Here is a 131,556-nt window from a genome sequence, read left to right as displayed (position 1 = left end):
ATTATTGTCCCTCTATTTATTCAAAAAACAGCTTAACGCTGAAAACAAAGTTATAGGAAAATGGAATTTTGTGTAATCTGTCAATTCGGTGCATTTAAATTTCTTTCTAATGAGGTTCTGGGGACAATTTGTACTGTTACAAGTTCTGAAAGTTTTTTTTCACGGACGTTCTGTCCGAGAAAGGAAATTTCTGATAATTACAAATATATCACTTCACATTAAGTTAATGTTACTTGAAAATATCACCAAATCACCGAGTCGCTCATACCCAAAAGTGAATAACGTTCAGCGCTCAATTTACCTGTAATAACAAACGGAAAACATATTGGTCACGGATGTTCGTTTGTAGAATAAGTCAATGGATTACATAGAAGGAGATAGAAGAACAGTGCCACTTTTTAGTGACAGATGCTCCAAGTGTTTATCTTTTGAGTATGGTAGCTGCCGTCTCAAACAGAACACATCCAGTTTTGGTCTCCATAACGGACGTTCGCTTTAATTGTCATGATATTAAATGCGTTAATTCATTCTTATTTTTCCGTTCACGACGATTTTTCTCGCATCCCCTAAGTAGTCTGAACATGCTGCGACCAAGCAAAAAAACCAAAACAAATCCGAAAAGTGCTACGCAATCACAATCAGGATAATGACGGATGAAGTCTGTAATGGGCATGTGTTGAAGAAGAAACGGAAAAGTTTCAAAAGGACGTGGAAGCAGTTGAATGAAAATGAAAAGAAACAGAGAGGGATCAAGCTCCAACACACAGAGAAAAGAATTGCCAGTGCACTCCCGTTATACCAAATTCCTCTGAAGAAGTTTGTTTGTTTGTTTGTTTGTTTGTTTATTTTTTTATTCATCGAAATGCCGTCACAAGCGAACAAAAATAATGCAGTTTACAATTATTGTCTGATGAAAACACGCAAATCCTCCGCTTATCATGACATAGTGTTATTTTATACTCATCAATGAAAAGCAATGTTAATTTTTAATTCTTTCTAAGATTTTTTTTCATTTTACATTTAAGAGACAGAGAGAGATCGTACTCAGAAAACACGTGCTAAAAAAAGCAGTGATCAAGAATAGGTTAAAGTTTGCACTTTGATACGTTCGCTCTTCCAAAGATTCGGTAATCCGAATGTCCAAAGGTTTGTTATTCCGAAAGTAAAAAAAATCGTAGTTAATTCAGAAGGTTTCTTATTAAAAGGTCCTTATTCCGAAAGTTTGTTAGTCCGGAAAAAAAAAATTAAGGTTCATTACTTTCAGGTCCGTTCTTCTAAAAGTGGAATTCGCCTGACATTCATGTAGGTGAAAACGGTTATCGTGAGGTTTTGAAATTTGGAGGATTTGGTTATATAACTTGTTTCTCCACATTGGGATAAGCGAACCTGATTGTTCATGTTCCAATGAATAATCCTTTCGATTAACCTTCGGAGATTCCTATCATTTACCGAATAAAAAAGCTTCATGATTATACGAACTCTATCAATTTTCGGATTGACAAACTGCATGAATAACGAGCCTCCGAAATGACGCGCTACAAAATTTTTGTTATAACAAACCATAATTGTATAATATCGAAATCACAAACATCCATCCAAGTTATATGGACTTATCGTGTCTTGTTATGACGAAACTTCGCAGTATCGAACCTAATATCATTTCTGACTAATATAATAACACAAATTCTCCTCGGTAACAGTGTGTAACACAAGGAGCAAACGCAGAGGGATTTCTTCCTATGTAAACGTATTCGTTTGCCCTCTCCAGCTAAACTTCGTATTTCTATAACGGAGCATATTTTTTTTTCTATGTTAATTCTATGTCATAATTAGCTGTGACCATGTTCGTTAAAAGCAAATTTTGCATTGTAGACCTAAGATAACAAATTTAGGACCTGAATCTTTACTTCGTGATAACGAAATTTTGATAAATATATTCGTTCTCAAGGATGGACTACGTCACTGAGATTACACGTACGTTTCTATTTTCATTTACGAGAGATGGAAAAATTTTCTTTGATTCCTCAGTAAGAGAAGATAAACAAGCTTTTATAATTGAGAATTGGTAATATATATTCAGGATTTTGCGGAGGAGTTTGTTCTTGACATGAAATTGCGGTTGGTTGTGAGTAGAATGCGTTTCCAACTTAAGAGAACTGCATTGTTCAATACCTTGTTTGTTCCGAACGTCCGTGAGGTATATGCGAACCTCCGCGATGAAAACTATGCTATGTTTGTTGGGTTATCGAGACTGCCTAGATCAGATACATGGTAGAAGGGTACGTTATTATTTGGGAGTGAGGATTAAAGTATGGGATAGTGAAATAAGAGGTCAAAATACTGAGTTTCTGTAAAATGCGCGTAAAGTGAAGAAAGTGTTTATCGGAAGAGCAATATTTCAACAGAAATGACGAATTTGGTTGAATCATCAATTGTCTACCATTACGTACTGGTTAAGAGTACAAGCTTGATATTCTCCCAATACCTTTACCTGTCCCTTAAGATATTTCGTTACAATTTTGAACTGAATCAGATTGTTGCAAACTATGTTAAATGGCATTCAAATGTAAGTGCAGTACTATTCCCCATGGACGTTCGCTGCTCTGGACATGGTTAACTTCCTCGGTGAATAAAAACTTGTTCCTCTGGGAAAATCCTAGTATAATTGGGTTCATATTAAATCTTGAGTTATACTCTTTCAGGTAAGGTTATGATTTGGAGACTTTCCTACTTTTTAAAATTTGCCTTGTTTTGGCTCAATTGTACATCGTTCAAAATTCTGACCCATCTGTATGTTTATTTATACAGTGTATGTACACATATATAGATAGATATAGATATACAGTGTGTAAACATTATTCATACATCAAAAACTGAACGCACACATGCACACACACGCACGTTTTCACGTACAAATTTGCTAGGGTACGAAAAAAAGAACAATAACCAGCTTCATCCAATTCTGCATCAGAAACTCTGTCATTAAAAAATCAAATCATTAATTGACTGTGACATTGAGAACACATTCCACTTCTACAAATCTCTGAACGTCATACTCATCATGCCGATATACTTCATTATGTTGTCACAATGAATCTAATCATACGTACTATGTGTTTCACTCTTCTATTTATCTATTAATACGTCACGTAACTCCTTGATAACACAAAGAAATGCATCATGAATCAATCACAATCAAAGAAATAATTTGGGAATGTGCATAAGAGTCAACTTTCATTACCAATACCATTAAAAATGCCAGAAATTCTTGCATACTAATGCAAGGATGGTCAAAATACTTCAACAAAGGAGTAACTGTCATTAGTTTTATTGAAAAAAAAATGTTCGGATGCTAAGACCTACCAACTGCATATAAGGCCGCATCCGGTAGAAAACAAGAGAACACAGTGCAATACAAGTTAAGTATGCAATATAAGTAAAGTAACATTACATGTATATTCAAAGCATTGAACAGTTAGAGCGGTGAGGATGTTGGAAAGGCCGGGCGAGGAAGACCTTGTGAAGAAGTGATATTGACTCTGTTTCTTTCAAACTCTGAAGAAAGGCATTACCATGTACACGTACTACACACAAACGAAATAATTACGGCAGAATGGCCCGACGTCATAGTCACAATTATCCTGACAGAAAATAACTTTCCCGTTTTGGTGATTACATAAGCTCTGTAGTTACGTAGTAAAATCAGAGGTTCACAAAAGGTAAATCATTTCATTTATTGTTAACCCCTTCCTCGGAGTAGCAACTGATTAGTAAAACTGAATATAGCTCATCCGCAATGTAGGCCTACATTGAATAGGTTGTCTAATATTAATAGATATTACTGACTCCTCTAATCATATTCACCTTTAACATGAAGAAAATATTTACAAAATTTGACTTCCACTAATAATCTTACACGAGAACACCAAATAAGTTATTATTGAAGCAAAAATGCAACTTACGTCAAATTGGTGACACCTGGAGTGTCAACAATTTGCATTACCAAAAATGTCCTCACTGCTCAATGTACAAGTAATAACAGAGAATGCGTACTCATGGATAAATATATTGCAGGCGCAGTTTATTCTATGTATGTTTCATAATCGACTCAACTGCATCATAGAAACGACTTTCCTCACAACAGCCTTTTGCAGCTGGTGAAAATTGGAATACTAAGTAAAACAAATTAACGACAACCAAATAAATACCTAGAATCTTTATGCAGGGGACCTACAGTTCCCATCGTACTTCACGCTATTCCGACGAGTATTGTGCTCCTTCATGCTCATGCTCGATTAAGTAAACACGAGGTACCCCCCTCCCCCCCCCCAAAAAAAAAATAAAAAATCAACAACAACAACAAAGCAACAACAACAAAGCAACAAGAACCCAATAAATGTCTTCCCTTTACCACAACAATACTTCTCATTTGATAGATCGATATAGTACTTTCTATAGGAAATATCATCTTGCTGGTTTTCAAATACATGTACAGTGTACTTATAATGTTATGACACTAATACTACGGAATAGCCTATCCTTCGTTCAAGATGGGAACGGGAGTGCACTGTTTAATTGTTTTTAGACTGCTTCAATTAGTTAATTTTTATGAATATTTTGCGACTCCTCATACTATATGAGGACAGTTAATGTGGTATATCATGAATAAGTTACCCTCCAAAGGCAACACATGTACATGCATACAACTCACGTACTTATGTTTTACATTTTGTACTTTTTTCTCCTTTTTAATAAAGCACTGGCCGTGATTTGCACGTTCAAAAAAAATATTTGAATCGTCATCACACAATAACAGAACATTGATAAGGGCATCTCTAAATCTCGGAATTCTTATCGTATTGCTTCTTCTTTCTCTTCATATCTTTCTCTACGACAAACGTACTTATCCTCCTGTGATGCTTTGATTTGTAGCCATAAAAACGGTAGATTAGACATACATGTACATAGAATAATTCACATAACACGTAGGGCCTATTGCTCGAGTAACATAGCGCCTAACAATCGGTGCAAAACTTACTCAAGTTACATTGCAAGGTCCTTTTTACAATTGTTTCAAGCTGAGATTGGCCAGCATAGATTATTATTTTTTTAAGTATGCAGACAATAAGAATCACACTTTTTTAAAACAAGAAAGGAGATACCTCGTAAAAGCTCCCATTCCATTGACCGTCGGAGGATCATCTGATCACAAAAATGCACATATTTCGGCTTTCTGATAAGTTCCGATGAAATCTGAGCCGACAAGTTCCGAAAACTCGCACCAAGGACTACCAAGTGTGATACTAGTGCCAAAATACCCCTAGAACCTAGACTCGAGTTATTAACTTGTCCGATGACTATTTGGCGGATCGGACACTCTACAGACTGTCATGATGTCGGCGGCTGGACACGCATGATACTTGAGCACCATAAATCTGACACTCATCCACCTAACTCGAGACTCATCGGACTGACTCGACACTTAGCCAACACTGACTCGATTTGTCACAGCAAATCAATGGCGTCAGATGTCGTCTGATGATGCATACCGGAATAGCATTCTATCAAATATGAAAGTCAATATGAGAGAGTCATTATTCAGTGCTGTCGGCAGAAAATATAGTTCTTTGAGACCATGGTACAGCAATCTACTCGAGTTTGTAGTGACACGGGTCTATTTTCTATAGGAATTTAATGGCTTTAAGCTGCACCTTTTTTGAAAGTTGCTGTAAATACAACGTGGTAGAGAAGATGATTAATTTGTAGTTGACCACCGGAGTTGAAAGAAACTGAGGTATGACGTCAAGAAGTAAAGTGTCATCACTTTTAGTGTCTTGTTTTAACGCAACTACAGATGAAGCCGTTAGTTTTTACTCCACTGGGAGTCATGGTATTAAAGATGACTATATTTTGAGTCTGGTCGATAGGATGATTTTGAATTCACTGAGGCTTGTCGTAATTACAAGTTTCAATCAAAAATCTGCACAGAGTGAGTAGGTAGTTGACATGACTACAATCGGGTGAAAAGCGAGTATAATTCATAAAGACAAGACCATGAGATGAAAGGTCTCAGCCAGCCAATTGTGTCTACAAGCTTATATCCACGGACAAATTTACGATTCACGGAAATGAGTAACTGACTTTGATACATGTGTGAACTCTGTAAAAGAAAAACACGTGTCACTGCACGGACAAGCTGAAATTTCATTGAGACGAGTCATTGGACTCTAAGACATGTGTGAGTAACAAAAAAGAATGAACTTGCGCACAGACCGGTGGACCGTTTCATGAAGAAATCACATACAAATCTGCAACTGATTGACAAATTGCCCTACATCGACGTAAATAAGCACTGAATATATCAGTCGACAGAAGAATTTCATGAAATTGAACATAAAAGACTTCACACAAATCTCACAAAATGGCCAAAGTCACTAATATGTAACTCATGACGCAAATCTCTCGTTTGAAGAGGCTACACCCCAGTAAATAATGCCAGTGCATATCTTGGCAATCAATGACTTAAAGTCAAAGATATAAAACACCTGTTTCTTGACCCTGGCCTAATCTAAGCATCAGTCATCGCCACAGCGCCACAGGAGGGGGGGGGGGGGCACCGCGAGAGGAGGAGATTGTTTTGGTTTTGGCATGGGCCATGTAGCTCCATGGTGCGTGTGTGTGTGTACGTGTGTGTGTGTGAGTGTAGACATTCAGCGTATGCAGACAGAGCATGCCTGTACTGTAGTGACCGGAACTATTGTCATTCCATTTTGCTCTCCCCTTCTCCCTCCCCCATCTCTCCCCCTCTCCCTCCCTCTCTCCCCCTCGCTCTCCCCCCCCCCCCTCTCTCTCTCTCTCTCTCCCTCTCTCTCTCTTTCTCAATGATCCAGTCAGCAGGCTGATTGTAACCAGGGAGGTAGTCTCACCTCCCCGTTGTAACTCACTGCCAAATAGCACATTGTCAGCACCGGCAAACTGGCAATGCTCTCCTTCTTATTCCTGTATTTTCGTTATTTACGGGTCGATTTTTTTCGTTCGAAATGTAAAATGGATGACCATAGAATTTCTCAATAGAATATAAAATTGAAAACTTTAGAAAGGATAGAGAAAATTGAGTTCACTTTGAATGGTCTGCCACAGGCAGATATCGTTATCATGCTCTTACGTAATACGACAGCTGCTTTCTCAATGATCCAGTCAGCAGGCTGATTGTAACCAGGGAGGTAGTCTCACCTCCCCGTTGTAACTCACTGCCAAATAGCACATTGTCAGCACCGGCAAACTGGCAATGCTCTCCTTCTTATTCCTGTATTTTCGTTATTTACGGGTCAATTTTTTTCGTTCGAAATGTAAAATGGATGACCATAGAATTTCTCAATAGAATATAAAATTGAAAACTTTAGAAAGGATAGAGAAAATTTAGTTCACTTTGAATGGTCTGCCACAGGCAGATATCCTTATCATGCTCTTACGTAATACGACAGCTGCTGGAGTCATCAAACCCTGGCTTGGCCTCCAGGTTTGTCACGCCTGAGCAGAAAGTTTATTTGCAATGGACAAGTACTTCGACTCCCAACTCCCAAACGACAAATATACGCACCCCACTTTGGGTATGCCCCAGTTGGGGACTCGCCTCAAACGAGGGATTGACGGCATGCCCTCCCGTAGGGACGTCCCCAGTTACTTCGTACGGATTTATGAACGTGATATGATGATAAGTTCAATGAGAACATTGGTCGTTATATTTATTCCCTCATGCATGGAGCGTAGAATACAATGAGAAATAACAACAGACGTCCTAAGAAATCCAGCTGTGTGTGTGTGTGTGTGTGTATGTGTTTAAGAGAGAGATGAGTGAGGGAATGGGGGAGGGTGTTGAATTGTTCACATCTATTTTATTTTAAATAAAACGTGATGATGTAATCAGAAACTTTCTCCAACCCACAAAACTATACAGAGCGTATAAAAAAAAGGTAATCCAACTTTTCATAATTGTCAGTAATGGAGAATGCAATGTTAATTTTGAGAAAATAGGAAATGTTCCTCTTTTCATTGGTGTTTGAGTGTTATCGTGAAGAAACAGTGCATGTCTCACTGAATGGATGGAATCTCTCAATGAAAGTGGTAACTTTAATAGGCCAGCCTGCATGACTGCAGGTTTGTGTTTAGGGTTAGTGTTTATGGTTTCTTCTCATGGTTCATAACCTTTAACATAGCCACTTGTGCAATAACTTGGTAACTCCTACCATAAGGCAAACCATGACGCAAATCTCTCGTTTGAAGAGGCTACACCCCAGTAAATAATGCCAGTGCATATCTTGGCAATCAATGACTTAAAGTCAAAGATATAAAACACCTGTTTCTTGACCCTGGCCTAATCTAAGCATCAGTCATCGCCACAGCGCCACAGGAGGGGGGGGGGGGGGGCACCGCGAGAGGAGGAGATTGTTTTGGTTTTGGCATGGGCCATGTAGCTCCATGGTGCGTGTGTGTGTGTACGTGTGTGTGTGTGAGTGTCGACATTCAGCGTATGCAGACAGAGCATGCCTGTACTGTAGTGACCGGAACTATTGTCATTCCATTTTGCTCTCCCCTTCTCCATCCCCCATCTCTCCCCCCTCTCCCTCCCTCTCTCCCCCTCGCTCCCCCCCCCCCTCTCTCTCTCTCCCTCTCTCTCTCTTTCTCAATGATCCAGTCAGCAGGCTGATTGTAACCAGGGAGGTAGTCTCACCTCCCCGTTGTAACTCACTGCCAAATAGCACATTGTCAGCACCGGCAAACTGGCAATGCTCTCCTTCTTATTCCTGTATTTTCGTTATTTACGGGTCGATTTTTTTCGTTCGAAATGTAAAATGGATGACCATAGAATTTCTCAATAGAATATAAAACTGAAAACTTTAGAAAGGATAGAGAAAATTGAGTTCACTTTGAATGGTCTGCCACAGGCAGATATCCTTATCATGCTCTTACGTAATACGACAGCTGCTTTCTCAATGATCCAGTCAGCAGGCTGATTGTAACCAGGGAGGTAGTCTCACCTCCCCGTTGTAACTCACTGCCAAATAGCACATTGTCAGCACCGGCAAACTAGCAATGCTCTCCTTCTTATTCCTGTATTTTCGTTATTTACGGGTCAATTTTTTTCGTTCGAAATGTAAAATGGATGACCATAGAATTTCTCAATAGAATATAAAATTGAAAACTTTAGAAAGGATAGAGAAAATTGAGTTCACTTTGAATGGTCTGCCACAGGCAGATATCCTTATCATGCTCTTACGTAATACGACAGCTGCTGGAGTCATCAAACCCTGGCTTGGCCTCCAGGTTTGTCACGCCTGAGCAGAAAGTTTATTTGCAATGGACAAGTCCTTCGACTCCCAACTCCCAAACGACAAATATACGCACCCCACTTTGGGTATGCCCCAGTTGGGGACTCGCCTCAAACGAGGGATTGACGGCATGTACATGTATATGATACTTTCAAATCAAATTATGAAGTCCCTCATATTTAAGTGTGCCTTAAGAGTGAAAAGTCGCTCGTAAGACTTTTATGAAACTGACAAGAATGATCTGCTGACATGGTCAATTGACATTTCGGCAGGTATCCACTTCATCGTATTGAATTGAATGCATTCATACCTGCTTCAATTATCAAATTACCAAATACCAGGCTAGCTGCCAGGTGGATGTGCTAGCAAGTACCATTTATATGGATACATTTGTACATGAATAATCAATAAGCCTGATTATACAAACAACTTTTGTTTTTCATTTCGTTTTCTTTTTCATACGCAATGTGAACTGGATTAAATGCAGCAATTAGCATCAATCTGCACTCGCTGAATGCATTATGAATATAATGAAAAAAAAGTCTGCAAGATGAGAGAGCGTTGTAAAGTTCGTGTTATGAATGGTCAACTCTTTGAGTGTAACTGAGATTATTTATAGCCTATTGACAGTACTATTCAAGATTGTAACATTACCTGCACTTCGTGATGAGAGCAGTTCATGCGAGTAGGCCCTACATTAATCTACTGCAAAAGGTGATACGTGAGAGTAGTCCGTGTGAGTACATGCATCAAATTATTATTCTACTGCAAGAGGTGGAAAAGACATTTTTTTTTTAAATTAGAATCGATGAGTTTGCTTCCAATCGTGTGAGTCTATACATGAGGTGCATTATGACTCAGCATCATCACTGTAGTTATCTCTTTCATAGCTTAAGATTCACTTTTCGTGAAATAGTCTCAATCCTGACATAACTCTACACATCTCAAACATAAAGATGACGTGGATAATAGAAAATCTACACAAAAGTGTCAGTCAATATATTGAGCTATACGTAAAAACTACTGATGGAGTTGATTTATTTTACCGGTCTCAATTCCCCTTTAACCCTAACTAGGCCGGGCTATTTGGGTAGTTGATAGAGCGGGGGGGGGGGGGGGGGGGGGGGGCTCCCCCCCCCCCTCCAGATCTCGGCCGTCGACCGCGCGATCGCGACGAAAATTGGCACACACATTGCCTATGATGTAATCTAACATACCTAGAAGTTAATTTTTCAAGAAATTATCATTTATGCTAAATTATGCTAATTTATTCATAATGATGCATGAAATCATACTATTTGGTATAAATCACAAAATAAAGCTCAAAACAGGCACATTTTTTGTGCAAATATTCTTTTTAGTGTCCTTAGCAAATGTAATACAAAAAATTGTGATATCAGAAAAAATTCTTTAGTATTTTATAGGTTTTTGAATTTATGTATTTCTTTGTTTTTTCGACTTTATGTTTTTCATTGTTTTTTCGATGAAATTTGTCCGCGACATCGCTCCGAACACGAAAATATGCTATTCATTGATTTCAATCAATAAAACCCCCAAATAATCATGCTTTTATGAAATTTGCCTGTAAGCACAGTTTGCATTTAAATTGTACACAAATTCACGTTTTTGAGCAATTTTTGGTCTGACATGCATGCACATATTTATGCGTAACTTTGGAACCGCGCGCCCGGGCGTCGCAAATTTGGTGTCAAAAGATGCGGGAGACTCGAAAGAAAACAGTCATGAAACGTCGCGGCGATAGCTTTTTGCGATTGCGATACATCGCCCGGAACGTCGGGGGGGGGGGGGGGGGGGGGCCTCGAGACCCCCTCCCCCCCCCCCCCCCAGCCTAGTTAGGGTTAAACGGTGTTCAAATCACTTACACAAACATGGGAGAATTGGAAATATCCGCATGAGTGTAATGTATTTATACATAGTGCTTACGTAAAGGAAAAAGCAGCATAATCACTTTGAAGTTTTGAAAGAAAATGAAAAGCGAAAAGGTTCATGTTTGAGTACTTTCTAGAAACTGTACACATTTGGATGGTTTCCCGATTCAAAAGAAGGATATTTTCTGTCGCTGATACCAACTTTTCATACTGTCCAAGCGACCTTCCGGATGGTTTTGTGGCTGATGTAAACTCGCTTTCCTCAAGAATTTCACGAGGGTCTCCAAGTCCTCCTTCTCCACTGATTGCTCCCGATCTAACGAGCCGGTTATGATGACCGTATCGACGAGGTGAAAGGTCAGGGGTTGACGCTTTTTGAAGGTCTCCATTCGCGAGGTACGTGACTCTGACGAGATGTTGCTGTCATGGACAATAACTGCCAACTTGTCTCGACCTGCAAAATACCAGTCGAAGGATGAGAGATGGGATTGATTTCTGACCAGCAGGTGTGATTGATAAGTGGTAGCTTTCTAATTATGATCATCATTACGCCATCCACACAGGGCGTTTACTCAAGATTTTATCATCCATTTTTGAATGAATTATGGCAAACTAACAATCAGTAATACTGTGAGATTTTTGAATAAATTATAGCAAACTAACAATCAGTATTACTGTGAGGAAAATACAAACTTAAACAACAAAAAGAAGACAATGAAAGTGATAGCAAGGGACATAGCCAGGTTGTTGAACAAGTAGGTTGAATGCATGGCGTAAAATATTTGCCAAAGTATTCAAGCACATAAAAAAAAAAATGTAAAGTAAAAGCATGTTAGCGCACCCAAGGTCTTGCAAACACGATGTTTTCTATCTCATCAATAAAAAACTAGGAAGAATATCTACATTAGAGAAGAAAGCAGTAGTAAGTAAAAATTGTACATTGCCAGTATAATAAACGTTTCAGCATCGTCCAGCCACCAGGGGAGAGTTGTAACATTAATTTTACTGTAATTTATGTGCAGTCATCTTGTGACGTACACAAACAAATAAACAGAACGTAAACAGTGGTTTGCGGTTATGGTTATAGCTAATCAATACATTTGCTCGTTTGTGATGTTATTGCAATATTCAATACTGAATGAAATGTTGTGCAGCTCTTTGTTCAGTTTCAAAGAATTCATATTAAAACAAATAATATTACGAATTTTAGAAATTATCGCTGTGGGCCCTACCTACATTTTCACCACACCGATATACCTTGTATCATCAATGTTATTATTGCAATGGAATATTCATCTATACTATCATTATCAAGTACGTCAATGTTAGTGTCATCATCATTATTAGTAGTAAAAGTAGCAAAGTACATGTGCTACTATCATGACGGGTTAATTTTGTTATTGGTCATCCATGTAGTTTCTTAGGCCTTTGTTGAAGAAAATATTTATGTTCGTTTTATGTAATACATTGAGAGGGAGCAATACACGTATATTTGTATCTCAACATTAGGGTGGGAGTGGTGGGTGAATGACATCTAGAGGCCTGATTGGCGTCAAGGGGCAACGCCCTGATCACAAAGGTGGCTCTGCAGATGGATACGCATGATTTTTATGGGGTTAATGTAAGCCTGCATGGTTCGAGTTCCTGGTGAATGTTTTTTTTTTTTTTTTTAGTTGTTGCTGTTTGCTTGTTTTCCTGTTGTTGCTCCTACTGATCCACAAAGTTTCTTACCGATGATCTTGTTGCAATAAGTCAGGTATTTCTCATACAATGCATTCGTCACGTTAGTAATGGCAAAACCACGGTTATTAGTCGAGTGGCACAGCACCATGACATCCACAGGTTCGCTTGCGAGGAAGCGGAATGTATCGAGGTCGTTGTATGGGAGACGTCGCACGCGGACATCGCTGACGAGCTGGGGAGATTTGCGTCTCAGGTTCTCCAACGCCGACTCCAACGCCGTTACTGTACTTGGTGCTGAGGTGCAAAGAGATACTGAAACCCGGCGATTTGGGGGAAAAGTTGACTGGCAAGGGGGCCGGGCATACTGTGGTGAATTCCGGGATGCGGCCATGGGAAGTATCACAGGTTGTTTGTTGTCTGTTGAATATTCCGGTATCGTCTGGCTTGGGTGAGGTGCATACCGGACGGCTGCAGAGTGGCCTGTTGTACCAGAGCCACTAAGAGTGGATGGAGATGCACTTGCCGGCTTAGGCGGTTGAGGCACATTGTCCAGTGGCTGCGACGATACAACCTTTGACCCTGGCACCCCTTTCTCCATCGACTTGGGAGCTGGAAAAAAACACCAAAACAAACAAACAAACAGAAACAAGACAATAACACATAGGAAATAAATTCTGAGTTTGCCCAGATTCATCTTTTAAGTCATGACGTCCCCATAGCATCTGTAAAGGCAACTACATTATATAAAACAATTCATGCATGGGATATAATTCAAGGCAGTAAGAATTCACATAATTTCCTATGATGCATCTTTACCATGGCTTTGGAATGAAATATCAAGGCAATGCATCTGGTACACAAGAGTTCATTTGAGATTGCAATGCAATTAACATAATTTTAAATTCATACATTATTATCTCATTCTACAGGAAAGGCATGCGGCTGCATTGTCCCTTATGAGCTCCCCTTAATACAAGGGATACCTGGTAATTATGGGATAAGAGTACTGGCAAGAATCTCGGACTTGTGTAGATTAGTGCTACTATAGCTGGACGTTTTGTCACCTATTATTATCATCATTATTATTACCATTATCATTATCATCAGCATTTTCAGTATAAATGTATCACAGTAATAATAATTCTCTTTTTTCTTTTTCTTGATTTTTGTCATTATAATGATTAACATCACCACTATTATATCAGTATAGTTTTCTTTTCTTTTTTCCAAATTACAAAATTCATTCAGCATTTTCGAAGCATAAGACAATGTAAAAGTGGATGAATCGATATAGGATGAAATAAAACATTGTTTCAAATTACACCAAAACAAAGTTTACTCAATCTTATCATACACATGCCATTTCGTAATAACTCTATTTGCATACTTTGAGTACCGACTGGTACAGAAAACGTCATCGCACATTTATGTAGTACACTACGCCCATCGACCCCGGCATAGAAAGGATCATGGACCTACAACGCGTTGTAGGTCCATGGAAAGGATGAAAGGAGAAGTGATGTAATGTATCTGTTTTTTATCCCAAACGAAATAATAACCATGATAACTGCATGTCGAAATGCTGAATCCTCGATCAGTAAATTTTGATGAGAAAGGGCCCTGTTGGATAAAGCTGTTCATAAAGTTACGCAACACTTTACGAACGACTGGAATATGAAGTGCCAATATGTGTGTCCATTTTTTCCATCCTTAGGTTTTAACAAAGCACGACTGTATGTCAAACTGTCAAACTTTCAGCTAGCTACATCGAAGCGAAATACACTCTCAACTAAAAACATGTGTTAACATGTAATAACACTTATTATTATCTGCAAATTTCAACTTCAGCTCTTGAAATTAACAGTAATTCGGATTCTCACTTGGCTAACCATATTATTCAAGTCGTTCGTAAAGTCCTGTGTAACTTAATTACGAACAGCTTTATGAAAGAGGGCCGCTGTCTCTCAATAACTAGAATACAAGTCATAACTTCAAGGAGGTAACTCAGAATACGAATACCTGGCTCTCGGGTCATCACAGGCTGTCCATATCGCACCTTCTCGAAGAAGGTCATCAGTCTCTCCGTGTCTTCTGCCTTCATTATAAATCCTTCATCAAGTCGGCCACAAATTATCAGCTCAGAAACGAGCTCGAAGGTGAGTGGATGGGCCGCCTGAAATGAATTGAATTTGACATCGAGTTCGGTGATGTCTTTAAAGTCGACGCCATAGATGATTAAAGCCAGTTGTCCCTTTCCTGCAGTAAGAAACAAGAACAGTCAAAGTTGGCCATATGTGAGTGATGTCATTGGTCACGGTGACTGCATGTCAGCAATGAATGTTTAAAACATCTCTTAAGAGTAAACAATTAATATTACCTTTATTTTTTCAAATTTAAACTTAGATTATCTACCTTATTCCTTTTGTCGATGGATATTTAGGTCCTCATTTACTATCCAATCATTTCCACTTTAAATCTTTTTGCCTGTACGCCATCGATCCTGTAACGGAATCGGAATGCCATAATTTCCATTAACGACATAAATAATGATAATAGTAGCAGTGATAATAATAATAGCAATAATACAATAACAAATAATAATAACAGTAATAATGAAATAATCAAACGATTATAATGGGTAATTACTGGACTTTCACATTGCGCAGTTTCTACAGGAATATACTTAACTGCGCAAAACAATGTAAACAGTATAATAGATTTAAAAAGAAAACAATCAAAATATAGCAATACAATAGAGATACATAAAAAGGGGACCAAAACATATAAATCATATTTAATTTAAGGTATGTGGAAGCCCACATAAATGTGATACAACAAATAAGGCTATGGATAGCTTTCCTGGAACAGATGATTTTTCCGAATATTTTTGAAGGACGCAATGCCACGTACTACCGGTTCCCGATGTCATTTCTACTTGTTTGTGGGTTACTTTTTACAGTGATATTTCTCGAACAACTGAACGACTATGAAAAGTAGCTTTAGTCCAGTTCATAAGCAACCTAAAACTCCAGCGGATCAGGTGAAATTTAATGGCATGTAAACATAATATAGTCGTATTACTGGAGCACATCAAACTGTGTGAACCATCCACATTATACAGCAATGATTTAAGGGCAAACACAGATTTTACCTACCATATAATCCACCACAGTATCGCAGGAATTTGTCATAAATGTCCAACTGGCGGTCGTGTATTGAATGACAGAGCAGCAAAACATCAAAGGGAGTTCCGGATGGAAACTTGAACGAATCAATGTCGTACGGCAGACGCTGAAACTGAATAACTCCTATGATTTCGGGGTAACATTTCTTGAGGTTATCCATTACCGTCATATAAGCCTGCACGCTCGTCACATCAGCGCATGCACATACTCCCACGGTCATAGACCGGGTCACTGTCCCACAAGTCATGGTCGTCGCTATATTTTACAACAAAAGAGTACGGAAAAAAATTAGCCATTAAAGGTGCAATTATGAGGCACATTACACACATTTTATAAGTCAATGAAATGTACGTGAGCTACCAGTAATTATTTGCCCACGTCGAGCGAAAGGGTGTGTGTGTGTGTGTGTGTGTGTGTGTTTTGTCGTTCTTCTTTAGAGAGGATGTGATTATTTTTCATTATTACACTTTCTGCACGTAACCATGAAAATATTGTTTTCACTCTCTAACATAGCTATAGGCAAGATTTGTTTCATTGTTTTTCCACTGCGATATTGAAGGGAAGGGCCAGCAATGATATTATTGACTATACCGGTAATCAAAATTATGATGATTATCAATATCCATAACTACATGTGCAACTATAATCAATAAAGATTTATGAAGAATTCAGAGAGAAAAAGAGTGTGTTAAATCAGTCAAGCAGTGCAAGAGTAATTAAGTGAGAGTTGATGGAGAGAACAGAACAAAACATTAAACTGTTGATCCCATTAGCAACGTCTATTTGACTCGAAAATATATCTACACCAAGTTGAACAAAATGAATTGAGCACCAAACTAAATTACTGCCTTCAAACGATTGCATTGCTAGTAAACTTTTGTAAAACGAGTCAATTACAGCAACGTCATATTAAAGCTAGAGGTGTTTTCTCCTAAAATGATACATCTCCATTCAGAATGATTATGAAGAGCTTGTAGATCGTAATCTGGCCTTTCCGTATGTGAAAGTCGGGACACTGAAAGTTGTCAGAAGCGAAACAAAGAAAAAACAAACAAACAAGCAAACAAACAGCAAACAAAACTACGGGAGCTTAGAATAATCAATCTCCATACCAGGTTTAAAGGAAATCTGCTGAGTAACATTTAAATGATTACCAATAGGCCTACATGTGCTGAGAAACATCAGTATTAAGCGCTATATAAGTGTTATTCATTATCATTATGTAATATGCTTATGAATTTGGCTAAGCTGACATTCGACCCTGAACAAGCTATAAGACGGAATAACGAGAAAATGGAGGGAACGGCCGTTAAAGGATACTAAATAGAAATGTAGATTGAATTAAAGCAGTAAAATGAGTAGAAAACATCAGTAAAAGTTTAACCCTATTCTAACTGGGCTATTTGAGACCAAGTTTTTACTGAGGGGGGGGGGGGGTCAATTTGACCCCCCCCCCCCCCTCAGATCTCGGCCGCCGATCGCGCGATCGCTGCGAAATTTTGCCTGAAGATAGAGCTGGATGTCAACTACAAGATCACATGGTCATACAATAGACAAATATTGCCTTTCTATTTTTAGTACATTAATTATGCAAATTTGTGCATGAAATCATATTTTCACCTATAACTCCATTAAAAAGACTGGAGGATTGCTAAATTTTTGTGTCAGAATTCCTCAAGACACATCAAACAATTTTCGTGTAAAAAATAGCATAGTCGATATCAATTTCTTTTATTTTTTATTGATTTGTTAATTTCTTATGTATTTTATTGTTTTTTGACATTTTGTTTTGTTTTCTTTCTTTTTTTGCCAAAATTTGTTGCAGGCACTTTTTCAGGCTTATCTACACTAGAATTGATTAATTTCAATGGTTAAAAGTTGAAACAATCTAATTTATATCAATTTAACCAAAAAAAAACACACAATTTGCATTGGATTTGCACACGATATCATGAATTTGAGCTGTTTTTTGGTTGACATGCATATGCAAAACATTACGTAACTTCAGAACGGCGTACCCAGACGTCGCAAATTTGGTCTCAAAATATGCGGGAGACTTCAATGAAAAAAGTCGTGAAACGACGCGGCAAAATCTTTGCGCGTTGAGAAATCGTGGCGCGTTAACGTCGGGGGGGGGGGGGGTCAATTTGCCCCCCCCCCCAGTTAAAATAGGGTTAAGGAAAATCGGACAATCCATGCAAATATTAGAATTTTTAAAATGTTGGTGTTGGAAGCACTGGATGAGGAGACTACTAGAGGTTATGGCGTTATATGTGGACAACAATAATTCTAAAGAAAATATAAGGGGAATTCTTTTAAAAAAAAAATCATTTTTCATGAAAATCACACATTCCATCAACTTGATACTAACATTATTCCCCCTGCCTTGTGAAAGCGGTTAGTCCAGTGCTTTTTCATTATGCTATAGAAAGTGAATTTTTGCTGCATTTATTTCTGACACAAACAATTCACATTTTGCTGCTGGGCCATAACCACGGCCTATTTCCCAACTTTACTGATAAGTACCCGTACTATACATTCGTGTTCTCACCATGCTGTTTTTCTCTTGTAAAGCAGGAGGTAACTCTATCAAATGTGGACCGCACACCAGGTTCAAGCCTCATTTCCCCGGAATATTGCGCAGCATCCCGAATGAATGACCGAAGCAAGGCCATGTCCCCCAGTCTTATTTCCGGCTCCTTTTGGGAGAGATTCCCACACGTGATGGCCAAGCTGGTAGTGTTAAATGTTTTGGGCTGTAAATTCTTAAATGCTACCTGACGAGAGGAATAAGCGGCATCGTCGATCGTACTGAAGTCATACACTATCACGGCCATCTTCCCGCTACCTGAAGTAACGTAAAGAAAAAAAAAAACACTCTAGAAAATGCGTATCATATTTTCAACCAATACCTGTTCCACTCACAATTTTGATAAAAAAACAATTCGAATGTGTAAATTGTTTTGTTATCATTCAGTACCAGGCTTATTCTATTCATACCCATAGATACTATTTCTCTCACACACACACACGGGCGCGCGCGCACACACACACACACACACACACACGAATACGTAGAATAGACCTACCTCTTCTAATAGCAAATACAATAGAGAATTGGATGCATGAATAGGACGAGTTGCTGAAATTTAGAGTTATTTAGAGTTATCAAGAGTTATGTGTTACAAGGTAAACATTTCATTCAAAGGTTATCATCCGGAAACCTGAACTAACAAAATAATGACGTAATGAGCAGGGGGTTACAGTTTTTCTTCCTGTGCAGATATGACAATACGTGGTTTTTGCCTAATAGGAGTCTGTGGCATCCGTCTCCTACAGAGGAAAGGAAATTCATATTAATATGTCAAACGTTTGATTTCATTTTAGTGATTTACTGCGAAAAAGTGAGGCCACATTGTTTATTGAAATAACAACACGTGCCTAAAGTAACTTTGAGACAGTTCGCAATATCTTCAAATTTCTATTCTGGTATTCAATCGGAAGATAAAATGTGGTTTGGAATTAGGTTTTCACTTTGTAAATTAGAATAAAATCACACACAAACGATATTGTCAAAACTGCACGAGTTGATGGACATGACAGTGATCAATTATTGTAATCTGACAGCCGAACCAAGTGTCTGATCCCGACAAATGTCGTATCATAATGTGCAGAAAATCACAGAAAAGAAACGAAAAATAAACGCGACAAGTTGCAAGGCGTTACGTGACAGCTGAAGAAATACCGAGATCAAGGAGGGCCGGGGTAGGCCTATGATGGGTCGATTACAAGTACACTAACAATTAGAGTGGGGAAGCAATGGAAGCGTGACATATCTAACATTTTCATCGTAGTTTCAATGAAAAGAATATTTAGGGAGAGACAAGGAAGTTTAAATTCGAATAGAAACTTCGACTTGGTGAAAACCTACCAATTACGGTAGAACAATAACTCAGGTATTTGTCGTAAAGGGCGTCTGCGACGTCTGTAATGGCGAATCTGCGATTGAAGATGGAGTGGCACAGAATCATCACATCCACAGGGTCGTTTTCTTTGAATTTGTATTGGTCGATGTCGTTATATGGCAGCGGAATGAACTTCACCTGAGCGATTTTCCCGTGCGCTTCCCTCTTCCAGAAATCGAAGAGATCAAGGAGTCCCCGTACAGACGACTCGGGCGACGATGAACACACAGAAATGGAGACTGACCTGCCTTTGACGGATTCAGTCAGCGGATTTACATTTCCGGCGGTGTGGCCCATTTGTCTTTCACTTTCGTCCGAAATTCCAACGACTGTCTGTGGTGTGCCTGGGACAGGATCAGCTGAAATAGTATATTAATGAGTGAGTAAACGAATTGAAATAACGTGGAAAAAACAATTACATGACTTCAAAGCAATAACGAGCAAATCTCTTTAGAAAGAATAGTGGATTCATGTACAAAAGCGATACACATGAAAACGTCATAAAATTATATAATTCACATTGCACAGGCTCCGTGATTACCACTGACAACCGAATGTATTTGGGAATGGAATACAAATGAAGTACAGACTTGTTATAAAAAGCCTCAACAAATCTGCTTTGATCATTGAGAATGTGCGCTAAGCGCGTTCATCCTGCAGTATATTATAGGCAGGAATACGTGACTGTTTTATCACTGCTGCGAAAATAAAGCAACCGTGACAGTGTAGTTGACTCATTATGACGAAATCAACCCGACGACCGCATTTGTGACGTAAGGATTTGGGCTATAAGTCAATGTATATTGGTCGGAGTTCTGTTAAATCATTAGGTTGTTTGAAGAACAACTTTTTATGTCCAACTCCAATGCGCCTGTAGATTTCAAGCTACAAAATAATGAAAGTTTCTTTCCTGCGTATGGATGATGATCTCGTATTTGAAACAAGAATTCTTGAACGCAAGCTTATTGCAACTGATTGACTACTTGTCCTTCATTGTCGTAAACAAGCACCGATTATACAGTGTCTACAGCTTGAACAGTACTCAAGACCTCAATATTTCTCCGAGATTACACCCTTATTAACACTGAATAGTTTGTGCTTATTTACATCAGCCAAGGACATTCTTTAAGCTAGTTTCATTAAAAGCAACTTGACGTATAAGATTCATTGATATGAACAGGACTATATAAACTTTTTCTTTTAAACAGAATATCATTAAAATCACAGTAAAACCAAAAGTGATACTGCTAGCACATCTACGAAATCCATCGCTCATGTAAAACCTGCTGATAGTGACTACAAACTCACCTGCTGTCCTACCCATCCTGTCTGGCTGCATACTCTGTGTCTGTTGTTTGGAGTGCTCTACCACACCCTGTGAGCTAGGCTTTGGTTCTCCCGCACTCGCCCGTGAACTGAAAGGACGCTCGTGTTGAGCACCAGCCCAGTCTGTATCGCTCTTTATACGTTTTTTACGTTCTTTAGTAGTTTCGTCAACTTCCTCCGATTCATCACGCTCAGGATCTAGTGATACGTATAAAACACGATACATGAATGAACGTGACTGAACAAATGAATAAAAATAATGAATTGATAAATAGGTCATCATAGAGGCAACGAAAGAGGCAAATAGAGGAAACGAGGAAACATCTATTACAAAGTATGGCTGGAAAACATTCACGTCTCATTTCCCCCCATGATTGGTGGTATCTTAAACTATTTGTTCCATCTTGTTTTCAAAAGCAAATGCTTTGCGATCCATGTCTATGCCCCGTAAAAGAAGTATTTCGAGTATCTCTTCTTCCAACAGCATTTAAAATAAACTCAGTTTTTTTTCTATTAATAAATCGAAAAGATCACTGTCATCTCCCTTCCATCAAGCCTGCAGCTAAGGGCAGCTGATTCATTTTTATGACAATCTTTTCAGCTGGATCCCGGGATACATAAATGTAATATATACAGTGCATTAGCTCTTTACTATAGAAATAGTTTTTAAGGCGTTTTAGGTCTATTCCGTCAATAAAATTATTCCAGCCATGAAATTAACACTATAGAGCGCTCTCTATCGCTCCGAGGGTGATCATCTCTGCCAATCCTGACGACAGCTAGCTCTTTCAGTAAACGAAATATGGGTGAATTAGGAAACTACAAAACACCATGAGCTGGGGGGGGGGGGAATTTACAACGTAAATGAGATTCAGTGAAATTTGCCATGCAGCTACAAACTCACTCGTTTCCATATCCATCATATTTTGCTGCACACTGCGTGTGACGTTATCCCCAGAGGAATGATCGGACTTCCCGAGACCAAGGTTTGGATCTTTTGTAGGCTGTGACATGTCTTGCTAAGGACCTTCAAAATGAACACATTCAAACGAATGAATAAACCCAGATGTTTGAAAATCTGTCCTTCGTGCAAAAACAATGATCGTCATAACAGTTTTATTACGGGTGCTGTACACATTCTTCCTGATGCAGGGCTTTAAATAGTAAACTTTTTGAAAGGGACGTACCGGTATGTGATTAAGTAATGCTATAAAGGTTTGGGTTTCTATCCTGTCACTCGACTAAAGACGCAGTTGGTTGTTTCTGTCTTTAGTTACCTTTTGTGTCTACTACAGTTTACTTAATTTGAGGTGGTATTTTGGTAGGCGCTGCCCGTGCTTTGACACTCACAGTCTGTCGACAAGTAGTCTTAACCGCGAAATCAAGCGGGATTAAAATTAGCAGGGTTCCACTGTAACCATGACTATGGTTCGACCCATATACCTCCCTTAGAGACAGGAAGCAACATATAAATGCCAAGGTAAGAGGTATATCCTGTGAGAGAAATGATATATAATCTTTTGATTGTGGGCATCTTCGACAAGACAATTCACAAGACAACACAAGACAAGAAACTGGATCGTCAACAAGTTCAACTTCATCTGGAGTGCCTAAAAAAGGGCTCTATTATAGGGCTGTTTTTATCAATTCTTGTGGCACGTTAGTGACAGTTTCTACAGTAAAACCGACTGAAAAATGTGCGCCGACGATACCACATTATATTTAAGTGGCCAAACCTTACATTGAATTATGGTTCACACCAAAGCATTTGAACGCAGTAAGCAAATGAATCAAAATAATCATCTTCATTTGCAGTTCGATGCACAACTAAAAAAAGAGAACATGATGATTGTAACGGAGGCTCGTGGAATTACACAGTGCCTGTTTACAATTTAACTTGAGTGTACGACGTATTAAGCAATTGAAAGATGCAAAAGGATAATATCATGAAATTAGTCCAGGCGCAGCGACCCAGAAAAAATGACTTCGTTCAACCCACCCCGTAGAAAAGGTTTGACTGCATGGGGTGGTCGGTTGGACCCTCTGGAACACCCCTAGGTAGTATGTGATATCAAATTGTGGTATCAATGAAATTTTACAGGCCATTTTAGTTGCGACATGACCATATTCTTCGAGGAAGCGTCTGCGCACACTAAGACTACTACACGTACCACTAGCACTGCTACAGGCGCCAATGCCAGTGGTGCGTGTTATAGTCTTAGCGTACAAAGACTTTTTCCGCGACAAACATCGGTTTTTGCCTGCAAACTAACTTTTCACGCTAATGGGGTCGGTGTAGTGTACTTTCCAGACGTTTTTATTTCGTCTTTATTTCTCCGAGTTGAAGCAAGCCAAGTGAGAGTGCATACCCAGCGATTGTGACGCCCGAACCGTTTTTTGTGGCAATCATTGAGCATGCACCCTCACTCGGCTTAGCGCAATACAGCGGGCTTCTGCACAATACACAAGCTGTAACTCAGAGAAATAAAGGCGAAATAAAAACAGCTAGAAATTAAGACTAGGGTAGGTAACGCTTGTTGCTATTGGGGCACTGAAAATGACAAAATTATCACAGGTTTTGCATTTATTTCACGAAGGATTCATCGAAACGCCTTAAAACCATATATGTGCATGTTGCTAGAGATGTCAGCAATACAATGGGATACATTGTAAGGTATAATATTGTGCATGGTTACCATGGTAACCGGATGCCTACAGGTGATTGGTAACTCCCAAAAATATCTGGAATTTAGACAGGTTTGTTTCTTTTGCCTTTCGTGCACATCACTCATTGAAGATGAGCTCTACACTGTAAAATTAGTCTGGATAAAAAGGGAAAAGACGCCCAAGATTTTTCCCCCATTCTCTCCTCCGCATTAATTCATTACTGCACGTTTTGAATAAAATTTACATATCATGATATTTCATTTCATTCTATACATATATATATATATATATATATATACATACATACATTTTTTTTTTTTTACAACAGCTAACGAACACAAAAGTACGCTTAATTCTTTGATGGATAATCCAGCGCACGTGTATATTCCTTCTTTAGAAAGGAATTTATCGGTATTCTTGAATAAACTTCCTTTAAGAACATAAACAATTAATTGCTTTCCTCTGCTCTTTTCCAGGATTGTTTTGAATAACCATCGCTCTGTAAATACTCGAAAGAGCTACTATAGAATATTGGCTTTGCTTTCTGTATTCATCTTATTTTTAAGGGAAATTTGTGTCCATACATTATTAAAAACTATACATATTTGCCTATGCTTTGAAGTCAAATTTGTGTTGAAAGTACGACGGATGCAACTTTTTCATGCATTTTACTATTCGAAAATGATATTTTTCTTTCAATGGCCGTTTATTATGCCTTTGCTTACAAATTTTGCTGTAACTTGAGAATGCTTCAAAATATTCTTCACATATATGTCATACACTTCATGCAGAAGGACGGACATGCTTATTGAGCTTTTTTAAATTATGGGCTTTAGTTTTTGAGTTATTGACAACTAAATTCTGATTGGATAATACTGGTTGCCATGGCAACAGGGAAAACTTTTTAATGAAAATCAATAAAAAAGTGTGTGTTTCTTTTTATTGCGTCTATAAGATAAAAAAAACCAATGTTTGCAGCAGCAGGAGGCATTTTGGGGGTTACCAGTCACCTTTAGGCATCCGGTTACCATGGTAACCATGCACAATATTATAACTTACAATGAATCCCACTGTATGGATGACATCTCTAGCAACATGTACATATATAGTTTTATGCAGTTTTGATGAATTCTTCATGAAATAAATGCAAAAACTGTGTGAGTTTGTCGTTTTCAGTGCCCCAAATAGCGACAAGCGTTTACCGACCCTAGTCTTAATTTCTAGCCGTTTTTTCGTCTTTATTTCTCTGAGTTGCAGCTTGTGTATTTTGCAGAAGCCCGCTGTATATGTTGCGCTAAGTGGAGTGAGAGCACACACCCAGTGATTACGATTCGGTCGTCACAATCACCGGGTATGCGCTCTCACTCGGCTTGCTTGAACTCTTGAAATAAAGACGAAATAAAAACGGCTAGAAACTATACTACACCGAACCCAGCTTCGCGTGAAAAGTGAGTTTGCAGGCAAAACCCTTGTTTATCGAAGAAAAAGTATATGCGCGCTAAGACTACTACACGCAGCACTAGCACTGGCGCAGTGCTAGAGGTGCGTGTAATAGTCTTGGCGTGGGCAGACTCTTTTACGTTTGTTTCAACAAATCATGATGAAAAGTGGCCAGTAAAATTCTACTGACACCACAATTTGGAACCACATACTACCTGGGGATGTTCATAGAGGTCCCATCTACCACCTTGTCTGGTCAAACCTTTCCTGCGGGGTGGGTTGAACGAACTCCTTAATTAAGCCTCTTACAGGAATTAGCGCCTTGACTAAATGTCTTGGTGAAGATATGCGATAAACATCTGCGTGGACATGATCACGTGGAGTAGGCCCTATTATGTGTACTGTGTGTGCTACTTCTGCTGTCTTAACAGTGGACCCACATATTGAAAATGAAAGCATGACATTATTTTATTCAAGTGTCCTGCAGATGCTGCGGGTGCATGTATAGACGACACATGCCCATGGGTGATCGTACCGTTTCAGTATGGTTATTGGAGTGATATAAACACGTCTACACTGTATACCACATTACATCATGTCACATTCACCTTGTATCTCAATTGTGCAGGAAATGTCATTTTGATTTTTTTTTAAATTCACAGTTGAATATACACACACATACACACACACAAAAAAAAAGCTGCTGTATACTAGAAGTGCAATTGTCGTACTTTTTTTATTTTCAAAATCACACTGGTAACTCAAGGGTACAACATGTAGGTCTATAGATAATGTATCATTAGATTTTAGAGGGGGTATATAGCCTTTCCTTTCACTCGTAGCATGGAGCTACATAGCTCCATACCATGGCATAGCAAGGAGCTTTGCAACTCCTTGGTTAGAGCTAGATGTTACCAATTAAGAAGCTTCAAACATTTGGAGATAGACTACATATTTGCTTATTCCTGTGTTCGAAGCTCCTTGATGTTACTGATAACTGAATGCTGTGCGCAACCACGCAAAGTAAAATAAAAAGAAGGCCCTACACGTATGTGTGTAGGGCTCTGGTGCCTGTATATGAATTCGTGGGTGGAAAACAGTAGCCTCACACACGTCGTACATGACAGTGTTTGGATATGGCACACCGTCCCGAATCTTCGTCAAAGATGTGAGCGTGAAAGTACATTGTACTCACCAATGCGTCAATGTACGGAAAACTATACATACATACGTTCCTCCCTACTCAGCGAACTGGCATCCAGACTTCATGACGCCGTGTCTTCAGTGTCTTACAGTACATATAAAGCACTAAGACTGCAGCTGCAAGTAAGAAAGATTACCGTGGCATATACAATTGCATTCCAAGACGGGTGCAGCTCCACACAATCAAACGTTGTGATACAGCATAGTAATCGCTGAGGCGTGCAACCAGACGCATGCGCGATGGTAGAGTGGGGATTCCCCAGTTCAGCTGGTGATAACAATTTAGATTGCGAAATATGTCCACCATTTTGAAAGCATTCATGTGATCCTGGCTGCGACTGGCTACCACATGATCGACATATCATCATAAGGAAGAGGAGACATAAACTGAGGTAGATATTAGCTCTTACCATTATGATTGTGACTTCCTTGTACCACCCTGGACAAACCATGAAGTCACAACACATGATAGTAGCCTATAGCTCTGTGCACCTGCCGGGTATGACAATCCTCGATTATGAGCGTATACTAGTAATAGGGCATATAGCTCTAGTAAAGCTACGCATGGTTTATGGCATCTGTAGCTGGTACGGTCAAAGACTGTGATCCGACACCAGATGTGCTCGTATAGAATCTATTCATGTACTGCATGTCTAAAGGTCGAAAATTATTATTCTACACTATGCCCAAAACAGCAACGGATTGAAAACAACAAGTTGATCACGTTTAACATAATCATAATGCTTGATGTTGTTCATAATCGATATATCTATATTCCTCTTCTACAGTGTAAATTCTACCAATGTCTACTATCCGATTTTCCTCATAACTTTCATTGATGTGTAAAGTTGTTGCTTTACTCAATCCACATTGCATTGCTCAAACTTTTTGACTAAATTCTCATGTCTGACCTCCTGGAAAATGTATCATTGATTGACATTATCTAAATAGCCTAAGTATATAAGCATATTTTAATCAACATAATTTGATTTCATAAAAAGATTGAAGCTGAATTGCATCTAGCAAGAAATTAATGGGTGGTTGCAAAATCTTCTTGTATGAGTCCTTTGTATTTCCTACATGTGTCCTTCCAGTAAACTTCTCGATAAAGATTTACATCTCCGTGTATAGTTATATGTGGTTCGGGTGCCATCATGCGTGACCTTCTGTAGGCATCATGCTTACCTGGGCTGTTGATTGACTTTGGACCATGACTTTGGACCATGTTCGGGCTATTAACTTCTCGGAGGAGAGTGAATATTCCATATTCGTATGACCATCCTGTATCATTTTCGGGACTCGGTATTACGCGACCCTCATCAACTGTACACACAACATTTTGAGTGGAAATTATATTTATATTATTGTATTTAGGTACTTTATGTCGGCATAGGTCGAAATATATTTTTGACAGTTTCCATAAAGTTATAATAGCAACGGGCTTGTTCGAAAGGGATGGTACAATTTTAATTGAGATGGGGATTGTGGCTTTCACTTCTTGCGAGATAATTCGAAGTCACTTAAATGAAATTTAAAGAGCATTTTATTCTAAGATGAATTCAAGGTTAATTTGTTGTTTTTAAATGGCTGAGATATCCAAACTCAAAACAAACAAAGTGGTCCTAGTAAAAGGTGTTACCCTCCTTTTTCTAGGGCCACTTTGTTTAGTGGATTTCTCAGCCATTTCAAAACCGATTTCCTGAAACAAACATTTAATTCCTCCTTTTATACTCCTTAGTATTTCGTATAAGTGGCTGAGCTAATCATCTCATAAAAGTTAAACCTGAATCCCCATCTCAACCGAACCTGTACCATCCCTTTAACTCCAGATGAAAAAAACCCCTCATCAAACAACTGCAATTGATCATCTTCATACAATATTCAAAATTATGGATATGCCGATTTTACATGAAAGCGGTGAACAGTTTTAATTCAACAAGAATATCAGTACACAACATTTCAATATATGTTGAAAACCAACTGATTACCACAAATTTTTAATGAGGAAATTAAAAATTCCACGTGTTGTACATTTTAAAATTAACCAAAATAAGCTACATGTATATCACTCGGTGCATGAGTGCACGAGAAATTTATCTCCAATCAAGTGACATTGTAGTTTATTGTGTGATAAAATTATGAAACAAAATTCATGTTGCACGTACGGTTCTAAATTCGTTAATTAGTGTTTATATGTGTGATATAGTGTTTATGTGGTGGCAGCCTCTCTGTATTTCTTGGTTTGACGTTCTGCGCCCTCATGCGATGCGATGAGTAGTATCACTGCGTGAAAACATGTTCGTTTTCTTGCATGACTGTATGACCAGCTCTCATGCAAATTAATGACATGTGTCCATTTGTTTGCGTGTGTTTTTACATTTACGGTGCTGCAAATCTCATCCGTATAATATACTAATATGTATGTCTATATGTACATTTGTGCATATGTGTCTCATATTGAGTGTCATTCGCTCCTGTTTGTTATAGAACGCTGTGAGTGTCAATTCTCGCATATAAATCTTGTCTCACACCTTTAGCCAGCTGTTAGCAGTCTAGTCTGGGTGCCAAGCCACTTTTCGGGCCTAACCTTGTTTTACCGTCCACCCAGTGTTTTTGATGGTTTTACCCTATTTCGGGGGTGCTGAATCCGAATCTGGATGATGCAACTCTTGCATCCTTGAGGGTTTTGAGGTATTCAAGATGGCCGCCAAAATGGCCGCCCGAACTGGAAATTCCCACGTGTTTCCTTCTAAATGGTGATAAATTGAAAACAATTGATGGTTTACCCTATTTCGAAGATGCCAAATCCGAATCTGGATGATGCAGCTCTTGCATCCTTGATTATTTTGAGGTATTCAAGATGGCCACCAAAATGGCCGTCAAAACCGAAAATTCCCACGTATTTTCTTCTAAATGGTGTGAAATTGAAAATAATTGATGATCCTACCTTACTTGGAAGGTGCTGAATCCGAATCTGGATGATGCAACTCATGCATTCGTGAAGTTTTTGAGATATTCAAGATGGCCGCCAATTCAAACCGGAAATTCCCATGTATTTCCTTCTAAATGGTGAGAAATTGAAAACAATTGATGGTTCTACCCTATTTCTAGGGTGTTGATCCGAGTCTGGATGATGCAAACCTTGCATCCTTGAGGGTATTGAGATATTGAAGATGGCCGCCATAATGGACGCCAATTAAAACCGGAAATTTCTATGTATTAGCTTTTAAATGGTGAGAAATAGAAAACAATTGATGGTTTTACCCTACTTCGAGGGTGCTGAATCCGAATCTGGATGATGCACCTCGAAATAGTCAAGATGGCCGCCAAAATGGCCGCCAAGACGGAAACTCTTATGTATTTCCTTCCTATAAATGGTGAGAAATTGCCAACAATTGATGGTGCTACCCTATTTTTTTTTTGACAGAAAGATTTCAGGTTTTCGATTTCAGGTTTTCTGATAGACTTAATACTTACTTCGCACTCAATGAAAATCGTCAAGTCAGGCGTACAGTGTATTGGCTTCAGTGATCACTCTTTGATTTTTTCAGTTAAATACAAGGTAAAAACCGCCCTTTTTCACCAAAGATCAGCAAAATTAGATCGTTTCGTTTTTTGATGAAGAGATGTTCAAAAAAGACTTAAATGGCCTAGACTGGAGTTCATTTTACTCAGGAGAAAAATCCGTTCAAGAATTATGGGATATGTTCAAATCTATGTTTAGCTCATTGAGCAATTAACACCCTCCGATTATTTCAGTTAGAAGAAAACAAAGAGGAGTCCCTTGGATAACAGAAGAATATATAAAGCTGGCCCGTGAACGTGATTTCTACAGAAAAAAGTTCAGAAAAACTGATTCTGAATCTGACTGGCAAAAATTTAAGTTTTATCGAAATAGAGCTAATAATTTGAATAAACGTTTAAAACGAGGTTATTATAAAGAAGCATTTTCATCGTGTGGCAATGATGTGCATAGAAATTGGAAGATGTTACGGAATCTCTTGCCAAATAAAAGAAGTGAAACAGAGCTCAAGCTCCTCGTAAATGATGAAGTAGTTAATGATGGCAGTACGGTAGTGAATATTCTTAATGAAGTTTTTAATAACGTGTGTGAAAGGTTTAAAAATAACACCAAGTCCTCAGATATAAGTGTCAACACTATGGAAACTTTGGCTCAAGTAAGCACAGAGTTCCAATTCAAAGAAATATCTATTGAATTTGTAAAAAATGAACTGCTTAACATTAATTGCAAAAAAAAGCTATGGGTATTGATGGCCTACACCCAAAACTGTTCAAATTGTCAGCTGGTTATTTTTGTGAACAGATAACTTTTATAATCAATCGCTCAATACAAACATCTCAAATTCCGGCAGAATTTTAAAAAGCTCGAATTACACCGGTACATAAAGGTGGAACATATGATATTAATAATTTTCGACCAATATCGATACTTCCCATTTTATCAAAAATCTTAGAAAAAGCAGTACATGAACAGTTGTATACTTATCTAAATGAAAATACATTATTATCTTCACAACAGTCTGGATTTAGGCCATCACATTCGACCGCAACGTGTGTAACTGATATAGTTGATTTTTTGTTAGAAAATATGAACAGGGGACATCTTACAGGGGAAATATTTTTGGATTTGAAAAAAGCGTTTGATGTGATTCCCCATGGTAAGATTCTGGAAAAAATGACCTATTATGGTATTTCAAGTCGAGAGTGAATTGGTTCAAATGTTATTTTCATGAAAGATTGCAGTGTGTATCTGTGAATGAATATAGAAGTGATTATGTAGTTATGAAATCGGGGGTACCCCAGGGGTCCATCCTTGGTCCTCTGATTTTTTGTTTGTATATCGATATTTGCAATTTGAAATTTAATGCTTCTACTAAATTGTCCTTATATGCAGACGATACTGCAGTGTTTACTAATGGACTCAATTTTTTACACATTCAAAAAACTCTTCAAAATGATTTTGACTTAATTACACGATGGTTGGAATGTAATGATTTGATACTGCATTCTGAGAAAACTAAAGTAATGTTTTTTGGTCCGAAAAGAAAATTGAGAAATAAAGTACCTGTAATAATGTACAATGATATTGTATTAGAAACCATTGATACTGTTAAATATTTGGGAGTTATATTAGATTCCCAATTATTGTGGAATGATCATATACTGCATGTACGTGGAAAGATATCTCGAGCAATAGGATGCATCCGTCGTATAAAAAATCTTTTACCCCCAAAAATGCTGATCAATCTATATTTTGCTTTTATATTGCCACATATTGATTATTGTTGTACGGCATGGGGTAGTTGTTCTAAGACTAATGTGCAGAAATTAAAAAGAATGCAGAATAAATATGCGCGCTTAGTACTTAATGTTGATTGTTATACTCTCAGTGCTCTCTACTCACCACTTTAAATTGGCTCTCTGTTGAAGAAAGAATCAAGTTACAATATTGCATACTCACCTTCAAAATCCGTCATAATCTGGTACCTATTTATTTAAATCCTCTAATCACTTCTTATTCAGCTAATTATTACAAAACACGATACTCTAAAAATTGCACTCTATCAATACCTTACCCGAAAACCGAATATAAGAAACGTTCCTTTTCGTACACCGGTAGCTCTCTTTTCAACAAACTCCCCATTGAAGTACAACTGTCTTCGTTATTGACTATATTCAAAACAAATTGTTTAAGATTTATCCGCATGCTTTAACTTTTCTCTTCCAATGAATCCAATAAGACCTTTTTTTTTTTACATTGTCACATCCACTAGACTTTTTGCTTTGTTTTGTTTGTGTTTATATACTATTCCCTTTTCTAAATCGTTAAGGTTTTAGTTTTTATGTATACATGTAACAGATGTGTAGTTAAGTTGATTTCTTTTGTTTGTTTATGTCACTGATCGGTAATTGTGTGAATCATGTTACTACAAATGTATTTGTTGTTTTATTTTGTGTATATACAGGGCGCCATTGTAAAGCAGTTAGCAAACTGAATGTGCCTACCCTGTATTGTTTTTAAAAGAAAACATGAATAAATAAATAAATAAATAAAAATGGCACAGTTTGTATAATATACAGTGAAACCAGCTCTGCCGGATATCTTGGAGTTGGTACGATACAAATGTGCCAGCAATGAACCCTTCAAAACTGCAGATGCGGTTGAATAATTGCAAGATTACACTTTTTCCTCTACATATAATGGATAAGTTTTGAACACTAACAATCAATGGACAAGACATGTTCATCTAAATCATATGATAGTGATGTAGAGAAGTGTACTGAAATTACCCAACATTAGGCCTACCTGTCTTAATCCATGAGCAGTTTTAATCTCATCTATGAACACTCAAATTGATTATTTGGTTTATGTTGGTGGTGTTGATGACATTGTTGAAGACACGAGTGGGACATTTTTATAGTTATGCTTCAATTTTTTCTTCAATATGATGCAACATTATATGTGTATATGTATAATATAATTATATGTAATCTATTACAAACACACATGGGGGGACGGACATATCACAGGTAACGCGCCGTGAAAAAAGAATGGATTAAAAAAAATATACGACAACATGGAAGGTAAAAATTGATGATCCAGTATTTACGAACATCATCATCGCGCAGAGTGCTTTTGAAATTACCCTTATTGATATCTACTATAGTGGTTATGGATGCAACAATTTCCAATGACGTAATCAGAATATGCGACAAGTTTCATAAGAATACGAGGCGAGACTCGTCAGAATACAAGACAAGTTTCAACACCAAATACCAACATGCCATAATTTGATTTTACTCAAGTGATAGCAGAAAAGGATTAACTTCACATCTGTGGAGCCATATTATTGGCGACCACAAGCATTACTTTATAACAATTATGCATAAAGGATTCTAGTCGTATCTTTGTGTATATACGTTTCAGTATGATGTCAATATCACTTTATTTTTTCCAGTACGTGTTAAAGTTCCGTTTGAGACATATCGGAATATCTCAGTATATTACAATACCATTGTGGCAGTCATTTTGGGTGTCAATAACTTTTAGCTGATTTGACAAGTTCGCTCAATTGAGTTGAATTAAGGAATACGAATTATTGCTTTTCACCCTGCATGGGTTTAATCCCCCGCTTCGCGTTAGAGCACAATACACTGTACTTCACCATTTAAGTATAAGAAAATGTTAAGGAGTTTCCGTTCATACAGGACATTTATAGATGTCCAAAAGACCTTCAGCACCCTCGAAATAGGGTAAGACCATCAATTTATTTAAAAAAAATTTACCATTAAGAAAAAATATATCAACACTGGAATTCTGCCACTTATTTTGGCTGTCATCTTGGACGTCTAAAAACCCTAAAGAATGAACGAATTTCAACAACCAAGTTTCGAGGGTGCTGAACTGGGTCTAAAATTTACCAATTTTTGACAGTTATTTTGGCGGTCATCTTTGACATCTCAAAAACCCTTGAAAAAAGAACACGAAAGTTGCATCAACCAGGTTTGGATTCAGCACCCTCGAAATAGAGTAAAACCGCCAATTTACACCATTTAGAAGGTTACATAGCGCTTACATGGAAAATCGTTTTTGCTCATGTAACGCCCCTGCTTAAGAAGACTACTCTTGATCCTGACTCTCTTGACAACTATAGACCGATTTCGCAACTACAGTTTGTCTCCAAAGTTCTTGAGAAAGTTGTTGGAAATTTCCTGTGCGAGTACCTCAAGGGAAATGATCTGTTCGAGAACCTGCAGTCCGCATATCAACCAGGGCACAGTGTGGAAACTGCTCTTGTGAAAGTGACAAATGATATCCTCTTAGCCCTCGACAAGAAACAGATGGTACTCCTTGTCCTCTGAGATCTATCCGCAGCGTTCGATACTGTGGACCACGATTTGCTGCTGCTGAGAATGTCGCATCGTTTTGGAATCTCTGGAAACGTTCTCAAATGGTTCCACTCTTACCTGACTTTGAGATCCCAAGTAGTTACTTTATTAGATTCTTCATCAAAGCAGTGCTACATCGAATGTGGTGTCCCGTAGGGCTCCGTGCTGGGACCTATCCTCTTTACCATGTATACTTCTTCTCTTGGTGACATAGCAAGAAGTTTTGGCCTGAGCTATCATCTCTATGCTGACGACACGCAGCTCTATGTTGCCTTCAAGCCAGGAATAACCGATCAGGTCTGTTGTCGGCAAATTCAGGATTGCTTGGCGGCAATGCAGGACTGGATGAGTGGCAATTTCCTGAAACTTAATAATGACAAAACTGATGTGATCCTGATTGGTTCCCGACACCAACACTCTGTGTTTGAGATGGAGCACATTTCCCTGAATGGTCAGAATCTGTCGCTCTTGGAATCAGTTCGTGACCTTGGAGTGATCCTAGACAACAGATTGAATATGAATGACCACATCACAAGTGCCTGTAAGAGTGCCAACTACCATCCTAGGAACATTGCAAGAATTCGCAGATTCTTGTCTGAATCTGATGTAGTCAAGGTTATTCACGCCCTAGTATCGTCACGCATTGACTATTGTAATGCAGTATTAGCTGGTCTGCCTAACTCTTCTATCTGTCGCCTCCAAAGAGTACAGAACAGTGCCGCCCGTGTTCTAGCTCGTGTGAGGAAGAATGTTCACATCACCCCAATACTAAGACAATACCACTGGCTTCCAGTCAAGAAGAGGATTGAGTGCAAGATTCTTACCCTTGTTTTCAAAACATTACATTGCATGGCTCCGAAGTATCTTCAGGACTTGGTCACAGTAAAGCAGTCAGCTTACAGCCTACGTTCTTCGTCTTCGACGGTGCTACATGTTCCCAAAACTCGGACAACCTACGGGGATCGCGCCTTCCTCCATTTGGCTCCTTCACTTTGGAATAAACTTCCGGATAATGTTCGTAACATACACAGCCTAGATACTTTTCAACGACATGTCAAGGCATATCTTTTTGCTCAATCATATGATTAGGGGTCTTTTTTTGTGTGTGTGTGTGTTTTTTCTTCCTCTGCTAGGCGTTGTCATTGTATTGTATTATTTTGTATGGTATTGCACTGTATTGTAATGTACTATTTATTTGTACCTTTTCTATTTTCTTAAGAGAGAGCAGAAAGCGCTTTGAGTAGTTTGTAACTGGACATAGCGCTTTATAAGAAATTACTTATATATATATTTAGGGGCCATTCTGGCGGCCATCTTTATTATCTCAAAACCCTCAAGGAAGCAAGAGCTGTATCCTGGAGCTTCAAATTCAGCAAACTCAAAATAGTGTAAAATCACCAACTGTTTTATATTCTACACCATTTAGAAGGAAATAGGGGGTCTACATAATACCGTTTTAGGCGGTCATTTTTGGCGACCATCTTTATCATATCAAAACCCTTAAGGATGCAAGAGTTGTATCCTGAGCTTCGGATTCAGCACACTCAAAATAAGATAAAAACCACCAATTGCTTTCAAATTGTCACCATTCAGAAGGAAATACACGGAAACTTCCGATTTGGGTGGCCGTTCTGGAGGCCATATTGGATATCTCAAAATCTTCAACAATACAGGAGTTGCATCATCCAGATTCTGATTCAGCACCCTCGAAATAGGGCAAAATCAGCAATTGTTTTCAATTTCTCACCATTTAAAAGGAAATAAAAGGGAATTTTTGGTTTTGGCGGCCATTTAGGCGGCCATCTTGAATATCTCAAAATCCTCAAGGAAGAAAGAGTTGCACCATCCAGATTCGGATTCAGCACCCTCGAAATAGGGTAAAACCATCACTTGTTTTCCATATCTCACCATTAAGAAGGAAATACGTGGGAATTCCCGGTTTTAATTGGCGGGCATTTTGGCGGCCATCTTGAATATCTCAAAAACTTAATGGATGCAAGAGTTGCATCATCCAGATTCGGATTCAGCACCCTCGAAATAGGGTAAAACCATCAATTGTTTTCCATATCTCACCATAAAGAAGGAAATACATGGGAATTTCCGGTTTTAATTGGCGGCCATTTTTGCGGCCATCTTGAATATCTCAAAAACTTAATGGATGCAAGAGTTGCATCGTCCAGTTTCGGATTCAGCACCCTCGAAATAGGGTAAAACGATCAATTGTTTTCAATTTCTCACCATTTAGAAGGAAATAAATGGGAATTTCTGGTTTTAATTGGAGGCCATTTTGGCGGCCATCTTGAATATCTCAAAAAATTCATGGACGCATGAGTTGCATCATCCAGATTCGGATTCAGCACCTTCCAAATAGGATAGAATTATCAATTATTTTCAATTTCACACCATTTAGAAGGAAATACGTGGGAATTTTCGGTTTTGGCGGCCATTTTGGCGGCCATTTTGGCGGCCATTCTGGCGGCCATCTTTATTATCTCAAAACCCTCAAGGAAGCAAGAGCTGTATCCTGGAGCTTCAAATTCAGCAAACTCAAAATAGTGTAAAACCACCAACTGTTTTATATTTCACACCATTTAGAAGGAAATACAAGGGAATGTTCGGTTTTGGCGGCCATTTTGGCGGCCATCTTGAATATCTCAAAACCCTCAAGGAGCCAAGAGTTGCATCATCCGGATTCGGATTAAAAACCCTCGAAATAGGGTAAAGCCATCAATTGTTTTCAATATCTCACCATTTAGAAGGAAATACATGGGAATTTCCGGTTTTGGCGGCCATTTTGGCGACCATCTTGAATATCTCAAAACCCTCAAGGATGTAAGAGTTGCATCATCCAGATTCGGATTCAGCACCCCCGAAATAGGGTAAAACCATCAAAAAACATTGGTTGGACAGTAAAACAAGGTTCAGCCTTTGGCACCCAGACTAGTCGGACATTTTTAGAATTCTGAGCACCATGCAGAGTTCAAAATTAGCACATTGTTGATTTCAAAAAATACAACTGATATACCTTATCATGAAATTGATGATTGATCAAATATTTAGGTGTAAAATGTCTTGGGATATTAAGAAAGATGATTCTAATAGTTTACGCATGTTTGCGCATTTTGCGCATGTTTGATGTTAATATGAAACGACAGTAACTGTGCACGTGATTTTTGATGCATTACAGAGTACAGTCAATATTTTTTTTAATGATGTAAAACTTTGCTGAAATCTCAAGGACTGTCTCTGTCTGTCTCTCTTCTCTTAAATCCATTCAGTAAAACATGCCGAACCCCATAAACGTAAATAAACCAAGAAGAGAATGGGGGCCATATTTTAATTGGCGAAATTTGAGGATGGGTGGTAAGCAACACCGTTCACAGGTACTCTCCGATACACACCATGAACCCAATCGCTCATCAAACAATCACCGCGAACGGTCAAATAACATCAGATGTGTTTACTCTCAGGATGACTCTAACGATGTCGTGATATCGTCTTCGAGTGGAAATGTGCACACTGCTAAAATTAATTCGGAAGGGACATCGTCAGATTTGGAACGACTCCAGAGAGAGAATAAGACAAGTAATCGTGAAAAACGTGACGAAGGAAGACGAGCTTCCACAAGTGGCGTAGATCAGGAAGCTGAAAAGCTGTCATCACCATCAGATAGTGGCTGGTGGAATTACTTTAAATCTTTGATCGGAAATGTGGTAAGGAAAACAGTATGTAGATTTTTTTTTTTTTGGCAAAATAAAACGTGCATTTATGAATAATCATGTATAACTATAGGAATCTGGAGATGATTTAAGCAGAAACTACAGTAATACAATAATTGTGAATCTTCTCGTTTGGCTGGCCTCAGCAGAGCTACATAAATCCTCCATAGTACGGGCAAACTCCCTCCAAACTACCCAACGGGCAAATTCTCTCCCCAAACTATTCGATAAATTTTCATAACCCTGTACTCACCTTTACATATTACAGAAAAATAAAACAAGAAAATATCAATAGAATGAGGTTCATTATTTTTATATTAAGTTGATATTTCATTTCCCTGTTATAGGTCAAGATTTACATACAATCTGTAGATAATGGATAGAATTAACAATGATGGACCTTACCGGTCGAAGCCCTATATACTCTGGTAACTCTACGTTACCAGATGGCTACAGAGGGGTATGGATCGTTACTGACATTACTGCGTCATCTCTGTATACAAGGCAACCCAACAAAGTAAAACTATTGCGAAATTATGCGTAAAAAAGTATTCCATATCTTGAAAACAAACGACTTTACATTTGTGGTATGATGCATAACATTAGTATACCATGAATACAAAGGCAGCAGAAAGTTGGTAGATGGAGACTACTGTTTGTTAGTTTTTATAGAAATCATGTAACATGTCTTGGCATTTCACTACAGTCCGCAGTTCTCGGCTTTAGCTCTTACCGTCCAATCTTGGTTACTGTCATGACGCAATACCATGAATCCACCGTAGACGAGCTGATGAAGAAGTTGCGAGCTGCTCGAACCACAAAGTCACTCCCGTTAGGAGATGTCAAGTTCCTACAGCTACCAGAACATGGCCTGGACACACTCACTTTTCCCCCACAAACCATCGACGTCATGATCCTGTGCTGTTCCATCAAATTCAGGCGGTTCTCTATCACTGACGTGCCCGACGCTTTGTACGACGTTTTTCTGTCGAATGCCAGAAGGACTATCGGTAAGCAGATTATAGGCAGAAAGGTTTCACGCAGGGTTCAAGCCCTGTCACGACACTTAATTACACTGTAGGGTTTAAACATTATCCACAATGTTCCTCTTTACCCATAGGCCTACATTTAGAATGAGAATTCCCGCACTGTGAATGTTATTGTCATATATAATAAATTGTGTCGACTTCAGTTTTACGAGCGTCATATTCACCCTACACGAGGCTGGAATGTCTCCCGAGGAATGGCATTAAAGGAGAAATCCTCTCGAAGTATAAGTTAGTCTGATAAGAAAGAGTAAGATTGGGCCTATTACAAGTTCAATGGTAGGCCCTATAGATTTGATCGAAATCGGATGAAAAATGAGGAGGTTATGACACTTTAAAGTTTCGCTATCTTTCGGGGGAACAGTTCTTGAACAGTCAATATAAATATGCAAATGGCAAAGTGAGCATGTCATTCCCTCACAGCTTGCCATAATATACTAGTAGTTTGTACAGTGAATGTTGAAATTTCCAGTTTTTCGTTCAAACGCAATTATGGCCATCTAACTGAAGACTGTTCTGAAGTTATTCAACCAGGAATAACGTCATGTTTCAGACTTCAAAGACAGAAACATTAAATTTTCGTCTTTTTTTTAAAAGATCAATGGAAAATTGTGAGGGTATGACAATGTTATTGAAATTCAAGAAATTCTTCCGTCGAGATATTTCATTGTAACTGATTGACAAATTGCTCTACATCGACGTAAATAACCATTGCATTGATCAGTGTTTTAGTAGTAGCCATGATAAAATGGTAAAAAAAAAATCATGGGCGTACGTACTTGGGCAGGATTCGAACCTACGACCTCCTGATCTCCGGACCGGCGTCATGTCCACTAGACCACCGAGCTTCTGCCAGACAGCATGTGTTTTTCCCGGGCGGAAGCTCGGAACATCCTTATTTTATCCTTCGATTCAGTCATTTTTTTTTAATCGTGAAACTCGTACAATTTTACTCTTTTATGTCAGACTTATCACGCTTATTAGACTGGATTTCCTCTTTAAGCACTTGCAAGCTGTACAGACGGGTTTGCTCCTTTTATACGACGTGGGTACTTTCTTACAAGTTGTAGAGCGCTTTGGCACCACAGCATGGTGGAAAGCAGTCTGTATGATGGATTATATTGCTATATCATAATTATCATTTTGACGTGTATTGAGGAAACCATAAAATATTTTCTCAAACACAAAATAATGCAACTTCGGAGTACTTAGTATAAGACCTTTCAGAAACATCTGGAAATGGTCACTGACCTCCGAGATCCATCTCTCTTCAAGAGATGATGAGCTAGCAGAGTAGGCCTATGAGAATTTTTTTCCACCAATGCGATGCGATCTTTCTCCTGTACGGACCGTATCTGCTTTAAAAACAACAACCACTACCGGACCTAAATTTTGGAATGAGTTGGATAGAGAAATAATCCAGTCTCAGTCTCTCAATTCATTTAAGCATAAACTTAAACTAGTTTTTCTTAATTACCCACGCCGGTGTAATCGGCAGGGGGTTATGTAAAGGGTTCCGTATGTTTGTTTGTTTGTTTGTTTGTTTGTTTGTATGTTTGTTTGTTTGTTTGTTTGTGTACAAGATAACAAGAGAACGGGTAAACGGATTTGCACGAAATGTTCAGGGAATGTTTGGATAATGACAGGAAAGAATCGATTAGATTTTGGTGATAATCGGTTGACCCTTGCAAATTCTGTGTGACCTTGAAGTTTTGACCCCATGGTATAGTGACCACTCCGAACATTTTCCGTTTCTTTGCGATTTTCCGCTACCATACAAATATGGCGCGCCATTTGATCAATAATGCCGATTAACTGTTCATCGCCGAAAAACACTGTTTATCGGCGATAAACACTGAACAAACACTGTTTATCGGCGATAAACAGTGTTTATCGAACGAAAAACACTGTTTATCAACAGAGAAAAACTATGTTTATCGACCAAGTGATAAAGTGTTTATCGAGAAAAACTATGTTTATCGACCAAGTGATAAACAGTGTTTATCGACGAAAAACTATGTTTATCGATCGACCGATAAACAGAGTTTTTATGTGATAAACACTGTTTATCGACCGCCGATAAACGGTGTTTATCGAGAAAAATTCTGTTTATCAGTTGATAAAGGTGTGATAAACAGAGCTTCATCTTGATAAACAGAGTTTATCGCTCGATAAACAGAGTTTATCGCTCGATAAACAGTGTTTATCGCTCGATAAACAGTGTTTATCGCCGATAAACAGTGTTGTTGGTCGATCGGCGCGCCATATACAAAAGCGTATCTCCCAAACGATCCGACTTCGCTGCATGCAACTCTGTTCGTAAGACGATCCAACTTCGCTGCTCAACACCATTCGTAAGAATTTCGAAATTTACGTTTATTTGAGGAACTATGTCCTTTTTGATTTATGAAAGTTCGGGGTTCGCTTTCCGTCGTCACAAACTGTCCCGTATTTGGTGATTTTTCAAATTAACATTGATTCTTTTTTTGTTTGTTTGTTGGAGGAGCATTCCTCAATCATGAAATAATTTTGCTCGGTCCCAGTCACACTGCACGATATGCGCACTCATTGTCAATGCGTGTTCAAGGCCGGTGAAAATGCATCGCGCTCTACCCTGTTGGCGCAAAATTGCATCGCGGACGTTGCGGCGCTCGTTGGTGACCGAATACTGTTGCAGTAGATATTTGCATTCAACCCTTGCATTGAATAATTGCCGTAGGGGGGTAATTGCCCAGGGGGTACGTAAATTTTGTTTTTCTTTTTCGCTTTTGTGGATGCCATCAAAGATCGTACACTCATACGACGTTTGATACCATCACACTCTCGGCTTGCTATATAACCCGCAAGAAAACGGCGTATTTCTCGATTTTTAGCGTTATTTCAGCGACCCGTAGACCCTAACATGTTACTCTTAAAACGCGCGCTTGGAAAAGTTCCGATTCTGCACTTTTGACAGTGGAATTTGGGGTTTTCGATGGATTTTTGGAATAGACTAAAGGACTTTCGTGTTGTGAATGAGTGTTCTAGTATGTGAAATGATGTGATTTGCGTGTGATGTGACTTTAGAACAAAAGATCGTACACTAAAAGTGTACGATCTTTGGTAGAACTCACAGGCTGGTGATAAGTCACGCAGGGCTGCCCAGTGCAGTGGCTAGTTTTCGTTCTGTACGCGAGCGAGCGCTGTAGCCAGGCGCATATTTATGTACGCCTGTACATACACTGTAACACGTACCATCACACATGTCATGATATCATGGTCCACATCACGCACGTGGTTTTGCTGCAGATTCCACGGTCGACGTTCGCGATCGATGCTATACTGTGACAGTGAGAGCGAGATTCTGGTGAGTTTGAACAGGGAGGTGGGAGCGTCTCACCTCCCTGGTTTGAACAACTTGTTACCCACGCCGATGAAAATCGGCAGGGGGTTATGTAAAGGGTTCCGTATGTTTGTTTGTTTGTTTGTTTGTTTGTTTTTTGTTTGTTTGTTTGTTTGTTTGTTTGTGTACAAGATAACAAGAGAACGGGTAAACGGATTTGCACGAAATGTTATGGGGATGTTTGGATAATGGCAGGAAAGAATCGATTAGATTTTGGTGATAATCGGTTGACCCTTGCAAATTCTGTGTGACCTTGAAGTTTTGACCCCATGGTATAGTGACCACTCCGAAAATTTCCCGTTTCTCACTTTGCGATTTTCCGCTACCATACGAAAACATAAACTCCCAAACGATCGGACTTCGCTGCTCAAATGTTCGTAAGAATTCCGAAATTTACGTTTAGGCTTATTTGAGGGACTATGTCCTTCTAGATTTATGAAAGTTCGTTCTCCGTCATCACAAACTGGCCCGTATTTTGATGATTTTTCAAATTAACATTGATTGTTTTTTTCGTTGGAGGAGCATTTGCTCGGTCGCAATCACACTGCACGATATGCGCGCTCAATGTCAATGCGTGTGCAATTAAGGCCGCTGAAAATGCATCGCGCTCTACACTGTTGGTGCAAAATTGCATCGGGGACGTTGCGGCGCTCGTTGGTGACCGAATACTGGTGCAGTAGACATTTGCATTCAACCCTTGCATTGAATAATTCCCGTAGACACTAATCATAGGGGTACATGTAATTGCATAGGGGGTACGTAAATTTTGTTTTTCTTTTGCGCTTTTGAGGATACCATCAAAGATCGTACACTCATACGACCTTTGATATCATCACACTCTCGGCTTGCTATAATCAAAATATCCCGCAAGAAAACGGCGTATTTCTCGATTTTTAGCGCTTTTTCCGCGACCCGTCGCGTAGACAATACTCATAAAACTGGACTTAATTCGCGCGCGCTTGGAAAAGTTCCGATTCTGCACTTTTGACGGTGGAATTTGGGATTTTCGATGGATTTTTGGAGGAGACTTAAGGACTTTCCTGTACGTGAATGAGTGTTAATACCGTATGTGTAATGATGTGATTTGCGTGTGATGTGACTGTAGAACCAAAGATCGTACACTTCAGTGTACGATCTTTGGTAGAACTCACTGGCTGGTCATAAAGCACACTGGCAATTAAGTGGCCGAATTCTGGTAGATGACCGAATGCACATTATGTTTACCCCGACTTTGTACTTAGGCGTGGGTCTGCCGCCTTAGACGGCCCCTCTCTAGTTCATATCTATACCTATTCTTCAATCCTCCTCGACATTATCTGTTCATACTTCGCATTACTGACATTATCGATTATGTAACATGTGCCTCGCTCGTGATTTCTGCATTGTCTCCTGAACTTCTTTTGTACACATTTGGTATCTCTGCTATTGTACACTGCATCTGACTTGTACCTCGCTCGGGTGATCACGCAACTCTCAAGAAGTCTTGTGCCGCGGACATTGTTTTCTTTGTTTTTTTCTTTTTCTTCTTTATTTTTCGACTTTTATATTTCTCCAATTCACAAATTGTCATTCCTTCAATTACATATACGAAGTAAGAATTAATCTCACATCCGCATCTGGGAATCTACACCCTACAAGCAATGCTTCTATGTAGATTCCTCATATTTCACATGTTTTATTGTCTCATATAAAGCTGTATACTTGGCAATTAATCCATGCCTTTGTATTGTGATGTTTATGTTTTATGTATTTTTTTGGGGGGAAATGTGGAATATGGAACAATAAAAAAAAAGAAAAAAAATGATTTATAGGAAAGGTCAAGTTGAGTGTCTTTTGATTTTCCAGTAATGCATCGCTTGCCTTTCGGTGAAGTAGCATACGGTTTTAATATAAGTTTTCCTGCCCAATTTCATCAGATTCGCATTAGATTTAACGATTCGGTCATTCAAGTTCGACTGAATTTAAAAAAGATCGCCGAGATTGGCATTCAAAAAGGTAACTATACGTTCATTCAATTTGATTTCATCAGCATGCGATTTCATGAGTTTCTCACACACGGGTATGAAAAGGGCATTCAAATAAAAAATGCAGGTGCAACGCATTCAAATTCGCATCAGCACCGCCGATAAAGCAAACAATTACAATGTATGGGCAGTCTTTTTTTTTCCCCCTGTCTTCTTTGTAATTACTCAGCCGTATGAGTATGCAAATGAAATTTGATTTTTTTTTTAACACTCAAACTCGTACAACCCCACTTTCAAACGCGTACATTTAATTCATACAAGATCGTAGCCGCTGCTACATTACAGAGTATGCGTGAACATCTCGAATACGGATAGAGTTAGTGGATGAAGCATGACCTTAACCAGCAAAACTGATGACAAACTTTCGGTGAAAATGGTCTGTCTACAGCTGATCCGAATCCCCCAACTTTTGATAAGGACACGGGGAACTAAGGGATGGAATCAAAATGGATAATTTGGAGATAATATGACTCCTAAGATATTCTCGGTCATGGCTACTATAGGTTTTCCAGCCCAATTTCATCAGATTTGCATTCGAATTAATGACAAGGCGTTGAAATTCAAGGAATTTTTGTTACTGCTCTACTCTGATAGTTATTTTAATTCTCTGAGTATTCAATTTCATTTCATGTCATTCCTTTTAGATTTTATTTCATTTAATTTAGACAGAAATTCATTCAATTTAACGGCTCAAAATTGGCATTCAAATTCGCGCCAGCTGGATAGACGTTCAAATTCTCACCAAATACGAGATTCAATTTTATTTAATGGGCACACAACTTCGACCTTCCAACGTTCAAATTCAATAAGCATAACCAAGTCCTGTAATTTTACGCAATTCTTACAAATATTCTTACTTTGATAAATGTCAAATTTATCAACGTTCAGCGTTATCATTTCAATTTCAACATATCCTTTTCATGTTTTTTATTCGACTAGTTTCACTGTATATTCCCATCGAAATGGATATCACATTATTTTACGGAATGTTTAATTCCGACTTTGCTTACATATTGAGAGATCACATGAAAACATCGATATGTCAAGTGTGATTACAATTGTATTACAGATTTTGTTTTCAGTCACGTTTGAGGTTTGAAATGTGTGTGGGATACACTGCATTGGGATATTCTTTCTTTCACATAACTATACATAATTTCGATGTTCAGTCTCTCATATAAGCTGTGTTCAGACGGAGGCAGTTTTGGTCGGAGTAACTTCGGCGGAAGGGTCGGAGGAAGCTTGGTCGGAGTAACTTCGGAGGATAGGTCGGAGTAGTGCCCGTCTGAACAAGGTCGTGGTAACTTCCTCCGGTCGGAGGAACTTACCACGACCTCTTCCTCCGAACGAGATACTCCTGAGTTTTCTCAGAAGTTACCACGACCTTGTTCAGACGGGCACTACAGTTTGTACTCCGACCTATCCGACCTAGATATTGAAGAATTTAAGAGAAGCCGAAGAAGCTGTGGAGGCAAAGCTAAAGCTGTGTTCAGACGAGGGCAGTTTTTGTTGGAGTAACTTCGGAGGAAGGGTCGGAGGAAGCTTGGTCGGAGTATCTCGCTACCACGACTAGTCGGTCGGAGTAAATTGCCCGTGCGAACAAGCCCTCGGAGTATCTCTGAACTTACATACCTTACGACCTAGGTAAAACTTCCGGGGTCAAATCGCAATGTTGACATTTTGCGAGTACACGTGCGCGTGTAGTGCAATTCTAACCTAGCCGATCGCAACGAAGAAGCTAGCGCTCATAAATTTCCATCAACAAGAATGGAGAAGACAAATGCCACTGGTAAAAAGCAATCGTATGGTCGACGTGCGCGGCGCTACCATTCGTTACATTTGAACAGAATACAGTGTATATAATATTATTCTCTCTTCCTTTTCTTCCTCTTCTTCGATTTCTTATTCATCTCTGTCTGCTTTTCATGTCTTAGGTCGAGATAAAATCGCTGTAATTGCTCACGATATTCCTCCGGTGACTGCAGAAGTACGTCGACTCCAAATGGCCAACTTCAAGATTAATCAGCCGAGTACGTTCGAGGCGGCCTCGCTGGTCATGATGTGTGGTAACCTAGGAACACAACTTGAAATGGATGTTGCAGATTGGCTCCAACTCGAAGAGTTTATCATCAACGCATCTAAACTTCCGTTCCTCTGAGACGAGACAATGCCATGGAAACGTCATAACTTAATATTATTCTTATGTACCCTATTCTGGTACACGATAGAGACGGGTCTACTCACCAATGGTGGCCAGTGAAGGGTATTCCTCTTTACCAACTGCATTTACCAAAGATGGGGTGTTGGGAAAGCATACAATAAAAGGTTTCATAATGGACAATAGAGGTGTCGTGGCCGAGTTGATAAGAGTGGATAAGAGCGCATGTCTCTGATGAATCGCTTGAACGTGATTTAGGTTCGTGGGTTCGAGTCCAACGAAGCCCGACACGTTTGCCCTTCAGCAGTTATGTAAGGCACTTTATCCACATTGCAGCTCTCGACCCATCAGGAGTTAATATGGGTACCTGGTAGGATGAGAATGTCAAGTTTATCAGCATGTGCGCGCCTGTGAAATGGCTTGCGGCTGGCTGGAATGCCCCCCATGGAGTGGAGAGTGAGCGCTGTCAGTACTAGCGGGAAGTAGTTAAGGTATCCAGACACCGGGGTATATGTATATGCTTGGAGCACTCTACAGAGTGGATTTAGCGCAAAATAAACGAATAAATGTATGAATAATAATAATAGTAATAATGATAAGAATAATTATAATAATAATATTAACAATAATGAAAATTATAATAATAATAATAATTATTATTATTATTATTTAGTTAGAAATTATGATATATAAATTATTATATTTCACAGGCTCTTAAAATAATCATGATTATAATGATTATCAATCACAATCGCATGAAAATGTATGAACATTATAATGGCTATCATGACCGTACAAGTTTCTCAATGCTTAGCGCAAAATGTTGATCGATTTGTTAAATTTTGATTTAATGATTCAAGAAAGAATTAACCGTTAACTAGGATAATGATGTCTTGAGTTATGCGAGGTTGATATTGATTCAATGTCTGAGTTATATAAATTGCTTGTTTTTTTAGTAATATTTGTGTGAGTAATTTTTTGTGAAGAGAAGAATAGAATAATTTCAATCATGCATTGGGCTATGTTTTGGCTGAAATGTCAAAGTGAGTCTCTATCCGTTGCCGAATAAATATGATAATGTTTTTCTAGGTAGTTCCCCGGCTTTAATTGGCCAGCGTGGTCGCTGAAAGGGGTCGAAATTATTATGATTATTCATTTTGGTCAGTTGCCCCATGACAGAAAAGGTTGTTTACGAATATTGATCCTTCCTCCATTTTTGTCTGTCTTCTTCGAATTGCCAAAAATCTTAATTTTGAAAAATACCTAACACGAATGGCAATCCTTGCCATCTGCCTATGCAAGATTGTAACTGTTGATTTTATTGTAGCTTGAAAAAGGAAACGATACATGTATATACTATCATTATGTCAGAATTAAGTTTCCTTGCTGGATTTTTAGGATTTTCTGAAAGTCTCGTACCAGATGTCTTTAGTTTTTAGAACAAAAACGTATGTCATTACTCTTTACAAAGGTATCAATTTGGATTTAGTTGTTGATTTTGTTGAAAAGTGACGTGCTGCCTGTGTCTACGGACATGAGGCCAAGGTACAACTTTATGTAATTACTTCTCTGTCGGGTAGAATACGTGTATATGTATATGTGGAAAAAAAGCCTAACTCGTTAATACTAGCTCTGGACAAGCTAAAAATAATGATGTTTTGTTAACACCAACTCGGAACTGACCATCATGCATTCCTAACTTGCTGCAGTAATCGGTGTGACTTGCTTTGCGTGCAATTTGCTTTTCCTTCTGTTGTGCCTTAGAACACGTGTATTTAAAAAAAAAGAGAAAATAAAAGTCCAAAGTCCAGAGTCCTTGTTTGTTCAAATTTGCATTCATACTTACAAAATAAAATTATTAGTTATCATAGTCGACTTTAAAGGGAAGGTAAACCCAAAGAGCAATGTGGTTTGAGTGAAAGCAGCAACATTAGTCGAACACATCAGTGAAAGTTTGAGGAAAATCGGACAATCGATGCAAAAGTTATGAATTTTTAAAGTTTTGGTGTTGGAACCGCTGGATGAGGAGACTACTAGAGGATATGACGTATGAGTGGACAACAATTCAAAAAAAAAATATAAAGGAAATTCAACAAAAATTCACTTTTCTAGAATTATGAAAGAGCAATGGACCAACCTCTTTCAGAAAGCAGGGGGAATAATTGCTACCCTTAACATATGTCAATATCAACTTGATGGAATTTGTAATTTTCATGAAAAAAAAAGGATTTTTGTAGAATTTTCTTTATATTTTCTTGGTATTGTTGTCCACTCATACGTCATAACCTCTAGTAGTCTCCTCGTCCAGCGGTTCCAACACCAAAACTTTAAAAATTCATAACTTTTGCATCGATTGTCCGATTTTCTTCAAACTTTCACTGATGTGTTCTACTAATGTTGCTGCTTTCACTCAATCCACATTGCTCTGGGGTTTATCTTCCCTTTAATAAGCTATTGTTGTCGAATCAAGGAGACTCTGATCAAACCTATGTGTGTCATTGGATGACATTTGATCTTCGGACGTTTCTCCCGTCGATTCTTAGATTTTGAAAGGAGTTATACAATCCAATCCAAAGACGATTGCTTGCACAATACGATACGCCTAAGCAATGATCCAATGCAATGTTAAAATGTCAGCTTAGCAAAAGCGTGATATCTCCCAGTCCAAAATATCGCGTGTATTATAGGTCCTACTTGTATAGCACGCTTTCTTTCTCTTTCTTTCAAAATTGTTTTTCCCTTTCCTCTATTTCTTTCTTTTATTCTGTGTGAGAGATTTTTCATGCCCTTTAAGCACTCAAACTTGGTGAAAGGACATGATAAATACTCCATATCTCTATTGTTTTAATTATCATTATGATAAATCGTGTCTTAATTCTTCCTACAGGCATTGTCATTGTTTTGCATTGCCTTGTATGGTATTGCACTGTATGATATTGTATTGTATTGTTTTTTGTACCTTTTCTTTTTTCTATTTTCTTTAACATTATAATGGAGAGAGCAGCAAGCACTCTGGGTAGTTTATAACTAGATATAGCGCTATAAAAGAAATTGTTTATTATTATTATTATTATTATTATTATTATTATGCAGTTGCTTAAAATCCTGTCACTGCCGGTGGAGCAACGGATCCCGTGTAGAATAATGACTATTGATATCTATTTGTGATTATGATAAACAAGCAACTAATGTCTCGGTATTGAGATGAATTCTGGCGGAGGAATTCAAGATAAATGACTTTGTAGTACATGATTGTATTTTGCTTGCGTGTTGTGTGATCTTCGAGTAGAAACACCACAGTTTCCAGTATGAAGCAATCCTGATATCAAGCTGATATTGGGAACTCGTTATGCGTGCATACGTATTTCCCCCTTCGGATATAGATACGCTGACGTCCACCATTGGTGTTGTAATGGATGTGAAAGGCATTTTAGCCCCATGGTCTGGATTCAGGGCCTTGGTGAAGTTGCACGGATATCAAACAGAGGGAAAATATTTTTTGAGTAAACGTGTACATGTATTATAATAATTATGCCATGGCCACAGCGTGAGATCGGAGGTATTCCACACGCAGGGGAAAGTGTTTGCTGTTGTCTCTTATTTCTGTAAAGAAGCCCTGCAAGCTTACAATGATCTCTGATCCTGATGAGGGGATATCTTGCAGCATCATGTGAGGACCGTTTTGTATATTATGTTTGTATATTGCGTCTTGTGTGAGAAAACATGATAAGTATTCGGACTCGCAGAAGATGGATCAGCTGTACATTATTCATTATTGAACGACACATTCTCGTCGTGGTATACTATGATCCTATCATTGTGATCTAATCACAATGATCCTTTGCATGTCGCAACTGGTAAAAACAATGTTTCATCTTTGCCAGTCCATATCACACTTCATGTAATACCGGAGACCCGGATATCTTGCAATATGGCGTCGGTTCATATGAGAGTCGGGGTGAGAAATTCATTCAAGTTAACGACTCAAAGTTGGTATTCAATTCGCGCCAGCTGGATAGACGTTCAAATTCGCGCCAAAAACCAATTTCAATTTCATTTTTAGGAACACAACTGAGCACTTTGGACGTTCGAATTCAAACAACATAGACAAATTCTACGGACCCTTTTTCACAGTCATACCATTAGATGATACATTGATTACATTTTCATTTCAAAGTCTCATTTAATTATCTTAATTGTACCGGACGTATTTCTTTCCTGTCGACCTTTCTATCACTTTCAACAGTAAGGATGTAACATTTAGGAAGAAGCAATATCTCACAATCTTACATCTCACAATCTTACATCTTTGGGGTCCTATACGTCCAGATCTATATTGATCCATTTTGATTCCATTCCTTGGGTTCCCCGTGTCCATATCAATAAGTTGCCGCAAACGGATCAACTGTAAACAGTCCTATTTCACCATATCGCCAGTTGTGATGGTTGTTGAGGTCATGATTCATTCATTAATTATATCCGTATAGTCGACATGTCCACGCATATTCTGTAATATATCAGCGGCTGAAATCGTGTATGAATTAAACTGTAAATGTATGTGTTTAAAAATGGGTTTAAGGTGTATTAGTTATTAGCTATTATGAGTAAAAGTCGTATTTTTAAGGTACAAGACTGAGTGTGTATTTCGAGGTTGCATATTCAAACATCTGAGCAACTACAAAGAATAAAAGCAACAACGAAAAAGACTGTCCGTACTGATTAAGTTGTTTGCCTTATCGTGAATTTGAATTCCTTTACGCTCTCCACGGCGGTGCTGATGAGAATTTGAATGCGTTGCACTTGCATGCCCTTTTTACACCCTTATGTGATAAACCCATGAAATCGCATGCTGATGAAATTAAATTGAATGAACTACAGTAGTTACCTTTTTGAATGTCGATCTCAGTGATCATTTAAATTCACATGAACATGAAAGACCGCATCGTTAGATTGAATGCAAATCTTCAAAGAATTAGAATGAACCGTGAGAGTATAGCAGTGACCAAAATCGCTTTCATTTGAACGCCTATTCATTGATTCGTTTGTATAGTCCGCGTGTTGGTACCGGTATAGAAAAGATGACGAAGTAGGGTAGTAATGCATTTTAGTCCAGCAGTGCTATTTATTCGAACCAAATTTTCGACGCAAAAACGTCTTCTTCAGAGTCGACATAAATAAATAATTAAAATAAACAAGATGGCTCTATTTTCTGTGTACACAAGTGGTAGTCCTGGAATGTTTCTGGCAAGGCGCGTGTGGTATCCAAGTAGAAGCAAGTTGGCTACGACTGCAAGTGCACATGCTATATGCGCACAATGCTTCTATATGTTCTTTCATGATAACAATGAGAACAAAATAATCATGCTTTCCATATTACAATGAGAAAAAAAAAGACAAATTCAACACAATAAAAAAGGCAAATACAGACAATTTGCAAAAAATAAAAGAAGCTTATAATCTCTATGATGTCTCTGAAACCCTCCAAAGATCAATAAAGGCAAAAAGTATAATAATACTGGAGGAAAAATGAAGAATCTTCTGTCAAGTCCATACTCAACAGACATAGGACAAGAAGCAATGGTATCAAAGATAGTAGAAATTAATTTTGAATATGATTTCATACTAAGAAAAATCGAAATAATAATTGGTTCTTGGGATCTTCTCATGAATTCTTATATTCCTTTGTCATGCAATAAAGACTTTCTGATCATTTCATCACCTTTGCCGCCTACTCCCTATGTCATTTAAAGTTTGAATGGACAGAAAATTCTCATGTTCCCCATTCAGTTTTGCAAGTATGATATTTATGTGAGAATATAAAGAGAAACAAGGGAACGAAAACTTATTTCTGTTGTTTCATTCATGTCTCTCATTGCGTTAAATTGGTCTTTTGTTATCGTTGTTACATTGAAGGGCATTTGCAAATGGATTTCAATAATTATGTCTCCCTTTGTATATTGAACCAACCAGGTTGATAGCCAATTACATAGCTTTTAATATGGTATATGACACGATGATTTTTATCAAAATCTTTGAGAAATATGAAGTGGAAAAAGTGTTTTCTTCCTTCTTCTTTTTTTAGCTGAATGTATATGGGTCAGAATTTTTAACAATGTACAATTGAGCCAAAACAATGCAAAATTTAAAAAGTAGGAAATTCTCCGCATCATTTATCTTACCTTAAAGAGTATAATTCAAGCTTTAATATGTGGATATACTAGGATTTTCTCAGAGGAACAAGTTTTTATTCACCGCGGAAGTTTACCATGTCCAGAGCAGCGAACGTCCGTGAGGAATAGTACTGCACATAGTACATTTGAACACCATTTAACATAGCTTGCAACGATCTGATTCAATTCAAAATCGCAACGAAATATCTTAAGGGACATGTGTATGTGTTGGCAGAATATCAAGCTTGTACTCTTTACCTGTACGTAATGGTAGACATCTGATGATTTAACCAAATTCGTCATTTCTGTTGAAATATTACTCCCGCTATATTAAAACACTTTCTCCAATTTACGTGCATTTTACAGAAACTCGATATTTCGACCCCTTATCTAACTAACCCATACTTTAATCCTTACTCCAAAATAGTAAGATACTTTTTTAAGATGTATCTGATCTAGGCAGTCTCTATAACCCAACAAACATAGCATAGTTTTCATCACGGAAGTTCGCATATAGCTCAAGGACGTTCGGAACAAACAAGATATTGAACAATGCAGCTCTCTAGAGTTTGAAACGCATTCTATTCACAACAAACAGCGATTTCATGTCCAGAACAAATTCCTCTGCAAAATCCTTAATGAATATTACTAATTAATAGTTATAAAAGCTTGTTCATCTTTCCATTCTGAGGAATCAAAGAAAATACCTTTTCCATCTCTCGTAAATGAATGTACAAACGTACGTGTAATCTCAGTGACGTAGTCCATCCTTGAGAACGAATATATTTGTCAAAATTTCGTAATCTCGATGTAAAGATTCAGGTCCTAAATTTGTTATCTAAAGTCAACAGTGCAAAATTTACTTATAACGAACATGATGACAGCTAAATATGACAAAGAATTGACATAGAAAAGCAAAAGTAATGTTCTACATTATGGAAATACAGTTGTACGAAGTTTAGCTCGGGAAGTCAAACGAATGTGTATAGGAAGAAATCCCTCTGCGTTTGCTCCTTGTGATACACACTGTTACCGAGGAGAGTCTGTTTTATTTTATTAGTCAGAAATGATGGTTAGATACTCCGAAGTTTCGTCATAACAAGACAACGTCCATATAACTTGGATGGATGTTTGTGACTTCGATATTATACAATAATATGGTTCGTTGTAACAAACATTTTGTAGCGCGTCATTTCGGAGGCTCGTTATTCATACGGTTTGTCCATCCGAAAATGATTAAGGCTCGTATAATCATGAAGCTTTTTATTCGGTAAATGATAGTAATCTCCGAATGTTAGGCCTAATCGAAAGGATTGTTAATTGGAACATGAAAAAGCAGGTTCGTTTATCCAAATGTGAAGAAACAAATTAACAACCAAATCTTCCAGATTTCAAAACCTCATAAAAATCGTTTTCACCTAAACGAATATCAGGCCCATTCCACTTCTAGAAGAACGGACCTAAAGAATAGTGAACCTTGATATATTTAATTTTCGGATTAACGAACTTTCGGAATAAGAACATTTTTAATAAGAAACCTCCTGAATTAACTACGAACCTTTTTTTTTCCATTTTCAGAATAACAAACCTTTGGACATTCGGAATAACGAATCTTTGGAAGAGCGAACGAATCAAAGTGCGACCTTAAACCTATTACTAAATTAATCATCACTTTTTTAGCATGTGTTTGCAAAGTGAGCACAAGAGCACGAACAACTTGACGATCTCTCTGTCTCTTAAAAGTTGAATAAAAAAACATCTGAAACAGAACAGCAAATCAACATTGCTTTTCATTGATGAGTATAAAAAAAATCATGTCATGACAAAGGGAGGATGTGCGTGCTTTCATCAGACAATGATCATATACTGCATTATTTTTGTTTGCTTATGACGGCATTTCGATGAACGGAAAATAAACAAACAAAGAAAAAAGCTCCTCCAGAGGAATTCGGCACAACGGGAGTGCACTGGCAATTAGTGAGTTTTCTCTGTGTGTTGGAGCTCGATACCTTAACCTCCGTTTCTTCTCATTTTCATTCAATTGCTTCCACGTCCTTTTGAAACTTTTACGTTTCTTCTTGACACATGCCCATTACAGACTTCTTCCGTCATTTCATCCTTGTTGTTTTAATATATTCTAAATGTGACTTTTCGGATTTGTTTTGTTTTGTTTTTTCTCTGTTTTTGGTCGCAGCATGCACAGGCTACATAGGGAGTGAGAGAAAAATCGTTGTGAAGAGAAAAATAAGAATGTATTAAGGCATACAATATTGTGACAATTACAGCGAACGTCCGTGATGGAGACCCAAACTGGATGTGTTCTGTTCGAGATGGCAGCTACAGTGTGCCTTACTCAAAAGATATACACGGAGAGCATCTATCACTAAAAATTGGCACTGTTCCTCTATCTCCTACAGTGGAAACTCGATATAACGAGATGGTCGGGACCGAGTCATTTTCCTCGTTATAGCCGATATCTCGTGATATCAGTAGGCATAAAAGAAGGCATCACATAAAGACATTAATTTGCACATGTGGGACTACCCATCATATTTCAATCAATACTGATAACTTGATATTGTGTGTGAGGGAATTACTCACCTTTATGGGTAAGAAGATGTTTTTCGCCAAGGAAATCCAATATCAAGAATGTGTTTCTTATTAATTGTAGATGTTTGAATTTGTAAATTTATATACATGTAGCTTGCGATTGTATCAAGATCGTCTGTGGATTGGTATGTGGTTACCATATGGGTGTGTGTATGGAAAGCTTGAATATGGTCTGCACAATGCTGTGTGTGTATGTGACACATTCTGTATGTACATTATGACTGCGTGTGTGTGAAGATGGGGAATTCCCTACGTAGAAAGCCAATCACAGCATCAGATTGCCTCACACCTGCTAAACGTCATGATGATGTCATGTATATGGCCGTCCCACCACATTTTCTGCATGTATCAGTCAGTGATATATTTGTGATTATCAGAAATTTCCTTTCTCGGACCGAACGTCCGTGAGCAAAACTTTCAGAACCTATAACAGTGCAAATTGTCACCAAAACCTCATCAGAAAGAAATTTAAATTCAAAGAAATTACAGATTACACAAAATTCCATTTTCTTATAACTTTGTTTTCAGTGTTTAGCTGTTTTTATATAATAGAGGGAAAACAAGCGTAATATTGCGAGTAAATTTTGAGCTGTTTGTTCATCATGATCACATACCGCCTTAGAAACTCTGAAACTACTGCTCTAAGCTCAATGTTTACTTTGTAAAACTTTATTTGTCGCTATTGGGGCTAAAAGTTTTAAAGAAAAAAGGACACTTTCGAGACAATTTATCCCTATCGGTCGGATTGCATACGTCACTGACGTTCGCTGAGATTGTCACGGACGTTCGTTCTACTACTAGGGTCATGTTCCAGGAAGGGTAACTAATCGAGTGAGAGTACGTAGCCTTCCTAACTCTTTCAAAAATTTGTAAAGGTATTGTCAATGCAAATTATAAGAAATTTGACACCCTTTCAACATATATATTGCTCAGAGAGGGATTAGGAGGTGAATTTTCAGAGAAATATATTATTTGCTTGGTTTTCGGTGAATCGTATGCTCCAAAAACTGCAGACAAGCCCAGGTCCGCTCCTATAATGACATGCAGCTCCTCGGCCAAAGAACCAAAGGTTAAATGTTCCTTCGCCATCAAAGCAAGATGGTGCCTCACTCGATAACGTTTTACTTATCACGGACGTTCTTTTTTTCTCGGAGGTTCGTCTAAAAATGTGATATCGGCTCTCATTTGACAAGGGATGGACAGAAAGTCAATACATATATACTATCGTGTGGCTAGATCTTAGTTGATTACGACTCAGAACAATATCGCCAATAACGTTTAATGGGCTTCGATCTTTATCAGTAAATAGTGGACGCACGTCCGTGACGAAAACTGAGTATAATCTTGCATAAAAGAATGTTACGTCCCATACATCCAGCAGACGTACAATTTTTGCAGGATATGTACAGTAGGTGGAACACCAAATTTTCGTATACATTACAGTTGGGACAACAAAGAAGAATTTGCAGTAGCGATAGAAATAAAAGCATCACGGACGTTCGTCTGTTTAGGACTTTGATCTTTCAATTGTTCTCTGTAATTTCACACGTGCTCATAAAGTTCTTATAATTTTGTGGTACATACCCATGATATGTCAGATCCAGAACACGGTCAGATATTAGATGCCACGTACCATTAAAAAAAAGGGCACATCATTGGTTTGAAAAACAAAAATTATTGTGAAAACAGCGTTTTTTCCGTATTTTTACGCTTTAAGTCCTTGTCAAATGCAAAATATCAATCAAAAGTCAACCAAATCATACATTTCCTGAAAGGAAATTTACCAGGCTTTGAGATGACATGAAAGAATCTGGTTTCTTAGATCATCCTGGTGTGTTCTAAGGGAAAGAGTGTCATAAGGTGCGAAAATTGGCAATTGTACATTGTTCAAAATTCTCACCCATATATATAAATATATAAATATGTATATATATATATATATATATATATATATATATCATATATATATATATATATATATATATATCATATATATATATATATATATATATATATATACAGTACGACATACTTTCTTCGTAAATCAAAATATGTATGTTGACAATCCTATTTTACTATACATTTTCATAGTACAAGGAAAATACAACGCACTTTTACAGCACATAAATACACAAACATTTACAAACAAACATTATATGTGTTGAAGAGTTGCTTCAAGATAACGCTATTCTGACGTATGATACATAAGTAAAGGCCCACGCCTAGCTTTTTCTTGCAGTATCTCAAATGCATATATATATATATATATATTTTGTTGTTGTTGATGGCATCAGAAACATCGGTGATGGCGAAAATCTTGTCGTGAATGGAGTGGCATAGTTAGTATATCAATCATTCTGCCTTTGGGAAATTTGTAATTGCCGATATCGTTGTAAGATGGAACTCTACACTTTCTTGAGCAATCATTTGTAAATGTCGAAATTCAAGAGAAATTCTAAAGACTAAGATTTACGATGTTTCCTGTATGAACGACGAACGTTTACAACAACAATACAATCGCTGACGCGTGCAACCAGAGGTTTGGGAAAACCCGCAGGTCAAATAGTCTACCATTTTGAAATAGTTCATAACAATGATCCTAGCTGCGCCAACTACAACATAATCGGCATATCGTCATAAGGAAGAGGAGACATAAACTAAGGTAGATATCAGCTATTACCCTGTTACAGAAGATATTCAATTATGATTGTGATTGGATAACCATTGACCAACAACACATGATTGTTCTGTGGATAGATACTTGCACCGAGTGATAAGCCTCCATCGTGTAGTGTGTATATCTAGTATGGCTGAGCATAGTTTGTGAGATCTGTTAGAAACTACACAATTGTAGCAGAAACATTGTATGAGTGTCTTCATAGTGCATGTCTACCGGTCGGGGATGTGATTTTTCTATATATTGTATGCCCATACAACAGAAGTGGATGTGTTTAAGAGTGTGAAAAACAAGTTGATCACATGAATATATGACTTCTCAATCCACAATCAACAGGTGACTCTATCGATATTTCACATCTGTTTCTACTGGAAAACGGAGAACAGTAGGCCTTACTGCCGAGTAACTCTTTACATGAATCACATTTCAGATTCCAAAGTGTTCAAAACCAATTACACTCACTCAACTTATGTTGGAAAGATTTGGGTTTCGCGTCCTGCGCACTCCAAAGTACACCATTATACACCAAAATGTATACCACAGTTTTATTGTGTGTGTGTGTGTGTGTGTGTGTGTGTGTGTGCGTGTGAGTGTGTGTATGGCTGTATCAGAATAATATAAAGAAAATAAAATTATGACAAGAAATTTTGTTCATCTTTATCACCTGGTATGTAAAACGTTTGTGTGATACATTTTGTATAGTGCATGATCATGCGTTGAAACAGCGTGTGTGTGTATGTGCGTTTATTCTTGCGTTTGTACATTGTAGGTGCCTCTGTAATTTCTGGTACTAAATAAGTGGTGAGATGATTATGTGATATACATTTGAAGCTTTTTTTATTGTATGGAATAATACTTGACGTATAATCATATAAATGAGTAAATACAGCAAGCCTTCTTGAAGATGAAATAGAAGTATTGCAAAGACTACGTAGATTTGCCGACTTTGTTACAGTGGCATAATGTACAATAGCAAGAAAATCCATGTATGCACTGATTAGGAGTTATTTTGTACATGCATGCAGTGCACTCCAGTAATAAAGAAGTCCTTGGAACTGGCAGTTTTCTTTCGTATATCATTTTTTTCATTATTATTATTACCGAACGGTAAAGTAGGTAAAGATAAAGAGATGGTTATGGGACCTGTAGTTTGGTTTCATTGTCACAAAAAGAAGGGAAAAAATTCGTTAAACTGCATTCATCATATATAACGTGGGTGCACTGTAGACGAGTGTATAGGTCTACAACATACAAGGAGCCACTCTGGTCTTGATCTCGTATGACAAAAGATACACACAAAAAAATGGAGGAAACTCTTTCACATTTTAATCAACATGAAACAATAGCCAACATGGTAAAGAAAATAATCTTTAAAGTTAACTCGTGGAACGTTTAATTGGTGTGTTTTCTCCCTTTATTACTTTCACAAGTTTGTCTTAGCCAAATCTTTGTAATCAGTCCCAGGGGGACTTGCCTTGTGCCGAAGTCACTGCACTAATTCATTGCATATAAGAAAAGGTAAGACTTCATCAATTACCATGTATCTTGGCACCCCTTAGCATTGACCTTCATTTCATATGCTGTTTAATAATGTACATGCTTAAGTAAATGTCAGTCAACAGCCAAAGAAACAGATTTGAATAGGGTTTGATATCCGTGTCTTCAATGCAAAGGCTTCTGTGAAACATGCATATCAGCTTCCATCAGTTTTGTGATTCTAAGAAAGCATAAAGTCCCTGGGAGGAAAATAAATTCTACCTCATTTCATTAAAAGCTTTTTAATTGTAACGAAGGAGAAGTTATATATTGAAATACCTTATGCATAGTAAAAATGTGGATGAAGACAATGCAATCTAATTTAGTGTCCTTATAATTCCAGAATGTGCAGACTGCTTGTTAAGATATGAATCATGGAATACGATGTACAAATGTACACATGGCAACGCCAAGTGCATTGTATATATGCATTTGGATGTTGCACCCGAATACAGCAAGAAGAGCTAAACGACACATGCATTTTCTTATTTATCAAGCTTCACTTTTTCAGTTGGATAATGAAGGGGCGGATCCAGGGAGGACGGCAACCGGCGCACGCCCCCTCCCCTTTATTTTTTTGTTGAAACAAAAGAAATAAAAAGAAAAAAATGGGGGGGAATGGGGGGAGGGGTGCGTGCGCCTCCCCTTTAATTTTGTAAACGCGCCCCCTCTTTACGGAATTCCTGGATCCGCCCCTGTAATGCAGAAAACACACTTAATGTTGACTCATTTTGTGGTAAGTTCATGAATGCCATCAACCATACATCAATTGCAGCTCATTTGTACATTTTGGGAGCCACTATATAGCAGTTTATAATTGATTTAACAAACTTTCAAAGCCTTTAAACTCAGGAACATTCTAATGATTGTAGTAAGTGGCCTTGTTATGCAAACTATGCATGAAGGTTACTTAACGCTGAAAATGTATAACAGAAATGCTGAGAAAGACAAGGGGAGCGATAATGAAGTGCAGTGACTGACCGTGATAGGCATCATGGTGTATGTCCACAAAGAGAAAGAAACTTGAGATCATTCATGCTGATACAAGATGAGCTTTGTCCACTGCTTCTGGAGCATACACCTATTCATCTTCCCATTGTTCAAGGCTGAAAGGGAATCAGTAGAAATTAATGCAAGGAATGTGCATTACCCATTAGGTGATTGAAATATTTTGATTGAACGATGATAAACAAGTTATCTTGTCTTTGCTCAATTTACCGCATGTAGCTTTAAGCAGAATTATGCAAGGTAACACTTTATTGAAAAGTGATATCGGCGCATGATTAGTACTGCATTATAGTAAATTTAATCAATGTTTCTTTAATGTTGCATGTATGTTTCTTCGCTGAAATCACAGGGACTGTCTCTGTCTGTCTCTCTTCTCACAAAATCCATTCAGTAAAACATGCCGAAGTCCCAGAAGGAAAAGAAATCCAAAGGCGATAGGTGGCCATTTTGGCAAAAGATGGATCGTAAGCCAAGCCCTTCACAGATACACAATGCACCCCAAGAACCTAGAGGCAAGAGGGAGTCATTTTCGCGAAAGATGGGTCGTAAGCCAAGCCTTTCGCAAATACACAATGCACCCCAAGAACCCAGAGGCAAGAGGGAGTCATTTTGGCGAAAGATGAGTCGTAAGCCAAGCCCTTCGCAAATACACAATGCACCCCAAGAACCCAGAGGCAAGAAGGAGCCATTTTGGCGGAAGATGTGTCGTAAGCCAAGCACTTCACACTACGATGCTCCCCAAGAACCCATTTGCTCATCAAACAGTCACCGCGAGCGGTTAAGGAACAACATATGTGTTGACTCTCAGGATGTATTTTACGATGCTGTAGAAACGCTTCCGAGTGGAGGTGGACACACTACTGATTGGGAAAGGACATCACCAGATGAGGAAGGAGTTCAGAGAGAGAACGAGAGAAATGATGTTGAACACCGTGACGAAGGAACACGAGCTTCCACGAGTGACGTCGATCAGGAAGCTGGGAATCTGTCACCACCAGCAGCTAGTGTCTAGTGGAACTTCTTTATGCCATCTTGGATCAGAAATCTGGCAAGGAATACAGTACGTAGAATCTTGCAAAATTAAACAAACATCATTTTGCGTTTTCCCTTCATTCATTTTCATTTTCAACAAAGAGTGTCAGTGTACAAAACGTGTCATAAAGAAAAATAATATTAATACTTTACATGCATCGAAATATGATATAGACACTATAACTTGAGGAATAAATAGATACGTGCCATTTGCTGCGTTATATTGAAATTGTCGAAAATGAAGGGAAAGCTACTGTAAAAATAATGCACAACTTGTAATGTACGGGCAGAGAACGTATAAAATGAGTAAAACACATGAAATAGCGACGACAGAACTAAAACCCTACCCTACAAAGCCCTTTGCGGATGAGAATGTGTGGGGGTGTTAAAAGGAGTCATGAGTTCGAATTCAGAACGGATCAATTTGGACTGGGAAAGGATATAGCAGATGAAAAGTAACAAATTCTCACAAAAAAAAATCCTCAAACTCGGAAAGAGAAGAATATGCGCGCTACATGGCATCAGTATTGTTTTGGACGAATTGTCTAAATCACAGTCATAACAATAGGTGACTGAAATTTTTAAGGCTGATAATAATTCTCTGAAAACCCGGTATGGGAACGTCAGAGAAACAATTTCAGTCTAGATTTAAATGCCGTGAAACATTGCACTTAAAACATTGCATTTAACTTCATCATAACCGAATTCGTTATAACGGGAGTGCACTGTATTTCGTATGGTACTTCATTTCCTTGTTGAGGGTAAGATTTGCATACGATTCAATAAAATCAAAACGGAAAAATGATTATGGGGGGTACCGGCCGTAGCCCTTGTCGATACTCATTAATGGCAACAGGTCATCTCTGTATTTAAGACAGGTGTAAATCGTAAATAATCTTACTTCGTCATTGCACAAGAAAATACAGGAAAATAAAACTGCTGTTATGACATGGAATGTTTTGGCATAAAACATGTGCAACGACAGCAAAATACACAATTGTACATTGTAAAAATCATGGTGACTTTACAATGTGTGGTATACATGATGCATAACATTAAATATCCCATGAATAACACTGAATAGCAAGACAGCAGAAAGTTGGTAGATGGAGACTACTGTTTATTAGTTTTTAGCCCGAAGATATCTGTCATTTAAATTTCACGACAGCCCAAAGTTCCTGGCTCCTCCTGCCGTCCAGTCTCCGTTACTGTCATGACGCAATCCCGTGAATCCACCGTAGACGAGCTGATGAAGAAGTTGCGAGCTGCTCAAACTAAAAAGTCACTCCCGTTACGAGATGTCAAGTTTCTTCAGCTACCAGAACACGGCCTGGACTCATTCACTTTCCCTCAGCAAACAATCGACGTCATGATCCTGTGTAGTTCCTTCAAATACCGGCGGTGCGCCATCACTGACGTGGATGACGCTTTGTACGGCTTATTTTTGGCGAATGCCAGAAGGATTTTCGGTAAGTAGGTAGTCCAGGTATAGGCATAAAGGCCTTGTTGGCGCATGGCTTGAGCTCTGCCACAACAACTCTGTCTTTAAACAAGAAACATTATTTCAACTGCTCCTCATGGGGTCCGTTTCATGAAGCCATCACATAAAAAAAAAATTACATAAATCACATAATGGTCAAAGCCGCTCATATTATGTAGCTAAACGAGAAACTTTCAAATCCATTTCTTGAGTCCTTCATTAGAGAGTCTTATATTATAAGAGAAAGGTCTTTCATAAGACTCTCATGAAGGGGGACCCTGTACTGGGAAGGTTATTGTAAATGGAGTTGAATTTAACATTATGAGCTTCATAATACTCAACAGCAAGACATGGATTCTCCCAAAGAATGGAGCTTGAGCGCACTGTAAGTGTGGATTTGATACTAGTGACCAGAGCACTTGTACACTTGTACGTAGTGCTAAAACAGAATGATTGAACCACTGTATCACTGCCATAATTGTTATTATTACAGCTGAATTTAGACATAGGCCAAATTCCACACAATAATATTATAATGATATTAACATGATATCATCTCAGTGTTACTTGTTACATACTATAGCTACAGAGCATAAGAGATTGGACGATATCATTTTGGACAATTTCAGAACTGTCGAAAAATGCTCAATAGTCGCCGAGATATATCAGTCGAGGCGACATCGAGCGGAGTGAAGGTAAAAGATATAAAGCCATGCAAAGTGTATTCACGACTTCATGAATTCAGTCATTTACAAGCTTCTATCTTATATGTGTTCAATGAAACCTGATACAGATAATTTGGGGACCGTGTAATGTGCTGTTCTCATCATAAATTGCTGCATTTGCACGGATTTGCTGGTAAATTATCTTGCGTATTTTGTATTTCCAGGTGCTGCGGTGAGTGGAATGGGGGGGGGGGGGGGGGTCTGTGGTTAATGCGATTTATTTCTTCTTTTTCGTTTAGTTCTTATTCTCTCCGTTTACTTCTCTTGTCATAGGTCGAGAGAAAATCGCTGTAATTGCTCACGACTTTCCTCCGGTGGCAGCAGAAGCGCAAAGACTCCGAATGGCCAACTTCAAGATTAAGCAGCCGAGTATTTTCGAGGCAGCCTCGCTTGTCATGATGTGCAGTGACCTAGGTACACAACTTGACATGGATGTTGCAGATTGGCTCCAACTCGAAGATTTTATTATCAACGCATCAAAGCTTCCATTCCACTGAGACGATACTCCGTCGGATGCCATCAGACATAGAAATAGACATTAAGTTAGAAATATTGAATTTTCAAATTTCACAGGTTCTCACAAAGATAGGAATATCAATCAAAATCACATGTAAATGTATGAGAGTGCATGTAAATTGGATGACATGATTTCATATGACATTTCACGTTTCTTAAGTTCAATGCAAAATGCTGCTCAAATTGTTCCATTTTATTCATTTATACGAGAAGAAACTATTGACTAGTTCAATGTTGTCAATGTTGAATTAGTTTAGGTGGATATTGGCTAGGCATGTAACAACTTTTAACAGTGGAGTTGTTATATTGTTTGCTCTTCTTTTTAAATAATGATTGTGCGAGTTATTTTCGTGCAGAGAACAATTAAATAGAAGCTTACGGCATCATCACCTCATTTTATTTTCCTATGTAAATGTGGACGATAGCACTGTTACGTGAAATCATGAAGTTCCGAACTTTCCCTTCATCTGACTGTATTAGAATTTCCCTGTTTAGTTTATTCTCCGTTGTTCTCCGTTTGTTCTCCGTTTTGTTTTTGTGGGTTTTTTTTCCTGGTTTGATTCAATCATGTAATGGTGTTTTAGCTGAAAAATACTCTGTCTTTTGCCAAATGATCATGGTGTGCAAAGTGGTTCCCAGGCTTTGGCCAGCCTTCTTTCTGAAAGGACCAAGAAAAAAAAATTGGTGGACATTTCAATATCAACTGGACCAGATTTTCAAAGTCATCTATTTTTTTTTTCTCTCTCTTAAAACAGGGTGACTTGTCGAGTTAATGACGCACCCTGTTATGAAATAACGTTTCCAAATACTCTTTGATAAGAGTGTATCATTGTCACAGATAGGCCCTGCAGCCATTGAAGGCATAAAATATTTAACTTCAACGCGAGATTTGATTACGATTATTACTACATTATGAGTAATTCATATTCCTTATGCAAGGCGTTGAACTCTGTATAGCACATTCAACATCTTCTTTTTTCCCCTTTTTTTTTACGGTGATAGCTCTCCGAAGAGGAAAGATACATCTTTCATAACACCCTTGGATTATTCATTTTGCCCGGACGCCCCATCAGTGGCGTATCTAGGGGGGGGGGGGAAAGGGGGGCACGTGCCCCGGGCGCCACTCCTTGGGGGCGCAAAAAACGAAAAAAAAAGCGAAGAAAAGAAGAAAAAAACGAAGAAGAAGAAGAAGAAAAGAAAAAAGAAGAAGAAGAAGAAGAAGAAGAAAAAAAAAAACTCGCCCGGAAGGGGGGGGGGGGGGGAGGGAGAATGGTGGGGGGGGGGGCAGAAAACCAAATCAAACAAGATAAAAACAAAACATGATGATGACGCGGACAAAATGACAATGTCTATTGTGTTCACACATGTCATTTAATATTTAGCAGGCAAAACGTTTCAGTGAGTAGCGGCTGCAATTTCTTTCGTTCTGAAGCGATCGCCAATTGGATCAAAAGGCGCCAACGGTTTCGAACATACGGGGGGGGGCGCAAAAAAACCCCAAATCAAACAAGATAAGAGCAAAACGCAATGATGACGCGGAAATATACAAATTTCAGCTCACTCGCTCATACTAATTTAGAGTATTTTTTTTTAAGTCCTCAGTTTGGTGGTATAAATCGTTATCTATAAGGCCGTCACTATATCTTGATTAGAATTGTAAAATTCAATACGCAAAAAATAACACGAGTTCCATGTTTAGTAAGCTGAAACATAAAAATTTTCGGCTCGCTCGCTGCGCTCACTCGCCAAAATGTATCAAAAAAAGGAAGAAGAAGATAAGAACAAAACGTGACGATGCGGACAAAATGACAATGTCTATTGTGTTCACACATGACATTTAATATTTAGCAGGCAAAATGTTTCACTGAGCAGCGGCTGCAATTTCTTTCGTTCTGAAGGCGATCGCCGATTGGATCAAAAGAGGACGCCAACGGTTTCGAACATACGGGGGGGGGGGCGCAAAAAAAAACAAAAAAGATAAGAACAAAACGTAATGATGACGCGGAAATATACAAATTTCGGCTTCAGTTTGTTGGTATAGATCGTTATCTATAAGGTCATCACTATATCTTGATTAGAATTGTAAGATTTAATAAGCAAAAAAATGGCAAAAATTCCATGTTTTGTAAGCTGAAATACAAAAATTTTCGGCTCGCTCGCTGCGCTCGCCAAAATTTATATATATATATATATATATATATATATATATACATACATATATATATATAAAGAGAGATAAGAACAAAACGTGATGATGACGGAGAAATATACAAATTTCGGCTCACTCGCGCGCACTAATTTAGAGTATCTTTTTAAAGTCCTCAGTTTCTTGGTATAAATCGTGATCTATAAGGCCGTCACTATATCTTGATTAGAATTGTAAGATTTAATAAGCAAAAAATGACAAGAATTCCATGTTTTGTAAGCTGAAATACAAAAATTTTCGGCTCGCTCGCTGCGCTCGCTCGCCAAAATTTATATATATATATATATATATATATATGTATATATATATATATATATATATATATATATATATATATATAAAAGAGAGATAAGAATAAAACGTGATGACGACGCAGAAATATACAAATTTCGGCTCACTCGCGCGCACTAATTTAGAGTATTTTTTTAAAGTCCTCAGTTTGTTGGTATAAATCGTTATCTATAAGGCCGTCACTATATCTTGATTAGAATAAGGTTTGATAGGCAAAAAATGGCAAGAATTCCATGTTTTGTTAGCTGAAATACAAACATTTTCGGCTCGCTCGCTAAAATTTATCAAAATTCGCTACATTTAAATCACCCTCAAAAGACCCCTTTTAAGTGCTTGAAAAAAGCATATCATGTTATAGACTTTGTTTAAAGTCCCTACCGGGATGGGGTTGGGGTTCAACACTTTTTCAGAAATTAGGGGCGCAATTTTCGCGCTTGCCCCGGGCGCCGTTTCCCCTAGATACGCCACTGCGCCCCATGACAGAAGTTTGTTTACGAACCTTCATCTTATACCATTCTTTTCGTTTTCTTCTTGTTGGTATGTTTTGATTAGTCAGTCATTGTCAGTATTGTCGCAGCCTGCTTCATCTCACCTGCGTCGATTTCCATCTACAATTTGTAATTATATATTTTCCAGCGTTGACCATGGAATACTTGACATCGCATCCATCTACCCTGATGGACAGTATACGTGCCGCTTATTTCTATCGGTCTCAGTACACTTTAGCTATCATAATTTGTAGAAAAAAAGCACACACACCATGGAAAATCCTTGCCATCTGTTGTAAAAGCTTTAAGGTCCAATGGACGCGTGTACTCTAGCATGATGGAAAGGAAACACTTGCAATTGCATTTTCAAAGTTAAAGCGGCAAATGAAGTAGCGAGGATACATGCTATATGTGTCAGTTTACCATAAAAGGTGATTTACTAAGGGGTACGATATCAATATTAGCGGTGATTTGATAAGGGAGTCAAACAGGCCTGCTTCTATCACACTTGCCTATCTTACAGCTTAAAGCTGTGTGTATCCATCAACTTCAAACATATTTACGAGACATACTACAGGTGCAACTAATCCTTGCTAGGCTATATTAGGCTTTCTAAAATTCTTTTAATGCGAACGCCTTCAGTTAAAAAGGTGTGTCATTACTCTTTACAAAGGTACCAATTATTTGTTATTTAAAATTCATTTTGTCTGCACCATCATCAATTAAGCTGTTGGTGTATATTCCGTGTCATATATATGCATGACGATTGCAGTACCGAATTCGGGGGGCAAAATGATGCTGTTGCCGTATGGAACAAAATTCTCTATACATTTCCGAACACTAAGCCAAGCACCATTGCACTTTTTTTTAACTTCCCTTGTAAAAAAAAATAACAATAATAATAATAATAGAATAATAGAATAAAACAAAATGAAATAAATGAAATAAAATAAAATAAAATAAAATAAAATGAAATGAAATATTTGAATAAACGTCAGACTTTTCCCAGATGCGAACAAGATGAAATAATGATGTCTTGTCAAAATCAACTCAAAATTGACGAAAAGCATCACTAACGTGCTGCAGGAAATCCGTGTGGATTGCTTTGCGTATAGCTTGCCGTGACCAATTAAATTTAGAACTTGGTTACTTCATTTGTAACACGTCTTCAGATTCTGGAAGGGTTTTTAAGTCAGCATTTCAGTAAATGTAGTGTTTTTTTTTTTCAGGTCTACGTTGATTACCTGCAAGTTGATGCCAAAGTGACAAAATGAGGATGATAAGAACCCAGCAGCGAGTACTAAAAGATTTTTGAGTCGAAAAGAAGTTGTGTTTTGAACAGCGAAATGACTCATTGCGGAAATTTAGAAAGAATAATACAGCTCCATATTGGTCCGTTTTGAAGTCTGGCGAACACAATACTACGATTGAGGCCCCAGTTGCATTGTTTTGATTTCCTGACCACTTTTGGAAGATTGGCAACAGCAACGCTGATCATTATCAATTACCTCTGACCTCACTCGATGGCATACAGGCTGAAGATGTTTTGATGGTAAGCATCTTTTATATGATCCATTCTCGGAAGATGGAGTTGAATCCACGAGAAAGACATTTAGATATGATAACAGTGTGGTATAGATGAAATACGTAATGAATTTTTAGAGGATTGGCACAGGAATATGATCATGATAATAGTCCGCTTTTGTTAATGGTTAATATCGTGTTAGATACATGCATGTTGTATACACACAGAGTTTTGTGCAAGAAAAATATTCTTATTTACATAAAAACAAGTGAAGCTGCCAACCCAGATAAACTACATGAGTGTCATTATAGGGAATATCATTTACTCTTGTATTAAATTCAAGGTTAACCACTTTTTCCAGTTCTAATTGATAGATTAGAAGGAAGCAAGCAGGTTTCCGTGCAATCTACTCCACAAATAACCATGTATTCGTGTTGAAGTGCTTTATTGATATTCATTTGCAACAGAACTAACGTCTTTTTTGTGTGGATTTATTGATTATAAAAGAGCATTGGCTTTTAGTGATGGATGCTCATAATGGCAGAATCTGTTGAAGGGTGGAGTTAGTGGTAAAATGTTTAATGTCATTAAGAACATATACCAGCATGTAGAGTCATGCGTAAATGTTCAGAGTATTTTATTTACAGAGTTGGTGTAAGGCAAAGAGAACACCCATGACCATTATTTTTGACATTTATTTGAATGATTTTGAAAACTATATTGGCTGTACATGTTATGAAGGCCTGAAGTTTCTGACCAGTGAGATGTGCAGTAAGGTTTTGGATACTTTTGTTAGATTTTTTTTGTTTGTTTGTTGTATGCAAACGACATTATTATTCTATGCTGAAGATACTATTATTATTAAAGTCCGGTATTAAATATGCTACATCGAGATGGTGCTAAATTTCCGGTGCTCATTTATGGTGTTAGATTAACACCTCCGGGTGTCATTTCAAAATATGAAATTGTACGTATGGAGAAACTGGGCGCTCCACTTTATAAGGTCATATAGACGTAGAATGATTGGATTTTTGCTCAGAATACAAGATGAGGAGGAGAAACACATTTTCTTGATTTATAGCTTGGCTTTAGCAATGTTTAGTGTGCAGAAAGATCCAACTACATGTATACAGTTCACGTAAAAATGGATGAGTTGCGTTGAAGATATACTAAAGAAAGCAGGTTTTGGAAATACATGTATATTCTTATCCCAAGGGAAGGGCATTTTGATTGTTTGGTTTCGAAAAGCCTTGACGATGCGTTTAACAGTTTAAGGGATATATGTCAGAACAAGATGGTCATGCAGCAACATGGTCAAATCGTATTTGTTCGAGTTATAAGATTAATAAAATGGACTTGGCTTTTGAAACGTATGAAACGACACTGATGCAACTATACATTGTGTAAATTCAGATGCAGGTCTCATTGGTGACCCGTTAATAACGACCAATTTTCTCGAGATTCAGTAAATGATGATTTATGTACATTATGTCCGCCGAAGAAGGTTGGAGACGGGTTTCATTATTCATTTATTTGTGTGCTCTTTCTTTAGTGGTGAAAGACAATACATATATCAGCTGCACACTAGCCTTTAACCAATGCAGTCTGGGCTTAAATCCCCTGCGTGTCTGAATCGAGACTAATTGCGATACAGCAATGAACATGGTTAGTCTATTTTCAGACACTGCTGAGAGGCCACCAGCGCGCGAGGCCTTGTCCAAAGGCTACCTGCATACCAAAAGAATATTCTATAAGACCTTGTGCTTATCAAATGGGTAAATTGTTTAGTGTAAGTAAAAGGAGTCTAACATAAAAATGTCAACTACAGTACATTAGAGCAGTAATGTTGTACTTTTTAAATCATTAATTGATGAGGGTTTCTCGATGATAGTACAGTTACCACAGTGAATTTAGACCTAACTACGAGAAGTGGCATGGTAGTTAAACAACCAGTGCGTTTTACAATATGAGCTAAACGCAACAATATATTAGTATTTTATGGTGGCTTTTTTAATTTGTTGTTGTTGTTGTTGTTATATAAGCCTTTTGCAATGTACTTGCACAATGGAAATGTATTCAATATGTTCATTTTATACACATAAATGGAATTCACTTTTGTAATTATGTTCTTTTTTATACACTTATTCATTATCACAAAGATGTTCTTGTTGATACTCTAATGCATCGTATAATTTTCGTGTTACTTTTTGCAATACTGTGATGCAATTTCATATCCATGGGTAAATGTCTTTTTTCTTTTCCATACTGCTATAAACGTACATTGTCCGATACAAAGTAATCTCAACCACTCAATCGATAGAAAGATGAGTTTACCAGAATCTCGGATCACAAAAATACAAAAAAGTAATATCTATTAATTTTAATCCTAATATATCTGTCAAACATTGTTAGAATAATCATGCTTGCATTTTGCACAAAGATATATGCGAAATATCAGCTTCACGCAACATATGTTTTATATATATTATATACATATATATACATATATGATATATAATATGTATATAATATGTATATAATATACATACATACATACACACACACACACACACATATATATATATATATATATATATATATATATATATATATATACATATACATATCACACTATCAACTGAAATCTTTAAGATGAAGAAAAGCGAAACAGTAAACTACACGGATTGGATTATTCCATAGTGTTGATACTGGTTGATATAAGCCGGATAATGCAGCGTGTTTTGTCCCCCTTTGACTTGTCTTAGGTTGGATGATCTACTTCCATCAAAACAAAGAAAATCGTCTACATACACCGTACAGCAATACATTAGATTTACACATAACAAATGCGCCTGAATAGCTTGACTCATCGAATAACCGTATGACGTCCAGTTTATATTGTAACTGAATTGATTTGAAACATACTATTACGTGTATAACATACATGAAAAAACAACACACAAATAAACAAACAACCGAAAGTAGATTAAAATATTCAAACATATATATAAACACAAACACATACAAATAGGCTAAACAAAGAAAATACATTATACATTACTCGTACAAAAACATAAATGAATATATTTATTACGAAACTAATGCACTTGATTTACGCAGTTTTTTTCTTTGGTTATCTGTCGCTTTTCTGGAACTTAAAAGAATGAGAAAAATACTATTTAATGTGTCCAATTAGAAATGGATGTTTTAGATGATCAGTGGAAGTGTTTCGAAAATCCTACTGACCGTATTATGACACCGCTCTTTTAATTGCATTAATTAATCCTTGGTCTCGGTATACGCTTACATTATCTTTCAGACGTAATAAATACGTATTTTCTTGTAGAGTAAATCGGTCTGTCTGAAGAAATGGTGTCATTTTATTCGAAGTTTTATCAACTTAGGTATATGCTGAGTACGTTTAGAAATAACATCCCCCACTGAAGAATGTGTTGTGTATTTCGGGTTTTTATATCAGAATATGCATTTATCTATATTCGCCCTGCTAAATGTCTTGTCGGGTATTTTGTTTGTGCCTTACGTTTGTATGAGCAAACATCTTATTTAATTCCGCTTAAGAGGCGATGTTTCGAGACAATCATAACTGAGTCAAGGCTTACAACCAGCAAAATTTCAAACTGAGTCAAGGCTTACAACCAGCAAAATTTCAAGCTGTAGAATCAATACATATTGTTAGTGATACTCATAACAGGTTCTTTTGAACACTAATTCTAACACATCAGGCACGATCATTGATCATTTCACTAAGTGTTCGATTGTGGCACAATTTGCAATATTTTCCTCCTGCAGTGATTTACAGATTTACAGTTTTCTATATGATGTATCGAAAACATTCGATTTTGTTGTTGTTGTGGTTCTGGGAGAAGAAAGCTCACAAAATCTGCTTCACCATCATGTCACATCTTTTCTCCTTCTTTCAAATCAGAGGTCATGTAACATGACTTGTAAAATATACAGCGAGAGAGCAATGAATAGAAACGGTAGAGATACATGTAGAACCATTATGAAATAGGGCAGAATCTTTCCTTCGCGATTTTCCATTGCAAAAACGATAGGAATAAATTGATAAATTTATGAACACGGATAACAATTACAATGTACCATAATGAAAAAGAAAACATAAACACGTATGAAGTAAGCCTTGAATACATATAGTTGGTTCACGAAAGACAGCCCGAGCAGGTTTCAATATTGACAATTAAATGTTGAACCTGAAATGAGTGCAACCACAGTAAGTACATTCAATGATCATTTTTCGTATTGTTCGTATCATTTTCGTCTTGCAATAGGTAGACTAAATAGTTGTTGTAATTCAAGCATCAGTGAGTTATTGCGATTCTTTGATATCAATATGATAGCGGTTTCGTGATGTGTGCTGCGGAAGAAGTTCGTGTTTTCTTTTCCAAAGAATCAATATTTTTTCCCTTAAATGACTTTAGTATAACCAGAAAAACGGCAAATGCGATGAGCAAGAATAGGCTTAGAATTAGTGGGATACAATTCAGTGAACCAACATTACTTCTTTTCCCTCACGTTGTCAATACACATATTGTGCATTGTGAGATGTAGTTAGCTGCATTATTGCAGTCAACGTGTTATTTTTTAATCAAAACAGAAAAATTACCCCATCTTACCTTCTGCACTTTTGCAAATCACACACAATACACATACACCCCCCCCCCCCACACACACACACACACTCACACACAATCACTATTGAAGTGATACACACATCAGATTTCTTGACTCTCCTCTTGCGGTTATTGCATGCATACAGTTTGCGATATCCCAAATCTCATTGTCACCAACTTCGGTATTGTACACTGCTACACTATTACACAACAGTTACACGGGTGCGACGTATTTGAGCTTCTTTGAGACGCTGCATTGTTAAAGAAGTGCTCCAGTTTCTGCAAGTTTTCCTCCGAAATCTCTGGCTGAGAACCATCCAGCCTCCCGGCAGTAAAGGCGAGGGCGGCCTGCTCGAAAGTCGTTGGTTGTGCGCTTCTGAACGACTCCATGCGCCTCTTCTCAGCTTCTTCGCCCAAGTCCTCAAAATCGTGCGCAATCACAGCAACTCTCTCCTGACCTATCACGCAAAATCAAACACGTGAATAAGAATGTAAACTTTCGTTTTTTACATTGTACTGTGCACGGGAAGTACTGCAGTGTTTTGAGCATCTAATATCTTCTCTCTTTTTTTGCAAACAAATAATACGAAATTTTCGATTTCAGGTTCGTGCGTGAGGCACTGTTTTCGACATTATTTTGTACATAAGCATGTACGAACCATCAACGTACACCTGGACATCAGATACCATGGCATTTGAAAAGTATATGACATGTTTGTTTAATTTTTGTGGATCTGAGAAGATGGCTAGATAATCCATATTCAGATGCACTTGCTGGTCTTCTATGGGATCCAGATGGATATAAGGCAGGACCATTTCACCGCGTTATGCACCTTGCTCTTATAGGCCTATAGCAATGAATGAATGAAGCAGGGCCGTGGCTTTAAACTTGCATGCATGAGTTCTGACTCTATGACATACAGAAACTCCATTTTTATATTTAATCCACATGACAAATTGTGTCGCCTCTTTATATTACTAGATCATGATGGGACGGTATGATATCACACATTGCTCAGTCAGATTCGGGACTCGAATCCGGGTCCTCTGGATCTGGAGACAGACGCACTACCGGACTGAGCCAAAGGCAAAGCCACAGCACCAACCCTCATGAAGATGGTATGGTTATAGACCGTGACATCATCATTGCACCAAATCTCTTCCTCAGTTTGAATAGAAATTGCATCGAAACACCCCATCCCCGTCTCGAAGTACTAAAAAAAAAATGACGCTGGAAAGTCGTGGGTTAAATTTAGAAAGTGGGCAGTTTTTTCAGAAAATTGTGAACGCTTTTACGAATCCACTACGTAGCTCTCAATAGATCACCATTACCACATTTTTTTTTCATTCATTTCCATTTACCTATAGAATATTCAAAACATTGCGTCTTTCAATCAGAGTGATACAGTCTTCACATAGACTCTATTCCCATACAGAGATGGTGACGGTCCTTCAAATTACAGGTCCCATCAGCAGCAAAAAATCCATAGAATGATACACGATTAATGAAACATTCTACACATTTCAAGATTATCAATTCTGGCACCTTACAAGTGCTAGTATTCTGATCACGTGACAAAAAGTCTTGTTTCGGAACTCGTATTCGTTATGCATGTCTCAGACTTTGCCTGAAGTTATATGGAATACGCAAGTGATTCTTTTTTTATGCCTCCGCCACCAAGTGTCACCGGAGTCATTACTTAGTATGTTTTCGGGTTGTCCGTCCGTCCGTCCGTCCGTCATCAATTTTGTGGACAGCGTATCTAAAAAACTGTTTGAGGTATCCTAATGAAACTTGGCATGTATATGTATGAGTGGGTGAAGCTGTGCCTATTACTACTTGGCGCATATGCTCAAGGTCAAAGGTCAAAAGGTCAAGGTCAAATGCTCAAAATTTCACTATTTCCCCTATATCTATGCAATGCCTGGAGGTATTTTCTCGAAACTTGGTGTACACATGAACTACCAAATAAAGATTCCCCAGAGAGAGCTTCGGGTCATGAGGTCAAAGGACAAGAAGAGTCAAAGGTCAAGTGAAAATGTTAAAATTTCACTTTTTTTCTCCATATCTCACAAATATTTCAAGGTATCTTCATGGAACGTAGTATGTATGCATGAACTGACTGACAGTGATCATGTTGGGAATTTAGGGGTCATGGGTCAAAGGTCAGGGGGTGAAAGGTCAAGGTCAACTCATCAGACTGTCATTATTTTTCTTTTATCTACAATTATGCAATGCCCGCAGGATTTTTTTCTTGAAACCTAGTGTATGCATATAGGTCTATGACGCAACCCAATACAGATTCTCTTGGAAGTTTATTGCCTAAAGGTCAAAGGTCAAGTGAAAGTGCTAAATGTCACTTCTTATTTAAACTTATAAAAGGGTCAAAAGTTGGGTACAAATCCTCAAATCCCCAAATACCTGCACTCTTAGACAGTATAGCCATTCATCCAAATAAACCTAGTTCAAGGATAGTGAACACTCAATGCATTTGTGATAAACATGTTATTTTAATATTTTGCCAGTTAGGTGAAGCTGTCATCACACATTGTCAAGACATTGTGCTATAGACCTAGTCGGAGTACCATACATTATGGTGAGGCATACCAGTCGCCATTGCGACATTTCTAGTTCTTCTATACAATAAAAAGGAGTTTAATCATTCCAAAGTCGTGACGACATACACGTCAGTGCAAGAAAATGTTCGTCTCGGCAATTCAATCTATTCAATGATATCTTATACTCCCGCGTTACAATTGAGTCAAACAAAGCGATTACAATGTCGATGTTGGACATGCAAAAATCAGATTACCTAGCTTTTTCGTGCAGTAGCGCAAATATTTGTTGTAGAGGGCATCATCAACATCCGTAATGGCGAACCTCCTGTTGTGAATAGAGTGGCATAGCAGCATGACGTCGACTTTTTTGTCTTCAGGAAATTTGTATTTGTCGATATTGTTGTAAGGCAGTGGATGGAACTCTACACTCTCGATCAAGTCTTGCCGCCTGTCCCTCAGTGTCTGGAGGTAGTGACGAAAGCCTGACACACTCTCCTCTTTTGAAGACGAGCATACGGATATCCTGATGCGACGTTGAGGACCTGGATGTAGTACAGAAATTCAAGAGATTCAAAAGACCACGTTAAATGATATTTTCAGTGTGACAAGTATCACCCCCTTGGTCCTATCCCTGCTATTCATTGTATTATATATATGTGACCCTGCATCACAAAACCAACAAAAAGTCGCAATACATGGATTTTTAGTTGAGGACAGGTTCTGAAAGAGCAGACACTAAGCTTTAAAATGATGTATAACTCAATTCAAAAGGACTCTTCTAACCTATCTAAATATTGGAAAGAAAGCACACACTCTGGAAAAGTGTGAACTGAGAAAAGAGGCTCTGAAGTTACAGGGTCTATTCAAGCGCTTAATCTTTACCAAGCCGTGCTAGCTGTGCCATAAAAGGGACAAAACATAGGTTGTAAACCACCGGACCAACAACATCGAAGGGATTATCAGATTTAGGTGAAATTGAGCATGTTCGCAATTTTCAAATCAGTTACCTCATCCTTTCAATAGTTATTAGACTTGTAAGTGAAGAGTGTGCAAAGGATTTCAAGAAATGAAAAGCAGCCTGATAAGACATACCTGATCATTCTACTCTTCCCCCCCCCCCAAAAAAAAGGGGGGGGGTTGTAGAAAAACTGCTAAAAACACACTTTCCCATTCATGTTAAGATCCCAAACTGAAGAATAATGCAGAAGAATGATAACTCTCTCTGAAAATAAGAAAAACTCAAGATTGACTTGGTTGAACCATTTCACCCTTTTTGAGTCCTCATATAAAATCGAGGGGTGCGATTTTTTGTTTGTTTTGTGATGCACGGTCACACACACACACACACACACATATATATATATATATATATATATATATGTGTATGTATATATATATATATATATATATATATATATATATATATATATATATACAGTGCACTCCCGTTATAACGAAATGCTCGGGACCGGCAGTTTTATTTCGTTATAGCGAAATTTCGTTATAACCGAACAAATACAATATATAGCGAAAACAAGGAAGCCACGCATATAAATTACTGCATGTATATCATATTCTGTTTGTTGAATACTCATCATCCACTGGAAAGCTATGTAAAAAATGGGATGGTACCTTTTTAATTTTGTTTAAATATTCCATTTAAAAGAGAGCATAAAGTTGTTTGTATTGTCACACAGGTATAGAAAATGATGGTTTAGGATTCGGTTACAGTTCGCTATTCCAAAGGTTCGTTTCTTATTAAAATTCGTTACTCCGAAGGCTCCTTATTCCGAAGTTTCGCCATTCCCGGGATTCCGAAGGTTTGCTCATCTGTCAAAGCTTCGATCCCTCTTTCGAAGATTCGTTGTTCCGAAAGTTCATAATATGAACAGAAATATAAGCAATGTATTGTTCGTTTTCCGAAAAGCTCGTTGATCGACAAATGAAAATGTCATTCCCATACTAACGCACATTTAAGGTGTAACAGAATCTGTGTGTTTTGTAATATAGAACTTCCGGAATAATAAAACGAATAGTTATTTAATTTCAGATGACAACACGAGTTCCTCTCGGAAACTGTGCGTGACACACGGAGCGAACACACAGTGATATGAAGCGTTCGCCCATGCAGAGACGCTACAAAATAATGCGTGTTCTGCTACGTATTTTCGAACGCGATCCGCATTTCGTTAGTTGTTTTTCTTTTCAGTGGCGCTCAGAAAAGACTTCGTTGTAACGAAAATTTCGCTATAACCGTGTTTGTTATAAGCGAATTTTGTACCATAGACTTTGATGGCCATAATTTTGGGACCAGAAGTTTTATTTCGTTATAACGAAATTTCGTTATAACCGTGTTCGCTATAACGGGAGTGCACTGTATATGTATATGTATGTATATATATATATATATATATATATATATATATATACATATATATATATATATATATATTTACGATGGAGGTGACTGAAAAGAATGCTTAATGCTTACAAAAACAAATAACAAGACGGGGTCTGTGATTGACAACACAGACTTTATGTGACAGTACATGGAGTTTGAGATACCAATTCATGATTTTGAAAATGAATCATTGATGATAAAACTTTTCAAAATATACTCTGAAGTCAAATGCCATACATATAGGACAGATCAAATTATCCTTTTTGTTTGTTTGTTGTTTTTAAGACCGGCATGTTGTTCATTTCTCCCCAGTACGGTGGGACCTCTGTGGCGTGAACATGGTGCAGAAGACAACGTACAATGTACCTTCTTTGCTATGCATTGTGCCGTACGTCGAACCGGTACCTTGTGGGCTGTCTGGGCCTACTTTCTGTGCCATTTCAGAATGGTTCCTGCAACTGAGAGAGTCAGAACAGAAGTTTTCAATTCAACAGAAGCAGAATAAGTATTAAAGGACAAGTTCACTTTCATAGACATGTGGGTTGAGTGAATGCAGCAAAATTAGTAGAACACATCAGTGAGAGTTTGAGCAAAATCGGACAATCCGTTCAAACGTTATGAACTTTTGAAGTTTCTGCTCAGTCACGGCTGGATGAAAAGACGACTATAGTTGGTGATGTCACATGAGTACAACGATATAAAGAAAGAATAAAGAAAATTCAACACATTTCTATTTTTCTCGCATAACAAAAGAACACTTGACTTCTCTCTTTCAGAAGGCAGGGGGAATAATATTACCCTTAACATACATCAGTAGCAAGTCGAAGAAATATGCACTTTATTCAAAAAGTAAAGTTTTGTGAATTAATTCTCCTTTTATTTTCCTTCTTATAGTTGTATGCATGTGACATCATACACTGTAGTAGTCTTCTCCTCCGGCAGTGACTGATTGGAATATTCGTAACTTTTGAAAGGATTGTCCTATTTTCCTCAAACTTTCACTGATGTGTTCTACTAATATTGCTGCATTCGCTCAATCCTATATGAAGGTGAACTTGTCCTTTAAGAAGCCTACCTAGAACAGGCGGTGGCTTGAACACACACACACACACACACACACACACACACACACACACATGGACCAATGGATATCATTTCACACAATACAGCACATGGCTGTACTCTTGCAGATCGTCTGTTTGGGAAAATTCATTGCCTTTCTCCCCCTCCTTCCTTCTCCCTTCCTCTCTAGGCCACTCTTTGTCTCGCCTCCTCTTTTTGTTACTTTAATCTCTCTTTTCTGGCGGGGGAGGGGTGCCTCAGACTGAGAGAATTCCTCATTCTATAGAAAATATAACTATAGCAAAATATTGACAGTAAAGAGAGTGTGTTTTCTTGATTTCAGTGGAACACAATAATTGTCATTAGATACCTGTTACGTATAAGAGAATGTATACTTGTATTCACCTTGTTCACCCAGTCTGTTTATACACAAGAAATTGTGTATTTATCATGTGTATTTATAGCTGAGGATGCATGTTTGCCAAACAATTCAAGAATATGATTAAATATCTGTCAGGAGACTACACCTATTTCAGTAAAACAAAAAACAGAAATAAAAACAAAATAAAAACAAATTTTCTGTAAAAAAAAAGAAGGAATTTCCGTCTTTCAGTTAAACGTAATCATAAATCCCGACATCCTGCATGTATTGAACGGTGATTATCGTCTATGCATGAAGCCAAAGAAAACAAATCGATCAACATACACATTTATATCTAGCCAACTTTTCTACGAGAAATATATGACCTTGAAAAGTGTTTACTTTTCTGCTGAGAACATATATATATATATATATATATACAACATTCATATGTTCATGTAGGGCCCGTATATACCATACTTCATAATCTCCAAACACACACACGGACAACAAACAAAATTATCAAGCCATGCAAGCACAGTATTTGTAAACATTGTTTGAGACGACTTACTCACGCAGATTACAGCTTATACTAGTAGCTGATCCAAGAAAGAAGGGTCTTATTGAATTGTCGCACAAGCTGCCTGAATTAAAACTTACGCAGACTGTTTGTCTGTATAGTGTATGTGATAGCAACAGTACGCGTGAATGAAAACGCAAAACAGACGTGTGAAAAAATACACTTTCTCTGACTATAGTGGAATACATTATAGGGCGATGGATGTCAAAATGGATCCCACCTTCACTTCTTCAATGTGCACTTGGTAAAAATCACCACGGTGTAATTACGACCCTCCGATGCCAATGCAAGAATAGTACGCCAGCATTGTCTTGTCATTCACTATACGCTAGCTTCCTCTGACGTTTTTAGTTTGTACTGCCGTGCACGATACGTCTTGCAAATTACTGGAAAAAGCTTGGCTTCATTATTAGTGAAGCATGAAGTCTCCTTTATCGCACGAACGCAGGTAGGCTTTTTACATCGCTCTGGGTCTTACACAATAGCAGGATGGCCACCTCCCTGGTCTAGTACAATACTATAATAGTACCATGAACAATACGTCTAGGTTCTGGGTGCAGTAAACCGTCAACGTCCCCGAAATTCATGTCTCTTTTTCTATTCCTACGCAGACGAATAACAAACCAGGTTATTTACCTGCTCCCTCCGATTAAGTTTCTTGTGCAGAAATTAGCTGAGCTTTCATCACTTGTTGTTTTGTAGATCATGCAAGCTCATATACGAACATGCACACAAACAGAAAAAAAAAGGTTCCTACATTGTGACATAGAACGAAACGTCCTGAGACCAAACGAAGAGGGGGGTTCAGTGTACCCCCGACGGTATACCAGTACTCCAGAAGAGCGTGTGTGCGTGCGCCTGGCTGTAAGTTCGGGGATTCCCCAAACGACGCCATTTTGCTTTGGTATTCCCAAATTTAGTCTTTTCCCAGACTGTTGTGTTTGTACCTAAGATGTGTGCACTCGTTTGCATATTAAAACATATCTATGACATTTCTTTTTCAGACCTAACTAATAATCATTGAGGTGAGACTCTCACATCATGCAAATGAAATAAGGTTTTAGAGTGAGAAAGGACTAAAATGAGTGAGTCTCACTAATGAGTAAGAGTTGGCAGCCCTGTCACATTGAGTTCTCACATAAACACTGTAGTCACATTGAGTTTTCAAGGTGTGTTGTAGCCATAAACCCTTGACCCAACCCCCTCCCCGCCCCAGCCCCCCCCCCCCCAAAAAAAAAAAAAAAAAAAAAAAAAAAACAACAGCTGGTAATATCCAGGCCTACCCGTGCATTTGGGGCCAGAGAACATCGCGATCCCCTGTCCATTACCGATGCCGCACCCGGGCATGTGACCCCGAGACCTATTATGGTACAACCGTTATAATAGGCCTAATACAATGCCATGTAGAAAAGCTAATCCTATGAGAGACAACATGGAAACGCAAAAAAAAAAAACAACAACTGATGTACACCTGCTATGGTGTACGAATAGGCCTCTTCAGTTTATTTGATGAGGGAACCTACCAATCATTATCATTTACAGAACATTGAAAAAATATCAAGTCTTGTTAGGCATGCACCTAGTATTGTTTTTTTAAGATTGGCATGTCACGCAAGACTTATTGCTTATAAATAGAGATGAACGCACAAAAAAAAAAATAGAGCACATCTAATATTTGACACAACACTGCGCAACACATTCAGTGAAATCACGATTAAATTCAGGTCCGGGCCTCAGCAACTCAACCTATACTCCTTTAGTCTAGATATCGAGGCCGAGTTGATTATTTGCTAAGGCCGAGTTGTCTTGTCCGAATAGCCTGTATTGGCGCCACCACACTAAAGGCTGAAGAAGGAGGGCGTGAAGATCTCACTAAAAACATAGTAAGTAAATGGACTTAAGTGATTTCGATTTTGCACGTGATAACTTCATGTCAGTCGCTTTCTCTGCCAAGCATGCATCGGTGGCGGGCAGGGTCCGTAGGGCCTTTGAATCGGTATGAAAGACACTGCAACTTGGCTGAACATTATGTACGGTAAATTACGTGCAAAATGCTGCTAGAAATTCTGCTCGAAACTTGCATCGTTAAATCCAAACAGTATCTAGAATAGATTTTTTTTTTTTAAATGATAGTGCTCCCAGCACTCGGTAACAAAAATTCTCCCCAAGTTTTTATCATTCACTCGAATCATGTGACATAAAATAAGATGGTGTCAGTTCGGCATTGGTAGGCCTATCATAACTAAAAAGTCAATCTTGGCTTCTTGTTCTTACGCTGCAGCCAGTAAACACACTAATACATAAGTTTCTTATTATAGCACAATAATATGCAGATAAGCAGTGTATCATGTATCATTGTCACGTGATCATTGTATTATTGTATCCGTACAAGCCAGTGTTGGTGTTTAATTGTGAGCCTGCTTGTCAGTTGTAGCCTACAATAGCTACGCGGCAGTTTTCTCAGCGATACGCTATATGGCAGTATTTGCTAGCGAATCTTTTAACATCCGGAAGTATTTTCATGTGGCCGTATTTCGGAGTATAGGCCTGTGTAATATGGATTCAGCATATGTATATATGAATATATATAAATAATATGCTTTTCGACATATAACATATGACGAAAAGAGCCTTTCGGCCGTGAGGTTTTGAGTCATGGACTAGGTATTACAGGTAATCGTGCTTAATTTTGGCACCAAGGTATGTGGAGGCACCACAAAGTTTGACTTTGAGGACATCGTGTCAGGCAACTCTGCGAGCAGTGGCGTAACTACGGGGGGGGGGGGGGGGCATGGGGGGGCACGTATGTTACGGTCTTAAAGTGTAACCCGTTCTTAAAGTGTAACTCGATGCCTAGGCTTCTGAAAATGTGTCAGAGCGATGCGCATGCAGTGGTCGAGCACACATTTCATTGTGCCAATCTCCCATGGGAGTGAGGCTCAGTGCCAGTGGTCCTGTGGTGCAGACTCATTTACGACCAACAAGGGTGTGTGCTTGCAAACTAGCGGTATATCATGATAAATAATACATTTGTCATCATCAAGCACGTTCATTTCAATTCAATTCAATTGAATTCACTTGTTCTTCAACATGATATAAATGAAATCTTTAAAGAATACAAACTACTTAAAGGCAAAGGACCTTACCTTGTCACCAACGAAATAACAAAATTCATGTCAAACTATTACAGATTAATAACACGTACTGAAGAACGTAGGAGTTCACTAGAAAGCAATAGCTTGACATGTACTCCTCAGAATATAACCTTTCTAAAGAAATAGATTAGAGGGCAACTGGAGAGAGGAAAAGAAAGGAAACAAACTTCTTCTTTTTTTGCACAAAGAACTAAGGAATGAAAATAGTTACTATACAACGCAGCACACCACATCTCGAGACATACGAGCACGGACAATATGAGGACAAGATGCCTGTACTTCAGAATTAATAGGAAGGGGGATGCAGACATGAGCTATAGGTTTGATACGTTAAAAGAAAAAGAACAAAATGAAGAAAAAAGAGCAAAATCAACGATAAATAGAACAATTACGATTTTTTTATAATGTATTTCTTATTTTGTTTGTAAGATTTATTAATTTTTCTTCAACATATTTTGCTATAAATTATGAATCAAAATCATTTTCAGCGTTCAGCGAAATCTCAGAAACTATCAGATTACTATGTACATAATTTAAAGGGAAAAAAAGAATGAATGTGCACAATAATTCTATTATCAAAATATATTGCATCACCAAAATTAATGTGCAAATAATTACATAAGAAATTATAGATTTTTTTTGTATACTTTCTTCAATAATAAGAACCAAATGATAGAGCTAGGCAAATAGTATAGTTAAGTTAGAAGCTTCATGTTAGATTATGGCGGTATCCAGGCGTGTCCATGGTAGGGGGAGGTGGAATTTTCACATTTCCAGCATCTTCTTGAAAAATATAATTATGACATATACATCTCAACTAAACTTAAACTTGGGAGATAGCATCCCTGGGTAAAGGAATCCCACTTTGTTTGAAGGGGCACCAAATCCAAAGACCTCAACATACGGGACTGTTTGAACAAAATACACCCAAATCTTCTCCAGAACCAGAAGTAACAGAGTTGATGCAATGCTATATGAGAAGGTGAATGTATGAATGATTCCTTTTTATTTGCTATGTCGGATGGGGGGGGGGGGGGGAGGAGGGCGGCGTAATGTTCATATTTTTGACATCTTCTTGAAAAGATTTTTACTTTACATGGCAGGTAGCATCCCCAGAGTAATTCAACACCTAACACTGTATTGTTACATAAACAATGTAACGGTTTTGCTGGCTTGTAACTCTTTTTTTTTTTGGGGGGGGGGGACTTTTGTGTGCTCAATTTTTGCCTATAGCACATTCCTGACTGTTTTACATCCCAAGATTAGGAAGGTCCTCCGTGTTTTTTCACTTTGAAACCCCAGATGGTGGCCACTGATGCAGCGAAGGAAAGTGATTTCATCATTTTTATTGTCTTTCTTTTTTTTCTGATCGATGAGGTATCTACTGCTTGTATGGTAAAATCCACAATTTTATCTGGAAATGCAAACTTCATTCGCCATGCTTTCACTTTTCTTTTTATTTCATCTCGGCTTTCTTTCTTGATGATTTCCTTACTTCTCATTTGCAAAATTAGCCATGATTAATGGTGAACAAATAAATATGTTTTCGAAGGTGTTTGTTGATACATTATACCAAACAGAAACAACAATAAATGATATGAAAAGAACTGCTCACATAGGACCTGACGTGTAGGCCTACATATTGGTATCTGCTCCACGTACTGTGCGATTTATTGCATATGATTGTTCTCAAAAACACCCCACAAAATATCCTGCATACAGAAATGATCATCCCTATTGTGATTATGAAGTGTACAAACATTTAACAAGTCACTATGATGATGAAGTCTTATGTATAGCGCCGGTATCCGCCAAGTCAGGCGCTCATGGCGCTTGCTCCAAAATAAATACATAATTCAGCTTAAATTTCATGGGTGCACCGCTTGTGATATGACAGTTAAAACAAAAAGAAATAGTTCCAGGAAGTCATTGTCTCCAAATGTGTAAACATACATTCTTACACATTGGCTAGTTTTTCAATTTGAAGAGATGGGTCTTGAGGGTTGTTTTAAAAGATTCTGTGGTAAGAGCTCTGCGGATAGACTGTGGAAGGCCATTCCATATCTTTGCAGCAGCCACGCGGAATGAACGAGCTCCCCAAGAGTTGTGTACTCTGTGTTCCACCAGCAGGTACTTGTCTGCAGAACGTAGATTTTCTCTTGCTGGGACATATGGCTCCAGTAGATCACATATATATGATGGAGAACTGCCATTCAGTGCCTTGTACACAACCAAACTTAATCTTTTTTGCTTGATGAATGCCCAGTCTGTAAGAAACAAAACTACAGAATTCAGTGAGTTTGTTACAGATCACAAGTTGGACATTGTTGCAATATGTGAAACATGGTTGAGGCATGATGATCAAGTGGTCATTGGTGATATAACACCTCCAGGGTATAGTCTCAAACATGTTTCTCGATCGTCATCAAAAAGAGGTGGTGGAGTGGCTCTATTGTACAAAACAGGTTTTGATGTAAGATTCACTGATCTTGGATTTACTCCAAATTCGTTTGAGTTTCTGTCAGCTGAGTTTATCAGTTCAACCATGTCACTGTCTCTAATCATCCTGTATCGCCCTCAACAGAAATCGACGGGGTGCTCTTTCAGTGATTTCCTTGATGAATTCACCTCATTGATTGATATTGCTTTTATGAACCCAAAGCCTCTCATTGTAGTTGGAGACTTTAATGTTCATGTCGATGATCCGGATGATGCAAGTGCAAAGGCTTTCATGAACCTTCTATCTAGCAGTGGTCTACAGCAGCATGTCACCGGTGCTACTCAGAAGAAAGGTCACACACTTGATCTGGTTATTACACGCGAAGCAGGTCCACCTGTCATTGGTAACCTGAGCATTATTGATGGCATATCAGATCACTCTGCTGTACTTGGTAAAGTCCATCTTCACCGCCCCCCCAACTCAGACCAAAGTGGTGAAATCACTTAATATTTCTGCCATCGAGATTCCATCATTTTGCGAGGATGTTAAATCTACCTTAGACTCTAACCACAATATAGATGGAGATCTGTGCATTGAAGTCGAAAGCTTCAACAATGTTCTTGCTGAAGAACTTGACAAGCATGCGCCTATGAAGGAGCGAACTGTGAAACTGCGCCCTCAGTCTCCATGGTTTGATGAAAAAATCAGGGAAGGAAAGCAACTACGTCGTCAACTGGAGAAGAAATGGAGAAAATCAGGTCTTCTTATTGATCGGCAAGCATACTGTCAACAGAAGCAGACAGTAATTCGTAATATTAGACTTGATAAGGAAAAGTTGCTTGGTATATCAAATACTATTGTAGAGGTTTTAACATCTACAAGTAAAATCGCACATCACACGTTAACAACACACTGACACGAGAATATCAAGTTATACATAGATTAGCTACCAAACCAAATTGTGAAAAGATGGCAATATTCACTTCTTAAATTTAGGTTGCCAGTATGATGGTTTGCACACATACCTGTCATTCCACACCCTCCCCTTTCAGTGCTATTTAATCCGTCATCTCCTCATCTGTCATCCATCTCTTCATCTATAACGCATTTTAAGAAATAAGCGCACTTCATATTATAATGATGGAATCTTGTAAGTAGGGAAGAAAATTATAATATTTCTTTATTTATGACATGTTGAAATATAGGCATGCAAAATAAATGTACTTTTTCTGTTCTAAAACCATAGCAAATATAAAAGTTCTGATATAAATGAGTTGGTAAGCTTTGAAAATATAACGTGATTCTGCTGACAGCCGCTTATACACACTGCACAGTATACCAAATCCTTTCCGAGCAATACAATATTAAAATGTATCTTGACATGACGTGCATCATACATAAATAAGGTTGGTCACCTCAGAGTGACAATACATGTGTATGTACGTTTTACAGTGTGCAATAATCTACTTTGATAGTTCAAGGGAAACATTGCACACACGTATGTTATGGAGCCCATTTCAGTCCCCTCCTGAGCATTGTTTGGGAGGGGAGGATTACCACACTATTCTTTTGAATTACACATCGACAGTATTGCGTCATATGCCATCACTGATAATGCCCTTTTCGACAATGCAATGCATACTGAGTATTATATGTTTCTAAATCTGCCCTCAAAGGCTCTAATATGTAAGATTCCATTATGATTACTCAAAAGCTCAGAAAATATCTTTAGCGAATATTTATTAAGAGACTGAGAACAAAAAGAGCAAAAACCCAGCCTATTACAAATTCCGAATTTGCTTGTGTCTAATGGTAACAGTGAACATTTACATACAATATTTTTGCACACTTATGCATCAAATAAAAAAAGGAATTATATGAATAAACAAATACTTGCTGATAAAAAGCTGAAATACCCGTGAAATCGTGAAATAAATGACAATAGAAATGGCAAGATTGAAACCTTGTCACACTCCCAGGTACAATGACTCTTAAAAGTAGATATTTAACAAATGTTTAAATAGAAAACTTTTCATGGAGGATACTTTGGCAACTGAATGCCACTTACATTGTAAATTTTGACGATCATAGAATATGTACAGATTATTAGTTTATTTAGATACCGTCACACACTACTACAACAAATACAATACTACAGCTTGTAATATCAGAATGCTGAATAGGTCAACTGGCAGTGGAATAGCTGGAATGTAATTAACATATACATGCATGTATACATCAGAAATGGCAAGATTGGGAGTCTTGTTACAGTCCCAGTCAGAATGACTTCCAAGTCACAGAGGTTATTTGGCAATTGAAAACAACTCAAGTTGAACAATCATCGATATGATTATAGTCCTATGTACAATCCATTGCTTTTTATATCATCACACACTACTACAACATGTACAAAAAAAATGAGTCTGGAATGCTAACGCCGAGTAGGTTGGATTTGAAATTCCGCAGCTGGAATGCCAGCATCACCACTGCCTCGACACGCAAATGACTGTCCATCTTCTTGCCATTCGCCGAGCCTTTCTTCGCCCTCATCATCTGATTTTCTGCCTGGACGTGGTTGACACTGACACTCAAACAGTGATGTAAACAGGAACAAACACCACAATAACAATACTCTGCAATTCATTTTCGAAACTATCAAAGTGCAATTCTTACAGCAAGCGAGCGGAAGACGGAAAGAACTGGCTGATAACGTACTCAAAACCACGGATGGTGTGTGAGCAGACGACAGAAAGAACTGGCCTACAAACGTGAATATCCAAAACCACAGGTGGCGCTCTTTATGCGAGACACATTTTCAGAAGCCTAGGCACCGAGTTACACTTTAAGACCGGGTTACACTTTAAGACCTTAACACACGTACCCCCCCCCCCTCCCCATCCGCTGGTAAAAAAATAAAAAAAAAATAAAAAAAGCTTGCCAAAATGGTAATTCAAGGGTTAGTAAACTGCTTTTGAAATCGACATAAAAGGGAGATCAAGAAATAAGATGTTTTTTCTAAGACTTCTTTTAACCATAATTAAAGAGGTATTCTCATGGTCGGACATCCGGGTATTTTGCGTGTCACGGGGTCATGGATAGCGGTGGAGTGAAAACAAACAGTCGCGTGAGCCTGGAGTGAAACGCTGTACGTGTTTTCTGCCGGGGCGCCCCGCGAGCATAGCGCTAGCGCAAGCTGTACTACTGTAGCTGTGCGGGCGGCAGGATTAGGCCCTAGGCCTACCCTGAATTAGGCCCTACCCTAAGTCTACTACAGTACTAACGTTAGGCCTATAGACCTACCTGAAGTTTCTATGAGGTACTAAGTAAGCGTAGATATCGGGGTAGGGCCTACTCAAAGAGGTTCTACTGCACATCTGGCCATTTTGTCGGGTCGTTGATCCAGAGTCCTGCCGCGATTTCATACGGGCACAGGTCCAGTCCGGCTGCCTTCAACTTGGCAAAATACCGGGACCGATCGATCGACAGGATCCAGATTTTTAGAATATTGCTGGCAAGACATGATGCATGTATCTCATGAATGATGGCACAAATGACAAAATGAATAATGAAAAACAGTCCCCATGTCTGCGTAGAGTTGCACATAAATTATACGCGTCGCACATGCACAGCATGCAGTATGCGCATTATGCAGGCTTAGCGCTTGCAAGCTGTTTGTTTTCACTCCAGTCAACCGGAAGTGACGTGTAGCCGACCGCAAGAATATGGTGTGAAACATTGTTCAAAAAGCCCGGGGCCGACAAAAGATTGTGATTCAGCGTGATTCCTAGTTGGCATTCTGAATATAAGCAAGATGTGCGCAGTGTACTCAGAACATCCGAAAGGCAAAAAGAGCCGCTGCACTGTTCGCAATGTGATGTAGGATGTTCACCTTTGTACCTTACGCTTCGTTATATCACAGCTAGATCATTGATTTTGCAGTGTTGCTTTACATACTAGTCTATATTAAAATGCCTTGCATTGTCAATAATAAGACTTGACCTTGGCTATTTCCTAACTTTTCCATGTATATAAAACACACTCAAGCTACAAACAGCAGTTTTGGGACTACAAAATCTCAAAATTTTCAAGCTCGCTCGCTCCGCTCGCTCGCATTTAATCGTTGTCATTCTCCTGATGTTCTGCCAGTAATTGCCAGCAGTTCCGCCCGATGCGCCCCCCCCCCCCCTCTTAATTTCCAAAGCGAAAAAGTATAGCTACAAACGGCAGTTTGGGGATTGTAAAATCTCAAAATTTTCAAGCTCGCTCGCTCCGCTCGCTCGCATTTAATCGTTGTCATTCTCCTGATGTTCTGCCAGTAATTGCCAGCAGTTCCGCCCGATGCGCCCCCCCCCCCTCTTAATTTCCAAAGCGAAAAAGTATAGCTACAAACGGCAGTTTGGGGATTGTAAAATTTCAAAATTTTCAAGCTCGCTAGCTCCGCTCGCTCGCATTTAATCGTTATGCCATTCTCCTGATGTTGCTGCCAGTAACTGCCAGCATGCAGTTGCGCCCGTTGCGCCCCCGCCCCTTTTTTCCCAAGCGAAAAAATATAGCTACAAACGGCAATTTTGGGACGGTAAAATGTCAAAATTTTCAAGCTCGCTCGCTTCGCTCGCTCGCATTTAACCGTTATGCCATTCTCCTGATGTTGCTGCCAGTAATTGAAAGCAGTTGCGCCCCGGTGCGCCCCCTTAATTTCCAAAGCGAAAAAATAGAGCTTCAATTACGGCAGTTTTGGGACTGTAAAATGTCAAAATTTTCAAGCTCGCTCGCTTCGCTCACTCGCATTTAATTGTTATGCAAATGCAGTTGCTGCCAGTAATTTGTCGTATCACACCGTCATTCTATAATCCATGTAAAGAAAACTTACCATCACATTCCGTAATGTATTGTACACAGCGCACGCACACACGCACACACACACACACACACACACACACACACGCACAAGCATACACACCCTCCAACTTACTTTTCCACGAGGTGCCCCCCCCCCCAAATGTTTTGACCCACGGTACGCCACTGTCTGCAAGTTTGCCAATAAGAAACCATGGCAAAGTGGTGTATGATGATTATTACCTGAATACAAATGTTGCATTTATAATTAGGTCTGTCTAAACGCATGTGTGTATCTGCTAAGCATGGAAATATTTTATCTTTAATACATGTACTAATAAAAATAGTTTATTTTTTTGTACTGATCATATATAGACATGAATATGTTGTTATCCCTCTTTGACTGTGTATATTTACAACGACTTGCATGTCAAACTTACCATATTGTTTCTTGTATATTCTGTTGAAAAAAGTGAAAATAAAGTTTACATTTGAATTTGACTTTGAAACATATTATATATGCGTACATATTTTTCTGTTAGCACAACTGCTGCAAATAAAAGAGATCAACAAAGACTTTAGCGCTATGATTGTCGTCGTGAAAATTGGTTATGTAAATATTTTTGTTAGTTTTTTGTTGTTGTTTGATGTACCTTATGTATCGAAATGACGTATCTTATTCTTAGTCTTTATATCCGTATTCAATTTTTCGCAGCATGGCGGATTGAGATAACGTCGAAACCAATTCTCTGAAGATGTCGTATTCATACGCTAATCGCTCAACAAGACAACAGGCACCAATATGGAAACAGGTACAGTTCTAGAGATTAGACGTATAATACACATAATCAATAAGTGTGTTTGAAGGGGGTATATTTTACTATATCTGGCATTGTCTGGTGAAATCAGGGGCTCTTTTTGAGAGCAGAGTGTTACGGCATAAACTCCGATAACGGAGTTTGGCCTGTCCTTATACAAAACATCAGTGTCGATAAACGTCATGTGATAGCATAATATGTTATGACTGCGAGAAAAAGTGAAAAGCCCCGTATGTGGGACAATGATGTAGACAGTCACCATTATTATAGTGGAACTTGGTTAGGTTTTTGGAGATTTGCTCTAAACCGGAAATGGGATGGACGTGTAGGACTAATAAACGAGTATTTTATGCTACGAACCATTAATTCGTTTCATTTCCCAAACGAAGTTCATTAAATTTACTGTTTACATCTTGACATCAATGATTACAAAGTTTTTCATCTTGATAGCGAAGCTGTTGTTGCATCTAAGATGAAGCTATTATTGTATCTTTAGTCCAGCTATGTTCTGGCAGTCCATCTCCGGGAATTCCCTGTAATGTTTATGAGGACGTGATAAGTTCGGTTAAGGGGAAGACGATCTGTGCTCTTGTATAAGCAGCACGATAGACGAATGTGCATGCACATCCATTCTGCGTATATTGTAATAGGCACATTAGGACCTATACGCTATGTGCTGTTTCATGCGTCATTTCGAAAGATAAACATGTGGAAATAGAAATATAGTCCCTTAGATTTGAAGGCAGTATCTCATTTTGATTCTTGGAGACATTATGAATTATTGACTTCTAATATTTCATTGCCTGCACACTGCAGGGGCAACATATAGCAACAATAAGCAAGAAAGTGGCTGCAGCATCACCACTCACTCGTATACGTTCACTCCATAGATTGACATATGGTTCTTCATACGTTACAATCTAGTCTTGAAAAATGTATTTCGAGGTGCAGATTATAAGGAGACTGCCCGAGTTCAAGTCACGTTTTGTGTTTTCTATCTACCTATATTGAATATTGGCATTACTAGTAATCTTACTCACACACACAAAAAAATGGTATGAATGACTGAAGTTTTAGAAGTAACTGTATAAATAATTCAAGCTTCATGTAATTCATACACTGTCGTAGTATATCATGTATGTATAATAGGTTTTGATGCGTGTGTGTGTGTTTTTTTTATAATGTACCTGTGTGTAAATTCATGTCTGTATGAATTTGATGTATTAAACAGTTGTCACAAAAATGTATGCTTTTTGTATCTTTATTTTCATCCACAGTACTCAGAGAAGAAGAAACATACAACCCTCCAAAGAAAACCAGAGCCCTTACCATCAAAGTTTGAACATCCTCGAGCAAAAAGTACAGGTAAATTTAACCTCAATTGGTATAGGCTAAACCTATAGGCCTATGTGACTAGACTGCTAAAGTAATAGACACGAAACGGCGAAATAGTGTGTGTGTGTGTGTGTGTGTGTGTATCTATGTTTCTTTTTTCATTTTTGTGTGTTTAATTTTCGCCAACGTACTCAGAGGTGGTAAGGGCTATAAACTTATCGGCCTATGTCACTAAATTATTGCAGTACTAAAATGAATATGTAATGATGGCGGGACCTTCTGCTACACTCTCTATCTGTGGAATTCTTAATGGCAAAAGGCCGTGGAAGCAAACACGATATGTTTCTTCTATGCTTCATTGAAATGTAATATCAGTATATAGAGGCATGCCACATAAGGGCTTTTTACACTTGTGTTTCTTAACCCCGGACTTTCTCTGACCCAGGACTATCGTTAGTCCCGTACCAATTTTTTCAGCTTTTTACACTCGCCAATTAGTCCCGTACTATCTCTTGTCCGGGGCTAAGGAGAAAACTGACCTTTTTACACTCGTATTTCTTAGCCCCGGACTTTCCAAACCACATGAATATTCATAATTACGCTGTGTACTGTACACGTACACGCACGCACCGGCAGCACTTGATTACCTCGTTTCTGATTGGTCAGTGAGGGTCGGACTTCGTCTCCGTCGCTTAGCCCAGGATTATTTTTTCGTTCTGTTTACACTCACTTGCTTGGCAGCGCAATTGCGGTGCTAACCCCTGCTATTTTGCAGGGCCAGATAGTACTATCTGTGGGGCTAGCTCACTTTGGCAAAAAAGAGTGTAAACAGAAAGTGGGCTAAGGATAGTCCCGTACTAACGGTGGGGCTAAGCCCCCCCCCCCCCTTAGCCCCACCTTTGGTCCGGGGCTAAGCAAAAATTTACAAGTGTAAAAAGCCCTATAGTAACCCGACCTGACGCCGTGTACAGCGACAGGGCTGTGTATAGTTAGCCGCAGAATGACACATTATCACACTGACCAAAAATAAGAAGGTAATATAGCAAATATTTTCCAATCAGCAGTCATTCCCAGGTTTTGCCCTTTTACATGGATGAAATTTACCTCTTAGGCACAGCTTATTAATACACCAATATGTTGGTTGAGGTATAACAAGTATGATAAAGCGTCACGTGGGTGAAATGGATTTCTAACTCTCGGGTACACGTCGGCCTAAATGTTCTAGGTGTTACAAAAACATTTCCCACTTTTGATCCTTAATAGTTCGAAAACTATACGTCAGATAATGCTGTCATTGATATGAGTAATAACTGAATAGTGCACAACTTAGTTGGAGGTGATTTGAATATGATCGGTTTCGTTTAATCCATGATTAATTTCAAAGTTAACCCTTATGGAACAAACACAGTGTTACCACAGTGTGTTCACATACTTGACTATGTGTAAACAATGTGTTAACCATGTGGTCACAGCGTTGTCACAGTATTTTATTTGAGATCACATAGTGTACCACATTATTGGCATACTGAACACAGAGTGGCACACATATACCACAGTGTGGTATGTATCGAACTATGTGTAAACCCTGTGTTCATAATGCTACCACAGTCTGGTGTTTCAGTTTAAGTGGTTTATCACATAATCCCTACATAGATGACATACTGAACACACTGTGACTCATGTTTGACACAGTGTGGTATATTTTAAAATATGTGTATACACTCTGTGTTGATAGTGTTGTCACACTGTGGGATTTCAGATCATTCATTTACCACATAATCCACACAGACTTGGTATACCGGACACTGTGACTTGTGCTTACCACAGTGTGGTATATATTGAACTATGTGTAAACCCTGTGCTCGGTGTTGTCACTTTGTGGGTTTCAGATCACTCACCTACATCATCTCCACGTACTTGGCATACTGAACACACAGTGTGGTATAAATAGAAATATGTGTACTCCTGTGTCCATAATGTTGTTACACAGTGGGATTTCAGATCATTGATTTAACACAATAATATCCACATACTTGATGTTTAGGAAAAAACACTACATTTTTTATTTTGAATAACTAAAAATAATGAAATTAACTTTCCTCAAATTTACACAGTAGGTAGCCGCTGAATAACACATAATTTTGTTGGGTACTGTTTCAAAATATTGCAGGAACAGCATACAACAAAATTGTATGCCTATATTAGCTACCTATTGTGTAAATTTGTGGAAAGTTATATTTTCATGGGTTTTCAGTTATTCACAATCAAAAGCGTAAACTTTTTTTTAAACATCTAGTACTTTGACACACAATGACTCATGTTTACCACATTGTGGTGTATATTGAACTTTGGTATAGTACTGTCAGTATGGGATTTCAGATCTTGTACTACCACATGGTATGTTAATCCTTATAAAACCAGGCTATTTCTGGTTTTGTTGGGGGGAGGGCATTTTACCAGTGTGGTCAAAGGATTCAAGTACTGTAGTTTATTGATAAATGTACATGTATGTATCAAATTAAAAGAATATACCTCATCGCTACATTTACTCCCCAGAGATTTTTATCAAGTTTGTAAAGCAACTTAACTGGTCTTATTATCCAATGAAGTAATAAACCAATAACTTATAGCTGGACAATATACAACACAATTTAAATACACGGTAGTTGCAAATGTTCAATGCTTACTTATTTTTCTAATTTCAGTTGATACCTTTCAAATTTCAAATACTGGCATGGAACAACAGATTCATTTAAAATGAGAATATGACCTATACATGTCATTTATCCAACCTTCAGATGAATAAATCATGCGTTTAATGTTGTGTTAATACTGTTTACGGATGCATAACATCAAACACCAGAAATGATATAATACTAGGAGTAACATAGTTGTGAAAAGAGAACAAAAAGTGACATGATATAACTTCCCTGTTTCTCTCATAAATCACATGCTTTCCTATGATTTCACCAGGAGGTATTGCATACAATCTATTGGTCACACGTTTCACTACTCTGATGTGTCCAGCATCAGCATGGCTCTCCCTGTCTCTATTCTTTACAAATGGGCCATCATGCTCTACATACTTAACGAGAGCAAAGGCATCACTATCATCTTCCAAAACCACAAAACCATGTACAAATGCCACTTCATTGCCTGTTACTTGTACACAATAATTTCTTCTGGTAGTGTGCCGAGAATATTCAGTAGTATGGATTCAAACTGTGTGTACAACTACTAGGTGTTTCAAAAAACATTTCCCACTTTTGATCATAAATATTTCAAAAACTTTTCATTCGATAAAACTGTCATTGATATGAGTAATAGCTGGATAGTGTACAAATTTTGGTTGGAGGTGATTTGCACGTGAAATCATAAATCAGTTTCATTAAATCTAAGATTGATTTTGAAGTAAGGTTTCAGATTTTGGTCAAATTTTAACCCTCTGTACAAAAATTGAACTTCGCACAGGAACCAATGATGTGTATGTGAGTGTGTGCTGACAATGGCCCTGAACAATGGACATGCCTGAACCACCTGTTGACTAGGCGTCAGTCTGGCGCTCCCTGGCACATGAATGCTTAATCAATAATTCATGTGGATTGCCCTGGGCACTGCTAGTCTGAATTCATGCACGGTAGAGTGCTTGCAAACACCACATTTCATTCCAGCTGGCAATCATTTTCAAATTTTGCTTCTGACATATCACTAAATTTGGGACATAAATAAGCATGAATGACCTAAAGTTCCTCATTTTAATACAACTGTCTACTAATTAAATAGTCTGACTAATTTTTCGCTTTTTCGATAAAAAGAGATCATTTTTGGTAAAGAGTTCAGCAGCATTTATCATTGGGGCGATTTCTTTCAGAGTACATTTATTTAAGGCTCCATATACACAAGTGTAGCCTATATATATACTCTAATTGATTTTCTTTTCTTCCCGTCACCACGTTTACGATACAACAGAATGTCTTCATTGTAATTTTGTTTTTCAGAAGTAGGGAGAGCACTGACGCGACTCTACGACAGTATCGACAGGCGTTTGACTTTACACAGATACTGCCAGAGGCTGAATAAAGACTAGCTGTGATAGTGGAATTTCTCATGAATGAATAATGAAGCATTCAAACCCTGGCCATTGTTCAGGACCATTGTCAGGGTGTTAACCACACACTCCCATACACACCCATTGACCCCTGTGCAAAGTGAAATTTTGTACAGAGGGTTGAAAATAGAGCAAAGTCTGGAACCTAACTGTGAAATTAATCATGGATTTCATGAAACTGATTTATGCTTTCATATTTAAACTACCTTCAACCAAATTGTACACTATTCAGCTATCACTCATATCAATGGCAGTGTTATCTGATATATAGTTTTTGAATTATTAAGAATCAAAAGTGGGAAATGTTTTTTGAAACACCTAGTACTTTCTTGTACACTTTAATTACAGAAAAATGTCACAGGATATTCTTGTGGGTTTTGTTTCTTGACATGCTATACCACATGACTATCACAGGACAATACTACACAGCAGTACCACACAGTAGTACCAACTGGAATAAAAAACAAAGAAAAAACAAAGCAAAACGCATACTCCAGAAACTCACTAATAGGTGAGTTATGCTGTGAATCATGACAATTGATTTAAGCAGTACTTAACCTGTCCTATACTCCTACAGTATTACCTATTAAGTGGGAGTGCTGAGGTACAGCATGTGATACTTCATGTGGTATTCCTGTGGTAACACTGTGGTTTTGCTGTGGTATTCCTGTGGTACAGATTTTTGCATAGCTCATGAATATTCATAAAAAGCAACCTAAATTTTAGAAAATTCATATAATACTTCTAAATTCGAAGTATTTATGACGGAATTTCCTTTGAACTATTGTCTAATAATTTTTTTTATACCCAATGTCATAAATTTTGTTATGAAAAGGTAATTTCATATTCAATAACAGTGTTATCTAGTCAGTAACCAACGCATTATTTTCCTTTATTAGAACATGTATTCTTCATCAAACATCATAAAAACATGTTGTAAACACCAAAATATGCCATTATAAACCCTCTTTTATCAATTAAAAAAAATACAATTCTTATAATGTCATGGTTACCTCATAGCAATGACGGTTACCATGGCAACAACTATCTATAAAGAAAAATTATATTTTCATGAAAAATCAATAAAACCTGACAACATTTAGTTGAATATTTATCATAAATTACTATTTTGATTACCAGCTTATTTTTCTACTATGTTCATTTCACATCATTTTCGTTGCTATAGCAAGAACATGACAAAATCTACCTTTTAAAGAAAAATAAGCATTGTGATTGAAAGAAAAGCAAGAATATAATATGTCGGTAGATAATAAATTTCTGTATAGTGAGTTTTTTTTTTTTGGTGCTATTTCCTTTATTTTGGGGGTGTCAAACACGAATCCACCTGTTGCCATATTTCTAAATGACAGCTTTAGCCGTTGCCATGACAACAAATGATTTTCTTTAAAAGAACATGTATTCTTCATTAAACATCATAAAAACATGCTATAAACACCAAAATAAGTCAATATAAACATATTGCTTCAATCAAATTATAAATCACAGCTACCTCATAGCAATGACGGTTGCCATGGTAACAGCTATTTTTTAAAAGAAAATGATTTTCTTTAATCAAAAGTATGAAAACATGAAAAGTTTGAGTAGCATACTTATTACTAATTACTATGATAATTATCAGCTTTTTTTCATTATGTTCATGCCACATTATTATCGTTGCTATGGCGACAAAATTTTTTTCCCCAGAAAGTGGAAGTATGTCATTAAAGGAAAAAAAAATTGATAAATGATTAATTTTTGTAGACTTCAATTTTTTCGGCTCTTTTTTTTTCTATTTTGGGAATGTTGAAAAGGAATCCACCTGCTGGTGGCCACTCTTCTAAATGATGTCTTCAGCCGTTGCCATGGCAACAAATTATTTTCTTTAAAAGAACATGTGTTCTGCATTAAACATCATTGAAACATGTTGTTAAGGCCAAAATATGTCAATACAGTTGAACCGCTCTTATCTGGCCTCCCTTTATCCGGATCTCTGTATTATACGGACGCAATCTCGCCGTGATTTTTTTATAATAATTACGGGAGGAAAGGGGGATTCCCGACTCCTTGAGAACTCCTACACAAACACACATGAATTACATATACGTGATACATTTTCTTGATAATTATGTAGGTAAATCATACCAAGAATTTATAAAAGAAAATGATTTCATTCTTGCAAACACGAACCTCTATTTTGGGGTCTGTTTCTGAGTGTAACAATGAAAAGGTTGCAGTATACACATTACTACATGTGGTACTACAATGGGCTACATCAGTACATGTGTATGTATGGTACATGTATAAAGCATTGAGTCTCCCGTATCCGGCCAAATTCCTTATCCGGATGAGCCCCGGTCCCGACTTGTCCGGATACGAGAGGTTCAACTGTATATACATTTCTCTTCAGTTAATTAAAAACAATCCCTTTTTCCAATTTCATTCTTACCTTATAGCAATGACAGTTGCCATGGTAACAGCTCTTAAAAAGAAAATACTGATATCTTAATGAAAAAATTGAAAGTATGACGAGATTGAGGAGCATCTTCATTACAAATTGCTATCAGCTTATTGTTTTTACAACGTTCATTCCACATCATTTCTGTTGCTATAGCAATAACATGAGTATTTTTTTCAAGGATAAAAGTTCATAGCAATCTGTTGGAAATTGCTATAGGTGAGGTATCATAGTCATTAAAAGTTTACAAATGTCTTGGAGGCATCAATGCTGAAACAGAGTACATCATGACGAGAAAATTGGAACTTTGGGGAGATTTTTACACATTTGAATTGCTTGTTATTTGTAATTTATATTCCCTAGGTATTTCTATGGTTTAAAACAAAATCTATTCCTTAACAAGTTAATTGTTGTGATAGGAGCAGAAATGAACAGAATTATGTATGGCTAATAATCTTGCTCATTTGAAATTCTTCATAATTTAGGCCATAATTCCAAGATTATTTTCTTTAAGATATATTTGTCTAAAAAAATGATGCATTTCCATGGCAACCACGTTAAATATTAACCATTATCACGGATATCAAAGGTTTGGAAGGGTGCAATGTGATCAGAAATTCAGGACGCTGACTAAATTTTCGTGTTTTTACTTCTTTTTTTTTTAGTATATTCTTTCCTTCCTTATCTAATGATTAACGTTATTATTTTCTTTAAAATACAGTTTTCTCATGTTATTGCTATAGCAACAAAGACGATGTGGGATGAATATAGTGAAAAAAAGAACTGATAGTAATTTGTTATGAATATGCTACTCAATCTTGTCATTTTTTCATGTTTTTTTCATGAAAATATTATTTTCTGTAATAAATTGTTGTTACCATGGCAACTGTCGTTGCTATGAGGTAACCATGAAATTGGAAAATTGTGATGTTTTACTAAATTAAGGCGACATGTTTATGTTGACATATTTTGGTGTTAACAGCATGTTTTCATGATGTTTAGAGAAGAACACAAGTTCTTTTAAAGAAAATAATTTGTTGCCATGTTAACGGCTGAAGACGTCATTTAGAAAAATGACCACAGGTGCATTCCTATTCAGCATCCCCAAAATAGAGGAAAAAGCACAAAAGATTTAAACTTTACAGAAATTGATCATTTGTTAATTTTATTCCTTCTTTTCTTTTTAATGAAATAGTTCTTTCAATAAAAGAAAGTCTTCCTCATGTCGTTTCCATAGCAACGACAATAATGAGGAATGAGCATAATAAAAAAAGCTAATAATCATAATAGGACTCTAACTGGTAATGAAGAACTACTCAATCTTTTCATGTTTTCATGCTTTCGGATGAAAAAAATCATTATTTTCTTTTTAAAATAGCTGTTACCATAGCAACCGTCATCGCTATGAGGTAGCTGTGACATTCGGAAATTGTGATTTTTAATTTTTTAAGAAATATGTTTATATTGACATCTGTTGGAAATTACAGTATGTTTTTATGTTTAATGAAGAATACATGGTCTTTTTAAAGAAAATAATCTGTTGCCATGGCAACGGCTAAAGATGTCATTTAGAAATATGGCAACAGGTGGATTCGTGTACGGCACTCTCAAAATAAAGCAAACAGCACAAAAAATCTAACTCTACAGAATTATATACTGATTTATTTCATTCTTGCTTTCCTTCTAATTGAAATACCCATATTTTCTTTAAAGGCAGCTTTTGTCATGTTGTTGCTATAGCAACAAAAAGGAAGTGAAATGGACATAGTGGGAAAAAAGCTGATAATCATGATAGTTGTTAGTAATCAATATTCCACTCGATCTTGTCATATGTTCTTGCTTTTTTCATGAAAATATCACTATTTTCTTTTAAAACAGTTGTTACCATGGCAACCATCGTTGCTATGAGGTAACCATGGCATGATAAGTATTGTGATTTTTTTAATTTGAATAAAGAGATGTTTATAGTATTGACTTATTTTGGTGTTTACAGCATGTTTTTATGATGTTTAGTGAAGAATACACGTTCTCTTAAAGAAAATTATTTGTTGCCATGGCAACGGGTGAAGACGTCAGTTAGAAAAATGGCAACAGGTGGATTCGTGTTCAGCACCCCCAAAATAGGGGTAATGGCACAAAAAATCAAGATCTACAGAAAATTTCAAGAACACCCCAATATTGTGACAACTCGCCGTCTACTAATGACTATGTGGTGACTACCACAATGTACTGTGGTGGACTATGTAGTGACTGCCACAGTGTGGTAGACTATGTGGTGAATATCACAGTGTGGTAGACTATGTGGTGAATACCATAGTGTGATGGACTATGTGGTGAATACCATAGTGTGGTGGTTTATGTGGTGACTACCACAGTGTAATGGACTATGTGGTTATAACCCTGTGGTCACAGTGTGTGAGACTGTGGTTTGATTCACTGTGTATTTAATATGTGTTTTGGACCATGTGGTAACGCTATGTTGCACAGTGTGGTGACGCTGTGTTTCACACTGTGGTAAATACACAGTGTTACCACACGTCCCAAAATCACATATTAAACACATTATTAAACACATGTGTTCGACACTGTGTTTCACACTGTGTGCCACACTGTGTGCCACACTGTGTTGCACACTGTGTTACATAGTGTGGTAAAACAGTATTCTTTCCATAAGGGTTAAGTTAAAGATTTTGGTAAAATTTGAACCCTCTGTACAAAATTGAACTTTACACAAGAACCAATGATGTGTATGGAGTGTGTGCTTACAATGACCCAAAACAATAGACATGAATACCACGAATACCACCTTTTCAGAGCTATGACTAATAGGACTGTACATGAATGTTTTATCAATAAGTCGTGATGGATTACCCTGGGCACTGCTAGTCTAAATTCACGGTAAAAGGTAATATGCATGCACATGAAAAAATAAGCACATGTTTTCATGTGCTTGTATACACTACATTTCAGGATGAAAAAAGACTAGCTGTGTTATTGGAATTTCTCATGAATATGTAATAGAGCATTCCTATCCTGGCCATTGTTCGCCACACACTCCCACACACACCAATTGAGTCCTGTGCAAAATTAAAATTTTGTATAGAGGGTTGAAAACACAGCGAAATCTGAAACCTAACTTAAAAATAAATCTTGAATTTAATGAAACTGATTTATGCTATCATTTGTAAATTACCTTCAACAAAATTGTACGCTATTCAGCTATTGCTCATATCAATATCAGTTTTATATGACGTATAGTTTTTGAACCATTAAGGATCAAAAGTGGGAAATGTTTTTTGTGACACCAATATAGATAAGTGGACAACGTGCGACCATGCCGTCAATCCCTCGTTTGAGGCGAGTCCCCAACTGGGGCATACCCAAAGTGGGGTGCGTATATTTGTCGTTTGGGAGTTGGGAGTCGAAGGACTTGTCCATTGCAAATAAACTTTCTGCTCAGGCGTGACAAACCTGGAGGCCAAGCCAGGGTTTGATGACTCCAGCAGCTGTCGTATTACGTAAGAGCATGATAAGGATATCTGCCTGTGGCAGACCATTCAAAGTGAACTCAATTTTCTCTATCCTTTCTAAAGTTTTCAATTTTATATTCTATTGAGAAATTCTATGGTCATCCATTTTACATTTCGAACGAAAAAAATTGACCCGTAAATAACGAAAATACAGGAATAAGAAGGAGAGCATTGCTAGTTTGCCGGTGCTGACAATGTGCTATTTGGCAGTGAGTTACAACGGGGAGGTGAGACTACCTCCCTGGTTACAATCAGCCTGCTGACTGGATCATTGAGAAAGCAGCTGTCGTATTACGTAAGAGCATGATAAGGATATCTGCCTGTGGCAGACCATTCAAAGTGAACTCAATTTTCTCTATCCTTTCTAAAGTTTTCAGTTTTATATTCTATTGAGAAATTCTATGGTCATCCATTTTACATTTCGAACGAAAAAAATCGACCCGTAAATAACGAAAATACAGGAATAAGAAGGAGAGCATTGCCAGTTTGCCGGTGCTGACAATGTGCTATTTGGCAGTGAGTTACAACGGGGAGGTGAGACTACCTCCCTGGTTACAATCAGCCTGCTGACTGGATCATTGAGAAAGAGAGAGAGAGGGAGAGAGAGAGAGGGGGGGGGGAGCGAGGGGGAGAGAGGGAGGGAGAGGGGGGAGAGATGGGGGATGGAGAAGGGGAGAGCAAAATGGAATGACAATAGTTCCGGTCACTACAGTACAGGCATGCTCTGTCTGCATACGCTGAATGTCGACACTCACACACACACACGTACACACACACACGCACCATGGAGCTACATGGCCCATGCCAAAACCAAAACAATCTCCTCCTCTCGCGGTGCCCCCCCCCCTCCTGTGGCGCTGTGGCGATGACTGATGCTTAGATTAGGCCAGGGTCAAGAAACAGGTGTTTTATATCTTTGACTTTAAGTCATTGATTGCCAAGATATGCACTGGCATTATTTACTGGGGTGTAGCCTCTTCAAACGAGAGATTTGCGTCATGGTTTGCCTTATGGTAGGAGTTACCAAGTTATTGCACAAGTGGCTATGTTAAAGGTTATGAACCATGAGAAGAAACCATAAACACTAACCCTAAACACAAACCTGCAGTCATGCAGGCTGGCCTATTAAAGTTACCACTTTCATTGAGAGATTCCATCCATTCAGTGAGACATGCACTGTTTCTTCACGATAACACTCAAACTTGGAAAAAGTGTAATTTGTCATTGTGGTCTTTAAAGCTCATGTGCTCTGTCATGCATGACATTTGTTAGCATATAATTAGGTACCAATGAAAAGAGGAACATTTCCTATTTTCTCAAAATTAACATTGCATTCTCCATTACTGACAATTATGAAAAGTTGGATTACCTTTTTTTTATACGCTCTGTATAGTTTTGTGGGTTGGAGAAAGTTTCTGATTACATCATCACGTTTTATTTAAAATAAAATAGATGTGAACAATTCAACACCCTCCCCCATTCCCTCACTCATCTCTCTCTTAAACACATACACACACACACACACACACAGCTGGATTTCTTAGGACGTCTGTTGTTATTTCTCATTGTATTCTACGCTCCATGCATGAGGGAATAAATATAACGACCAATGTTCTCATTGAACTTATCATCATATCACGTTCATAAATCCGTACGAAGTAACTGGGGACGTCCCTACGGGAGGGCATGCCGTCAATCCCTCGTTTGAGGCGAGTCCCCAACTGGGGCATACCCAAAGTGGGGTGCGTATATTTGTCGTTTGGGAGTTGGGAGTCGAAGTACTTGTCCATTGCAAATAAACTTTCTGCTCAGGCGTGACAAACCTGGAGGCCAAGCCAGGGTTTGATGACTCCAGCAGCTGTCGTATTACGTAAGAGCATGATAAGGATATCTGCCTGTGGCAGACCATTCAAAGTGAACTAAATTTTCTCTATCCTTTCTAAAGTTTTCAATTTTATATTCTATTGAGAAATTCTATGGTCATCCATTTTACATTTCGAACGAAAAAAATTGACCCGTAAATAACGAAAATACAGGAATAAGAAGGAGAGCATTGCCAGTTTGCCGGTGCTGACAATGTGCTATTTGGCAGTGAGTTACAACGGGGAGGTGAGACTACCTCCCTGGTTACAATCAGCCTGCTGACTGGATCATTGAGAAAGCAGCTGTCGTATTACGTAAGAGCATGATAACGATATCTGCCTGTGGCAGACCATTCAAAGTGAACTCAATTTTCTCTATCCTTTCTAAAGTTTTCAATTTTATATTCTATTGAGAAATTCTATGGTCATCCATTTTACATTTCGAACGAAAAAAATCGACCCGTAAATAACGAAAATACAGGAATAAGAAGGAGAGCATTGCCAGTTTGCCGGTGCTGACAATGTGCTATTTGGCAGTGAGTTACAACGGGGAGGTGAGACTACCTCCCTGGTTACAATCAGCCTGCTGACTGGATCATTGAGAAAGAGAGAGAGAGGGAGAGAGAGAGAGAGAGAGGGGGGGGGGGAGAGCGAGGGGGAGAGAGGGAGGGAGAGGGGGAGAGATGGGGGAGGGAGAAGGGGAGAGCAAAATGGAATGACAATAGTTCCGGTCACTACAGTACAGGCATGCTCTGTCTGCATACGCTGAATGTCTACACTCACACACACACACGTACACACACACACGCACCATGGAGCTACATGGCCCATGCCAAAACCAAAACAATCTCCTCCTCTCGCGGTGCCCCCCCCCCCCCCTCCTGTGGCGCTGTGGCGATGACTGATGCTTAGATTAGGCCAGGGTCAAGAAACAGGTGTTTTATATCTTTGACTTTAAGTCATTGATTGCCAAGATATGCACTGGCATTATTTACTGGGGTGTAGCCTCTTCAAACGAGAGATTTGCGTCATGACTATGAGCCAGCAAGTGGCTGCAGCTCAGCCACTTGCTCAGACATACTCTTTCTTGCTTTAGTTCGTCTTTCTATTCTTTCTATCCTTCTTTTCATCTCATGTGCTGCGCTTGAACAGTCAATAAGGTTACATACTACATTGTGTGCATGTGTGAGAAATGTTTACCGTGAGCCTTCCCGAAGGATTTCATTAAATAAATGAAGAAGAGTGCTTGTACATTCAAACTGCACACACACGCACACGCACACACACACACGCAACACACGCAACACACACACACACACACACAAATGATTCTCTCGACAGTAATTTATAAGATGTGTAGGGCATACATCTCCCTCAGCGCTGCATCTTTTCTTATGTTCTGTCTCTTTACTTATAATGTTAATTGGTATTAATATCACACACACACACACACACACACATACACACACACAAATCTTGTATTGAGTGACTAGAAGTATTTAAAGTACCAATGAAATTCACGTATATAGGCCTATACATAATACTTGTATCATACTTGTATGTGTGTATGCGTTGCGAATTCCTGTGTGAATGTACAGTTCACAGTTGTCAATAATGTACATGTATTATCACTCGTGTATCTGCATGGCAATGGTTGAAGTTTTATAATATGGTTGTTTCATTATCAAGATGTATGTATTATCCAACGAGATATTCAAATCTTATTTTGCTCTGCTAGTGGTGACGTTCTTTTTCTAGTTTGGCATATCAGTTGGTATTTTCGATAATATCACTCTAGTAGTAAGTCATTTGAACTTCACTTACATCTTTATAATTTATGAAACTTGTACGGTCTCAACCTGTGTGGATGTAAATACGCATTTGTGTACAGTGTACTATGATTTTTTTTTCACAGACATTAAAGAGAAAGTTATTCGTTCGAAGCCTGGCCACTCTTCCCGTTATGACAACCCCGTAAGCGACGATGCCGTCGAGCGCCGTACGCGGAAACTGCGTGTGACAATATTGGCAATATCAGACCAACAAAGGATAGACGGGTTATTTTCGAAGTTAAAGGTAGAATTCCTACATGCAGAGATCACTTTTGACCAACTGCCATACAGCGCGTTGGAAAGGTACGAGTTCAAAGGCACTGCAGATATCGCAATAGTATGCCACTCCATCCGGGACAGGCGCCTATCTATTACCAATGTTGCGGACTCCCTCTATGACGATTTCTTGCCAAAATGTCAACAGTGGGTCGGTGGTAAGTCTGTATTGTGTTGTTGTCGTCGTTGTTTAGTTTTTGGTTCTCCAGGCAATACAGTTGTGCAAAAAGAAAGAGCCGCCTGCGAACACCAGGAATTTCACGATTAGAATGACAATATGGACGCCTAGACAGTGCAGAAATATGTCATATTTTATTTTCCTTTCGTGAGCAATGTAACATCAGCTTCGTTATTTCTGAATAATATCTCGCTGCTGTGTTCTTTGATAACCTCCACTGACTAATAGCAGTGTTGAAGTGAACATGATAAATTGACTGAAAGAAAAAGTTTGAATTTGATAGACACCTTGAGCTCTTTCAGCTATCACAAATCTCTCTCTCTCTCTCTCTCTCTCTCTCTAGCTCTCTATCCGTTTTCCAAATGTAATGTAATCCAAGGCAACAGAAACCACGACGGGCATTTTTTTTAACGAATCGAGAGAGTCCAAGATCTTTGTTTATGCATCACGACTTTCATATTATCAGCTTAATTCTTTATGAAACTTCTCCAAACCATACCCCTAGCGCCCCTCCCCCCCCCCCCCCATGTGGGGTTCTAACACTACACCTCCCCAAAGCCCTCAGAGTAAGGAATCTTTAAAAGTCTTTTTTTTTTTAAAGAACCAGTAGCGATAGGGCTAAGTTAGAACAAGAGTACATTGGTGACTTCAGTTTCAGGTGAATTGAAGATCCGAGGGAGCCTACTCCCCCCCCCCCCCCCCCGCGCTGAACGAATTTTTTTTTTGTATATGACGTGGTAAGGCTTTATCAACGCTGCGTGTGAATCGATCCATGCGCTATGCTTTCAAGCAGCCGTTGTCTGGCTGATGAGTGAGATTTTCCTCTCTTTTTTTAGATAATAAAAAGAAAATGTAAAGCTTTGTCCCCTAATGACTATAGTGTGACACTGTCTCTAAAACTGTCATTCTGTCAACGCTCATTCTATAGCTGTCTATACGTTGAAAAAAGGAGCATTGTAGATATCACATTGGAGTGTTTTAATGGACTTTGATTCAATTTCATCGAAATTCATTCTTCCGCATAAAGGTAAAGACAAGCTGGTAGTCATTACTCACGACTGCCCCAAGGAGTCCACCAATATTCGACAACTCAGACATAGTAGTTTCAAGAAACGGCAACCACTCACCTTCTCAACTGCTGGTCTTGTCTTGATTGCTGGTGATCTTGAGAAGACGTGCGACATCGAGAAGGCAGATTGGGATCGTTTGGTGCAATATTTACAGGTTCATGTGCCTTCTCCCTCGGCACATTACAAGTCATTACTCACCAGAGAATCAAGTAAGAGTACATAATTATATTAGCACGCAAACGTAACACCACAAAACAGGTTTGATATTCTCTATAGTATACAGTTAACATGTAGGAATGATGAAAATTCACTGTAGTATGAGGACTGAAGATCATTAGAAATATGACATTTCAAGGCTTCGCATGTTTTGTGATATCGATCGCGATCACAATGTCACTGCAAAATATAGAATAATAACTCCATTACCATGATTACCTAATAGTTTGCCGCTCTTCTCATTTACACATATTTCACCTCAATTTTTCCTCTTCTTTTTTTGTCGACTGAATTCATCCAAAATCAATACAGTACCATGCGTATTGCAATAAACTTTTATCTGTTGAAAGCCATTGTGTCGAGATCTGTCATTCGTCCTTCGTTGACGTTTACATTTCTTTCTTTCTTTCTTTCTTTTTTTCCATGGTCGAAGCTTAATAAAGAAGCAATAGTTCTTACGTTCCATGTTATTAGCAATATTCCTGTAATTATTGAAACCATCAACTGAACTCATTGGTTGGTCTTTTTGGCTGATGTAAAATATTGTATTGCATGTTACACATTTTGAAATCCCTTAATGTAACGGACCCGTAATTGTTGACCACTATATTGGTGAAGCATTCGCCATTTACCATAGAGTGGCCTGTCGATTTATTTCTGTATTAGAGTTAATTTCATCATGCTGTAGGCCTATAAAAGTTTCCTTAAAATGGACGGGCACAAATCAACAGCTCCTTTGTTTTAGTTTTTTTTAAGGCATACACAGTTTAAATCAACTAGATCTTAAACCTGTCAAATATTCGCTTAGAATGTGGGAGGGATATTTTGCAAGAATATGTAATTTCAAAAGCGTAGATGGACTGCTATTCTACCGTTGTCCTTTCAGTGTCAGTAATATTCTTGACTTCGGATTATGTATGCAAATTTCCTGGTAACTTCTTTCTTTGCATATAGAAAGAACGACCAATATTTTGCATTCCAAATAATTCTTAGCTTCAGTCCTTCGTTATAGCCTCTCATGGATAAAATTTTTCATCTGAGGCGCGGCTTAAACGATACTGACGTTGGTTGACCTACAGTAGCAGGCGCATAAAGAAAGCTAGTGTTTATGATAAAGATGATGTAAATGTATCATTTGATAATTTTTCAGGGATGATGAAAATTTTTTTAGATGAGTAGGTTATATCATAAATTCAAAATGAAACAAAAAAAAAAACGAGAAGTCAAAAAATAGATACACTTCGGAAAAAGAAATACTTAAACGATGATTATACGGTTGGAAAAGAGCAAATATTATATGATTCAGTTAGAAAAATATAAGCTTGATACAAAGAATACATGGAAGGTATTGAATCAGGCTATGAATATAATCTATTATGTATAAAAAAAATCAAATATTACAATATCATGACATGTTAATAAAGTTTTTTAAGATCCTAATGATTTAGTAGATATTCATAACTCTTATTTTTCAATGTTTGGGGAGAATCCGGCTGAAAAAAATATTACTTTTTCAACAGTCAAATACGTAATTTTTCTAAAATTTTAGATCAATCCAATGATAGTTCTATTTTTTTTTTTCGTTCCACTTACAAAATGTGACTTAATAGATATTGTTACTGGAATGAATAATAAGTGAAGTAGTAGGGCACATATGTAACAAAAATTGCTCACATCCGGCGGAAATTATGAAATTTTGCATACAGGGGTATTTTGGGGCGCTGATTTCAAATATTGCCGGATCCAAGAGATCTGACCACGGGGTCGGTCGCCATTTTGAATTCCGATATGGCCGCCATCACAAAACAAATTTAAAGATCCCTATCTTCAGTTTTGAATGACCTGTGGCACCAGAATTTGGAACATATGAGCGTTTTGACATATTGAATTTGATGACAGATTGATTTAAAGTGTCTGACAAACATCGAATGGCCGCCATTTTGAATTCCAATATGGCCGCCTCGACGAAATATTCAAAATCCCTATCTCGATTCTAAGTGGTGAGTGACGCTGAAATTAGGTGTAAACAAGTATTTTAACATACTGAGTTATAAGATTAACTCATAAGATGTGTCTGACAAACGCCTGCTATTTTGAATTCAAATGTGGCTACGAAGACAAACACCACAACTAACATTCATGAGCATGTCAAAAAGTGCAGCAAAAAGGAAGCATAATGCTCCTTTCACTGACGTCACAATGTAAATACAGCACCGCGCAATCAATCAGTTACAAACGCGCACTCAATCAGGTAGCCTAAATTACAAACCCGAGATAGAGATTTTCAACACTCCAACATGGCAACTTTGTATAAAATTCAAATAGGCTGCCTTGCAGCTTGTCAGACATATCAAATAAGTCTTTTATTGAAGTCATCATATCACCATGCTTTTATGTATCAAATTCCTATGGCTTATGTCATTCAGAACTGAAGATAGGGATCTTTGACGGCGGCCATATTGGAATTCAAAATGGCGGCCGACCCCATGGCCAGATTTCTTGGATCCGGCAATTTTTGAAATCAGCGCCCCAAAATACCCCCATATGCAAAATTTCATACTTTCCGCCGGATGTGAGCATCTTTTTCACATATCTGCCCCACTAAAGTGGTTATGACGATATAAGTAATTTCATTTTAAAGGGAATTATATCTTCAATTGCTGACTCACTTTCACATATTTGTAATAAAACCACACTAATCGGTGTTTTGCCTGATTTTATGAATAGAGATTAGGTTTTTCCGTTATTTAAAAAGGAGATGATTCTAATATAAATAATTAAAGTCTAATTTCTTTGCTTTCATTTTTATCTAAAATTTTAGAAAACTTGATATTTATGAAAAGAATTAATTTTCTGAATTTTCTTAATGTTTTTACGAATTCTCAATTTGGATTTCGTCAGAAACACAGCACATTCATGCCCTTTAGAAGTTTATTGACGACGCCGCGCATACTAATGATAATAATTCTCATCTTATTGGTATCTTCCTGGACTTCATCAAGGCCTTCGATACAATAAATCATGAAATTTTACCTAGGAGTGGTTCAGGAGTAACAAACAAAATCGAAGCCAATACATATTTCTGAACGAGAAGGACTCATATCTAGACTTCATTAAATGTAGCGTCCCACAGGGTAGCTTATTAGGACCTTTACTTTTCTGTTATTTAATTAATGACTTTTTGCAGATCATCTGACATACTCTCATTTATACTCTTTGCTGATGATTCAAATATTTTCTTTTCTCACCAAAATCCAGATACTCTCGTACGCATCGTAAATTTCGAATTGAAAAAAAAAAACAAACTCAATGGATAAGAGCTAATAAATTATCACTTAATCATCAGAAAACTAAGTATATACTTTTTAGCAATTCCATAGAAACTTTACGCACAGATATCATTTTTTATGACACTCTGCTAGAACGTGTATGTCACATAAAATTCCTTGGTATCACAGTGGACGATAAGCTCTAGTGGAGACCGCATATTATTAACATTAGTACAATAATTTCACGTTATATTGGTATCATATAAATAGAATTAAGTGTCATATCCATTGTCCTCTTTGTTGACATTGTATTTTTCTCTAATTTTACCTTATCTTTATTACGGACTTCTAACATGGGGAACTTTACTAGATAAACTACTGTCACTGCAAAAAGGCACTTCGTATTATTTGTGGCGTCCCGCCACATTCCCATTCAGAGCCATTATTTACTAAATGTAAGATTGTGAAAATCAAAGAATTGTACCTTTTTCAACATAGTCAGTTTATGTTTAATTACAATGCAAATGCACTTCCCAGTATTTTCAATTCAATGTTCCCACGATTTTTTTTTTCACTCTTATGAGTTTCATTTGTCCCTCCCGAGAACTTTATTAGCTCAGAACACATTTAATGTATTTGATTAATTCAAAAATGTAGGACCGGTGCGTATAGATTGTATATATACACCCGTCGTACATTTTGGAATTCATTAAGCTGTGAAATAAAAAATTCCCCATCCTTGTAATTTTCAAGCGCACGTTATTTTTTTTTTCTGTTAAATCCTCTCCGATATCCCTTCTCTATTAGCTAGATCTCATCAACCTCAGAGTCTATCATCCACCCACTAATCAATTGATCACTGAATTCAGTATTACGTAGTGAAGTAGCTATCATAATCTTTGCACAGCTGCGTGCAGTACCAGCTCTCTGAATCACGTCCTCAATCGCCCCCTCTTCCATTTCCCTTTTTCAAATTCTCTTTTTTTCCTTTCTCTCCTTCCATTTTTCCATCAATTCTGTCAAGTCGTCATGTTTTTGTATTTCTCATTTTTTTTTACCCGTTCTGTCGTAAATTATGTTTGTGATAAGTGCTTGTAAAGAAGTAATTCATAAGTTGTTGGTTTTGTTTTTTGTTGTTTTTTGTGGGGATGGTTCACAACATACAAGCATGCTTTTTAGTGGACCTGTCATTTTTTTTTTCTCAACTGAAGCATAACTTTGTATTTTCTTTTGCCAGTATGCATTTTTTTGTTTATCTGTATCCTTTATCTAGGTGCAAAGTCGAATGTTTATGTTTAGGATGTAATTCCAGATTTATTATGTGTTTTGCGTTGTTGGAAAAAGAAGAATGAACATAAATGAATTGAATTGAATTGAATTGAAGATACCAGAAGTCTAGTCAGCAGAGCTCTGAAAAGTGGTATTCGTGGCATTCATGTCCATTGTTCAGGGTCATTGTAAGCACACGCACACACATACACATCACTGGTTCCTGTGTAAAGTTCAATTTTGTACAGAGGGTCCACTACAAATTTGACCAAAATCTGGAATTTAACTTAAAAATTAATCATTTTGTAATGAAACTGATTGATGCTATCATATTCAAATCAGCTTCAACAAAATTGTACACTTTTCTGCTATAACTCATATCAACGACAGTTTTATCTGATGTACAGTTTTCGAAGTATTATGGATCAAAAGTGGGATCTTTTTTTAATATCTAGTATATATATATATATATATATGACCTATATATACAGTATATCTACACATAATACTATTAACATGAATCTGCGTTTATGTGCATCTATGAGCGTTTCTTTTTTCTCTGTAATGTGAACAGTATCAACTATTGTATTTTCATTTTATATTTGTATTTTTTGTAACACTATTCAAATTTGAGGACAGTTCACGGCTTCAGCCCAGAACGAGACCTCGTTTTTATTTGTTTGTTTGTTTGTTTGTTTGTTTTAATTCGAAGGCAGAGCACAAACTCAGCCGAAAGCGACACCTCAAAAATCTCCCAGTGAAGATAGTACAGATGGCTACAAGTCAAATTCTTGTACAGGTATCTTCATCTTCCTTTGAAAAATATCAAACATATGTGTCTGAATGCTGAAATTACTGCGTAGTTATGATGAAATCTTGTGCTGCCGTCTCCATAGTGTTTGACTTTATCAGTGTGTTTGTGTGTGTGTGTGTTTGTGTGTGTGTGTGTGTGTTTGTTTGAATGCCATGACAGAATAATGAGCCAACGAACACTGTGAAGCTAGTCTTAACAAATTTGTCAGGAAATGTGGAATATAAACCAAATCAAGGAGTCCATATCACGTTAATGTCTTCCGTCTCTTTATGTAATTTAATTGAAATAGATTGCTCACAACAACAACAAAAAATCCCCAAATTTTTTTAAATGACTGAAAATAATAATTAAGTGACCTACCAATATGCTTCGAATTTATATACTTGTATTTGCATGTAAATATGAATTATAATTTATATAATGTCTGTATCTGTGATGTTCGTGACCATGTCTTAATGTAATGTAAAGTGTCGTCACTATTAAACGTATATCGTTTTTATGTTTTTCTATGTTTTTTTTTTTTGGGGGGGGGGGTTGCTTTATTTGTTGTTGTTTTTTGGGCTAAAGTATTGAAATTCAAAGGCACATCACAAACTCAGTCGAGAACGGGACCTCAGAAATCTCCCAGGGAAGATAGTACAGATGGCTACAACTCAAATTCTCGGACAGGTATTTTCATCTTCCGTTGGAAAATATCAAACCTATTTGCCTAAATACTGAAATCCTGCGTAATTAAGATGAAATCTTGTGCTGTCGTCTATATATAGTGTTTGCCTTAATCAGTGTCTGTGTGTGTGTGTGTGTGTGTGTGTTGTGTGTGTATGTATGTATGAATGCCATGACAGAATAACGAACCAACGAACATTGTGACGCTAGTCTTAACTAATTTGTCGGGAAATGCGGAATATTAACCAACTAAACGAGTCCATATCACGTTTATGTCTTCCGTCTCTTTATCTAATTTGATTAATTACTCACAACAACAATAGAAATTACTGAATCTTTTTAAATGACTAAAAATAATAATTATTTGACCTACCAAATTAAAGCTTCGAATATACTTTATTTGCATGTAAATATGCATGAGCGTCTATATGATGTGCATGTTTATTCGTGTCCATGTCTTAATGTAATGTAAACTGTTCTCACAATTAAATGGATATCGTTTTTATATGCTGTTTTGTTGTTTTTTTTGCTAAAGTATCAAAATTCAAAGGCAAATCGAACACTCAGCCGAGAAAGAGACCTCAGAAATATAAACTGTTCTCACTATTAAATGTATATCGTTTTTATGTTTTTTATGTTTTTGGTTGTTTTTTTTTTTTTGTTTCTTTTGTTTGTTTGCTAAAGTATCAAAATTCAAAGGCACATCACAAACTCAGCCGAGAACGGGACCTCAGAAATCTCCGAGGGAAGATAGTACAGATGGCTGCAACTCAAATTCTCAAACAGGTATTTTCATCTTCCGTTGGAAAATATCAAACCTATTTGCCTAAATACTGAAACCCTGCGTAATCATGATGAAATCTTGTGCTGTCGTCTATATAGTCAGGGCGCTGCTCCTCAGTATAACATTGACTTACTCCATAATTACATCCCTGCTAGATCTTTACGCTCATCCAACTCCGGTTCTCTGATAATTCCAAGATTCACTACAATATGGGGCACACGTGCCTTTGGCCATGCTGCTCCACCTTATGGAATAACTTACCCTCAGCCGTAAAAAATTGTTCTTCATCAGACTGCTTTAAAAGCAGTCTAAAACCTCACTTGTTTAAAGCCTCAATTTGACTACTCATTACATGTACTTGATTTTGTATGTCCTTTATCTCCTTCACTTTCTCTTCCTTCGGCGCCTAGAGCACTCTGCAGAGTGGATTGGGCGCTATATAAATCATATCAATTATTATAATTATATAGTAAATAATAAACCAACGAACACTGTAAAGATTGTCTTAACAAATTTGTCTGGAAATGCGGAATATAAACCAACTCACCGAGTCCATATCACGTTTATGTCTTCCGCTCTTTACCTAACTTAGTTACAATTGCTCAGAAAAAAAAAATCCTGAATCTTTTTAACTGAATGAGAATATGTGACCTTTATATACCAATAAGCTTCCAATTAATATACATTACTTGTTATTGCATGTAAATATGAATGAGCGTTTATATAATTTGCATCTGTGTTCGTGTCCATGTCTTTATGTAATGTAAACTGTTGTCACTATAAATGTATATTGTTGTTATGTTTTTTATGTTTTTTGTTTGTTTTTGTTTAGTTTATATTCTTTTTTTATTTATTTTTATTTTTTTTTGCTGAAGTATCGAAATTCAAAGGCACATCACAAACTCAGCCGAGAACGGGACCTCAGAAATCTCCCAGCGAAGATAGTACAGATGGCTACAACTCAAATTCTCAGACAGGTATTTTCATCTTCCGTTGGAAAATATCAAACCTATTTGCCTAAATACTGAAACCCTGCGTAATCAAGATGAAATCTTGCGCTGTCGTCTATATTATAGTGTTTGCCTTAATCAGTGTGTGTGTGTGTGTGTGTGTGTGTGTTTGTGTGTGTATGTATGTATGAATGCCATGACAGAATAACGAACCAACGAACGTTGTGACGCTAGTCTTAACAAATTTGTCGGGAAATGCGGAATATTAACCAACTAAACGAGTCCATATCACGTTTATGTCTTCCGTGTCTTTATCTAATTTAATTAAAATATATTGCTCACAACAACAACAGAAATTACTGAATCTTTTTAAATGACTAAAGATAATAATTATTTGACCTACCATTAAGCTTCAAATATACTTTGTTTGAATGTAAATATGCATGAGCGTCTATATGATGTGCATCTGTGTTCGTGTCCTTGTCTTAATGTAATGTAAACTGTTTTCACTATTAAATGGATATCGTTTTTATATGCTGTGTTGTTTTTTTTTTAGTTTTTAGCTCACCTGAGCCAAAGGCTCAAGTGAGCTATTGCGATCGCCCTTCGTCCGGCGTCCGTCGTGCGTCGTGCGTCGTGCGTCGTGCGTCGTCCGTCGTCCGTCGTCCGTCGTCCGTCGTCCGTCGTGCGTCGTGCGTAAACTTTTTACATTTTCATCTTCTTCTTGAAAACCCCAAGACCGATTTTCATCAAACTTGGCAGGTAGCATCCCTAGGGGGTTAGGAACTCAATTTGTTAAAATGAGCACCATGCCCCACCCAGGGGCCCCCAGGGGGGCCCAAACCCCCCAAAATTAAGGAATCTGTAAAAATCTTCTTCTCTAGAACCAGAAGTGATAGAGCTAAGTTAATACTATGAGTTAGTACATTGATGACTGTAGTTTCAAGTTTGTTCATGGCAGAATCAGGGGTGCCCCCCTTGGGACCCAGGGGAGGGGGGTGGGGAGGGGTTCTAATGGGGCCTAAATTGTACATTTTCATCTTCTTCTTAAGAATCCCATGACCCATTTTCACCAAACTTGGCAGCTAGCATCCCTAGGGGGTTAGGAACCCAATTTGTTAAAATGGGCACCATGCCCCACCCAGGGGGCCCCAGGGGGCCCAAACCCCCCAAAATTAAGGAATCTGTAAAAATCTTCTTCTCTAGAACCATAAGTGATAGAGCTAAGTTAATACTATGAGTTTGTACATTAATGACTGTAGTTTCAAGTTTGTTCATGGCAGAATCAGGGGTGCCCCCCTTGGGACCCAGGGGAGGGGGGTGAGGAGGGATCCTAATGGGGCCTAAATTGTACATTTTTATCTTCTTGAGAACCCCATGACCCATTTTCACCAAACTTGACAGGTAGCATCCCTAAGGGGTTAGGATCTCAATTTGTTAAAATGGGCACCATGCCCCACCCAGGGGGCCCCCGGGGGGCCCACACCCCCAAAATGAAGGAATCTTTTAAAATCTTCTCTAGTATCAGAAGTTATAGAGCTAAGATAATACTATGAGTGAGTACATTAATGACTGTAGTTTCAAGTTTGTTCATAGGAGATCCAGGGGTGCCCCTCGGGGAGGGGGGGGGGGTGGTTGGGAAGGTCCAAATGGGGGCCTAAATTGTACATTTTCATCTTCTTCCTGAAAACCTCATGGTGGATTTTCGTCAAACTTGGCAAGTAGCATCCCTAGGGGATCAGGATCACAATTTATCAAAATGAGCACCATGCCCCACCCAGAGGGCCCCAGGGGGCCCCAATCCCCCCAAATTAAGGAATCTTTAAAAAAATGGGACCTTATTGTACATTTTCATCTTCTACTTGAGAGTGCCTGGTCAAATTTTGGTAGAGCTGTGAATAATTTAGATTAGTGACTGCGTGAAAGGTGAACTTGCGATACTCAGGTGAGCGCTAGACCCGCGGGTCTCTTGTTTGCTAAAGTATCAAAATTCAAAGGCAAATCGGAAACTCAGCCGAGAACGAGACCTCAGAAATATAAACTGTTCTCACTATTAAATGTATATCGTTTTTTATGTTTTTCTATGTTTTTGGTTTGTTTTTTTTTTTTTTTGCTTTATTTGTTGTTTTGTTTGTTGCTTAAGATTCGAAATTCAAAGGCACATCACAAACTCGGCCGAGAACGGGACCTCAGAAATCTCCCAGGGAAGATAGTACAGATGGCTACAACTCAAAATCTCGGACAGGTATTTTCATCTTCCGTTGGAAAATATCAAACCTATTTGCCTAAATACTGAAACCCTGCGTAATTATGATGAAATCTTGTGCTGTCGTCTTTATAGTAAGCAATAAACCAACGAACACTGTAAGATTGTCTTAACAAATTTGTCTGGAAATGCGGAATATAAACCAACTCAACGAGTCCATATCATGTTTATGTCTTCCGCTCTTTACCTAATTTAGTTACAATTGCTCAGAAAAAAAAATCCTGAATCTTTTTAAATGACTGAAAATATATGACCTATACCCACAAGCTTCAAACTGATATACATTACTTGTGTTTGCATGTAAATATGAATGAGCGTTTATATAATTTGCATCTGTGTTCGTGTCAACACTAAGAAAAAAAGGTTCAATAAGGGAGCTAGAAGGGTTCGAAGTCGCGAAAATGGGTGCAAACTACACGATTTGAGAAAGTGGTGGAACTTTGCTTCTTATATGGTTCATTTTGGGTTCGATCTTGCCACGGTCATTGACGGTGCAATATTACGCCCCAAACTAGTCTCAAAACAAAGGCCATCCTATGGTGTTGCTCGGCACTAAAATGCAATATTACATATCCTTGTGCTGATATTATGAACATATATTTTTTGATATCAGGAAACTTAAGTTTCTTTCGTATTCTACACTCAGCAAAAAAGTAAGTTCCCCCCTAGCATTTGTGGATATATCTCAAAAAGTATTCAACCGATTTTCATAATTCAAACGGAAATGGATAAAGAATTTTATTACTCATAACATGAGTGGAAAATCATTACCACCAGATATCATTATTGGTGTGAAAAAAAAATGCATTTTATGTCAAAATGCATGGAAACAAAAGTTGCACTTTAGTGATTTGCAATGACTTTTACACAAATAATCAAACAATCACTCATGATTCTGAACATTTAAGCATGTGTTATTGCATATTTCTCTATCTCTTTCTTTTCATGAGCATATAGTGAAGTATTTGATAATTGATATGTCCACCACCGGCAATGACCAGCCGCCATCTCCTCCTCAAACTGTTAACTAAAGTTTGTACTTGGCGCCGCTCAATGTTGGTCTATGCTCTCTGCAAGATGCGCTGAAATTCTTGCAGTGAAGTGTCATCTTTCAACTTCTTGCTCGCTTTCCACTTAATGATATCCCAAAGATTCTCTACTGGATTACAGTCAGGGGATCTTGCAGGCCACTCCATACGTTCGATGCCATTTCCCTCAGCAAACTGATCTACAACTTGAGGGCATGATGCAAAATGCCCACAGGCACATTAATGTGATCAACCTGAATTGGAATTACAAATCACATGGCTTCTACCAATATGTTCATATTGAGAAGGCCTATTGTTCAAAAAGTATGCATAACATCTGTTTAATAGGGAAGCACATTGTACCTGAAGAAATTCCTGAGAATTACACAATCTAAAAAGATCATTTGATAACTTACATAGGAAATGTATACAATATGCTCTCTATGGCCTAAAGTGCAACTTTTTTCCCATGCATTTTGACATAAAATGCGATTTTTTACACCAATAATGATATCTGGTGGCAATGATATGCCATTCATGTTATGAGTAATGAAATTCCCTATCCATTCCCGTTCGAATTATGAACATCCGTAAAATACTTTTTGAGATATATCCAAAAATGTTAGGGGGGAACTTACTTTTTTTGCTGAGTGTATAATCATTCATCGAGAGTATATTTTCAAATTAAGTTGAGTCCATGATGAAAGGGGTCTACTAAAAAAAACAAACGTAGAATACCTGATTGCTTGTCTGGTATTGACCAATCACATTGTACACATAACCTTGGAGGTTTAACAGATGAAGTTCCAACTGGATGTAATTATTCAAATAGTCGTCAGATTTCTATTGCTGTACAAAACAATTCCACAGGTGCATTTGTGCCTTCGCTGATCGGGATTCGATGCCGCCGTCTCGCTGAGCAATCTGAAGATTCATTTTGGACGTTTACATAATTTTGGCTATATTTTGCTTCAAATGAAATCCTATACTTTAAGATAAAAACATATAAAACAAAAGTCAATTCTGAACAGAAATATTATTGTGCAAAAGTGTTAATCAGAGCTGTTTCATGTGAAAGTGTTTAAACTGTACCCTGGATAGCCGGTTTATATTATCACTTTTCCTCATGATTCTGACAATGCAAACTGATATGAATCTTCAAATAGAATTCTTTATCAATAGAAACATCAGATTACTGCCCAGGCATGCCTATTAGAATAATGTTCGTTTTATTTCATTTTTTTTTGGAGCAATTTCTATTCGTGTATCCCCGTGTCTTTAACATTCACCTAACCTATCTCTTATTGGTTGGGATGTCGAAACGTAATTACCATTACCACGATTACAAAGACATATCTTCCTGTTTGTGGTCCATTCTTGCTAAGGTGCAATATCGAGCCCATAACAAGTCTCAAAGAAAGACCCATATGGTGTTGATCGACACTTGAATACAATATTGCATACCGTCGTGGTGCTACTATGTACATGTTTTTTTTTTTAAAGACATCATAAAACTTGATGTTCTCCCATAATTTCATAATCATTCATCGGAGCATTTTTAAATGAAGTTGAGTCTTTGATGAAAGGGTCTGCGAACAAGCTAACGAAGAATACTTGACTGCTCGTCTGGTATTGACCAATCGAAATGGAATATGTCACAGCATTCCCTGCATGCTTACTGTGCGATGATGGAATCAAACCCTACTACACGCTAAAGATTTTCGTTGCGACTCGATCTCGGGACAGAAAAAAAAAAGTCAATATTTTTTCAAGGCCCTCAAATCTGGAATTCCATCCACTCTGATGTGAAATGTAAGAAAACGGTACAAAGTTTTAAGGAAGCTGTCAAACGTATTTTACTTGAAAGGCTTTCTGGAAGTTACCAATATCATTTTACGAATTTATAAGAGACTAGCAAGACAGGGTGTGTTTGTGAAAATGACATCTTGTGTGTTGCTAATATGCGCTGGTCCATGTTTTTGTCTGTGTATGCATGTGTGTGTATGTGTGAGTGTGTGTGTGTGTGTTTGTGTGTGTGTGTGTGTGCCAATGTTTTTCTCTGTATATACAATGTATTTACTTTTCTGGGATTAGTTTTAGATAAGGCCAATTGCCTTCTCACTCACCCCTTCACTTGATATCTTTTGCTGTTTGTTTGCTTTGTTTGTTTGTCACATTGTCATTTTATTCATACCATTGTCACATTTTATGTATGCATATCTTATTAAGTGAAAGTAAAGGAAATGATAAACTAAAATCATTTAGAGAGCAAACTCGCGGATACATAAAGGTGCAAACTACACGATTTATTTGTAAGGGTTGATTTTTTCCCCTTTTTTCATGGATTCATGCACGGTAAAGCCTAAGGGTAAAATGCATGCACATAAAAAATGTAAGCACATGTTTCCGTGTGCTTGCAAACACCACATTTTAGAATGAATAAAGACTAGCTGTGATAGTGGAATTTCTCATGAATAAATAATAAAGCATTCAAACCCTGGCCATTGTTCAACACCACTGTCAGGGTGTTAACCACATACTCCCATACACACCCATTGACCCCTGTGCAAAGTGAAAATTTTGTACAGAGGGTTGGAAATAGAGCAAAATCTGTAACCTAACTGTGAAATTGATCATGGATTTCATGAAACTGATTTGTGTTTTAAACCACCTCCAACGAAATTGTACACTATACAACTATCTCCCATATCAATGATAGTGTTATCTAATATATTGTTACTGAATTATTAAGAATCAAAAGTGGAAAATGTTTTTTTTTTAAACGCCTATTAATCCATAGAATACATTCGATGCAAAATAATGACATGGATGTTTCCTAAAGTGTCAATTCAAGGACCTACTAGTTTGGTCACCTGGTGTGGGCATGTTCATTCTTTTCTTGAACGTGATTTATGAATTCAATGAATTGTTGAGTCGTGCAAACTTATGTGCACATAAGTTGACTCCCAGATGGCTCATTGTACAGCTCGTTCATGCGTGTTTGAGCTGAGCATCTAGCGCAAATTCCATTTCCATAGCAGATCAGCTCTTCTGAGGCTTTTCGTAGCGGCTTACTGCAACTCTGACTTCAAAATTATTTTGTCCACTTCATAATATCAAGACCCCGCAGATTCCTACTACGTGGAAAATGGTGAGTTAAAACATAATCGTAAAGCATGATTTGAAATATCCACAATGTTCTCGACCAAGGCCTTACTCTCGATATTACCCTTCATCATATTTCTTGTATCTGTTATGTTTTTGGTTGTATAGCCATGTCTTATAATGGAGGTTTGCAGGCAGTAATATTAAAACGTTCATTTTAGAGTTCTGTTAAAACTGGCTAGTTTTATGCGTGCTGTTTTCTTTTCTATTTTGTTTTGTTTCGTAACCATTCTGTGGAATTAGAGCAGCTTTAGCGATAAAATGTCTTGCTAAAGACGTCATGGCATTCCGATTTCAGATTTCAGATTCATTTATTGTTCATTTAGGAAATTCTTTTTGTTGGTACATGGGCGTGCACATAGGAATATCTACATACATGCATAAACTCACATATATTCATGTACATGTACACATTATAAATGATACAATTTTCACTACATACACAATTATACAAGCATAATTTATACTCACAATACAGTGAACACATACATAATCACAAATTTCAAGTAATTCTTTATATTTACCGATCAACAACAAAACAAAATAGTTAAGAAAACGTGGAATCGGATATTCCTATAGGAAGTGTATCCTTAACATAACCTTTACGCCACCTCCCCCCCCCCACACACACACACACACACATCCCTAAGGATAATACATCGCGTCGTGCCATACCACATTTGAGTAATAACGAATAAAAGGAACGGAAGTTGATGAATAATTGTTGATAAACTTATGGATAAATAGACCAGTGTACTAACTAAACTTTAATGGCAAACATTGCACGCTTATCTTTATGCTGGGATAATTCTCTGTAGTCAGGTAGTGTTAGTGGTGGACTTAAGTTCACCCTGTATGCAGCAAGGCAGTGCATAAGAATTGAACTATACATTAAGCTGCCATGGAGTGAGTTATGTAGTCACATTTACATAAGTTAGCTCTTCTGCAAAATTATTACACACGCATGAACAGTGGCCTTGAACTCATGACACTTGATTTCCTTTTCAGGTATTCAAGCAAGATACAATATGATGAAGTTGCGCGCATTCTCCTGATCACATAAACTTATATGCAATTCTGAAGGACAGAGTGATTCCTCAACAGAATATGTAAGTTTCATTAATGGATTAATCCGTAATACATGTATATGTATTTTCAGGTTATTCATTCATCTAGATTTTCAGCATGTGATATCCGTGAAGTATATTATATTAAAGCGTATTATTACACATGAACGCAGTTTTATCAGCTACTATAACGTAGCAACCGTTTAGTGGGTTGCGGAAAATTTGATAAGACTATAGTGCAATTTTTGATACCATCTATAATCGAGAGATATGTTGCTCAAGTGGACCATTGCGATCATTCATTCTTGCCTTTTCCGTTCTACGTCTTCTCAGTTTTTTTTTTTGACTTTTTCCTGAAAACTTCATGATGGATTGTAACTCATACAGGCAGCATCTCTACCCCGCAAGAATCTTCATTTTTTTTCTTTTTTTTATTGATTTATCTATTTATATATTATTTATTTTATTTTATTTTACTTTATTTATTATTACTATCATTTATTTATTTATTTATTTATTTTTATTTTTTTTTTGGGGGGGGGTAATCTTCTTTTCTGTAACCAGTATTATCAAAGTAAATCAAATCAATGCTATGAATAAGTAGAGGGGGCTATATTTTCACTTTTTTGTGTGTGTGGTAGTAGGATTAGAGGTGTCAACCATAATGGGCATCATTACACCCATTGCCATGGCCAGCACCCGGACCATCATCTGTGGCAAGCTCAGCAACGGCTGAATGGCTGAGGTCTATAAGTCTTACTCCTTTCCTAACTGTGTAAAATACGTGTATACAGCAAACTGATGTTAAATTGGCATGTAATTTGATGTTGTCTTACTTTGTTATTTTATGTTATGAAGACTTTGAGTTGGTCAGGAAAAATGTGGGAATATTTGAATATGCCCTATGTCATAAATATATGCAGGCCTACATAAAAGGTGTGTATTTTCATCTCGGTCCAAATTCGCCACATTTTTCTTTTCAACATGACTTTACTCAGGCTATTCCACATCTATTCTTTTTTTTTTTTCAGCTCTAACTTAGTGATGTCGGCATGCTGTCTCCTAATTCCCCGTCTGCCTGGAGAGGACATGCTGTATGTCTGTGACAAAGTAAGTGCTGCACTTTTATTTTTTTATGGGAGACGGGAATTCCATCTGCTTTGTGACTAGAAATATAAGAGGAATATTTCTTTGCAACATTATCATGTTTTACTTATATGACAAAGAGCTGAAATAAATCTATCCGACCGGATTTGTTTAGAAACCAATATCAAAGCTTAAAGGGATGGTATAGTATTGGTGGAGGTGAGGATTTGGGCTTTTAACTTTTTGTGATATACCAAGAACCTACTTATGAAATGATAGAGAGTATGCCATTCTAAGAGGAATTCTAAAGATTATTTGATGAACATTGGTTTTGAAATGGATGAGCCACCCAAAAACAAAATAAAACGCAGCGATCGTGATAAAAAGTGAGTCCTATATTATATTATTATTGCTCTGTTTTGGATATCGCAGCTATTTCAAAGCCATTTCTCATTATTTCAGCAAAAGACGTTAGAAACCTGAAGTAGATCTATGCAATCAATTTAATTTTCCATTTTCTGGTCAATGGTCATAGTTGCAACCTGTTAGTTTATGTAAGCAACAAAACTGCGTAGTGTAAACGACCTATTTCCTTCGAAATTTTATTCAGTCATTATTTATTCATGCCAAAATCTCTTTCAGAACCTGGCAGGACTAAATCCCACATTCTTCACTGTGAATGCTGCGCACTAGTGACATCACTATTTGGCTGGTCTGGATGGTTGTGAAATCTGCCCGAATTCCTGTATACAATCATGACTTCCTTCGCTACAATGTTTCCGGCCTTCTGTGCTCTGTGGCTTTCAGTATCCCAGACAAGGCAGAAACACCCGATGCATACTTCAGCAGTACATTGCAAGCCTTGATCTGAACAGGCAACTATCACGAAGAAAAACCTACGGCATTTCATTAACAATATTGTTCAATAATTGTCTTGATATAGTTTACCAGCCTTAAGTTTTCATGGTGTATACTTTTACAAGGAATTGTCACCAGAAAAATGATGTTGTTCAGCTTGTCCCTCCGTTCGTACATCAGTCTGTTATCGATTATGGCAACGTTGTATCACGAAGGGAAATGAAACGAAAAGTACAAGTGGACAAGTTAATGCAGGGAGATTACTTTAGCAGTTGAACACATCGTCACAAATTGAGGAATATCGGAAAATCCGTTGAAGAGCTATATATAAACTAAGTAACCAAGTACCATGGCACTTCTCACAATATTGACAAAATATGAGACGGCGTGGGCATGTGGCTTGCCACAACAAATCATATCCCTGACCATAATGTCGGTCAGCATTCAGAGTTCAGTTCAGTGCAAACTTGTGGTTCCGGTTTATCAGTTAATGGGGAATGTGATTATACTGACTTTGCTTCGCGAATCGGCGTTCTCCATATATGTGACGACAGCCTTGCGTCCTTGGAGACGGTGAACGCGAAGCGCTTGGAGAATGTGTCGGGGCGACAACGACGTCCTTCGACCGGTCGACCGCGGGTCAGCGAAGGCGACGGATCCAGCCCCGTGTAACCGGCGTTACTGTGGAGGGGTGTGTCTCGGACTCGGCGAGGGAAATCCGGGCAACGGGTCAGGCAGCGGCTGAACGGGAGACACCTGTGGAGTCTCGACCCGGTGATTGTGTGAGCTTTTGTGGACGAAGCTCCACTATACCCTTAAGGGCAATTCCGTGGTTAGTAACGTTACATTTAAAGAAATTTAGATATTTATTTTTACTACTAAATCACCATTTATTCATTTCAAGTCAAAATCATTTCAAAACATGTTCATCCTTCCTAGGTCTATGATATAGAAAAGAATGAGTACAATCCAATAAATATTAGAATTGCTATGGCAACTAAAAGGGCTGGTTAGTAACGTTACGAAAAAAGGACATGACAAAAAAATCAATGTCTTGAAACAAAAAGTGTGCAAAATTTCAAGTTACTTAAAACAAAGTGTTGCATTAATTTCAATCATTGCGTCATGACAAATGTTCACACAAATATTTTTAGCAGTTCGACCGATGATTTATTAGCTAGATCCCAAATGCATGGTTAGTAACGTTACGGTTAGTAACGTTACATTTGTCCGGAGTAATTCCGCAGGTCATTTCACCCTTTTGTAATCAACAAAATGTCACATGACTTCTGGAGTATTTAAATGTATTCCTCTTTTACCTTTTAGCAAAAATTTGAGGAAAAAATTTCAAAGCAACCCACTGTAATTTGCATTTAAGTGAATTTCAGCATCCCCAGTCCCACATGTACATTTTAAATGATGGTTTTAGATCTCGCAAAATCAATGAATATGAAAAATAAAATCTACTGAATTTGAAAGACCTAAGTGATTGGTGAACATCCATGGCATTAGTTGATACCTAAATTAAAGAGTAAGATAAAGAGGCACATTTCTTTTATCCATGTCATGTCCACCTAACAGCGGAATTGCCCTTAACAGCCGTCTGGAAAAATATTACAAACAACATCTTACGAGACAACTGTCTTACAATAATTATCCACTTCTGAAATACCTTTACCTTGTTGCCGTCATCAACTCACAAACATAATGAGGGCATTATATATACATTCAAACAGCCTATTTTAGCCATTTATATAAGAGATACAGAAATATCACAAGGGCCTCTCAAATATACCCTAATCTCAAAATATACAGCAGACAATTAAATCTATATCATCATCATCATTACAATTCACTACGCGGGGACATAGTTCCACGTATTACACTGTACTTCAAACTTCAGTTATCAAAATTACTCTTTTAAACCTACCTTACAATCATCTTCAGTCTTCCTCATATCAAACTCGAATACTGAACAAAAAACCCTATATCATCTTTCTTAAATTAAATAAAACTGTATTCATATCACAAGTACAATCCACAAAGAGGGGCTTCTAAACTGTCCTGGTATCAGTATTCGACAGTAATTACAGAATACGGCTTACCGCCAGGAATATAACTATACAATAACAATTACTATCTGAGCAAACTCAAGCCATTATCCATACTACAGAATTATAAATAAGACAAACTGAAACTTACAGTTGGGCCTTGGACACCCCAGTTGTGGCATCACTGCTAGACGAGGCTCTGCAGCGTCTGGTCTGTCTGGTGGTAAGACAGGGTGTGGCAGCTTCACTTCTTGTGAGCCTGCCTATACCTACGCTGGCTGCTGCAAACTTAACTATGCCGGGAAACAATAGCTGTCCAACACCTGCATGGGGGATGCCTCCAACCCGACTAAATTCATATGCAAATTCACTTCCTCCCAGACTGGAGGGTATTTAAATTAGATTTAAATCAACTCCTTACATACACATATATTTAGAGTTTCAGTGCCGCCATTACGAGATGAGAAAGTTACATCTTTGACGTCAACCATGGAAAATTATATAAAGAAATGTAAAGAAAATAGGCATAGTTTCACGTTTCTAGCATTACAAAAGGAGCACTTGATTTACTTCTTCCAGAAGGGGATGGGGGTAATATTACCCTTAACATTATGGCAACGACAAATAAGTGGAGGCAATTTGTACTTTTCATTTAGAATCAGATTTTATGGAATTCCCTTGATATTTTCTTCATATACGTTTCCATACATGAAAGTGACACTGAAACTTTAAACAATGCATAACTTCCACTGGATCATACGATTTTCCATGTTCACTTATGTGTTCTTATGATATTGCTCCAATCCACGGGTACATTTGGGTTTCATTCCCCTTTAAGTACTGTTTGAGGTATCCAAATGAAACTTTGCATATGTATGTACGATTGGACGAAGTTACTTCTACCACCTTGTGGGTGCCAGCGTTCAAGGTCAAATATTGTAGGTCATTGTCAAATTCCACAATGCCATTTCGTGCTCTTTCTTTGTATCTCACCTTGTAAGCACTGTCGACATAGTATTGTGGTGTTCTTTTAATAACTTTCCACACTTTTGAGCTATATGACCACCAAATTCACTCCTCAGATCATCTAAAGATGGCTGTCAAGTGTTGATATTGGTGAAGTCCGACTCCGTCAACAGTCAAAAAGTCAATGAGCTTACATTTGAAAATCAGTGTAATCACAAATTCGATATGTGGGCAAGATATCACTTCGCTTTTACCTTGTTAGATGGTGAATATTTGTGAAGCTTCCGTTTCTAATTCATACAGCATCAGCATACCTTATGTCTGAGAATAGTAGTAAAGAAGATTAGATACTTTGGCAACAGCGTGTAAAATTCGCAAAATTTTATTTTGTGTCTTATTTGCTGAACAAACGTCGTAGAAGGACTACAACCTGCCAGGCAGTATGGCGGAACAATTACTCTATTATTAGCGTCATAGAATAAATGACAATGATGTAGTTCTGAAGCATGCTATTCATTAGATACTTTTGCAATGACTCCATGTATACTTTTAATCGAACTAGGTATACAATCATCAATGTCTTGTACTTGAATAACGACAGAATGATTTCGATGAGGAAAGTTTTCTGTCACGTCATTTAGGAATAGGGGAACGTGTCAATATTATGCTATTTGTTCCATAGTTATTTCTGAAGTGGTTAAATGTATTTTCCTTTAAAAAAAAACATTTTATATATACCTACGTTGCATCCAGATGCCTATTCGTTGAAAAATATGGGCAATGTATTCAAAGGACAAAGATCATACACTAATGGGCCTAGGGTATACAACATTTCACTCGTTGTTGTTGTTTTGCTTTGTTTTGTTTTGTGTGTTGTTGTTGTTTTTTTTTTGGGGGGGGGGGGACACGGTTCAAAGTGTCCTGAAACCTTGTATAATACATGCATTTAGTCATGTATGATGCCAAACTGTTCCCGCTCATACAAATGCAGCCGTTTCAAGGAAATAACATAAGATTATTCTTATACTCCATGATTTGGTAATGCTTAAGTGGTTCATAAGAGTCCAGTGAAACTGTGTACAGAACAAAAAGTGGATTTGACAATGGTATACGATATCCGCAATTTACTCTTTGACGGGGTCTATCATCCGATTAATATGTATAAGCACGGTAGTCCCCTATTCGGAAACTACAAGTTAGATAAGCTGCAATCATTTTGCACGCGACCATGGCGTTATAGCCAAAGGTGATCTGCAAATCCCTGTGTGCCTACAGAGGATTGAAAAACGTAACAACTTTCTATGTATAGAACAACGAAACAGAAACTGGTGCATGTATTACTCTCAGTCACTTTGTTAGTCATTATGATGATTTGCTCATTGCAGTTCCGGAATCTCAGCTCGAGGGACTCGAATTGATCCCAAATCAGTCGGAATGCGTGTATCACCCAAAACAAAATTTGAATACATAACCATGATAACTGCGATTCTGCCTAGTCTCCATTGGTAGCCCATAAGGGCTGGTATCAAGTTCGATTTTCATATCATAATTATTCCTTGTATTTAGATGTTTTCATCGAAATGCCCGTATACCTGAATATGGTATGCGTATGTCAGTTAAGTATCTAAACCATAATAAATTGTAGTCGTAATCCAAGTGCCAAGAATCTCATGATTTGAATAAGTGTGAACACCAAGACATGTCGTGATAAGGACTTTAAGACAATTGGCATCGTCATTATAGAACAAACTCCTAATTGTAAGACATGTTTTACATTTTAGATAAATTCATGTGTATGCTGGAAACATATCTTTTTGATGATTCATGATGACGTCACTGTTACATGAATATTGTACGCATGGAAATATGTAGGCCTATTCGTTTAAATGCATACAAACAACTTGTTAAATCCTCTTACATTTTTTTTATAGATATGGTGCATACTTTAGAAATGTACGTAGCATGCTTTTGTTTTTTGAGGATTTGTGTACTGGTAAAAAGCATATCTTATTCTTATAGATTATGTGAATAAGTACGTATTCAAGTACGTTTTGAATAAAACGTATCCAGAAAAATGTATATCATATTTTTACCTCTTCCTTCATGCAGATGTATGCTCTTGCCTAGAGGGTTTGTTTGATAGATAGTGATAGTGCTCACCTCATTGGAAAGGTAATTGGGTAAATATTTGGTTTTAGTAAGTCATTCAAACACAACTATAAGTTAACTTCTACATTAACATTTCAAAACTCACAAATTCCACACACACATTTCATGATTCACAGGATCCAAATTACACCAATCTTATTTACTTTGCAGAGTGCAACAACAGCATAAGTTTGATATACTGAGCAAACAGGCTTGCATTAGTTCGCACTATTCAAGGTTTAAAGTAGTTAA

General features: G+C 37.8%; 3 protein-coding genes across 4 annotated transcripts; 1 reads left to right on the top strand and 2 right to left on the bottom strand.

Moving 5' to 3' along the window:
* Window positions 1–11,199: 11,199 nt before the first annotated feature.
* Window positions 11,200–26,868, bottom strand: LOC139710324 (uncharacterized). 2 transcript variants are annotated; one of them, XM_071622241.1, is made up of 9 exons: window positions 26,680–26,868; window positions 22,282–22,404; window positions 21,360–21,575; window positions 20,018–20,410; window positions 18,638–18,934; window positions 16,057–16,341; window positions 14,921–15,157; window positions 12,950–13,510; window positions 11,200–11,672 (listed from the first exon to the last, which is right to left on the bottom strand). In XM_071622241.1, exons 2-9 carry the CDS (start codon window positions 22,388–22,390, stop codon window positions 11,386–11,388), a joined length of 2,385 nt encoding a protein of 794 aa, XP_071478342.1. In that variant the 5' UTR covers window positions 22,391–22,404; window positions 26,680–26,868; the 3' UTR covers window positions 11,200–11,385. The 2 variants fall into 2 exon arrangements, with proteins under 2 accessions (XP_071478342.1, XP_071478343.1); XM_071622242.1 differs by having other exon boundaries at window positions 26,716–26,868.
* LOC139710314 (uncharacterized) lies at window positions 26,845–64,662 on the top strand. Its single transcript, XM_071622233.1, has 7 exons — window positions 26,845–27,079; window positions 37,877–38,311; window positions 39,024–39,327; window positions 46,704–46,917; window positions 61,694–61,928; window positions 63,129–63,429; window positions 64,439–64,662. Exons 2-7 carry the CDS (start codon window positions 37,883–37,885, stop codon window positions 64,660–64,662), a joined length of 1,707 nt encoding a protein of 568 aa, XP_071478334.1. The 5' UTR covers window positions 26,845–27,079; window positions 37,877–37,882.
* A 9,240-nt stretch (window positions 64,663–73,902) lies between these two features.
* LOC139710330 (uncharacterized) lies at window positions 73,903–79,369 on the bottom strand. The gene is made up of 3 exons (XM_071622254.1): window positions 79,170–79,369; window positions 76,657–76,944; window positions 73,903–74,301 (listed from the first exon to the last, which is right to left on the bottom strand). The coding sequence occupies exons 1-3, from the start codon at window positions 79,240–79,242 to the stop codon at window positions 74,039–74,041; spliced, it is 624 nt and encodes a 207-aa protein (XP_071478355.1). The 5' UTR covers window positions 79,243–79,369; the 3' UTR covers window positions 73,903–74,038.
* Between the last annotated feature and the right edge of the window lie 52,187 nt (window positions 79,370–131,556).

Source organism: Diadema antillarum, unplaced genomic scaffold (assembly GCF_040938485.1).
Source record: "Diadema antillarum isolate AM-2024a unplaced genomic scaffold, OU_Dant_1.0 seq00001521_RagTag, whole genome shotgun sequence".
Classification (NCBI taxonomy): Eukaryota; Metazoa; Echinodermata; class Echinoidea; order Diadematoida; family Diadematidae; genus Diadema; species Diadema antillarum.
Note: the sequence above shows the minus strand (reverse complement) of the source record. Positions and strands in the feature narration are given on the sequence as shown.

Excerpts from the sequence above, each read along its gene's own strand:
- LOC139710324 (XM_071622241.1), bottom strand. The coding sequence starts at position 22,390 with ATGTCACAGCCTACAAAAGATCCAAACCTTGGTCTCGGGAAGTCCGAT. Across the intron at positions 18,935-20,017 it reads TTATTGTTCTACCGTAATTG|GTAGCGGGAAGATGGCCGTG; the intron begins GTAGGTTTTCAC and ends ACGTTACTTCAG. Across the intron at positions 13,511-14,920 it reads TGTGATGACCCGAGAGCCAG|CTCCCAAGTCGATGGAGAAA; the intron begins GTATTCGTATTC and ends GTTTTTTTCCAG.
- LOC139710314 (XM_071622233.1), top strand. The coding sequence starts at position 37,883 with ATGCCGAACCCCATAAACGTAAATAAACCAAGAAGAGAATGGGGGCCA. Across the intron at positions 38,312-39,023 it reads AATCTTTGATCGGAAATGTG|TCCGCAGTTCTCGGCTTTAG; the intron begins GTAAGGAAAACA and ends ATTTCACTACAG. Across the intron at positions 46,918-61,693 it reads ATCAACGCATCTAAACTTCC|TCACCGCGAGCGGTTAAGGA; the intron begins GTTCCTCTGAGA and ends CTCATCAAACAG.
- LOC139710330 (XM_071622254.1), bottom strand. The coding sequence starts at position 79,242 with ATGGCACAGAAAGTAGGCCCAGACAGCCCACAAGGTACCGGTTCGACG. Across the intron at positions 76,945-79,169 it reads CACAATGCATAGCAAAGAAG|GTCCTCAACGTCGCATCAGG; the intron begins GTACATTGTACG and ends TACTACATCCAG. Across the intron at positions 74,302-76,656 it reads CTACTGCACGAAAAAGCTAG|GTCAGGAGAGAGTTGCTGTG; the intron begins GTAATCTGATTT and ends TTTGCGTGATAG.